Below are 121,896 nucleotides of genomic sequence, written 5' to 3'. Positions count from 1 at the left end.
ACATCCCACGACGTCCTATTCGATCGATGTTATTTCTACCTGCCCTGTTGTGCTTATCATTGTAGACAAGCATGTAGACTAGTGTCAAAACAATAAATAGACAGTGCTGCGTTCGTAATTCCATCTTTGTCCAGTCATTGCCCTTGCGACTTGTTGCAGCATGCACCAAAAACAAAGTTTGCCAAGTAATTATTTCCTCTGCTTTAGGAAACTGCAAAGATATGGACTGATATCCCTTCATATTGTTTCACACAATCATGCTAATAATGTGTTGTATTTTCAAAGACCTGCTTGCCAGCGCAAGACTGAACATTTATTGCGGACTGCATATTGTGTAGTGCATATTGTGCGGTTGTGTAGTGTCAAAATACACACATGCATCTCGATTTCAGGACATTCAATACCCTCGTGTGGTTGCAAAATACTCCAATTGTCATGATAGCCAACTGCAGCTATGGGATAAAAATGGTATAGGGACATAAATCATTGCAAGAGTAACAAAACTGCGTAAATTTGCACTGTTAAAAATATTAAACACTACACAGCGAAAATAGTTTTGCTAGAACCATTGCTGTGACTGACATGGCAAACAGTGCTTGTTGCCTTTAGTGATGTGTTGAGCACAAGGCCTGCATGGAGATTTTAATTCTTTCAGGTAGGCAGAGTTATGTCCTGTTTTTGTTCTGTTATCATACATGCAGGCCAAGGTAATGCCATATGCTCCTTGGTTCCAACACTGCAATTCTGAAAAAGTGACTGCCAACACAGGTCCGATGTACACCGTCCCACTGCTGACCGTGTATATTCGTAAGTGATGTCCAAGTCTTGCGCAGACACTAATCGACGCAGCTCACAAAGCAACATTCCTGCCAAGGTGGTTGCCTACCATAAAATCCACATGCCATAGCTGCCATTCATGGCAGCCCAGAAGTAATCAAGTGCTGACGAAACACATTTGAGATGTTCAGCGAGTTTACACAAGAAGGAGTTGTTAATATGGTTATTTAGTCATCCAGTGAAATTTACACTGTATTTATTTTGTTAAACAAAGCTCCTTTTGTTAAGTGAAACAAGCTCCTAGTAGCCACAGGCAAAAAGTAGGCAAATGGCAATACATATTTAAATACGTATTGTGAATTGTGTTTTATTGTCGGATTCCTTTGAAGGGACACTAAGGAGGATGGAAAGCAGTTTTCCTGTATCGCTAAGATAGAGTGTTCTAATCTTAAAGAGACCACACGAGTCGCTTTGGGACGTCAAACCCCACAAACCATTAAACAGACCACTTAAAATGAAAGCAGAGGTTTTAAAAGGATGGAAAGACCAAAAAACAGAACAAAGATGCTGCCATTGCTGGCCAATTTTGCAAGTAAAATGCATGCTTCCACACAGAAGTTTTGGCTCAGATTACTGCAAGATATATTGTGTCATGATCCACTCTAATGTGGCAGTGACGTCCTTTTCAGCAAGGTCATCATGAATCGACTCATGGGAAGGCTTCTAATTTAAATTTTCTCACCAATAAATACTATATGCCACGACTGCTGCCAGACAACACAGCCATAATGAGAGAAATAATCAAATATTTACTGAGACCAATGACTCAATGGAGTTGTACTCAGTGTCCCTTTAAAAGGGTGCACTGAAGCAAAATATGCACTGATGCTTGTAAGAAAATATTCTGAGGTAACACAATCTTTGCTCCAACAGAAGACTGACAAATTCACCACAAAGAGGGAAAACAGCTGCCCAGGTACACTGGTACAGCATATACAGCAATCGCAATAATTAGCAGACATGCATTGCATTTCACAAAATGTCACGAAATGTGTTCGCTATTTTAAATGTAATGGCATTAAATGTGCATGCATATTTTGCAGATTGCAGAGATTTATTTGTGGCTTCAATTATTTATTTCATATATACGGCCACACCTTCGGTCAACAAAAAAAAGGGCGTGTAGGGGTCAGATTAGATGTGCTAGGTTTCTCTCCTGGAGGAGCAAGGAGAGAATCATTCTCCTTTAACCAGTTGACGGTGGATTCATCCAAATGTGAAGGTCCGATGTTCGACGACCCAAAAGTTACCTAAACGAGCATCTCTGCCAGCCGTCGACCAGAGCATATGCAAGAGAGGTGGTCATGTGTAGCCTAAGCACGGACATCTGCACGAGAGAAGGCAAAAAAAAAAGAGCTCACATTTTGGGTATCACATCAAAAATATGTGTAAGCCCACTCAGCAACCAAAAATGACGGACATTGTGCATGCATAAAACACATGAATATGTCAGCGCAACTTAACAGTGTTGGCCGTTCATGTCATATCATAATTATGGTGCAGTGAGGCTTGCTGATGAATTAAACAGGCTCTGCTCATCACAAACCTCTCAGCAGCACCTTCCCACAATCAGTGTCCTGACCTTTCAATAAGACAGCTTTCTCCTCCTAGCATTGCTAGAATGTATCAGAACGTTCTTGCTCACAGCATATAAATACGATCAATATGACAAATACCGGTATGAGGATGCCGGTACGCTGTCTAAAGAGACGAAAGATTTGATTAAGAAACACAAGAGTATGAAAGCTTCCAATCGAACAGACCAGATCAAATTGGCTGAGATATCAAAGCTAATCAATAAGCGCAAGGTGGCTGATATAAGGAAGTATAACATGGAGAAAATTGAACATGCTGTAAAGAACGGGGGAAGCCTTAAAGCGGTAAAGAAGAAATTGGGCATAGGCAAAAACCAGATCTATGCGATAAGGGACAAGGTGGGCAACGTCATCACGAATATTATTTAAAGTCCCAAAGCGACTCGTGTTAAGATTAGAACACTGTATCTTAGCAATGCAGGAAACCTGCTTTCCATCCTCCGTAGTGTATCAGTCAGGACATGCCAGAACAGAATGAACGTTTATTGATAGAAGGTGTTCGCTTTTAGAGTGGCTGATCGATGCCGGCACGTGCTGGTATCACCGGCAGTGGTCAGTGCATGACGTTGCCGGTAGGCACTGCGCATGCGTATCTTGCACGATACATCTTCCCCTGTTTATTAGTTCTTTGAAAGGTCAGCGAGTTGTTATTTGGTTGAAGTTACCATCGTAGTGTAGCCAGGTTGGCTGGCGCCTGATTCTGGAGGACCGCCTTACTGTTGGCGTCGACTGCCCGTCCGTAGTTGGCGCCGCTACAAGTCTCGGGCTGGGCACGTGCTCGTCTACGGGCTCGCACTCACTGTCGGACTCTTCACTTTCGGCTATGCCGCTCTCGAAGGGTTCCAGCGTCGAGTTTAGGTGCCTTCTGTTGCGGCGAAGCAGCTTGTTATCTTCCGTAATGACCCGGTATGACCGCGGGGCAGCCGGTCCCACTACTCGCGCTTTGCGGGTCCACTGTTTGTCACGAATCCTAACCACCTCTCCTTTCTTGAGGCACGGTAGAGATTTAGCATTAGCATCCAGTGGCTTGCGCTTGAAGACAGTTGTCTTTGGCTGGCGGCTGAAGTCAGGGAGCAGCGTGCGCAGTCTTCTGCCTTGCAGGAGCTCACCCGGTGAACGACCGTCCTCCAATGGAGTCGACCGGTAGGACAGCAGTCCCAACCAGAAGTCCTGACGTGTCTCCTGCGTCTTTTTCATGATTCTTTTCACAATTTGAACGCCTTTTTCGGCAAGTCCATTAGATTGTGGAAATCCAGGGCTCGAAGTCACGTGCTGGAACTCGTACCTGGATGCAAAAACAGCAAATTCGTGGGAGGAGAATTGGGGACCGTTGTCACTGCAAACTTCTACTGGTATCCCGTAGCGGGCAAAGATGGCGCTTAATTTGTCAATAACAGTGCGAGCTGTGGTGTCGCTGAGTTGTTCAACTTCCGGGAAGTTGGAGAGGGCATCGTACACGCACAGGTAAGAACTACAGCCGTGCTGGAAGATGTCCACGCCGACTCTGTACCAAGGGTAATGAGGTGTTGGCCGCATCAAAAAAGGCTCGCGTTGTCGTTGGTACGCGTATTTCTGGCAGACAGTACAACCGTTTAACATCCTCTCGATATCGGAGCAGAGTCCGGGCCAGAACATTAGCTGTCGAGCTCTTGCTTTACATTTATTCAAGCCCAAATGACCCTCATGTAGACGTCGAAGCATTTCTGCCCTCATAGACTTTGGAATGACTACTTTCGTCCCTTTTAACACGATTCCTTCTATGAAGGACAACTCTGCAGCGAATGGCTTCAGGCTGCCGAACAGATCACTGTTGTCTCTAATGTAACCTATAACAGACTGTAGATCAGGATCCTTTGCAGTAGCCTCCACAAGTCTAGTCATTGTTCTGCTGCTCACCAGATCCGTGACCACTCCAACGGCATGAACCTCTACGTCGTCTGGGAAGCCGGTGGTGTCCGCTGATTCCTTGGGCGATGACCTCGACAGCATGTCGGCCAGCAGCAACTGTTTCCCTGGTACAAAATGAAGGGAATAATCGTACTTCATCAAGCGTAAAAAAAAACGTTGAAGCCTTGGCGGCATATCGCCAATATCTTTCGATGCAATTGCTAGGAGTGGGTGGTGATCCGTTTCAATGACAATTTTTCTTCCATAAACAAAGTGGTGAAATTTTTCGCAGCCAAAGGTAATTCCCAGTGCTTCTTTCTCAATTTGCGAGTACCTTTGTTCCGTTTCAGTCATGACACGCGATGCGTAGGCGACAGGTCGCCAGCTATCCCCGTGACGTTGCAAAAGCCCAGCTCCTAGACCGTTTTTTGATGCGTCCGAGCTGACCTTTGTTTCCTTAGCTGGATCAAAAATTGCCAGCACAGGTGTACTGCTTAAAACAGAGCAAAGAGCAGCCCATTCAGCGGCGTGTTTCTCTGTCCACTGAAAGATTGTGTCCTTTTTGATAAGATCTCGCAACAGCTTGGTCTTATCAGCCATACGCGGAATATACTTCCCAAAGTAGTTGGCCACCCCCAGCATTCGCTGAACAGCCGTCTTATCAGCCGGGGTTGTCATTTCGGCAAATGATGCTGTAAACGTAGGATTAGGCTTTATCCCGTCTTGGCTGATAATGTCGCCCAAGAATTCAACCTCTGTGCAAGCGAACTTGCATTTGTTGGCATTGAACGTTAAGCCAGCGTGCTTTGCAAGTTCCAATACCCCACGGAGGCGCTCATCGTGTTCTTCACGTGTCGCACCCCATACCAGAATGTCATCGACATACACGCGCACGCCTGGGGCTTGGTCAAATACCTCGCTCAATGTTTTTTGGAACACCTCTGGTGCTGAAGCAATCCCGAATGGCAGTCTCAAGAAGCGGTAACGCCCGAACGGTGTAGCGAATGTGCAAATTGTTGATGTGTCCTTATCCAATGGAATCTGATGAAACCCAGAATTTGCATCGAGACGAGAGAAGTATTTAGCGCCAGCGAGCTCCGCCTCAATATCATCACGCTTTGGCATCTGGTAGTGTTCCCGCTTCAGGTACTGGTTAATGTTTCTAGGATCCATGCAGACCCGCAGTTTGCCATCTTTCTTCCTAACAATAACTAGTGGGCTCACCCAGTCTGTTGGCTCGTTGACCCTTTGAATGATGTGGGCCTTTTCCATGCGTTGCAGCTCCTCCCGCAGTGGTTCTTGCAATGCCAACGGAACACGTCGCGCTGGCTGTATCACTGGTATGGCATCTTCGCGCAGAACCATCCGGTATGGACGGGCAACACAGCCGGTACCTTGAAAGAGCTGCGGGAATTCTTGCAGTACTTTTTCAGAACACTCCGTGTCCACGGCTTCCACCAGTCCCAGCGACTCAGTTGCGTGTAGTCCAAGTATTGACTGCTTGCTTTTCTTCACGATAAAGAAAGTGAAAGTTCCGGACTTGTCGTTCATCACCACTGGTAAGGTCGCCGTGCCGAAGTGTTTAATCTCGTCCCCGCTGTAGGACCGAAGAATGGAGCTGCTTGGCTGCAGGACTGTCTCTGCTTTGCATTTACGAAAGACCGAATAGGGCAGCAAGTTTGCCTGAGACCCAGTGTCTACTTTGAAAAGAACATTTTGATTGGCTACTTTAGCTGCAACCATCCAATCAGGTGTTCTTTCGACAGTGCAGACCCTGACATTGAGGATTTCCAAGCTTTCCTCGTGAACTACTGTACCGACTGCAGGCTCATTCTGGCAGCAGACAGCGAAATGATTGGCCCCTTTGCACGCAAAACATGTCTTCCCGAACGCTGGACACTTTTTTCGCTCGTGTGTTCGATTGCACTTGCCACAACGGAAACGCTGACGTTGTTTCACTGAAGCCACTTGCCTTTCTAACTGGCCCCAGGCCTCATTTTGCTGCGATGACACTTCCGCAGCTTTGCAGATCTGTTCCGCCTTAAACAGCGTAAGGTCTTTCACTTTAAGCATCCTCTCCCGGACCTTCGGACTACTTGTGCCGAATACTATTTGATCCCGTATCATTGAGTCACTCAATGCTGCAAAATTGCAACTCTGGGCTAGCTTCCGCAGGTCACGAAAAAAATGTTCAAAGGTTTCACCTTCCGCCTGGATTCTTGAACGAAACGTGTATCTCTCGTACACTTCATTCTGCTGCTCTTGACAGTAAACTTCAAACTTCTTCACGACCGTTGCATAGTCGTCCTTGCTTTCCTCCTCCGAAAAGGTAAAGTTATTAAATACCTCAAGGGCCTCGTCCCCAGCAACACTCAGCAGCAGAGCCGTCTTAGCCGCTTCCGTCCTTGGTTCTTTGGTGGACACTGTAGCCTGCAGGAAGAGCTCGAACTTCTGTCTAAACAACGCCCACTTCTTTGCGATGTTCCCAGACAGAAGTAGTTGGTCAGGCGGCTTGAGTAGCTCCATTATCTGGCGGCTAGCACGGACGTTCCCTGCTTCCTTCAAGACACTGTTCGAAAGGCCAACAGCCGGCCCACTTCTGGCACCATGTATCAGTCAGGACATGCCAGAACAGAATGAACGTTTATTGATAGAAGGTGTTCGCTTTTATAGTGGCTGATCGATGCCGGCACGTGCTGGTATCACCGGCAGTGGTCAGTGCATGACGTTGCCGGTAGGCACTGCGCATGCGTATCTTGCACGATACACGTAGTGTCCCTTCAAAGGAATCCGACAATAAAACACAATTCACAATAAGTATTTCAATATGTATAGCCATTTGCCTACTTTTTGCCTGTGGCTACTAGGAGCTTGTTTCACTTCACAAAATGAGCTTTGTTTAACAAAATAAATACAGTGTAAATTTCACTGGATGACTAATTAACCATATTAACAACTCCCACTTGTGTAAACTCACTGAACATCTCAAATGTGTTTTGTCAGCACTTCATTACTTCTGGGCTGCCATGAATGGCAGCTATGGCATGTGGGTTTTATGGTAGGCAACCACCTTGGCAAGAATGTTGCTTTGTGAGCTGCGTCGATTAGTGTCTGCCCAAGACTTGGACATCACTTACGAATATACACGGTCAGCAGTGGGACGGTGTACATCGGACCTGTGTTGGCAGTCACTTTTTCAGAATTGCAGTGTTGGAAACAAGGACCATATGGCATTACCTTGGCCTGCATGTATGATAACACAACAAAAACAGGACATAACTCTGCCTAGCTGACAGGATTAAAATCTCCATGCAGGCCTTGTGCTCAACACATATCTAAAGGCAACAAGCACTGTTTGCCATGTCAGTCACAGCAATGGTTCTAGCAAAACTACTTTCACTGTGTAGTGTTTAATATTTTTAACAGTGCAAATTTACGCAGTTTTGTTACTCTTGCAATGATTTATGTCCCTATACCTTTTTTATCCCATAGCTGCAGTTGGCTATCATGACAATTGGAGTATTTTGCAACCACCCGAGGGTATTGAATGTCCTGAAATCGAGATGCATGTGTGTATTTTGACACTACACAACCAATATGCAGTCCGCAATAAATGTTCCGCCTTGTGCATGCAAGCAGACTGCTTAAATCTTTGAAAATGCAACACATCATTAGCATGATTGTGTGAAACAATATGAAGGGATATCAGTCCATATCTTTGCAGCTTGTACAGCTAGCCTGTTTTCCCTAAGACAGAGGAAATAATTGCTGGCAAACTTTGTTTTGGTGCATGCTGCAACTAGTCGCAAGGGCAATGACTGGACAAAGATGGAATCAAGAATGCAGCACTGTTTATTTATTGTTTTGACACTAATCTACATGCTTGCCTACAATGATAAGCGCAACAGGGGAAGTAGAAATAACATCGATTGAATAGGATGCCGTGGAATGTTTTCTGAAAAACAAAGAAAGAACAGGAATTCGACACAAGACCTGTCTAGAGCTGGAGCAGCTGGAAGATAAATATTGTGCAAAAATAGCAGGAATTTCACACCTTGCGCTTCGAGCCTTCAACTTTAGGAGCAAAACTAGAGGCAGGACTGCGTCGGGAGATGTGGAGAGCATTTTTTTCTTTGCGCGGGCGTTCTACCTCCCGGCACACCTAAGTACAGAAGTTTACTTGAGAATATACACGGTTGCATGACTAGTCCAGTAGGCTGGCAGCGAGTCACTTCAGAGCTGTGATGAATAGCTGGCCTTCCCGGTTATATACCAATGTCGTTCGTGTACATTAATCCCGGAAGCGCTTTTTGTACGTCCCTTACAGCTAGCTTATACGAGAGATTAAAACTAAGGTTGGTTTCTTGCAGACTCGTTTTCATGTTCTTCATATAAGTCGTGAACAACAGCGCTGATAGCGGTTCTATTTCCCGGTTAGTCCCGGGCTGGCTACCGCACCGGAGCTTCATAATAGATTAGCTGTGCCAAGCTGCCTGCATCAATTGGACACCGAATTCCGTGTTTGTACATCCGATAAAGGCAACGAAAATGGCAAAACAATTGCGCTCCGGATACAATAACCGACCTCTTGAAATCCAGGATAGAGAGGCAATTTCGTACAAATTACAGGCTCCAACCGGCCTTTTTATACAGGTATTTCCAGGTGATTAAAATTTACCACTGCTACTAAATAGTGGTGTCGAAGTCGAGAACAACGATAAAAATGACAGCGAAATTCCATTCAACTACGCACTCGATCGGAGACGAGTTTTTCTCATCCCTTGTGTTGCGCTACTTGCGCTGCACACCTCAGTATGATCCAAAGGCAGTGACTCGTGTAATTTCGGGAAATGCAAATAAGTACATGGAATGCTGACCATACCAGTTACTTGCAACATACTGAGGCATGTTCCATTGACAAGGGCGGGCTGAACTAGCGTCGCAGGTCGGAGACTGGGAATATCACAGCATGCCGCTTGACGAACAGCAGTACGCGAGGCCGAAGCTTAAGGAGTATTATAACAAGTGGAAAGGAACGCGGCCACACAAGGTCATTCGGCTACGATATTCAAAATACGATGCCAAGAAACCCGTCCGCCACCATCGCCACAGCCAAGTCCGGCTTGCGACTCGCGAGCGATCACGGAGCCGGCGACACTGGCGACCAGCCTATCGCTAAAAACGGCGACATGAAGAAAGGAAACAACTTAACGGCGACGAGAAGCGGCAGCCAAAACATAAAACAAGTTTTACGTCACGTCCGGCAAATTATTCCTCCTCGCTCCTTTCTACTGCCGCATGCGCAGAAGCGACGGAGCATTCCAATAAAGAAGGTCTGGTATTCATGTGATATACTGTTTACCCTGGCGTCCTGGTTACGGTCACACCGAAATTTAGCAATAAATATTGTGCATTCTGGAATGCCCTTAGTTTTAGAGACTCTTAGTCTTTTGTAATAATTTTCGAATAAGCCGCTTTTCCCATATATTTGCTTGATGTAACTGTACAATCCGCAACGCGTTCTTGTCAGTGGATATGTTTAAAACATCGACTACCTGCTCTGTCTTCAAGGTTTCAACATAACGATAATTGCATATGGCCAAACTGGATCTGGCAAGATATTCACGATGGGTACTTCCTGCTCCGAAGGTGATATCCATGCGAAGAATGCAGGAATCATTCCTAGGACAATACAACATATATTCAAGCTAATCGCGACGAGCTCTGGTAAAATATTTTTTGCGCGAGCTTCATTCCTAGAGGTGAGTGCGTTTTCTGCAAAACTTTAAATTTGTGGCGTCAGTGAATATGTATTAAACAGGGCCAATGAATTTTACATAGGGGGGGGGGGGGGGTTATTAGAGCTCTTCTGCGGGATGTATGCCTGCTGACCATTAGGTCCTTGGAGCGGCGATAGAATTAGATCCCTTTAGACGGAAAATCATCGCAAAGTTGAAATTCTTGAACCAGTTTCCCTAAAAAATGAGAACCTTCGTTCCTCATGCCCTGGACAATTCGGCTATTGCCGAAGGATCGCAGCATGATATTGTGCCCCTGCACAGTTCCCGAAGACCTGATTGCTGCATATGCACGAACTATTAATTTTAAAGAATTGTATAATAACCAGATGCGCTACCGTTTGCAATGCTGGCATGCTGTGAGTGGTAAAACGCCCAGCTATGCTTAAAGTCAACCGTGATCATGGTACACTTTGTTGCCAAACCAAGCAAGAGCGTCAGCATCCTGTTGAAGCAATCGCATCAATTCCTTAGAATAACGGACCAAAATATTATTGCAATTACTTGCTCAATCTCTTTTTGTACATTTGTGCATATTGATTTCGAGATAGCCACGCATGATATTATCGTATACGACCTCAACGATCTTTTTATGTGGATCACTGTAGACGTAACTAAGCAGGGAAATACTTCTGTGCAACGTACTTTAATGTTTTCATTTGCTTTTGATGCCCAAAATGAGTAAAAATGCAGGAGCATGAGGGCGATGCTATGAAAACTGTCTTCTCACATATGTAATGGCGTCACTGATTTCTCGCAGATATACAATGAAGGTATATACGACTTGGTTTCTGAAAAACAATATCGACAACCACTCGAGATTCGGGAAGATAAGACTGGAAGTATAAAGGTGAGACTCAACTGTTGTACTCCAGTTGTTTCTTGAATAACATGAGTAAGCCATGCAGTTCGAAAGAAAATGTAGCTACGTTTATCAAATAATCTGCTAATATTTCGGTGCCTCCACATTAGCGCCAAATGGTGTTTGCTCCTTCTGCTGCACTCTCAAAATTTAGAGTACCGTAAATAAATTTCTGTTCACTGAATTTTTGAACTACTCGTGGCAGTCACATTTTCCTCATCCATTCATGTTTTTTCTAGTCAGGGGTGCTAGAAATTGTTGCTCTTATTTTAGCATTTTCAGTTTACGTTGTGTTCACGAACATTTGCCGATACAAGATATGTGCTTTCTTATAACTCCTTTTTGCACAGGTTATCAACCTGACCGAACGCAGGGTTACTACTCCCGAAGATATAGTCCAGCTCCTCAAGATCGGTTCTGCATCTCGCAGCACTGCCTCGACCAAGATGAACGTGCGGTCATCGCGGTCGCACGCCATCTTCACTTTGACTGTAGAACAACATGACGAAGACAATGGTGTCTGCACACGAATATCAAAATTCCATCTCGTGGATCTGGCGGGCTCTGAACGGGCTGAGAAGACCGAGGCTGTTGGTGATAGGCTGAGAGAAGGTTCGTTGTCAATGGTTCACTGTTTAAGCTGGCTGTGTGTTACAAGATCCAAATGCTGGAAAGTACGGACTCATTTGGAATTCCATTAGACACAACACTCAAACTGCACAAAAGCACTGAAACAGAACAGGCTGCGAAACTTTCGTATTGCCTCAAATAGCCTTTGGTTTCCATGAATTTTTTTGTCGATAATGGGCAGTTTTGGTGCGGCTTGTACTCCCATATGCCCTCTCTTCAGTTTTATTAGTGGGCGTTTTCTTTTTATGAAATAACATACTCCATACAGCAATATATTAATGAACTTCTCTTTACGATTTTTTCATTTCATCAGCCATGCAAGTAATCAGGACGGCACCTTATCCTGCGGTCTGCATAGCTAGCGCCGCAGGATACTCATCTCATCGTAAATCATTCCTTGTGCTCATTGCATGGGGTAGTAATTTGAGAGCTTCATTTTGAAAGATCTATTGCTTGTTATGACCAGTTCCATCCTCTACTTGTCCTTTGTTGCCATTTTGTTTACAGTTACCTTTCTTATTTCGCAGTGCCAGAAGATGGCTGAGTGTGCAATCCTAATTTATTCACAGGAATAAATATCAATCGAGGACTTCTGTCACTTGGCAAGGGCATCAGCGCCCTATGCGACGGGGATATCTACGTGCCGTACCGCAACTCTAAACTGACAAGACTGCTTCAAGGTGCGTGCACAAATGTTATGTCTGGGATGCTGCCTGCATGTCTTAATTCCTTTTTTTTTGCAAATTGAGAATGTAGCACATACTTCGTACTGTGCTGTGCACAGCATGCAATGTTTCTTTTTCACCAAAATATCACATTGTAGTGTACACAGTCTTGATCATTACTAGCCGTTAATATCGCAACTACGTCACTGAGTTGTCAAACGCAGCCTTTTTTTTCTGAGCTTGCACAGCTTTCTTTGTCATTATGAATTATTACATGAGCCATGAACATCGTTAGCAACATATATTATGGTGAGGGTACCAAAACAAAATATAAAATAATATGCCTCTGTCCGTGCCACTGGGTATAACGGGCTATCGTTAGCAACAGTAAAACCTAAGACCTAAAACATATCTGTTAATCGGAAAATCTGGCTTCACGGTATTAAGAGGGGTACGCCAGCCTAATAATAGCACGGCGATGCCTTGTCTTGAAAAGATATCTAGGGGGCTCTGCCGGTATACATGCGCAGAATGCTAATGATAAACGAGTGTCTGCAGGAGCATACAGGGTAGCATTGTAGCTTTCGTCCAGTTAGCATAAAAACATGTCAGTATTCTTACGAACGGGAGCCACCTATCTCGTTCGAAAAAGTAGTTGCAGTTCTGGTCAGAGGAGGAGGAGGAGGAGGAGGAGAAAAGGTTGGCGGAAGGCAGGGATGTTAACAAGAAAGAATGAATTGCGGTTGGCTACCCTGCACTGGGGAAGGGGAATGGGTGAATTAAGGGGGAGAATAGAAGAGGCGAGGAGGTGAAAAAGTCACAGAGTGTCAATGAGGCTAGTCTCTCTGAAAAAGCGAAATGCCTTGTAGGTTTTGAGTGCAGATGACGTTTGTGGCCATGGTCCTAAGATTTTCCCTTCCGTTAAGGGGTGAGCGTCCAGACGATCCAATGCAGTACGCAGCGTATGTCGTTCAGTTGCATAAACAGGCCAATCACAAAGGAGATGCTCAATCGTTTCATCAATGCCACGTCATTCACAAGCAGGGCTGTCAGCCATTCTGATCAGGAAGGCGTATTTGTTTGCGAAAGCAACGCCAAGCCATAGGCGGCACAGTAACGTTTCACGACGTGTTGTGTGGTGGGGAATACACAGGCGCAGTCTGGGGTCCAATTCCTTGAGGTGACGGTTGGAGAACTATCCGGTGATCCACGCCGAATGTGTCAGCTCCACAGCCAAGCAGCGAAGGTCGCTTGCTGCGTCGATCGCATTAACGGAATTTGGACCGGAAGTCCGTCACTGTGGGCAGAACGGGAATCGTCTTCCACGTGGGCAGAACGGGAAACGTCTTCCACCTGGTTATTTCCTGCAATGCCACAGTGTCCTGGCAACCACTGGTAGGTGATGTCGTGGCCTTTCGATAGTGCGGCGTGGTGCAGCGTGCGGATCTCTGCAACTAGTTGTTCATTCGAGCCATGGCGTAGTGCCGCTTGCATGCCTTGAAACGCTGCTTTGAAGTCAGTGAAAACTGACCATTCTTGGGGGCGTTCCTGGCTGGTGTATTCGACTGCAGCTCGTAGGTCAGCTAGTTTCGCGCCAGTCGAACAGGTCAGATATGTAGTCTAGGTTTATCAAGACGGACCTTGCCGATACTACCACAGACCCCGCGGAGCTGGCTGACATAACTGAGCCATCCGTGTACAGATGTATTTGGCAATTGTGCTTAGAGTGAAGGTGATCCAGCGTCATTTGTTGCAAGGCAAGCATTGGTACCCCAGCTTTCGTCTTTATGCCAGGAATTGATAGCTGAATCTGAGTTTCATGTAGGCTCCATATGGGTGCGCACGGTCTTGAAGCAGGGGTGAACTGCGAAGGAGGATAAGTGAGGTGAGTTTCAATGGTTTTGGAAAAGGCGGTACATGTTCTAGTTGCTGGGAGATTTACCAGGTGGAGGTTGGGAACTCGTGCGAAGTATCTAATGTGTGTTCTCAGTGTCTCGACAGCACCCTAGGCAGTGACAGGATGTTCGCCGGCTTGAAGAACAGTTGGTGCCGTTGAGGTGCATTTACGCAAACCGAGGCAGATGCGGAGAGCTTGCACTTGCACACTTTGGAGAGTCCGAATGTTCGTCTTCGTGATGGTGTTGAATATCGGAAGGCTGTACCGCATGTAACCCATAAATAATGATCGATAAAGTTGTAGCATCGAGTGCACTGATGCGCCCCATGACTTTCCCCCGAGAAAGTAGAGAACATGGACAACGGCAAGTAGTCTCTTTTTCATGTCATTCAGATGTGGGCTCTACGAGAGATTCCTGTCGATAGCAACTCCCAGGAAGCGATGGTTTTTTCATTGAGAATGGCTTTCCCGTTTATAGATATGGTATAGTGTGACATTGTTTTTCGTGTGAAGGCCACAAGAGAGCATTTCTCACTTGAAATGCTAAGGCCTTGCAAATGTAGGTAGGACGTCACGATTGATGCTGCCCTTTGAGGTCATCACGGACTTGGGGACGAGTCACACTTGACGCCCAAATGCAGATATCATCAGCATAGATAGACATCTGAGCAGAGCATTTATTGATGACTAATAGTGGTATAACATATAGCTGTGGCTGTCCTTGCTTTGAGGTTTAGCGGTAGTTGGGTCGAGGCCTTGAGGTGCACTTGATTCCGGCCACTCAGATCTTGCGGGATCTTTTTAGCTGTGCTAAAACCGGATTTATTTGCTCAGAACTTAACCGATATGGGTGTCCGTGTTTATCACGGTTGATATTGTGTGTCAATAACCTAAACTGAAAATGAATTATTATATAATTTCAAAAGCATTTGAAGCAATAGATTATTATACTGGAAATTATTCGGGCTCAATTGGTTTCTACTCAGAGTATTCAGGGAGTGATGCCCAATATTTCTGTAGAACACCATATATTAAAAAATTTACGAAATTAAATAATCAGTCCGTCCATCTGCCTAATCATTATTACTATTTAATAGTGTATTCTCTCAAAATGTGTGGCTTTGTGTTCCCAGTGAATAAGGGCACGTGTACTTTATAGCTCATTTTTCCTTGATGGGGCAGGCATAATTGACATTGCCTGCCATCGCATCACACTGAAAATAAACGCAGCGATTGCCTCTTATGACTAGATTTTGCTCCTCCATCTACCTTACCACCCAGATTTAGAACAGCCTGATTTTATTTTGGCGTTTATGTGATCCTGCCTTAGAATGAAGAGAGCACGATTTTCACCAACAGGATAGGCTGACATCAGAACCGGAAAAGAATGGAAGGCGCGAGTTCACTTAAGAGCATTATGTGATATTGTCAAAGTACTCAGCAGTGTCTTGAGGTCCCACACGAACCCTCAATGTCTTCTTTCTTGTGGGAGGTCTATTCTCAGGGTGAGATGCGTTTTGCTATATTCATGTTCGACTAAAGTGTTTTTACTATAGGTGAAAAATGTACAGACTCTTATATAAGACAAAGTGCAACCGCAGTTCTACCTAAGCACATTCGAGCTTAATAGCGCAGGATTGTATACTTGGTACTCTAATTCAGGAGATAAAATACTTCCGGCACACTCGCGTAATTCTTATTAGATCGACAATTACGTATACTAAAGCTCTGTAATCCTTCACGCACTGTCTTGCAAGTAATGGCAGCATCTAAGCTTAATTAGTATGTGTGCAGTATTTATCAAGGGGTCTAGTATTAATATGCCGCGAGACATCAGTGTGGCCGCGGTGACCATACCAAACGCGCACAGTTCAACATCCACTGCTCTGCTGCAGTTTAGGCGGGATTGACGCCCTCTTCTCGTTTCGCCATTTGAGCTGACACCTGGTCGTCTCTGCATCTGTCTAAAAGCTACGCCGCGGTGTGAACCTCTCCAATCTCGTCTTAACCGCCGCTACCTTGAGTTGCGCGCCCAAATATATACGAAAATAGCAGGGAAAGCGAATCGCTTTCCTAGGAAATGAACTACACGGAGAGAAATGACAGACCATATTCTGCGAATGCTTAACTTGTGGTAAGCATTGTGGTAAGCCAACGACCATAGCCACTAAGTAGCGCTGCAAGCGGCTTAAGGTTCATGCTTACATGCATAATAGTTTTACTTTGGCTTTGGATATATTCAAAAACCTGCTTAGTAATTTAAGTGCTTTATATCAGCTTTGTTGTTCCTTGCAATAATCACTGCTCTAGATTCTCATGAATCAGCCCCGCTAAGTAATTTTGAGCATAATAGGTGGTTTGATTAGCTTAGCAAATAGAGAAGTTTTCTAGTCTCGAATCGTGTCGCAGACTCAAGGCGTCTGAATATATTGCCCGTATTTATTGAAATTGTGATTTGAGTAGAACTGTGTAACATATGCCACGAAATAGTGTGAATACCATGAGCATACACACAGTGCCTTCCGATTTTTGGAGCACCATCACACACTTCGTCTACCCCTTCGGGATGGCGCGCGAGCTGATGGCGATCGGGATTACTACAATACCCCCCGGCGGAAAAGGAGCCATCCTGGCGACTCATGGTGAGGAAAGGGTAGGGGGATCATAATACGGCTTGAGGCAGTCGACATGTACAGTTTCTCGGCCGCGGCTGCGATGATCTGGAGATGGGTTCAAGGGCTCTACTACGTAATTGACGGGAGAAGATTGTTCGAGAATGCGGTAAGGTCCATGATAGCGCGATAGGAGTTTGGATGAGAGGCCGGGTGCAGAGGAAGGCACCCAGAGCCAAACGAGGGCGCCTGGGGGATATGAAGGCGCTGGATTTGTAGGGTCCCGGTTATGCTTTTGTTGAGCCTGGTTCTCCGTTGTGAAGGAGCGCGCCAATTGTCGGCATTCTTCGGCAAATATGTGCGCTTCAGACAGTAGAGTGGTCTCTGAAGCGTCGGGGTGGTAGGGTAGGATAGTCCCGTTCCCGCCTGGCTCAGCGGGTCCTGCCAAATATATTTGTGGAGACCCGACAACGAGCTTGTCGGGTCATTTCCTATACCCATAAATGGTGTTTGTAAGCTTTCTCTCAATGCGCTCTTTCAAGGGACCTTGAGATGACCGCAGCTCCGGGTTATTTTTCTGAGGTAACCGTAGCGCCCGGTTATTATAGTAAGGTAACGCTGAGGGCAGTGAAAATGATTAAGCAGCGTTTAGCTTAGCTAAGAGCACATATACATGGGGAAGAATGATTTAGAGCTTGTTTAGGTAAGCTTTACTTTATGTACCTTACCTACATATTGAAATCCTTCCTGAAATATCTAACGGGTGTTTTAGACTTTAATTAATTAAAGTATTTAGTGCAACTTTGTAAGGGATGAAGATGGCTAAATAGGATGCGCAGCGTTGAGACAGGCTACCAATGTGACTTACGAGGCTGACACCAGTGCTGTTTCAATACGCACAGGTAGCGACCTTTTGTGCCAGTCCAGCGAAATGCGAGAGTATGTTAATAAAGCTTTTGCATTAAAATTGCTATTTATTTTGCTCTTCTCGTCAGAATGATAACACGGCTCCAGGAACCGAAAAATTATAGGGCATACATAAGTTCCGCCATTAACGCTTTGACACGATGGCATCGGCTATTGCGTGTCCTTCGTAGGCTAGTTATAAGTTAATGCAATGATCATGACACGATGATTCCGATTTCACCCGCTAAGTGAAAGGTGAGTCCCGAGTTGGCCGTTCCTGCCAAACAATGTCAGGCAACCGTATGTCCAGTTAGCGCTTGGCCATGTCAACTGCCAGCTGTCGCCTGCAGGCGGCATGCTCGTTATTTTGCACTCACAACGCCAAAAAAAGAGCCCGATTTTCGGTCAACGAGGAATTTAACGCTATCGCTTTAAAATACAAGTTTTGCATCACTGAGTAGACTTTTTTATCAGCCCACATAACTGAATTGTTCAACCCGATTAGCTGCCCAGCCTGACTTACACCTGCGAGGTAGTCTATTGCTGTTAGTAATTTCCAGTAGTTGTAATATCTGCAGCGGGAACAGTGCCCTGAGAAGCAAAAACTTTGGCAGGGTAATACTTTGCATCATTTTTTGCACCAATATTGAATATTTTAGTACGTATTGTTTTTCTGTTCTGTGTCCCACTGTTGTGTGTACGAGAGAAGATTGGTGGCATTCACACCGAGAGCCTCGCCAAATATTACTTTGTATTGTTTTGCAAATTTGAATAGAAATTGACAATAATTGATGTTAGGAGTTATTTCGCAGAAAAGAGACCATCTTTATGCTGCCAATTGGTTCCAACAAAATATTCTCCACATGTCCCATTCGAAGCTGAGCCAAGACGGCGGATGTTCCGCCCTTCAGTTTTCAGCGCATTCATGTGATATACTGTTTACCTTGGCGTCCTGGTTACGGTCACACCGAAATTTAGCAATAAATATTGTGCATTCTGGAATGCCCTTAGTTTTAGAGACTCTTAGTCTTTTGTAATAATTTTCGAATAAGCCGCTTTTCCCATATATTTGCTTGATGTAACTGTACAATCCGCAACGCGTTCTTGTCAGTGGATATGTTTAAAACATCGACTACCTGCTCTGTCTTGAAGGTTTCAACATAACGATAATTGCATATGGCCAAACTGGATCTGGCAAGATATTCACGATGGGTACTTCCTGCTCCGAAGGTGATATCCATGTGAAGAATGCAGGAATCATTCCTAGGACAATACAACATATATTCAAGCTAATCGCGACGAGCTCTGGTAAAACATTATTTGCGCGAGCTTCATTCCTAGAGGTGAGTGCGTTTTCTGCAAAACTTTAAATTTGTGGCGTCAGTGAATATGTATTAAACAGGGCCAATGAATTTTACATAGGGGGGGGGGGGGGGGGGGTTATTAGAGCTCTTCTGCGGGATGTATGCCTGCTGACCATTAGGTCCTTGGAGCGGCGATAGAATTAGATCCCTTCAGACGGAAAATCATCGCAAAGTTGAAATTCTTGAACCAGTTTCCCTAAAAAATGAGAAGCTTCGTTCCTCATGCCCTGGACAATTCGGCTATTGCCGAAGGATCGCAGCATGATATTGTGCCCCTGCACAGTTCCCGAAGACCTGATTGCTGCATATGCACGAACTATTAATTTTAAAGAATTGTATAATAACCAGATGCGCTACCGTTTGCAATGCTGGCATGCTGTGAGTGGTAAAACGCCCAGCTATGCTTAAAGTCAACCGTGATCATGGTACACTTTGTTGCCAAACCAAGCAAGAGCGTCAGCATCCTGTTGAAGCAATCGCATCAATTCCTTAGAATAACGGACCAAAATATTATTGCAATTACTTGCTCAATCTCTTTTTGTACATTTGTGCATATTGATATCGAGATAGCCACGCATGATATTATCGTATACGACCTCAACGATCTTTTTATGTGGATCACTGTAGACGTAACTAAGCAGGGAAATACTTCTGTGCAACGTACTTTAATGTTTTCATTTGCTTTTGATGCCCAAAATGAGTAAAAATGCAGGAGCATGAGGGCGATGCTATGAAAACTGTCTTCTCACATATGTAATGGCGTCACTGATTTCTCGCAGATATACAATGAAGGTATATACGACTTGGTTTCTGAAAAACAATATCGACAACCACTCGAGATTCGGGAAGATAAGACTGGAAGTATAAAGGTGAGACTCAACTGTTGTACTCCAGTTGTTTCTTGAATAACATGAGTAAGCCATGCAGTTCGAAAGAAAATGTAGCTACGTTTATCAAATAATCTGCTAATATTTCGGTGCCTCCACATTAGCGCCAAATGGTGTTTGCTCCTTCTGCTGCACTCTCAAAATTTAGAGTACCGTAAATAAATTTCTGTTCACTGAATTTTTGAACTACTCGTGGCAGTCACATTTTCCTCTTCCATTCATGTTTTTTCTAGTCAGGGGTGCTAGAAATTGTTGCTCTTATTTTAGCATTTTCAGTTTACGTTGTGTTCACGAACATTTGCCGATACAAGATATGTGCTTTCTTATAACTCCTTTTTGCACAGGTTATCAACCTGACCGAACGCAGGGTTACTACTCCCGAAGATATAGTCCAGCTCCTCAAGATCGGTTCTGCATCTCGCAGCACTGCCTCGACCAAGATGAACGTGCGGTCATCGCGGTCGCACGCCATCTTCACTTTGACTGTAGAACAACATGACGAAGACAATGGTGTCTGCACACGAATATCAAAATTCCATCTCGTGGATCTGGCGGGCTCTGAACGGGCTGAGAAGACCGAGGCTGTTGGTGATAGGCTGAGAGAAGGTTCGTTGTCAATGGTTCACTGTTTAAGCTGGCTGTGTGTTACAAGATCCAAATGCTGGAAAGTACGGACTCATTTGGAATTCCATTAGACACAACACTCAAACTGCACAAAAGCACTGAAACAGAACAGGCTGCGAAACTTTCGTATTGCCTCAAATAGCCTTTGGTTTCCATGAATTTTTTTGTCGATAATGGGCAGTTTTGGTGCGGCTTGTACTCCCATATGCCCTCTCTTCAGTTTTATTAGTGGGCGTTTTCTTTTTATGAAATAACATACTCCATACAGCAATATATTAATGAACTTCTCTTTACGATTTTTTCATTTCATCAGCCATGCAAGTAATCAGGACGGCACCTTATCCTGCGGTCTGCATAGCTAGCGCCGCAGGATACTCATCTCATCGTAAATCATTCCTTGTGCTCATTGCATGGGGTAGTAATTTGAGAGCTTCATTTTGAAAGATCTATTGCTTGTTATAACCAGTTCCATCCTCTACTTGTCCTTTGTTGCCATTTTGTTTACAGTTACCTTTCTTATTTCTCAGTGCCAGAAGATGGCTGAGTGTGCAATCCTAATTTATTCACAGGAATAAATATCAATCGAGGACTTCTGTCACTTGGCAAGGGCATCAGCGCCCTATGCGACGGGGATATCTACGTGCCGTACCGCAACTCTAAACTGACAAGACTGCTTCAAGGTGCGTGCACAAATGTTATGTCTGGGATGCTGCCTGCATGTCTTAATTCCTTTTTTTTTGCAAATTGAGAATGTAGCACATACTTCGTACTGTGCTGTGCACAGCATGCAATGTTTCTTTTTCACCAAAATATCACATTGTAGTGTACACAGTCTTGATCATTACTAGCCGTTAATATCGCAACTACGTCACTGAGTTGTCAAACGCAGCCTTTTTTTTCTGAGCTTGCACAGCTTTCTTTGTCATTATGAATTATTACATGAGCCATGAACATCGTTAGCAACATATATTATGGTGAGGGTACCAAAACAAAATATAAAATAATATGCCTCTGTCCGTGCCACTGGGTATAACGGGCTATCGTTAGCAACAGTAAAACCTAAGACCTAAAACATCATATCTGTTAATCGGAAAATCTGGCTTCACGGTATTAAGAGGGGTACGCCAGCCTAATAATAGCACGGCGATGCCTTGTCTTGAAAAGATATCTAGGGGGCTCTGCCGGTATACATGCGCAGAATGCTAATGATAAACGAGTGTCTGCAGGAGCATACAGGGTAGCATTGTAGCTTTCGTCCAGTTAGCATAAAAACATGTCAGTATTCTTACGAACGGGAGCCACCTATCTCGTTCGAAAAAGTAGTTGCAGTTCTGGTCAGAGGAGGAGGAGGAGGAGAAAAGGTTGGCGGAAGGCAGGGATGTTAACAAGAAAGAATGAATTGCGGTTGGCTACCCTGCACTGGGGAAGGGGAATGGGTGAATTAAGGGGGACAATAGAAGAGGCGAGGAGGTGAAAAAGTCACAGAGTGTCAATGAGGCTAGTCTCTCTGAAAAAGCGAAATGCCTTGTAGGTTTTGAGTGCAGATGACGTTTGTGGCCATGGTCCTAAGATCTTCCCTTCCGTTAAGGGGTGAGCGTCCAGACGATCCAATGCAGTACGCAGCGTATGTCGTTCAGTTGCATAAACAGGCCAATCACAAAGGAGATGCTCAATCGTTTCATCAATGCCACGTCATTCACAAGCAGGGCTGTCAGCCATTCTGATCAGGAAGGCGTATTTGTTTGCGAAAGCAACGCCAAGCCATAGGCGGCACAGTAACGTTTCACGACGTGTTGTGTGGTGGGGAATACACAGGCGCAGTCTGGGGTCCAATTCCTTGAGGCGACGGTTGGAGAACTATCCGGTGATCCACGCCGAATGTGTCAGCTCCACAGCCAAGCAGCGAAGGTCGCTTGCTGCGTCGATCGCATTAACGGAATTTGGACCGGAAGTCCGTCACTGTGGGCAGAACGGGAATCGTCTTCCACGTGGGCAGAACGGGAAACGTCTTCCACCTGGTTATTTCCTGCAATGCCACAGTGTCCTGGCAACCACTGGTAGGTGATGTCGTGGCCTTTCGATAGTGCGGCGTGGTGCAGCGTGCGGATCTCTGCAATTAGTTGTTCATTCGAGCCATGGCGTAGTGCCGCTTGCATGCCTTGAAACGCTGCTTTGAAGTCAGTGAAAACTGACCATTCTTGGGGGCGTTCCTGGCTGGTGTATTCGACTGCAGCTCGTAGGTCAGCTAGTTTCGCGCCAGTCGAACAGGTCAGATATGTAGTCTAGGTTTATCAAGACGGACCTTGCCGATACTACCACAGACCCCGCGGAGCTGGCTGACATAACTGAGCCATCCGTGTACAGATGTATTTGGCAATTGTGCTTAGAGTGAAGGTGATCCAGCGTCATTTGTTGCAAGGCAAGCATTGGTACCCCAGCTTTCGTCTTTATGCCAGGAATTGATAGCTGAATCTGAGTTTCATGTAGGCTCCATATGGGTGCGCACGGTCTTGAAGCAGGGGTGAACTGCGAAGGAGGATAAGTGAGGTGAGTTTCAATGGTTTTGGAAAAGGCAGTACATGTTCTAGTTGCTGGGAGATTTACCAGGTGGAGGTTGGGAACTCGTGCGAAGTATCTAATGTGTGTTCTCAGTGTCTCGACAGCACCCTAGGCAGTGACAGGATGTTCGCCGGCTTGAAGAACAGTTGGTGCCGTTGAGGTGCATTTACGCAAACCGAGGCAGATGCGGAGAGCTTGCACTTGCACACTTTGGAGAGTCCGAATGTTCGTCTTCGTGATGGTGTTGAATATCGGAAGGCTGTACCGCATGTAACCCATAAATAATGATCGATAAAGTTGTAGCATCGAGTGCACTGATGCGCCCCATGACTTTCCCCCGAGAAAGTAGAGAACATGGACAACGGCAAGTAGTCTCTTTTTCATGTCATTCAGATGTGGGCTCTACGAGAGATTCCTGTCGATAGCAACTCCCAGGAAGCGATGGTTTTTTCATTGAGAATGGCTTTCCCGTTTATAGATATGGTATAGTGTGACATTGTTTTTCGTGTGAAGGCCACAAGAGAGCATTTCTCACTTGAAATGCTAAGGCCTTGCAAATGTAGGTAGGACGTCACGATTGATGCTGCCCTTTGAGGTCATCACGGACTTGGGGACGAGTCACACTTGACGCCCAAATGCAGATATCATCAGCATAGATAGACATCTGAGCAGAGCATTTATTGATGACTAATAGTGGTATAACATATAGCTGTGGCTGTCCTTGCTTTGAGGTTTAGCGGTAGTTGGGTCGAGGCCTTGAGGTGCACTTGATTCCGGCCACTCAGATCTTGCGGGATCTTTTTAGCTGTGCTAAAACCGGATTTATTTGCTCAGAACTTAACCGATATGGGTGTCCGTGTTTATCACGGTTGATATTGTGTGTCAATAACCTAAACTGAAAATGAATTATTATATAATTTCAAAAGCATTTGAAGCAATAGATTATTATACTGGAAATTATTCGGGCTCAATTGGTTTCTACTCAGAGTATTCAGGGAGTGATGCCCAATATTTCTGTAGAACACCGTATATTAAAAAATTTACGAAATTAAATAATCAGTCCGTCCATCTGCCTAATCATTATTACTATTTAATAGTGTATTCTCTCAAAATGTGTGGCTTTGTGTTCCCAGTGAATAAGGGCACGTGTACTTTATAGCTCATTTTTCCTTGATGGGGCAGGCATAATTGACATTGCCTGCCATCGCATCACACTGAAAATAAACGCAGCGATTGCCTCTTATGACTAGATTTTGCTCCTCCATCTACCTTACCACCCAGATTTAGAACAGCCTGATTTTATTTTGGCGTTTATGTGATCCTGCCTTAGAATGAAGAGAGCACGATTTTCACCAACAGGATAGGCTGACATCAGAACCGGAAAAGAATGGAAGGCGCGAGTTCACCTAAGAGCATTATGTGATATTGTCAAAGTAATCAGCAGTGTCTTGAGGTCCCACACGAACCCTCAATGTCTTCTTTCTTGTGGGAGGTCTATTCTCAGGGTGAGATGCGTTTTGCTATATTCATGTTCGACTAAAGTGTTTTTACTATAGGTGAAAAATGTACAGACTCTTATATAAGACAAAGTGCAACCGCAGTTCTACCTAAGCACATTCGAGCTTAATAGCGCAGGATTGTATACTTGGTACTCTAATTCAGGAGATAAAATACTTCCGGCACACTCGCGTAATTCTTATTAGATCGACAATTACGTATACTAAAGCTCTGTAATCCTTCACGCACTGTCTTGCAAGTAATGGCAGCATCTAAGCTTAATTAGTATGCGTGCAGTATTTATCAAGGGGTCTAGTATTAATATGCCGCGAGACATCAGTGTGGCCGCGGTGACCATACCAAACGCGCACAGTTCAACATCCACTGCTCTGCTGCAGTTTAGGCGGGATTGACGCCCTCTTCTCGTTTCGCCATTTGAGCTGACACCTGGTCGTCTCTGCATCTGTCTAAAAGCTACGCCGCGGTGTGAACCTCTCCAATCTCGTCTTAACCGCCGCTACCTTGAGTTGCGCGCCCAAATATATACGAAAATAGCAGGGAAAGCGAATCGCTTTCCTAGGAAATGAACTACACGGAGAGAAATGACAGACCATATTCTGCGAATGCTTAACTTGTGGTAAGCATTGTGGTAAGCCAACGACCATAGCCACTAAGTAGCGCTGCAAGCGGCTTAAGGTTCATGCTTACATGCATAATAGTTTTACTTTGGCTTTGGATATATTCAAAAACCTGCTTAGTAATTTAAGTGCTTTATATCAGCTTTGTTGTTCCTTGCAATAATCACTGCTCTAGATTCTCATGAATCAGCCCCGCTAAGTAATTTTGAGCATAATAGGTGGTTTGATTAGCTTAGCAAATAGAGAAGTTTTCTAGTCTCGAATCGTGTCGCAGACTCAAGGCGTCTGAATATATTGCCCGTATTTATTGAAATTGTGATTTGAGTAGAACTGTGTAACATATGCCACGAAATAGTGTGAATACCATGAGCATACACACAGTGCCTTTCGATTTTTGGAGCACCATCACACACTTCGTCTACCCCTTCGGGATGGCGCGCGAGCTGATGGCGATCGGGATTACTACAATACCCCCCGGCGGAAAAGGAGCCATCCTGGCGACTCATGGTGAGGAAAGGGTAGGGGGATCATAATACGGCTTGAGGCAGTCGACATGTACAGTTTCTCGGCCGCGGCTGCGATGATCTGGAGATGGGTTCAAGGGCTCTACTACGTAATTGACGGGAGAAGATTGTTCGAGAATGCGGTAAGGTCCATGATAGCGCGATAGGAGTTTGGATGAGAGGCCGGGTGCAGAGGAAGGCACCCAGAGCCAAACGAGGGCGCCTGGGGGATATGAAGGCGCTGGATTTGTAGGGTCCCGGTTATGCTTTTGTTGAGCCTGGTTCTCCGTTGTGAAGGAGCGCGCCAATTGTCGGCATTCTTCGGCAAATGTGTGCGCTTCAGACAGTAGAGTGGTCTCTGAAGCGTCGGTGTGGTAGGGTAGGATAGTATCCATGCTGGATGTGGGTTCACGACCATATAAAAGAAAGAAGGGGGAGAACCCAGTCGTAGTCTGCATAGCCGTATTGTAGGCGTACGTTACGAAAGGCAGCACTTAGTCCCAATTAGAGTGAGCGCTATCAACGTACATGGCTAGCATGTCACTAAGAGTGCGATTAAACCGCTCAGTCATGCCGTTCGTTCGGGAGTGATACGCTGATATACTGATACGCTGTGAATGATCTGGCACTGTTTGAGGAGGGCTTCGACAGTGGCGGAAACGCACGTCCGCGGTCGCTGATCAATTCTTTCGGTGCGCCGTGGCGAAGAACGAGGCGATGCAGAATGAACGAAGCAACATCCCGTGCGGTGGCAGACTGCAAGGCCGATGTTTCCACGTAACGGGTTAGGTGGTCAACGGCTACAATGACCCAGCGGTTGTTAGCCGAAGTGATCGGAAGCGGGCCATACAGATCGATACCGACACGGTCAAAAGGGCGGCTGGGGCAAGGCAATGGCTGCAACGGAGCGGCTGGCTGAGGGGGTGGATTCTTGCGACGTTGGCAGGCGGTACAGGATCGGATGTATTGACGAATGAAGCGGTACATGCCGCGCCAGTAATATTTCATACGCAGTCGAGAATAGGTTTTCATGACACCTGCATGGCCGTATTGGGGATCGGCATGGAAAGAGGCGGAGGTTTCAGCACGGAGATGTCGCGGAATTACGAGAAGCCACTTTTGCCCTGTAGGATGGTAATTGCGGAGATATAAAAGTTCATCACGAGTGGCGAAGTGGTGGGCCTGACGACGAAGTGCACGTGACGGAGAAAGCTCTGCGGGCATAGACAGGAATGTTAAGAGGGAGGATATCCATGGATCCTTCTGCTGCTCAGATTTCATATTGGTAATGTTGAGCGGCGACATATCGTAGGCACAAACGAAGCCAGCCGTCGAGTCGTTAGGAAGCGGTGAACGGGAAAGGGCATCAGCGTCGGTGTGCTTGCGTCCAGATCGATAGATGACGTGGATATCGTACTCCTGAAGACGCAACGCCCAGCGGGCGAGGCGGCCGGAGGGGTCATTGAGGGAGGATAGCCAACAGAGCGCGTGGTGGTCGGTAACAACATAGAATGGGCGACCGTAAATATAAGGACGAAACTTGGTAATGGCCCATATGATGACCAGACACTCCTTTTCGGTCACAGAATAGTTCGATTCCGCTTTCGTGAGGGTACGACTAGCGTAAGCGACGACATACTCGGGATATCCAGGTTTCCGTTGAGCAAGAACAGCGCCCAGACCTACGCTGCTTGCATCAGGGTGTATTTCGGTCGAGCAGGCAGGGTCAAAATGGCGGAGTATAGGGGAGAGACCAGTAGACGGCGTAGTGTACTGAACGCAGCATCACAGGCTGGTGACCAAGAGGAGAGGTTCGGGCCTCCGGCGAGAAGTTGCGTTAAAGGGGCGATGATACTGGCGAAGTTACGGATAAAACGGCGGAAAGATCTTTCAAGTTTGTGGGCTTGGGGAAGTCTGCGACGGCACGAAGTTTGGTAGGATCCGGTAGAACGCCATCCTTGGATATGACATGACCAAGTATTGTGAGCTTGGTAGCGGCAAAATGACAGTTCTTCAAATTGAGCTGTAGGCCGGCTTCAGTAAGGCACGTAAGGACACGCTGAAGGCGCAGAAGGTGGGAAAGGAAATCTTTCGAGAAAACGACCAATGTCATCCAGATAACAAAGACACGTTTCCCATTTGAGCCCACTGAGAATGTTATCCATCATTCTCTCGAAGGTGGCGGGAGCGTTGCACAGTCCGAACGGCATCATATTGAATTCATACAAGCCATCGGGAGTGATGAAGGCTGTTTTCGGGCGGTCAGCGGAAGCCATCGGTACTTGCCAATAGCCAGAGCGCAAATCTAGCGACGAAAAGAACTCCGCTCCTTGCAAACAATCTAGCCCGTCGTCAATTCGTGGTAGTGGGTAAACATCTTTGCGGGTTATCTTATTCAGACGCCGGTAGTCCACACAGAAGCGGATCATGCCATCTTTCTTCGTCACCTACACTACGGGGGAGGCCCAAGGGCTATGAGATGGTCGTATGATGCCCCGTTGAAGCATATCGGCGACATTGTCACGAATGACGCGGCGCTCAGTGGGCGACACGCGATATAGTCGCTGCCGCAGGGGCGCATGAGGACCAGTGTCGATTGCATGAGAAACGGTCAAGGCGCGGCCCAAGGAAGGCTGGGACACGTCAAAAGATGCACTGAAGCGCTGAAGGAGGGCTACTATTTGGTCCCGTTGGGTGGACGGAAAGTTGGTCGCGATAGCTCGATGAAGGGCGTCGACAGGAAGCTCATCACTCGTAGCAGCACAAGACGTCAGGGCAGCGACGTGAGGAAAAACTTCAGGTTCGGAGAACATGTAAGTGCGATCAGGGTCCAGCTCTTCAATGTAGCCGAGGCACTCCCCGCGAAGAACAACCGTCGGGCAGGGAAAAGGGTTGGAAGCATAGATGACACAGCTGCCATCAGAAATCGTTAGAACGGCGAAAGGAAGAAGGAGGCGGTTATGGTGGGCGGAGGCGAATTTGGGCGTAAAGAGAACAGGACTAGGGAGGGCAGATGTCGAAATAAGGGGAACGAGAACAGAAGAAAAGGGAGGAATGGCGGTGTCTGCAGCTACAAGGAGATTTACAGGGCGCACAGGCGGGTCACACAGGGGAAAGCTCAACTTCAGCACGGGCACAATCAATCACAGCACTGTGATTCGACAGAAAGTCGTAGCCGAGGATGATGTCGTGGGAGCAGGCGTAAAGCACCACCATCTCGACGAGATACGTAATGTCTTCGGTGCAAACTCGTACCGTGCACGCTGCCACAGGGGTGATGCGCTCTGAACTGGCCGTATGAAGCGAAAAGGCAGAAAGCGGCGTCGGGACCTTGCGAATTTTGCGGTGAAGGGCATCACCAATTACGGAAACGGCAGCACCAGTATCCACCAGCGCAAGAACGGGAAAACCTTCTGCGAACACTTCAATGACGTTGGCGGGAGAAGGCGGAGGACTTAACGAGTTCGTCAAACGCGCAGTTCTTGCCTCCGGAACTGCGGCATTTAGTTTTCCCCTTGCGTAGGGCCCTGTCGCCGGAGCATCGGCGAAATGGAACGTCGGCGAGGCGAAGGCGAACGGCGTGTCGAGTACTGAGCCCGAGGTGGAGACGATCCAGAAGAGACGTTGCTCAAGGGCGGCTCGGGATCGTAGTGGTACTGACGGACTGTGTTCTCAGGATGAAGCGGGCGCTGACGGCAAAGGCGAGCGACGTGACCCAGGAGCCCGCAATCATAGCAAATTGGACGATTGTCGGCGGTTCGCCATGGGTTCGTAATGCGGCGTCGCGGTCGAGGGATCGGAGACTGAGGGGCCATGAAACGAGGTGGAACATAAAATGTAGGGCCGTTCTGGTAAGACGGTGTAGGAAGCGGACCGCGCTTTCCAGCGGTTACTTGAGCGTAAGTGAGTGGGGCTTGCACAGGAGCGATGGGAACACTAGAAGGCAGCGCTTCGGCGACTTTCTCCTCGATAACATGGTGGATAGCCGGCGAGATGGATGGCGCGTTGGCCGGCGCTAATTGCGAAGTGCAGACGATCGGCTGAACTGGATGGAGGAGGAACAGCTGGCGTGCAACTTCTTCGCGGATGAAGTCTTGGATATTCTGCATAAATTGAGACTGTTCCGCAGACGACGTAGCCAGTGCCAAGCCAGCAACGCCGGCAGGTGCGGCAGCCCGCCGCGTAGAAGCGCGTTGCTTTCGTAGCTCATCAAACCTCTGGCACAGGGTTATAATGTCGGATACGGAAGTAGGGTCCCTGGCCGACATCATATAGTACTCATCATCAGTGAGACCTTTTAGAACATGTGTGACTCTTTCGGTCTCGGGCATGGACGGATTGACTCGCTTGCAGAGGTCAACCACGTCAAGTTGAAGCCGTGCATGGAGGCGTTGTTCGGTGCGGAGTTTGCGTACCGCAGGACGGCCGAAGACATCCGCGAAGTTCTTGAAGACAGACCACGTCGAAAGATCGGCTTCGTGGTTTTGAAACCACAGATTTGCCACGTCCGTGAGGTAGAAGAGGACGTTGCTCAGTTTTATGGAATCTTCCCAGCGGTTGTGTTGACGCGCTCGAAAGAGGCCAGCCAGTCGTCATCGTCATGGTCGTCGGTACCACTGAAGAAAGGTGGGTCACGGGGGCGTTGCGCCCGGGACAGATGATGGTGGCAGGAGTGGCAGCGATGGGCGCCGATGGTTGGCTGGGAGCGTCCTGCATGGTTGTGACCGAAGGCGGTAGCGTGCGGTTTCAAAGTTCCAGGGTGAAATTTGCGAGGAGGACTGGGGCGACGACCGAGACACCTCCACCAAGTGTAAGGTGTTTATTGGAGCACCAAGACCGTAGGCAACGTCCGCAAACCAAAGCGACGGGGGTAGCGTTCGAACCAACGGTGCAGTGCCAACAAGGCTCCGGCTCCACTTCGTCTACCTCTTCGGGTTGGCGCGCGAGCTGATGGCGATCGGGATTACTACAACTCAAATTTTGATCATTCTGGCATGATCACCCTATATGCTTCCTTCGATGTATTCGCGGCTCTTCATCAATATGCAGATGACGCTCAAACAAGGTGTGATGTTTTAAATTTAGCTGATAAACCTTTTTTTACTTCATTTGCGCACACTGCGGCTGCAAATTGTAAGTTCCTCACAGAAAAGGCCCTAAAACGAGCAGCATTGTTTCACCTTTTCGGGTCATATGTACTGCCCATCGAGGGGTGAATAAAAATAAATTCGCTTCAAGTTGGGTACGCTCTACAGTGTTAACGCAGACGCTGAGTGCGTGTAGATTTTCCCCTTCATCTATGGAGTTCCGAAGTCTAATCGCAATGAGACCGCCATTCCTAAAGGCGGGACTTTCATAATCTGGAATACAACAAAAGGAATATTGATATTGCGAACGGCACCTGATTTCGCTATAAGAATGCATGCGTCAAAAGTGAATTTGAGACGCAAATACGAGAGGCTGATTCGCGGCCATTCGCTTGAAAATGACAGCAGCCTCTCATTGTGTAAGGAAATATTTTCTTATGAATATTTTCATGCTGACGTTTGTTAGTAATAAATGTATCTTTGCTACAGAGCTAATAGCAGCATTGTTAGAAAGAAGCAGATAACCAACTTTTACTAAAAATAATGTAATGATGTCCTGAGTGTCCCTGTATATATACTAGAAGACTAAAGAGTCTGTCGTTTGTAGGCAGCCCTGAATTTTGTTTGTGTTGACTATATTACAGAGCCAACACTTGCTAGCTCTTACTTTGATCTTCACCTAATTCCTATTTTGCTAGGTTCGCTGGGTGGCAACAGTTACACCTTAATGATTGCCTGCATTAGCCCAGCAGATAGCAACATGGAGGAGACACTGAACACCCTTCGCTATGCAAGCAGGGCGGGAAAGATAAGAACAAGCCCGTTGTAAACTTTGATCCGACACAAGTTAAGATCGCCCTCCTTAGCCAGCAGGTGGGATCGCCTTCACTGCGTATTGGGACCTATCGTTGCCTTCACAGCTGTAATTTTAGCATTTGGGTCATCTCGCACTGATGGACTTCATTTGGTGATTTTGCAAAGCTGTAAGCTCGTTGAGCCTTTTAGCAGTTGGCTTCGAGTAAGCTTCACTGGTGTGGCTTTCAATTTGGAATTAGTAATTTGTAACAAATTAACTATGCATGACTACCAATCCCAGGTCCTGCGTAACGGTCCCGTGTAGCAGAAACCCTTGGGCCGAGTTGGTACTGCGTTAGCAATGCCGGTCCAACATAGGGCATTGGCGACAGATTGCCGAAACCGGGACCAACATTTGTGCTGCCTGGGAAGGTAGTCTGCTGTTAATGTTTTTCTTAGTGAATTATTTCAAAGCAAATTACTGTGCAATGTGCTTGTTGCAAACAAACAGTGCCGAAGGCCTTCGCTACATAATTCTATATTATGTGTGGTCTGCGCAAAAGCCTGGTCAAAAGTCCATACTTTCTTCAACAAAGAAATTTTATGACACCTGGTGTAATCTTTATTGTGCATTACGCGGCAACTGAGAAAGACCTAAGTGTTTAGAATGCTTGAATCGTTTGCTGATGCAATTGTGACTGTTTGCAATTAGTACTGGTTGGGTTGGCGATATTTCGTAGAAATACATGCTCAAACAAAACGCGACAATTTTTCAAACTGCTATAACACCAGACGGGCATTTTTGGATTTCCTACAGCCTCGCTTGATGGAGCCGTAAAAAGCAATTCGATTAGAACATGCAGCCGTTAAATACATTATTGTATTACAACTGCCGTCGGCGTTATGAGTGGGCTTCACCTTTTACTTTTTTGGAGTTTTCATGAAATGTGATAGTTCGTAATTCTGTGGATCATAGCTATGTGTCCTTTACTGTTCTCTCACTCTACACATAAAGATCTGTGTTGCTCCACGTGTGTCAACAGGAAAAGGCAGCTACACGTCACCCTTCCAATTTATGGCGGTTTATGCTATGCAGAATACTAGTGTAAAAGACGCACCACACTGTGTTGGCTGGCCCATGCAACAAGCAGGCATACAAACTAGTGTTGAGGTGTTGCCATCATGTTGATGGAGGCGCACTGGCATAGCAACGCAGCCTACTGGTTCATCAGTGCCAGGTTTTTAGGTGCACCGGATTTCGAAACTTGGGGCCAATAAAGAGCAGTACGTTGCGGAGGCTGTTCTACTGCGTGCGAGTATGCATTATCAGTGCCCTTAAGAGTGTCTTCGGTAGTTCATCTAATATGACTGGAAGCCTTCACCATTCCTAAGCCACTGCAGTTGGCATATACTAATTTTTCTTTCATGTAATGTTCTGCAGCTCCAGGAAGCGAAGACTGAGCTTGCGAGATGCAAATTAGTTCAGACTGAACAAGTAGTATCATTGAAGATGACGGCGGCGAGTCTAAGGAGTTGCAGATGGAGCGGTCGCGCAACACGCAGCTGGAAGCTGAAAATCAGCGTTTGAAAATGAAACTTCGTGAGGTGCTGAACAAGCTGAGTGAAAAGACTCAACGCCTCAACCTCGTGAGTGCCCAGTTGCGAAGGGGAAATTGGACCGCGACCAACACCGCTACTAGGATTTCTGAGCTTCCTATTCGGCTCCCCTGAACTTCTAAATCCTTGCGGGCCTTAAAGGGTTCACTTTTGCGAGCGCCTTAGAGAAATTATGCGCGCTTTCACAAGTTGAAGCCAGAAATATTGGGTCGTATGTTTATGCGATTTGCGGCAGTGCTTTCTACTTGCAGAAATTGTGGACGGAATGTTTAAAGACATATTTCATATTTTACAAGGTATAGTAAATATTGAGGCAAATAGTGCATTGAAGCACCTCGCTCTTCCATTTTTTTAGTTTCCTTAAACAGTTAGCTATTAAAATCCTGCTCGCAAAATTTCCTTCCTCGCTTTTTCCTTAATTTAAAGGCTTGATTTTATACTCATACTGGCTGAGTGGTTCGCATTTTCCAGGTATTGACAATGTGTGTATTTTCTGTGTACTCTAAAAATTGGCGCCAAATTTCCTTCCTATGGCTTGACTCCACCAGGTGGCAACTTATGTTCATGACACTACGCACCACTCTCAAAGTATTCATACACGGTGGGCTGTATTTATGCGCCCCGATCTAAGCCGTCTGGGATGCATCTCTAGTTAGCTTGACTCGAAGTTTTTTTGTATCCGACTTCTTTCTGGGTCACCCTTTGGAATCACTTATTGTACATAGGTGGGTCACAGGTGCAGCTAAACCTGGTCTCGCCTTCGTATGCTTTTCACCAATTGTAGCGATTGCTGGCCACGCATACCTTACCGTTTGAGATAATAGTAAAGCAAGCAGTTGGATGCGAATAGCAGGAATAAATGGGGGGTTAGGTGGGGTAATTACGAAAGTACTTATGGGATATGTGAACATATGCTCAGAGCCAGTATATGGGTACGTTAAAAGTGATACTTATAACCTTTTCACCACAATTTAATTTGATTTTTCTATTGTGGTTACAACTAATGAACATAGCATGAAACATGCCATTTCTAAAGCAATTTTCGAAAAAGCTGGTGTATTGAGTACTGCAGTCAAAGAGCACGTATTCCCCTCCGTAGGAATCGTTCATTGTTTCGGGTTTTCGCTATTTACTTTCATGTGTTTGATCTCTTTTCTGTTATTCACATTGGAGTAGGATTTGTTTATTGGTGGTGGCATGAGTGAACAGAGAGTGTGGGACTGGCACAAGCGGCTTTGCAGGGCATAAAAATTAATGTCTGCGAGCCATGGTTGGAGCTTGTGACTGGAGGTGGGCAACTACGCTGCCGCAGTACACCTACCTTGCCGCAGCATAATTGGGAGTACCCTAATGTGCAGTCAACGAAGTGGTGAAATATTTCATAATAGCCTGATCCGCTACCTCGAACCATTTTATCAAGAACTTCACGTGTGTAGATCACCCCGACAGGTGTAAACCAGTACATAGACTCTAGAGCAGCAGGGTCTCTGGAAAGGTAGATTAGGTTAGGATATTGCGCAATGATGTAGGCAGTATCTAACTGAAAGAACGAGGCGATGCAAACGTGCCATAGCTTAGTTAAGGCTTGCGAATTCATTTCAGCACAAAGCAAAAGTTCATTGCAATTATCTGACTGCATATGTACTTCAGTAAGAATTCTGAACTCGATATACCTAACCACGTATCAGACGACGTGTCAAATCCATTCTTACACATGCTCCACAGCATCCGGATAGGCTTGCTCGGAGGGTTTTTGATGTACTGTTCGTAATATAATAATATTTGGTTCACAGGAAAGGCAAGGCGCAGTATCTGTCACATTTGTTCTGTGGGTACCTGAACCGTGCTGTAAGGGAAGGGAAGAAGGTGGGAGTGAAACTGGAGAGAGAAAAAAGGGCCGTAGTGGAGGGCTCCGGAGTAATTCCGACTACCTGGGGATCTTTAACGTACACTTTATCGCACAGCACACGAACGCCACTAATTCGTTTCCTCTCCATCGAAAAACAGCCGCCGGCATTCGGGATCAAAGCAGGGAACTCTGGCACAGTAGTCGGGTGTCTCACCACTACACCACCGCGTAGGGGTCTGATCGTAAGCCGTTTTCGTTTCAAAGGCTGCCTGCGCAAGCGTTATTTGGCGCATCGTTATCATAGTCAAAGTCGCGAATCGGAGAATCCCGTTTTTTATGAATCCACGAGCTCCTGGCCGCAAGCAGTGCAAGGAAATTTGAAGCCTCATAACACCAGGTAGTTTCGAGCCATCCAGTATGCACGGTTTTCACCTCCACGTGACCTTGACAGATACTTCGCCTTTCCTTTCTTATAAACCAGTTTACCTTGTACGCATCTGGAAGATGCGGAACGACTCTTGCGCACCCTGCGCGCTCAGCCCAACAATTCTCGCCTTTCTGAGCATGTCACCGAATTGACGCGACAGGTTAAAAAACACTACGTTACACTTGACACAAATCAATGGAACAAGATTTGTAACATCATCAACGGCACGCTAAACCAAAAAGGAACCTTACACTTACTCAGAGAACTCCTCGGGCCTCAACCGGCTCCTGTTCCCACTCTCGAGAAGCACTATTCGCTACTAGGAGCGGATGCCTTAACAACTCAACTCCGCCATCTCTTCATTCTTCCTCCCCTACCTAGTCTTTATCCTCAGTACACTGGTGCTTACAATGTAGAACTTGATGAGCCATTTACCCTCTGGGATCTAGACTGGGCGCTAGAACAGCTAAAGCGGAAGTCTACCCTAGGTGAGGACCAGATTACATACTCATTCGAAACCACTATGACAGGGACAAAGAATATTTTGTGAGCATTATAAACTTACACTGAGAAGAAAGCATCCTTCCAGCATCTTGGAAACAATCACTTATAACCCTGCTGCCAAAACCAGGCAAGAAACTTGCGCTTCAAAACCTCCACCCAGTTTCTCTAACATCTTGCCTGGGAAAGACCATGAAACGGATGTTGCTCAATTGGCTCGAGGCTCATCTTGAATCTACAGATTTCTTTCCCCTTCAACAAATTGGCTTCCGAAAAGGTGTCTACTCAGGACCTCTTTTTTCTCCTCATGCATGAATTTGATCCTCCGCCCTCTTTCCAGATCCAAGCCATAGTGGCCCCTGATGAGTGTAAGGCCTTTGATAACCTTGCCCATGATCCTCTTTTAAAAATCCTGGCCGGTACTGACTGTGGTTTAAACATTTACGGCTACTTCACTGCATTTCTCCGCGACCGCACGGCCAAGTTCCGTCTCCCCGATTCTGTCTCTGATCCTTTCCCCCTCACACGTGGCACTCCTCAGGGTGCTATTCTGTCACCCACCCTTTTTAACCTTGGAATGGCTCCCATATCTCGTATTCTAGCGTCTATCCCAAACCTAAAACATACATTCTATGCATACGACCTTACTCTGGTGTACTTCTTGGTCTCCTGGAGCAGTAGAGGATACCTTACAGCAAGGTATCGATGCAGTCGCGAGATATCTTGACAAAGTAGGGCTACTTCCCGCATCTGAAAAATCCGAATTGCTGCTGATTGCAAAAATTCGCTATCAACGAAAGCATAACCATCTAATCAATCTCACAATGGCAGGTCACCCCATTCCTCGCGTATCGTCCTGCCGGATCCTTGGACTACATATCCATGAGTCAACTAATCAGGGCAATGTTTCTACAACCGTTAAAGTTTGCAATCAGCTTACGATTCCAGTTCACCGCATTGTCAATAAGCGCGCTGGGCTACGCGAGGGTCAAGTAAGGCAGCTTGTCCACGCATTAGCACTGAACAAAATTCTATATACAGTTCCATACCTTACTCTAACCTGTCGCCAAAGACATCAAATCGAGGTTGCACTTCATATATTGTATAAGGCTGTCCTTAACGTCCCTCTACATACGTCCACGGAGTGCCTGTACTCAACAGGGCTGTTCTTACCTCATACAGCAACATCGAGACCGGCAAATGGCACGTATTTCAAGCACCAAACAAGGACATTGGATACTTCAACAAGTTGCACTCAAACCTATCGACCTCCCTATCATTACCCCTACTTCCCTGCTCCCAGATAACTTAAGAGTAACCCCCATTCTAAAAAACGTTGCACCCGATGCTAACCCAGGCAGACGTTCCGCTCACGTTTCCAATCATGTTCATCCTACTGATTCCACGATCGTACACATAGATGCATCAAGAACTGATGTCGGAGCAGCTGTTTACCCAATTGAGAGCTTCAGTGAAGTAGTGACATATACCCTCGGTCCTTACATAGATCCTCCTCCTACAGCGACTCTCGAGACCCTACCAATAGTCGCCAGTATTCAAGAAGTCGCACAAGCACCGCCCCCCCCCCATCCTTCAGGATATACAATAAACACTGATTCAATACAGGCTCTACGCGCCATTCACGCGGGTCGCATTCCTGAAGAACTGCAAGATGATCTACACAGAGCTCTCACCAAACCACGTCTCAACACTGTCACACTGAGGTGGATTCCTGGTCACACTGGAATCCCAGGCAATGAGGTAGTCCATCGCTTCGCCCGCGAACTTCAGCACTGGGCGCCTGGGATTCCCTGGCCTTTTTTCATGCTCTTTGGCCTTAAATTTTCATCTGTTGATTCCCTGGCCTTATATTTATTATATTTTCAGTAGCGTCCCACCCACGTGGGACGCTAATCTTCACTACAAAAAAGAAATCAACACTCACTATGACAACATTAGGAAAACTCTTCGTACGCTTCCTCTTCCTAATAAATCCTTCACTACCACGCAAATACGCATACTTAGACGCATACAACTAAATAGAATCCTTACTCCTGCGCGATCATTTCTATACCGAATCAGACATTCCTCCACATGCCCAAATCATTCTGAACATTATGAAAACTTAGAACACTGCATGTTTTCCTGCCCTGTTGCAATACAGTCACCTCATGTTTCTCACCATCCTTCCCCAACCTGGCGGGCTTGGTTAGCCTCTGAACAGCTGAAGGACCAGTTGGCCTTAGTGACTCTGACCCAGGTCATTCTCTACACTTAATAGTGCGTTAAATAAAGTTGTTTTCTCCTCCTCTTCCCTTCAATATGCTTTGTACAGCAGTTCTTAGTGGGAGCCTAAATTTGGCCTTCAAATCCCCCTGACCTAATTAAGTGTGGGTGTTCAAAATTTCGAGGTGTTCACCGAAATGTATATTGCGCCTTCCTTTTCCCAAAACCTAACTTGGGTGGTCGAAATTGCCCCGCCGTGGTGGGACAGTGGTAAGATGCCCTACTGTGCTGGAGTACCCGGGTTCCATCCTGACCACGGCGGCTGCTCTTCGATGGAGGCGAAACAAAGAGGCGTCCGTGTGCTGTGCGATGTCAGCGCACGTTAAAGATCCCAAGGTGGTCGAAATTACTCTGTAGCCCTCCAATACGGCTCCTCTTTCTCTCTTTCACATTCACTCCACAGAAACAAGTATAACATATTGCTCCTTTCCAAATTCCTGTGAACGAACTATTATTATTATTATTTTAGTATTGAGTCGAAATTACTCCTGAGCCCTCCACAATAGCACCACTTTCTCTCTTTCCACTTCCACTCCCACCTTCCTCCCTTCCTCTACGGCGCGGTTCAGGTGTGCAATGTACACGTGTGACAGATACAGCGCCTTTTCTGTCCTGTGAACAAATTATTATTATTTGACTGAGAGGAAGCCCTTAGTTGTGCAAGGTCACCTTTAACAGCCTTGTAGGTCAAAGGCAGTTGTTGCGACTGAAGGAAGAAGGAAAAGAAAATGTACGGGCCTGCTACTGTTGCGACTGAAGGAAGAAGGAAAAGAAAATGGACGGTCCTGCTACTGGATTTGTAGCTGAGCCACCTCCGCTGCCTCGTGCAGACAGAAGAGAAAATAGAGAAGAAAGAAAAAGGAGAGAGACGCGCTCCGCAACAGCCGTCGTCCACCACCGAAATGGTAGCGGGTGCAATGACGGTCTACAACAGATAAAAATTCAGTGGCTGGCTAGCCCCCGCCGCAACGGCAGCGACATGCCAATCCTTGCCCCGTAGGGCCAGGAGCAGCCACCCTCCAACCTCGGGCCTGCTACTGGCTCTGTAGCTGAGTCTCCTCAGCTTCCTTTTATTAATTTGTTCACAGGAAAGGAAAGGCGCAGTATCTGTCACACTCGTTTCTGTGGACACCTGAACCGCGCTGTAAGGGAAGGAAGGAAGATGGGAGTTAAAGTTGAAAGAGAGAAAGAGGAGCCGTAGTGGAGGGCTGCAAAGAAATTTAGACAACCTGGGAATCATTAACGTGCGCTGACATCACACAGCCCACGGACTCCTCTTCGTTTAGCCTTCATCCAAACGCAGCCGCCGCGGCCGGGATCGAACCCGCGGGTACTCCGGCACAGCAGTCGGGCGTCTTACCACTGCACCACCCCGACGGGGTCACCTCCGCTGCCTGGTGTGGACAGAAAAGAAAATAGAGAAGAACGAAAAAGAAGATGGGGAGATGGACTCGCGTCACAACAGCCGTCATCCACCACCGAAACGGTAGCGGGTGCAATGATGGCCTACAAGAGATAAAAATAGAATGGCAGGCTAGCCCCCGCCACAAGGGGCAGTGACCTACCAGTCCCAGCCTCGTAGGGCGAGGCGCAGCCGCCTCAATGACAGATACTGAGCATTTCCTTTCTTATAAACCAATGTACAATATACAAGACAAAAATATGAAAACATGATCATGATCTGGCTAGGTGTAGATGTCTACAATGGCTGACGATAGCTCAAACCGAGACTAACTTTACAGATTATCCGAGTCTCTTCCTAGCCATTAGCAAAGAAACCTTTCTGCTGAATAATGAGCTTTGCCATGTATAACCATGCTTCAACTTTCGCTTCACACTAGGTTTAACCGAAGCGAAACTACATCAAATGTTTATTCAGCCAGGACACCACCTAGTTCATCCAAAAGGTTTATTTATGTAATTGAATCGGTACTGATGCAGTTTGTCCAAAAAACCCGCTTTCTACGACGAGTGATATTGTGACCTTGAGTTTTAACCCAATAATTGCTGTTACACTTTAGAGGCAGTGATCTGTTCTCGTAAAGAAACATTTGGACTGCGCTGCGCTTAGCACGCCCTTTGCGGTTTCTTGATGTATTATCGTCATTTACAAAAGTGGTATGCGCCAGGAATTCGGTGGAGTATACGGTGCTCATATTCTTGATAAAATTGTGCGGACAGGTCGGAGCTGTTAGGTTGACGCGCACCAGACCATTACTCCTGGACAATTGTCTTTGGCTCTACAGCATTTTTACACTGCGGTCTACCATCAAGGTTGCGCAGGAAAGGGATAGATAAGCATTTGCCCTCCTGCACGGGAAGTGGCCTACCGCAGCACTATAGTGACCCGTCTCTCTAGCTTGTTCCTTAACCTTTCGGCATCCGTAAATCGAACAAAAGCAACCAAAGCCCAAAAGCACGGGGACAAGCTCGCCTCCTTCCCTTTCCCGCATAACCTCCAGTGGAGAACTACAAACTGTCCGGGAGCATACCTTTGCCCTTTCACGCAGCACTGTGCTTGCCCACTGTAATCCTCGCACCCTAACTAGAGGGTCATCCTATTGTGCAGTATGCAATTGTCCAGCTACCATTCACACTAAACAGATTACGGTTTGTTCCCTAGCGCTCACTGCCTATTGATATATACTCGGACAAATTTTGAATGAACTTTGAGCACACGGAAGGACTGGTACTTCTCTGTTGGGATGGAAGTTATACACCTGAAGTGTATTGCCATTTACCTCCTTTTTTTGTGTAGTGTAAGTGATGTCATCTATGGAAATAAAAAGCTAAAATCAGGGGTGATTAGAAATTGCTGAGGTTTCTTGACCAGCCTCTGTCTTCTTGGGGCACGCCGAAAAGCTCTTCAGCATAATGTTTTATGGAACCTAAAAGAATTATGAAAAACACTTAAGTGCCGCTTTTACTGGGTGCGTTAAAGAACCCCACGCAGTCGAAATTTCCTGAGCCCTTCATTACGACATCTTTCAGTGCCAGTTGCTTTGACACCTTAAACCTTATAAATTAAACCTAAGCTTCGTGTCTAAGAGTATGACTCTTCAGCACAGGCCACTAGCGCTATATAAATCCCGGCTTTATCCAAAGCGTATAAACGTGCCTACGCGGCCTAGGAGTAAGTCAATGGAAGGTTCCTGGCAAGCGGATTCTGAATCATCCTCCCATAAGAAAGGAGTAACCTGAGAAGACAGCTGCTGCCAAACGTAGTTTTATGCAATTATAATTCCAATTAGTGCTCGGCGATGCCAGTTTTCAGCTATCGCCTTCGAGCGGCATGCTCGTAATTTATCTCATAAAACCAATGCCGGTGGACAGCTGCCGATGCCGGGTTTTTTGTGAACAAAGCCTTTGATGCATCATCATCATCATCATACGCCTGACTATACCCACTGCAGGGCGAAGGCCTCTCCCCTATTTCTCCACTTAACTCGGTTCTGTGCTCGCTGCATCCACTTGTCCCCTGTGAATTTCTTAACCTCATCCGCCCACCTAACTTTCTGCCGCCCCCTGCTACCCTTTCCTTCCCTTGGAATCCAGTTTGTTACCCTCAGCGACCATCGGTTATCCTCTCTTCGCACTACAAGTCCTGCCCATGTCCATTTCTTCTTAATTTCTGCTAGAATGTCGGTAACTTGAGTTATTTCTCTGACCCACTCTGCACGCTTTCTATCTCTTAATGTTACCCCTACCATTTTTCGTTCCATAGCCCTCTGGGTTGTCCTCAACTTAAGTAGAACTCTCTTGGTTAGCTTCCACGTTTCAGCCCCATAGGTGAGTACAGGCAAGATGCAACTGTTGTATACTTTCCTCTTGAGCGATACCGGTAAGCTGCTAGTCATAATCTTTGAGTGCTTGCCAAATGCGCTCCATCCCAATCTTATTCTTGTTATTTCCTTTTCATGGTCCGGATCTGCGGTTACTACCTGTCCTAAGTAGACATATTCGCCTACTACTTCCAGTACTTCACTACCTAATGTAAACTGCTGTTCCTTTCCTAGGCTGTTGAACATTACCTTTGTCTTCTGAATATTGATTTTCAAGTCTACCTTTCTACGTTTCCTGTCTAGGTCACCAATCATTATTTGCAGTTCATCCCCCGAGTTGCTTAGCAAGGCAATGTCATCAGCAAATCGCAGATTACTGAGGTATGCTCCATCTACCCTTATCCCTAACTGCTCCCATTCCAAGTCTCTGAATACTTCCTCTAAGCAAGCTGTGAATAGTAGTGGGGAGATTGTGTCTCCTTGCCTAACACCTTTCTTTATGGGAATTTTGTTACTTTTTTATGCAGAACTATGGTTGCTGTGCAGCCACTATGTATATCTTCCAGCACTTTCACGTACGGCTCGTCTACCCCCTGATTTCGCAATGCCTGCATCACCGCCGAGGTTTCAACTGAGTCAAATGCTTTTTCGTAATGAATGAATGCTATGTATAAGGACTGGTTATATTCCGAGCATTTTTCTATCACCTGATTGATGGTATGGATATGATCGATAGTAGAGTACCGTTTCCGAAAACCTGCTTGATCCTTTGCTTGATTGCAGTCTAAAGTTGTCCTGATTCTGTTAGCAATTACCTTAGTAAATACCTTATACGTAACAGACAGTAAGCTGATTGGTCTGTAATTATTAAGGTCCTTAGAGACCCCTTTCTTATGAATGGGGGTAATGTTTGCATTCTTTCATGGTTCCGGTACCGTCGATGCAATTGCGTTTATATTACATTATATTAACACAGTAAACTTAAAGGCTTAAAATTCCAATTCTCCACAAGATCCAGTGATGGCGTTGTGATCTAAATATTGTCACCGTTAAACAGCCAGATGGTTAGAAGGTGGGTTTATTCACATTGACGCGGCACTGGGACGCCGCAAGGCTGGAGAAAGCTCGAGAGAGGAAGACGAAGAAGGCCGGGGTCATTAGTGTGGATAAGGCCAGCTAAAACGTCGGTAATCCAGTCTGGCCGCACGACGGCGCCACAAGAGTGATTAGTAATGCGTCATTACTCTCCTTCTTTGAAAGTCGCCGTGATTGGCGCTAACTTGGATCCAAGCAACAAAGAACATCGGTAGTGTCGGATGGCTGAGGCGAACGAGCGGCTAACGAGCATGAGAGGGCTTCATTCGTGCAACGTGAACCACTTCGGACATTGGCCGTCGAGAGGAACGGACAGTTCTCTGGGGATGAACTTCATAGTTCACCTCACTGAGTTGGCGGATTACCTCACAGGGGCCAAAGTATCGCTGAATCAGCTTTTCAGACCGCCCTCTTACACGGATTGGGCTCCACACAATCTCGTTCTCCAGGCCTCCAGGCTCGTAACTCTGATTTATATGGCGTAGGCTATACCGGTGAGCGTCTTTTTTGCAGGCGCCGGATACGCTGTCGAGCACGTTGATGAGTGGTCTCGGCATGCAGAACGAATTCATCAGCACCCATGACTGCACGATTAGCACTGTCAGGAAGCAGCATTGCGTCCAGCATAGTCATGGCTTCGTGTCCTTGGACTAAACGAAACAGAGTGAAGTGCGTCGTTTCTTGCGGCGCAGTATTAGATGCGAAGGTGACATAGGAAAGTATTTCTTCCCAGTTTCGATGGTCCTCGTCGACATACATTGAAATCATATTGTCGATTGTCTTATTAAGCCTTTCGGTGAGTCCATTTGTTTGCGGGTGATAAGCAGTTGTTCTTTGGTGGCTTGTGCCACTGAGTCGCATAACCTCCTGCGTAAGCGCCGAAGTGAAAGCCGTTCCCCTGTCGGTTATAATGACTGCGGGTGCCCCGTGACGAAGTGCAATGCTCTGCTAAAAAAAGGTCGCAATTTCAGCCGCGGTTCCGCGGAGAAGAGCTTTCGTTTCACAGCATCGGCTGAGATAGTAGGTGGCGACCACAATGTACCGATTACCGAGCGAGGACTCCGGAAACGAGTCGAGTAAATCCATGCCGACTTGTTGGAACGGGACTTGTCGCGGATCAATAGGTTGTAGCAGTCCGGCCGGCTTAGTCGGTGGCGTCTTTCGGCGTTGGCACTCCCGGCAAGTTTTGACGTAGCGCTTGACCACCGCAGTGAGTTTAGGCCAATAATACTTCTGGCGTATGCGTGCAACGTTCGGGAAAAACCCAGGTAACCAGAAGAAGGGTCGTCGTGGGACGCCTGCAGGACTTCGTCGCGAATAGCCTTAGGTAAATTAGCTTTCGTCGACCCGTTGTTCTTCTTGTACAGAGTCCCGTCTCGTAAACAGAACGATGACAATCCGCGAGAGAAGATTCGCGGCGGAGTCGGATTGTTTCATTCTCAATACTCAGTGAGATGCTGTAGTTCAAGGTCGTCTCTGGTGTTGAGCCACAGTGTCCGCGGAAATAGCGCCAAGAGGAAAAGAATCGTCGAACTCTGTGCTGTTATGCTAAAGAGGTGCGCGGGACAGTCTGCATCACTGTGCCCCTTGCCTGATTTATAGAGAATGGTAACATCAAATTCTTGAAGTCGAAGGCTCCAGCGTGCTAGCCGCCCTGAAGGATCTTTGAGGCTCGCCAACCAACAGATTGAGTGGCTATCGCTCACTACTCAGAAAGGCCGGCCATAAAAGTAGGGGCGAAAATTTTCACTGTCCACACAGTAGCAAGACATTCCTTTCCGTTAGTGGAGTAGTTCACCTCGGACCGGGATAAGGTGCGGCTTGCTATGCGATTACGCGTTCCACACCATCCTGCCGTTGTACAAGGACCGCTTCAAGGCCGGCGTTACTTGCGTCTGTGTGCAAGTTCTGTATCGGCTTGTTCGTCAAAGTGACCAAGTATAGGTTCCCTTTGTAGATGAGTTCGTAGTTTCTCAAATGACCTTTGTTGCTCTTGATTCCAGCAGAATGGTTTGTTCTCTTTTGTGAGGCGAGTTAGGGGCTCAGCTATCCGCGAGAAGTTCTTCACAAAACGCCGATAGTAGGCACAAAGACCCAGAAAATGGCGCATGCTTCGTTTGTCGGTTGGAATGGGGAAAGCAGCTACGGCGGCTGTGTTGTCGGGGTCTGGGCTAACGCCCGTGGCACTCACAACATGGCCCAGAAACGTCAGCTCTTGGAAAACGAAATGGCACTTTTCTGGCTTAAGGGACAGACCGGCTGAATGAATGGATTCGAAAACGGCGCGCAGGCGCCTCACTTGTTCATCGAAAGTATCGGAAAAAATAACAATGTCATCCAGGAACACCAGGCAAGACTGCCATTTCAGGACAGAAAGCACAGTGTCCATCATCCACTGGAAGGTCGCAGGAGTCGAGCATAGGCCGAAAGGGAGCACCCTGAATTCGTACAAACCGTCCGGGGCAATAAAGGCTGTCTTCTCCTCGTCGCGTTCGTCCACCTCTATCTGCCAATAGCCACTGCGTAAATCGAGCGATGAGAAGTATTTGGCGTGGCGCAGACGGTCTAGAGAGTCAGCAATGCGCGGTAGAGGATAAATGTCTTTTTAGTAACCTTGTTTAAACGGCGGTAATCAGCGCATAACCGTAGAGTCACATCATTCTTCGCCACGAGGACAACAGGCGACAACCATGGGCTCGTCGACGGCTGTATCACGTCGTCCTGGAGCATATCCTGAACTTGCCGGCGAATTGCATCTCACTCCTTTGGAGAGAACCGATAAGGCGACTGACGTAATGGTCTCTGGTTGTCGTCGACTATAATTAGATGCTTTGTGAGCGGTGTCTGTCTAACCCTGGAGGTCATTGCAAAACAATCCCGGAAAGAGTCGACAATGATCTCTAGGCAGCGCTTTTGATTGGCAGGAGGTCCGGGTTGATGTCGGTTTTAACTGGAGTAGTCGACGTTTCTTATGAGTTTTGTGATTTCGGACAATGCGTACTGCCCTGCGCATTCCGGGAGTTCTTCAAAGTATGCAATCGTTGTCTCGCTCGCCAAAAATTGCGGTTCGCAACCGAAGTTCGTCATCAAACGCTCGGTTCGCCTGTCCTTCAGTTAATAAGTCCTCGACTTGTTGACCCAGAAGCAGCGACATGTTGGCTTCGGCGATGCTACGAGTTCCGGGGCTGCTATCGCACTCTACGGCCCCAACCTTCCTGTATCTTGACGGTATCACAATGTGATCGTCACAGACTCGCAGCTTCGGTATGTGTTGCTGGGGGTCGGCGTCAAGAGTGCGGTGGGTGGCAAATGACAGGATTAGTTCTTTAAAGTTGTGCGAAGGAACATATCGCCGCTACTTCCCCTCCTGGCTATGACGTGGCGGCGAGGGTGAGGTGTGGCCTCTCCTCTTTACATCACGTGACAGCCTCCTTCCTCCTCTCTCCTTCTACTGCTGGGGCAGGGGAAGAGCGCGATGTGTTGGCTGGGTGTGGTTTTCGGGGAGAGGGAGTGCGTGTGTGGTGTGTGCGGTGGTGTGCAACCTCTGACAGAGCGGACCAGACGGGCCAGCAGTGCGGACGCGTCCGGAAAAGCAGGCACTGGCATCAGGTGAACTGAATTGGTTGATCGCGCGCGCGCGGCCGAGGAAAACCATTAAACTGGTTTACCCTTTGGTCCTCGTTGTTGGTGGTGTTCTTGGAGGCCACCACTGTGGTCTGAGCTAGCGGAGCGTTGTTTGCTCTGAGAGCGGAGCCGCAGCCCCGTAGAGAATCCCACATTTGGCGCACCAACGTGGGTCCCTGTTGGCGTTCCAGCGGGGAAAGCTAGCTCTGTATGAACATCACCAGCCCACGCTACGGGCTGTCTGACCTAATGATGTTGGCCGACATCTGCGGCCAAGCTCGGCAGATCTCGAGCATTAGCCATTTGGCTACATCAAATCCAACCGCCGATGCGATGTTGGGAGGTCAATTGGATGTGTTGCATGATGCCGCAGGTGCGGCTACCGTCCGAAACGTTGCGCCGGGCATTCCCGGTAAACACATCGAGCCGGAACAGTCCGACGGCTGTGGCTATAGAAGTTCCGTTCTTTTGAACGTGTCCCCTGGCGCACCCGCCGATGCGGCTCGCGCTAGTATGTTCGCGCCGCGAACTTCCGGCCAGCTTTCGAAGCCCGTGCCCAGTAGCCGTGGCTTCCAGGCCCAATTGCTCCACCTTGTAACAGGTTCAGTTCGCCAAACGAGTCTTAATACAGGCAATCCTGAATTACTCGTACAGCCATCGCCCGTCGGCGGCGGCTACTCTTCGCTCCTTTCACCCGCTGCGCACGCAGGCTGGCTCGGTGGCCAAATTGCGTCTACACCCGCCAATGCGGCGAGCGCTCCCCTCATTTGACGGAGAGGCATGCAGAGTACCCAGCATCGGGAGATCCCGAGTTGCATCACAAGCTACCGCCCGTCGGCGAAGGCTTTATTCCCCCCGGTATTCAGTCGGAATGGCCCATTGGCCCCGATTGGAGAACGCCCGCAACACCGGCACGCGCATCACACCCGATGGCTAGTGAGCGCGTAGGATGTCACCCGGAGGGAGACGCCGCAAACGTCCTCGCATCCGCTTTGCAACAGCTGTTGAAGCAGGCGCACTCGCCTGGCCCTCGGATCGGCGTACCGATACCGACATACAGTGGCTACAGCGACACGCAGAGCGCAAATGACTTCCTACTGGCCTTGCGCGGGTATGAGCTTGCGAGTGACCTGAGCGAGAGCGATATTCTGAGACGAGCTTTGCCAGTTGCACTTGTCGATCAAGCCGCCCGGTGGTACCTATTGGTAGGCCACAAAGCGAGCACTATGTCGGACTTTCGACGCTTGTTCAGGGAGGACTTCCTTCCGTACGATTACAAGCAGCGAATGCAGCTATAACTAGAGCTGCGGACACAGGCACCTGATGAATCGCTTGTAGAGTTCGTACAGGCGATGCAGGAATTGTACGAGTACGCCGACACGGAAGTTTCGCATTCGGAGCGAGTGGAACGCGTCCTCCGCCAGTGCCACCCCACATTTGCCCTTTACTTGAGCAGCTGCCGATGCTGCGACCTGAACGAGCTTGCCATTGAAGCTCGCAGAGTCCAGGCTCAGATTTCTGCGGCCCGTAAATACCGGCCCCCGCCACCGGCTCGAGAATCACTAGAGCCGACGTGTGCCTGGAGCGGCGTCCCAACGGTAAGGAGTGAGTACACTCCTGAGGCAAGTTGGTTCACGAGCGAGCCGTTGCCGCTCGAAGTATCGGACCGCGCCCTGGATCCCTTTGGATACCGGTTGCGCAGTACTGATTTCAACCCCCGTGAGTTCACTGGGGTTCAGCCGCGAAAGTCCGCACCTACTCAGAACGCACCCCCAGAGGGCCGCATACGGCCAGATGGTCGGAGTGCCTCTGAAACCCGCCGAGCGTCGCAGCAACAAGCATCGATCTGTGCGCTGCTTTAGCTGTGGCCAAACTGGTCACATAGCCAGAAACTGCCCCTCGAGATCGGGAAACGAGGCAGGCCGCCGGTAGCAGCACCGGCGGAGGCTGAAAACGCTCGGAAGCCTGTACCCGTCACGTCCGCATTCAAAGTTGGAGAGCCAACTAACACGCCAGCGCCTTTTGTTGACCTCGCCGTAGCGGGAGCAACATTTAAGGCACTGCTCGACACGGGTGCAAGCATTTCGCTGATTGGAGACGCGGTCGTTTCCCAGCTCCGACGGCGGTCCGTTCGGATGCGACAGCGAAGAACGCCCCTCCTGCTCGCTAGCGGCGAGGTGCGCTCCTGCGGTGACATTCGCCTCGTAGTGCGCTTCGATAAGTGTGTACGCAGAATGCGTTTTGTTCACCTGCCTGGCTTGACAGTACCAATTATCCTAGGCCGAGAGTTCTTGGCTAAAACTGGACTGGTGATCGATATCGCCAGTGGGGGTTATCGGGAGAGCCCGTGTGCCCCGCTCAGGCCATCCGCCGAACCGCCGGTTACAACGCAATCGTTAACGCGCACGGCCGATCCACTCGCAGACGGGAGGCATACCTCCTATGAGCGCTGTTCGCCCCCCCCCCCCCCCCCCCCCGACCGAGCTCGGGTAGGGCGGCCCGTCTCAATGCTCCCTCTCCGCAGTCGGAGAAGAAAACGCATACAACCCCGGCCTCTGCCGGCGGAAAAAGAGACAGTGGGTTTCCGTGTCAGCTGCCATGACCGGCAGCGGCGGCCTGTCAGCACACTTTTCATCCGCATTCGGAAAAGAAAATGCGAAGATTGCTGGCCGATGCCGGTGCGCTGACAGAGCACCAATGTGACCGACTCTTGTCGTTGCTACACAACTTTGACGAGATGTTCACAGGCCAGCCGGGATGTACCAATCTGGTGCAGCACCGCATAAATACGGGTGACGCGCTGCCCTGGAAATGTAACCCAAGGCCCGTCAGCGCTGCTAAAAGGTAAGCGATCGATGAGGCGCTCCAGGAGTTGCTCGATGCTGGTCTTATATGCCGTTCTCAAAGTCCATGGGGGTGCCCAGTGGTGCTCGTGCCAAAGAAAGACCGCACTTGGCGCTTGTGCGTGGACTATCGGCGTCTGAACGAGGTCACGGAGAAAGATGCATACCCCTTTCCGAGAACAGACGAGATTGTTTCCAATCTTGGCGGCGCTCAGTTCTTTTCGATACTTGACGCTAGCAAGGGGTATCTGCAGGTCGAAGTGCGACCAGGCGATGAGTACAAAACGGCGTTCTCATGTCACAGAGGACTTTTCCACTTCAAAAGAATGCCCTTTGAATTGTCCGGCGCTCCGAGCACATTCCAGAGACTAATGGACCGCGTACTCGGCGATGCCCGATGGCAGGACGCCCTCGCCTACCTGGACGATGTGATCGTCTATTCCCACACATTCGAGTAGCACCTCGATCACCTCAGAGACGTTCTGGGAAATCTCAGGTCCGCTGGCCTTGCGCTCAATCCCGCAAAGGCGCAGATATGCCAGGCTCTTGCTTGGATATCGAGTTGAACGGGGGCAGGTGTCTCCTGATCCAGAGAAACTTCGGGCGATCCTGGAGTTTCCTGCGCCTACAGATGTCAGCGCTGTTCGCCGATATCTCGGTATGGTGGGATACTACCGACAGTTCATTCCAAACTGTATGCACCTGCAAGCGCCCTTGGCACAATTGCTAAGAAAGTCTTCCCGTTGGCAATGGGGAGATGAACAGGAAAGGAGCTTTCGCCAACTCTCGCACGCCATCGCTGAGACAGCAGCTCTGAAGCTGCCTGACCTAAATAAGCCATTCGTTATCCAGACCGATGCTTGTGATATTGGAGTGGACGCTGTACTCCTCCAGATGGATGGGGATCAGCTGCGACCAGTTTCGTTTGCGAGCCGCGCGCTCTCGCCGCCAGAACGCAATTACTCAGCGACGGAAAAGGAATGTTTGGCCATTATCTACGCATTGCGACGTTTCGAAATATACGTAGAAGGAACAGGGTTCACGCTCAAGACCGACCACATGACCTTAACATGGCTGAAACGCCTGCGCGAGCCCAGTGGTCGGCTTGCGCGGTGGGCCCTGACACTACAAGGCTTCGAGTTCAAAGTGCGCTACCGAAAAGGGACTGCTAATACAGTCGCGGACGCGCTGTCACGGGTGCCGGTCACTGACACCCAACCGACAGGCGAAGACGAGGAGGAGACGGAAGGGCAGCTGTCTCCCCCTCTGCGTAGGGAGCGCGCAGAGGGCAGCACCCGGCTGCGGAGCCCCGAAAACACGTGCGCTTTGTGGAAGCTGTAGTCCCCCTCGATGTTGCGTTCAGCAGAGAAGAGCTTCTTAGAGCTCAGCAGGAAGACTCGTACTGTCAGGAGTTAATCAATTGTCTTAGTGAAGAGACGGATGCTCTGACAACTCAGGCCAAATTGCGCTGTGAAGCCACTGGTAGTGTGGTTGGCACTAACTCTAATGTAGCTGGTATTGCTACGAGTGAGTTGGAGAACTTCCTGCTGGACTGTGAAGGAGCTTTGCTAAAATACGTGCCAGACAAAGAAGCCTCCAGTGAGTGCTTTAAAGTTGTGATTCCGCGCAAACTGTGCCGCGCCGCTATGCGGCACTATCACGACGCCGACGGTCACGGGAGCGCCCCAAATACATGACGGAAGCTTTGTCGGTTCGCTACCTGGCCCGGAATGAAGGCTGACGTATGTCGTTACGTGGGAACATGCCACATTTGCCAAGAGAGGAAGCCTCGAGGTGGCAAACCACCTGGCTTACTCCAGCCCATCATAAGCACGAAGCCATGGTAAATCCTGGCGTGCGATTTGATGGGGCCGCTGCCACACAGCAAAAAAGGGTAAAAATACGTGCTCGTCGTTACGTGCCATTTCAGCGCTTTCACTGAACTGTACCCACTGCGGCAAGCTACTGCCCGGGAAATCTTGGGAAAGCTGTCGGAGGTGTTTTGTCGTTTTGGCTTTCCAGAGCGACTGATAACCGACAACGCCACGTATTTCACGTCGAAGGTGTTTCGTGATACGTGCGCGGCAATGGGTATACGGCAGCAGCAAACCACGTGCTATCATCCCCAGCCCAACGTGAGCGAGCGCCGCAATCGGGATATCAAGCCGATCCTGGGCGCATATGCGCGGTCGCATAATGATGGGGATGAGCACTTGGACGCCATATCCTTCGCTCTGTGCACGAGTGTAAATCGCTCGACCGGCTTCACGCCGGCTTTTCTCTTGTTTGGCAGGCAGCTGAACACGCCAACGGACACGGTCCTGACCCATTACGATTACGATTACGAGATTACGAGAGCGTTTGGCCAATGCCATTAAGGAGGCGAGCCGCAGCCGTGAGAAGGCCAGGGCAAGCCAAAAGGCGAGCTACGACCAAGCCCACAGGGACCTTGAGTTCCAGTTGGAAGACACGGTTCTGAGGCGAAATCATGTTCTCAGCGATGCATCCGCGGGATTCGCGGCCGGCTTTGCGCCCGATAGGTCGGGCCCTTCGTGATCACAGAGAAACAGTCGCAGCTGGTTTACCGACTGAAAGACCTGCACTCGGGCCGGAAAAGCGGACCCATTCATGTGGGAGAGCTGAAGCAGTATTTCCAGAGAGATGCCGCGGAAGCTGAAACGCCTCTCGTTCCGGAGAGCGCCGAGGCGGGCGATGCTGAGCGCAGTTTCTACCGGCATCGCTATAACACCCGCAGCCAGCGAAATCGTTGAGGCCGCATGCGTGAGAGCGCACATGCAGGCCTAAAACGCGGTCCTTGCTTGCACCGGTCGCATTCTAGCTGTTGAGGGAGGAACGCCAGACGCGCGAGTTCGCGCGCAAGTGCATGCAAGGGAAGGCAGTCCTTTCCGCGATGTTACAGTGCGGAAGGTAGGCGAAGTCGCCTAATGTCAACCGCAAGGGCACGAGAGGTCTCGTGTTTATCCGGCGCGTGTCGATACACAAGCCGGCAGTGTTCCTTTACGCGAAGCCTGCGCTGAGCACGTTCAGAGGGACCTAGCCCGCCGAGTGGCCTTATTTATGACACCGGCACTCCGGGCGCATGGGCCACGCTGTCTGCATTCAGGCGGCGAGAGCGGCGAAGGTGATGTTTAGACAGCGCGCCCTGTGGCTGCGCCAGCCTGCAAAAGTTCTTGGAGCAGCTCGCATTCGAGCTCGACCGAATAACGAACGGGAGGGCGAGGAGATACCAGTGCACTCTGACCTCTCCCGCCGCAGTCTGGGCTTTCCCGGACCCGAGTACGTCTGTTCAGCCCTGGCTGGAGAAGATGAACGAGCCCTGCCACCTGCCTTGGTTGACAATCCCAGGGCGTCGACGCTGCTTGAAGTAAGCGGCGCACCATGATTCCAGCTTTCGAACTTCGCGCCTTCACCCCGGCAGCAGCGACTAAGATCCCAGATGCAGAGCCTGCCTCTCCGGGGCACAACCTAGTGTCCAGCGGCAGGGAACTGCCGAGAAGCCAGACCAACGGCACTACAGGGTGGAAGCGACGCTCGCCTGCACCCCCGAGCGGACGCCTCGATTGAGGTAGGAGGGGTGTGGGAAGGAACATATCGCCGCTACTTCCCCTCCTGGCTACGACGCGGCGGCGAGGGTGAGGTGTTGCCTCTCCTCTCTACATCACGTGACAGCCTCCTTCCTCCTCTCTCCTTCGACTGCTGGTGTGCAACCTCTGACAGAGCGGACCAGACGGGCCAGCAGTACGGACGCGTCCGGAAAAGCAGGGACTGGCATCAGGTGAACTGAATTGGTTGATCGCGCGCGCGCGGCTGAGGAAAACCATTAAACCGGTTTACCCTTTGGTCCTCGGTGTTCGTGTCGTTCTTGGAGGCCACCACCGTGGTCTGAGCTAGCGGAGCGTTGTTTCCTCTGAGAGCGGAGCCGCAGCCCCGTAGAGAATCCCACAAAGTTGATCACAGCGCCATACTCCCGGAGGAAATCTAAACCGAGTATCAGGTCTTTGGAGCACTCGGAGAGCACAGCGAAGCAGCTGGGGAAACTTATGCCTCGGATCTGTATTCGCGAGGTACAGACACTAATCGGTGTCACCACATGGCCGCCAGCTGATCAGATCTGCGCCCAGTCCAATGCGTTAAAACCTTTCTGAGGGTCGTGGCTAGCCGGCTGCTCATTACCGATGTATCAGCGCCAGTATCCACGAGTGCATTTACGTTACGGTTGTCGGCGGTTACTGTAATGTTGGCGGAAACCAATTTTTCGCAGCTCGTCAGTAGGCTAGTTGGGTCGAGTCGTCGCCGGTCGGCACGTCGCGGTAAATCGTCGAGTGGAATCTCTTGACTCCTTACAACTGCGGCGGCTCTACCCCCGGAGGACGCCGTCTTTAGTTTTCCCGCCGTGGGGACGTGCCTCTCAACTGCCCATAGGTCAATGGGCGGTTGGGGGAAGAGAAACTTCTTGGAGGTGGGGATCGGGACTGGCGTCTTTGTGCAGTCGTGGGCTGCACGTTAGCGGCCAAGTAGTGCTTGATCTCTTGCGTTCGTTCACCATATAGCGTGGTCCAGGTGCGTCGGGAGAAAAACCCCTGAGACCCATCTGGCGCTAGGAGCACTCGCGCAGAACGTGGACGGGTTCCCCGCAGTGGTAGCACGATGGCCGGTTGTTTCGCGTTCGTCACATGTGTGCCTTACGAATGGCGGGCCTGAATTCCTGCTGTTGGACGGGCACAGCTGGGACTTGGTACTGCACAGGAGGTAAAGTAGCAACAGGAGGAATGGCTTGTGGCACAGGCACAGGTTTTCGTAATTCTTCGCTGTAAGTCACTATGTAGGGCTCTGGTTGCGGCGCTACTGGAGGTGGCTGCACCACTCGGCGAATCTCATCCCGGACCACGTCCGCTACTGCAGCGACGCCTGCCTGAGGAACTTCGAAGCGTAGTTTCTGGAGCTCCTCGCGCACAATTTTCCGCACGAACACTCGAAGTTTCTCACCGGGCAGCGACGTTGGCGGGCAGTGATGGGCGGTTGCTACAGAAGCAAGTCGGCCGTACTGAGCGCTCCGCTTTGCAAGGAGCGCCCTTTACCCGTTGCCTCTTTCTTAAATTTCGCCACAGTTGTCGGAGGGTTGCGGACAAGTCCGGCAAGCAACTGCTCCTTTACACCCCGCATTAGGTGGCGCACCTTCTTGGCCTCGGGCATAGCTGGATCAGCCCGGTTGAAGAGTCGCGTCATGTCTTCAATAAACATGGTAACACTTTCAGTTGGCTGTTGCGATCTTGAGTGCAGGGCGAGTTCGGCTCTCTCCTCTCGTCGGTACGAAATGTGGCCAACTTCTCTTGGCAAAAAGCTTCCCAGGTGGTAAAAGAAGCTTCGTGATTCTAGTACCTCGTTTTGGCCGAATCCAGCAATGCGAAGTAGACGTTTTGCAGCTTGCGCTCACCGTCCCACTGGTTGAAGCCCGCCACACTGTCGAAATTGGCCAACCAGTCTTCAACGTCCTCGAACCTACCACCATGGAACGAGCGTGGTGACCGAGGTGTGTGTAGGACAAACGGCGGCACCGCTGCAGCCTGCTGAGGAGGATGGCTACCCGAGTTAGACGTCATGGTTCTTGGAGGTGTTCTCAAGCCGCTGAACTCAGGCTGTAGTCCTCGCAGACGACGACTCCCCTTCTGGACAGGTGTTGTATCCACGCTCTTGAAGCTGGCTTGAAAGGTGCCTTCGAAGTTAGCGTACATGGGACAATACCCGGCAGCTCCACCAAATGTCCCCGTCAAACATCCAGAAGGTTAGAAAGTGGGTTTATTCACAGTGAGGCGGTACTAGGACGCGGCAAGGCTGGAGGGAGCTCGAGAGAGGAAGACGAAGGCCAGGGTCACTAGCGTGGCTAAGGCCAGCTAAAACGTCGCTAATCCAGTCTGGCCGCATGACGGCGCCCCAAGTTGGATTAGTAATGCGGTAATATCATGGGCATGGTTCTGGCAGGTGCTGATTCACAGGTGACATATCCACGCAATGTCTGGTCATCGCATGATGTGACGTAACGGGACTAGATGGCATGGCCGAATTCGCAGGCGCTGCTAAATCAGGAATCTTCTTTGAGATAGGAGCGCAAAGTGGAATCGAACCTCTTTGGAGACTTCAGTTCAAAGTCAGGCATGGTTCTCTTTGGCCATGCAGGCATGTTCTTACAGTCAGGTTATTTAGAGTCATGTCGAGCGGTCTTTCACGTAATGTGGTATCTTACGACTGTTTTCTCATGCGTATGTGTGGCGAGCGGCACAAATATTTCTAAAAAATGAGTAGCAAAGTAACTAGACTCAAACAAGGATATTAGAAGTGAGAGGCAGACTGGAGCTATTTGTTTTTTGACGCCGCGTCGCGCGCCGTCATCACCATCGCTACATCACGTGATATGTGACGTCACGCCAGGGATGAAGCGGCGCGCGCCCGCCGTCGCGTCAGTCTCTGTGCCCGCAACCGCGCCAGCGTCTTTGCGCCGGGCGTGTATGCGGTCAAGATGCCTACGACAATTAACCTAAAACCACGTCTCCGTTACTTAGCCCCATTCACACTGAGGCAGCTGCTTAACATGCTTCGCATCCACTGGGCTTAACCTTGATAAGCCTCCAATTTTTGTCCTCGTTGTCCCTTGACACTGTCTGTAGAGGCAACAAAGCCACGTAGTCCTCCAAGAGGAAAGTAAAAGTTTTTTGCATAAACTGCATTGGGAGAGTGAGAAAGCATTAGCGCTGCTGCAATGTTTTGTAATTTTTACCTGTTACATTTTATAGCATTATTTGCTGTGTTATTTTAGTGCAAAATTTATTTCTGAAGGGTGACGGATCGGACTAGTTGGTAAGGTCTGATATTTTTTGAAAGCGCTAAAACAACATGGACGGAGAAGAAACAGACAGAGACAAGCGCTTGTCCATAACTGTTTCTTCTCCATCCATGTTGCTTTTGCGCTTTCAAAAATTTATTTCTTTAATTTCAAATCTTATAAAATTTAGTTTTACTTTTTATTTATGTCATGTTCTTTTTATATACCACTATCATTATTACCATCAATTTATTATTATATAACTTTTATTTTATATTTACCATATTTACTAGTTATCATTATTTTTACATAGCTAACTAATACTTCTGCATCAGAAATTGGTTATTAGAAAAGGAAACGCACAGTGTCACACACTATTTTTGCGTTGCGGTCATGGTTTCGCATCACCAATAGCCTATTAATGCTTTCCCAATAATAAATTCCCATAAAGAAAAGCGTTAGGCAAAGAGACGCGAACTGTTCAGTCCTGTTTACCGCTTGCTTAGAGCAAATATTCAAAGACATAGTATAGCAGCAGTTAAAGATAAGGGTTGATGGAGAGTACCTTAGTAACTTGCGATTGGCTGCAGACATTGCTTTACAATGTAACTAGGGGGACCACTTGCAAAAAAGGATTGATGTCTTAGGCTGGCATGGCAGAAATGTAGACTAAGAAGCTAAAGCGCAGATGACTTAGGTAAGTTCAACAGCCTCGGCAAGGAAGAGCAATTTCCATATGGTACTGGGGCACTTCAAGGGATAGGGAAATATATCTATTTAGGACTAGTAGTACTGACAGATACGGACCATGGAAGAGAAATAGCTATGAGAGCTTTATTGGGATGCAGTGTACGTTGGAAATACCTGCAAATGATGACTAGCGAGTTATCGGTGTCTCTCAAGAGAAAAATATACAAAAGTTGCAATATACCGGCACCCACCAATAAGGCAGAGATGTCGAAGGTAACAAAAGAGGCTCTACGTAAGCCGAGGACAACACATAGAGCTAGAGCTATCGAGCGGAAATAATAGTTACAACTTCAACCGATAAAAAGCGTGCAGAGTGGGTCAGTGAACAGACTGGAGTTAAGATATTCCAATCGAAATTCAAGAAGAGCAATTTGGCATGAGCAGGGCATGTAATGTGAAGGCGGATAACCGTTGGTCGCTGAGGGTAATAAATTTTATTCCCATGAAGACTATCAAAGTGTTGGGCGCGTGGAGTTTAAGGTTAAGGGGGGGCGAAGGAAGATAAAAAGTTTCAAGGTGTCCACTGGATGTAGCTAATATGACAGCTTTAATTGGAGGAGTACGAGAGAAGCCTTTGCCTACAGTCAGTAGTCAGAAAAGCGATGATGATGATAATGATGATGAGAATTGAAGATCTTGGTCTCTAAAGATCTGCTGTCGTAAACGAAAAATTACGGCTATGCCTCGAACTGCATAGCAAATAACAGATGACAAGGCTAAGAACTGGTTGGTCGGCGTGATGTGAGAGGTCATGAGACTAAACGGCATCGATGGACTAGCAGGTACTACCAATTCCGTTTCGCTTTAAAATGGGAATGCAGGTTGGGAATCGGATCCTATGCAACTCTTGGACCCGTAGTCAGTCAAGTCACTCAAGGGTGACGGAGGCAGAGGTGATGGTTTGATTAAAGCAGGGCATAATATCTTTGTCGGGTGTCTTTAACCTAAAGTGCTTGCTTAAAGGCCCACTGTCCACCCTGCAGTCGAAAATATTTTCTTCCATGGTGACTGTGAAACTTCGCCCTCATAACGCAAGGCCGCAAAGCTTTTTTTTGAATTAATAACGCAGTTACAGCCACTGCAATCATCCGATTCTGTCGTGTTTGTCTCCTCTCGTTTCCTCGCAAAGGTTTTTCACTCTCCTGCCCGGTCGTCTAGCCTCCGCAGGACAATTTCCCCTACCTCGGGAGGTGGGCCGGAGGTGGGGCGCGGTAGTCGGCATGCGCGAAAAAAAAAACGGACGAGGGTGCGCGTACCGCTGCATTCAGTCCCGGCGTGACGAGAGAAAAGCGCGCCCATTCTTCATCCGTCAGACAGCGAGACGGACCAATGCAGGTTGTTTTCGACTCCGACGTCAGCCTTACGGCTCGTAGAGAACGGGGAAGCTGGTTTTCCGATGGAGAGGATGCAAAAGCTTTGATTTATATCTTCGCTGCTTGGCGGCGCGCGTATCTCTGAAGGATTTGGCGCAGACTATCTCCGATACCTGATCGAAGCACTAGGCTTCTTTGCTTGAAAGGTCCTTCCCTGGACAGTGGCCCTTTAAGAGTGTATGCTAATGACTACCTGTGTGGTGCCTGTGTCAGGTGTTCAAGAAATAAGGAGCGCATATTTTGTAGAATGGTAGTAACTGTGCAGCAAGTGCGTCTATGCGAACAATGCTTCACAGGAAACACATCAGGTACCAGCTAATAAAATGAAGCTGTGACATCCATCATAACATATCCATAAAAGTGGAAATTAAGTATCCCCGCAATCTTTTGTGCGTCGGTGTTCTTAGCTAATTCCTACAGCAAATACATTCTTAATGTAACCCCTAAAAAATTGCTTGATGTGAACGAGGGTCATAAGATTTATATATTGCACAGTTATTCAATGAGAGTAATTAGTGGGTAATATTCTAGTAAAACTTGTGGCGTACTTTTTAATATGATTGTATACTGTTCCTGAGAATAGGATAACCTCGCCGCGGTGTCTCAATCACCGCGACAGCCAGTTTTCGATGGCTGCGAAAAGCAAGGCGCCTGTGCTCTGTGCGACGTCAGTGCACGTTGAGGAACTCCAGGTGGTAAAACTAGTGTTCCTCACACTTTATATCGTTAGCCAAGTTAAAACCCAACAAACCATTTGTAAGCCAGTTTCTTCTGTAGAAGCTAATTATTTTAAATAAAAATTTAATTTAGTTAATCAATATTTACTTATTTATTTAGAGGTAGGAATATTTTATTACTGTTCATTCACATAACCTCAGCACATCACATCACATCAGCAACAAGCCACCAGAGCAATAAATATGACTATTAATACTTAATACTTATGCCACGTAGGGCTTAGCTCTTTCACACTTATTTGTTAATAGTTGCTGAGTAAAAGTAGTGATGTTCAAGGATATTTATGCATACATTGAATATGCTCTCAATTTATGGGCATTATATATACTTCCCCCTTCATGGATCACTGCCTTGTGGTGGCGAAGGGCCCTGCGAAACTCGATGAAGTGTGAGCTCTGCTGTGTAGAGCCACCCGCGATAGACAGGTCACGGCAGAGAGTTCTGACAAAATGTAATTCACTGGAGAAGGTAATGGCAACCCACTCCAGTATTTCGTGCCAAGAAAACCCTATGGCCAGTCACAATAGCATTGCGTGGCGCGATATGGTCCATAGGGTCACGGAGAGTCGGACACGACTGAACGACTGAATTGAACTGATATATACTTCATTATATATACATAAAGAAATGGTTTGGCTGTGCAGGCCAGGCACAGTGCAAATCCCACCATAAGCTATTTCTAAATAGACTTTTATTGGTAAATGGGCGTAATTGTGTGTGGGAACTATGGCTATTGTCTACGATCTAACGCTGCAGGAAGAAGACCGTGCTTTCCTTGAGACATGCCTGGAGAAACTCAGAAAAATTGAGCATCAACACAATGCGCGCATTGCTGAGCTCAGGCAGAAGATATTGGACGTTGAGCCCGGTGAGTAAAAAATTTTGTTGACTTGACTTCGCGATCGTATTGCAGTGAGCAGTAAAGACGGCTCACTGCAATACTATAATGGCGAAGCATGAGCGTCCCATAAATTTTTATACTGGATGTGGACTTTCTACTTCAGCTTTATAAAATAAAATTGCCAGTTCTTTGCAGTATTATTGTATGCTAATGAACAAGTATGTAATTAGGAAGGAAATTCGCGGAATGAAGAGGCGGTGTTGTAAGCGCTGTGTCTACTATAATGGCGAAGCATGAGCGTCCCATAAATTTTTATACTGGATGTGGACTTTCTACTTCAGCTTTATAAAATAAAATTGCCAGTTCTTTGCAGGACAACAAATAAGTCACAAATATATGATTGCTCGTCACGGACGTTCTGAAATTGCTTCAACGTGCGTTTAATAACAAAATGCAACATTCTTGCCGGGTTGCACTTTCTTTTGAATGCACTTTAAAGGGAAACTGCGGTTGCTCTCAGAAGAACCCATGTAAACGTAGTCCCGTGTGATTATTAAATCACCCGCCTCTTTACAGAGAAGCGTATCAAGAATTTACTTAGTAATGTGAACGATCTAGGGTACTGCAAGGCCGTCATAGTGCAGGCATTCCAGATGGTGAGTTTCTTTTTCCTAGCTCACGTGTTTTATTCATATCTCTGTGTTTATTTATTATTTGCTTCATCGGAACGCCTACCTTGTAAACGGTGCTTTGTTTGCTCCTGGAAATTGTGGTCATGTAATTTGCTATCTACTAAGTGACATGTACATGCTCTACATTATTGTGTTCCTGTATCACTGCACTGTGCTGGTGTGTGTGTGTGTGTGTGTGTGTGTGTGTGTGTGTGTGTGTGTGTGTGTGTGTGTGTGTGTGTGTGTGTGTGTGTGTGTGTGTGTGTGTGAAAAACGCTTTTTGCAGGGTGGAAGCTTGAGGTAGCCGGGGCAACCTCTCGCAATCACTAGGTGGGCTCCTCGTTACAAGAAACCATTGGCGACCGCCGCGGCTCGGGCTCGGTGGACCAGTCCCAGTCCTCCCGGGTGGGGTTGGGTTTGTGGGCGAGGTTCGGGGTTGACTGGCATGCCCATACCATGTGGAAGATGTCCGAAGACTTCTCCGCACAATGCGGGCATTAGGATCAAAGTGTTTTAAAACTGCCGGGCACAGCAGCGTTTTGGTGTAAAGACGTAGTAGTGTGCGTTCCTGCACATTTGTAAGGCCTTTACAAGGCTTAGGATAAATTGCACGGCCGAATTGGATTAACTCAGTAATTTATCGAAAAGTGAGCGCCGTATTGGGTTCGGGATCCGTATCAGAAGTGTCTGAAGGCGTTGCCCGGAGAGTGACCGCGCGGGCGGCGTCTGCCGTTTCATTGCCTTCGAGGCCCATGTGAGGTGGAGCTCGTACAACTGTTAGACACGCGGGGGCCCCGCAGTGTAGTCACTGTTTTGAAGGATGCGATGCGCAAAGAGAAGGAACTTGTTTGCTTGGTCTGGTTTGCTGGTTTGCTTGCGTAAAATAGGAAAAGAGCTTGCGGCTGAGCAAGCTCTTTTCCTATTTTTTGAGTGTATCTAATTTCTTTGTTGCCGACTTGATAAGCATGAGATAACTGGCACCACTTGTTTATTTCATGTCGAAGTGAATGAATCAACTGCAGGTTTACACAACAGTCTATACATCTCATTGCGCCCAAAAAGTTATAGCCTGGACGTGGCATCGCCCTTACAGTGCAAAAGTGCCAAAAAAAATTCTAGAGGGCACTTTGGACCACTAAAGTACGATGAGGCGAAGGCCAATATAGCGCAGTGGATTGCAGCCCTCTACTACGGCACCTCTATCTCCCTCTCTTCTTTCACTCCCATCTTCCTCCCTGCCTTTACGGCGTGGTACATGTGCCCGCGGAGAATTGTCACAGATAATGCGCCTTTTCTATCCTCAAATATTGCGCCTTTCCTTTCTTGTAAACCAATTTACAAATGAAGCAAAAGCTTCATGTAAGCAGATAACATCCTTCACGTGGCGCTAAATTTGACCTTCAAATGACATTGACCTATGCGGTATAATAACCAATCAGGATCATATTATTTGCGAATGCCCCGATTCTCCCTGACATATTGATAGTTCGGGTGCTCCTGGCCCTGCACGGCTGGGAATGGTAGGTCACTGCCGCTTGCGACGGAGGCTAGGGTGCCACTATATTTTTCTGTTGTAGGCCGTCATTGCACTCGCTACCGTTCTACCGTTTCGGTGGTGGACGACGGCTGTTGCAACGCGCGTCTTTCTGCCATTCTTCATTTTCTTCTCTATTTTCTCCTGTCCTCACGAGAATGCGGAGGTGGCTCAGCTACAGAGCCAGTAGCTGGCCCGTGCATTTTCTTTTCCTTCTTCCTTCAGTCGCAGCAGCAGCCTGAGAGAAGTCTGAGATACCCCTCCTTTTCATTATAAAGGAATATACAATTTACAAAGAAAAAAGTGTAAACGTATAAACCTTGACCCGGTAAGGTGTAGGGTCCCACTATTCAGGTGCGTTCCTTTCACCAAAACTAAACTTAAACAAAAATGAAAAAAAAAAGCAAGGTTTGAAAAGGTGGTGTTAATGAGGCTATCACAGCAACACGGCCTTCTTTCTATCGATAGGTTTAAACCGTGCTTAAACCTCCACATTTTTAGAGCGCAGCTGTTTGGCGCCGTTCCTGCGTTTCACGTCGTCATCCTTGGTGTCGGCGTCGCCGTCGACCTCGAAACCTGGTGACGTCATCGAACGTGACTCATGACCGGATTTGACTTCATCATGATGTTACATCCGGACATGTCTAATAACCGGAAGTGATAATGACGCCACGTTCGGTCATGACCTCATGACTGCTGATGACGTCATCAGGAGATTCACGCATATCGGTGAAAAAATAAACTTCTTAACAACAACAACACGCATACACGAAGCTGACCATGTCGAGCGTTCGATCCAGGCGTCCGTGCGGCGCCTTTGATTTGATGCTTCCTCGAACGTCGCACCACAGAGCATATAGAAATAGACGCAGTACAGCAGGCATAAGCGGCATTGAAAATTAGGTGACAACAAAAAAAAGGCGCAGTATCTGTCGCAATTCTGCGCGGATAATAATTAATTCACAGAAAGGGAAAGGCGCAGTATCTGTCACATTTGTTTCTGTGGACACCTGAACCGCGCCGTAAGGGTATATGAAGGTGGGAATGAAAGTGGAAGAGAGAAAGTGGAGCCATAATGGAGGGCTACAGAGTAATTTCGACCACCTGAGGATCTTTAACGCACGCTGACATCGCACAGCACACGTACGCCTCTTCGTTTCGCCTCCATCCAAACGCAGCCGCCGCGGTCGGGATCGAACCTGGGTACTCCGGCACAGTACTCGGGCGTCTTACCACTGCACAACCCCGGCGGGGCGAATTCTGCGCGGACACCTGAACCGAGCTGTAAAAAACAGGAGGAAGGTGGCAACGAAGCAAGAGAGAAAGTGGAAGGTTTCGGACGACCACAAAGCTTCCTTCATGACAGTCATGAACTATCAGTGGAGTATTGATTATGCATGCGTGAAAAATTAAAAAAAAAAAGTTGTCTGTAATCGTACTACACATCTTGCTCGAAACCATCGCCTGAAGATATTGAAAAGGTGAAATAGCTGATGAGCTGGGCTCAAATTTTGCATTAGAAAATAGCGTAATCGTCGGCAATTGTTTAGGTGAACGGACCTGAGTGCTGGAGTGACGTCCTAGGCTTTGTTAAGCCTCGTTTTGTGGCAACAGTGCCAAGCTCACACTTTCGGCTTTGGTAATGAACCGTAATTGCAATAGTATTCATGGAAGCAATACATTTTTGTTCCCTTTTTTCACCTGTAGCATGGGCTTTTCATATTTTGTTTTACTGAAGACCTGTAATTACGGTTAACTGTTTTCACAGGCATGCTGCATTTTATCTCCTCGTTAAACGTTTACCATCTTTTTTATCTGTTTTCTATTGTTTTTTCATACTTGGGCTGTATCGATGGCCGTAGTTTTTTGAGGAAAAGGCTCCTTATGTTGTCACATATAGTAGTTCATTTATAATTTCTCCGGAGTGGGGTGTTAAGCATAGTTAGATGTGCGAAACAATGTTGAGAGAATAATGTTCGTCTTATCTAAACACCAGTTTTTTTTTCTGTCGCAACCACAAATTGGCAAGTGAGAATTAATTGTTGTGAGCCCCAAATATTGCTGTTGCACTATCAGTGTGAATTTCTTACACTTGGGAGTAGCAGTGCCTGGTAATTTGGGTGGTTTAGGTAGTTGCACACATCCCGGCCACGGCGGCGGCTTTTCGACGAAGGCGAAAATAAAAGCGCCCGTGCGCTTAGCGATGTCTATGGACGTTAAAGAAGCCCATGTGTTCAAAAAATCCGAAGCTCTCGACAAAGGCGTCTCGCACAGTCTGAGTCGCTCTGCGATGTTAAGCTCCATAAACTAAACTATTAGTACACATACCGTCCCATAGAGGTCACTTCTCTCCCTTGTTTTTTCTCTCATTAAAGCGGATGTGGCTATTAGCAAGAAATTTATGTATTCATGCAAGCACTTTTCGAGCATATTATAATACATTTATGACTATACGTAAAACTCTAACAGTTACGTGTAAAAAACGCTGTTTTCGTCAGTTATTTTTCCCCCGAGTGTTGTAAAGCGTCCAGAGCTTACAAAATGTTGCAGAAGGCCGGTTAAACATTTTATTCCGATTTAGTAGCCAAGCGTCTTAACACTTAGCTAACGCGGTGGGTGCAAACACCATAGGAAAACCTCGTTTAGATTCGCCTGCGTATTTGCTAAGATTTTAGGGTGTAAACTGTGAAATATGGTGGCCGCGTGCAGTTGGTACTTCATTCCTCAGCGCAATAGTGACGGGGCCCTAAGCTCTAGTCTTTATGGGGAGACAGCTTCCACCGCGACTGGAGTCTCAAAATGCAAATTTGCTTAAGTAGCTTAATAGGCGTTGTAGCTGTGCACATCTCGTGGACACCTTAACGATACCGTAAGGGAAGGGAGAAAAGTGGGCTTAGAAGAAGACTGAGAAAGAGGTACCGTAGGGGAGGGTCCAGAATAATTTCAACCACACGGGGATGTTTAAATAAAGTGCTGTCGCACAGACGGCGGCTGCATTTGCATTTCGCCGCCTTCACAATGGTGCCACCGAGCTCTGGTTCGAAACTAGGGTTTGCGGCTAAGTGGCAGAGTGCCTTCACCACTGTGCTACCGTTGCGCGTGGTAGTCTGCGCCAACTCGAAATGCTGCTCGTGGTGAGCGTGTCCTGGAGAAAGTAGCTAGCAAAAGCTGCATCAGTGCCCCATGAGAGCACCATGTGGCCCTACCTAACGCAGGCGTCATGGGAATGCAAAGAATCTAGAGAAAGATGCTGCTGCCAGAAGTGCCAGATAAACCAATACCAAGATCACCAGGTCATCCATCACGAAGATAAAAAACAAAGCGGTAGACCGCTCGTCACAAAGATTAACAGCAAATAGGCAGAACGTTGATCAGAAATTTCAACATCAGCTCAGCAGATAATAAAGCACAAAATTCAGAAGGTCAACATAACGTTCAAATAAGTTCGCTTTTGATATTCTTGGAAATGTCTGAGTATTCCCCGCATGTGTTTCCCTTTTTACTCCGCTTTCACACAAGACTTGCACTTAACTAGTATGTTTTGTTTGTATTATATTTTTCTCTTGTTTGGAACTGCTGCAGATGCAGGAGATATACAAAGACCATGTCAACCACGATGAACTCCGGAAGAAGACAGAGGAGTGTGAGGCTCTTAAAATGGTATAGGTTGGTATTTCTTTATAAGGAGTACGGCGCTTATGGCACAGGGGCGGCTATTTTATGGTGCCTGTAGCACGTGGAGATGCTGCAGGCATATTTGATCGCACTCTCAGCGCTTGTTGTTACCGGTATTGCTGAAGCTGTGCAGTGCGCCACAAAACGGTTGCACTATTCATACAACTGCACTCTTGTTGAATTTTTTTTTTAATGTTGCCGCACATATTGCTGCTCTTGTGAATGTGTGATCAATTCTCCTCGTTTCCTAGTTTCGTCTAGGCAGATGTGGAGCAGTTTCTGAAGCTTACACGTTGGGTCCGAAAGTGCTAACGATAACATTCACATGTACATGAAAATAAAAGGTTGGCGAAATAATCTTGTCAGTTTGGGACCTTTTAGGTTTCAGGTTATGTCCATGTGTTCTCCATTGAATTCTTCTTTAATGCTTACTCTCTACTTTAAAATAGGTGCAGCATTAGCTGTAGGCAGTTAAACTTAACTATAATGTAGTCTAGTAACAATCTCTGGGGGCTAGTAGGACTCATGGTCTCAAATGATGCGCAACATGCACAACATAGAAAGGACGGTCACATCTGCTCACGTACAACTGCTTATACACTTAGCGTCCGGTGAACATATAAATCAACAGGGAAAGGGTAGAAAGGAGGACCCCCACATGCACACAGACAGAAGCACAAAACTAATGGCTACAGAAACATGGTGTCTGACCACCACCCCAAGAAAACTTTCTTTCTTGTTGCTCAAAATCGAGGTTGTGCTAATACAATCACCTCTCCATCTGTAGCCTTTGGTTATAGGTTTCTGCGGTGTGCATATGGGGGTCCTCCCATTTATGCCCTTTCTCTCTTCGTTTACTTGACGCTGTGAACAAACAGTAGCAAGTGCGCGGTTGTCATCGTCCTTCTTCCTTCTGTGTTGCCTGTTTTGCGCATTTTTTTTACATTAAATATAAGAAACAAAGATAATTTTTTTTTAACGATCACTCATGCAGCGTTTTTTTTTTTTGTATCCGGTGCGGTTTGCAATTAAACGAATACAGCAATCTCTTTCTTACTGATGAATTCTCGGGTGCGATCCGCTATGACTGAGCTGACATATGCATAGCGCAATAAACGCTCTTCATGGAGTTATTTTATTTGGTAGACTATTTTGGTTAGTTGTTTTTGATATGCTTGGACAGATTAAACACGCTAGGATATTTTACCACACGTGTAATGAGGTAAATATGCCTGGAATTTTTCAGGTTTGTCTCCCAGAGAATACACTTTATATCTAGCATGCTACAAGTACATCCACTCAAATAACAGACTGCTAATCTTAGCAACAGCGCACGGTTGTCTCGTGATGAGGTGGCAAGTGCTCATGTCGTGGATCACGCTTATCGCGCTCTTTTGAACGGCGCCACGAATGATTCTGCAGCCTACGCAGTTTGTGGCCAGCCAGTCGGCAACCGTTTCTACATTCCACACCTGCAGACATTTCCTCTGGAATCAGTGGCATGGCCAGTTGTAGCCATTTTGGCGCATGTAGACTGCCTTGTACGAGTATATGAGGAAAATTGTAAATTGTTTTGACGTTTAATGTATTCATGAACTCCTTGATGCGGGGAGGCCAGCTTAACTAGCATTTGGCCCCGAGTTCAATGCGGCACTTTTAACAACGACGAGCAGCTTGAAAGCGGCGTTGAAACCTCGGAAATAATCTCTCAGTGGTGGCTTCCTTTTATTTAATAATTTTTGCCCCACTTAATAAAACAGTTAACTCTACTTTGTTGATGAAATGTTGATGAACCTACTGCACATATATACCTGTTTGCTATAACCAAGTTTGCTGTAGTAGAATACCCATGATGTCTTACAATGAGAAGTTGGGCTACTGGGTAAGCACTCATGATAAACAAGCATGAAAAGACGAACACAGCAGAGATGTGTTGTCATCTCTACTGCGTTCGTCTTTTTGCGCTCTTTTACCATATGTAGCCATAATGACACTGGGAGAATTTGCGGCACTTAACCACAGCGGTAGCTCGTTGTTTAAAACTTGCTCACTTCAAAGTTCTGCTTTATTTGAACTGACAATAAAATCTCTTTCAATTCGTCCGAATTATAAAAGCTGCCTTGATTTCAAACACGCTGTAGCTTGAACATTGTTTTTTTAGCCTTTTAAACTCTTTTCAACTATAGAACTTGGTTCTCCCGACACTAGCTTAGCTTGGGATCATGCTAGTATGCAGAGATTTGAAGAACAAATCGTATTTGTTCTCACTCGACTAAGATTTGAACCTGCATTTAGTGCAGTGATGAACGCTGTATATAACTCAATATAGGATTCATCCAGCCACAGTTAAAAACGGATTTCCTTGCCTTTTTTTAACATCATTGAGCAAAGCTTGAATGGGTCTTTATAAGTATGACTGTTCTCTCATAGACATTCATGTCCCTGTCTGCGAAAGTTAATACAAAATGATCATTCACATATTTTGCACAAGAGATGTTGCAGTCATCAGATTCAGTACCACAAAATACCTTCGACTGCTGTGCTTATTTCCAGGAACTTGCAAAGTTTAAAACAGGCCGCAAGGTGTTCTTCGAGGACCTCTCTGCCAAGAAGCCCAAGAGGCGGCCTCTCGAGGTATTAAAAATTGCACTGTATTTATGTATGGGGTGCGACAATGTACTATAACTAATCTTCACAGTTTTAATAGTGGGTGTAGCACAAAAGTTAAATGTTCGCAAAAAAGGCTCGAACATTCATCGGTTGTAGCTGCAAACTCCACGTCTAAACATCTGCCCCGGCTGCTAAGCCTCTGTATGGCATCCCGTCAATATGTTTAGTAGTGTGGCAGGGATATCTGGCACAAGTATTGGATTTTGTTCCATGACAGACTGTATCCTCAAATTGCATATTCATTAATGCAATGTCAAAATGTCGCATTACAAACTACGCTTGCACCTGTTAAGGAGTGCAAAGGTTAGGAAGGGCTATTGAAACGGTGAGTACATAAATGTGAAAGATCAGTAAAGAAAATTAACAGCCAATGTAGCCGAGAAGTCAGCAGTGAGAGCTTCCCTCTTGGTGCGATGCTGTAGGAACATGGAACTTTGACAAAAATTTATGTCTACTCCTGATGCGATGATTTCTCCAGGTGTTCCTGTTATGTACAGTAATACAATCAAGTACTCTCATTTGCACACAAAGCCACTGACAGCGATGCCTTCGAATTCCTACTTTGACTGATATGTTGGGGAGGATCGTGTCATTCAGTTTTCATCACCGGTAATTCGATGCTTTTACCGAGAAAACTGCAAATGTTTCGGTCCTTACCTTTGACGACCTGGAGACGAGCACATAGAGAGGTCGATGACACCCTTGAGACGCAGCCGGAATGGCGCCCTTCTATCGAGTACAACAGGATTGTGGTGAGCTTTAGGCCTATTATTTTCAGGTCAGCTACTATGCGGTGGTGTTTTTTGCAGTTTGATGGAGTAAGCATGTGCACCTGTGACTACTGAAGCAGCGTGCTGTAGAGATATGTCAGTGTCTCAAAAGCAAACTGCTCCTAAACAAGCTGTCTCCTAACCTTTTGTCGGTCTTGTTGTAAATGGCTTTCCCTGAATGACCTTTTCCAGCGTGTCCTAAAGGAGCTGCTTTCATGCTAAAAATTAGCATTTTCCTTTTGCCTTGCTGTAGTAGCAATAACGTTCTCGCACAATAGCCATACTTGAATAATTCATGCAGCCTTTGTTTTTACAAAAATAGTCATAACCTTTTACATTTCTTATATTTTACTACTTTTCTTCTCCATGTGATTACTTTTTCTTGTCGGCACTTTTATCTCACCAAGGGTGACCAGTTTCTCCTCTGCATTTACAATTCAATATTTTTGCTGCCGCCTTATCGTATGTACGATACTGCCATTGAAAAAGTGAATGATGATCGGAGATCGCTATCGCGATGGGAAGAAAACATTTGATGTGTCAGCGTTGGAGTACTGCAATATTTAACGTTTTTTCCAATGAGCCTCCATATTTCAGCTTGAACAGCATCGTTCCTTGCTTAGCAGTTATTTTGGACGGGTGCAGAAGCTAATCTATTAGGCTGGAAAAAATATGTGGCGCTAAATGCCAGTCTGCGTTTCCTCCGGGGTACCCACAGCAGGAAATCCCAGGGAAATGAGAACACCAGCAAAATCATCCAGGTTTGCTTTACTCTTGACTAGGCCATAAAAGCGTCTAGAGTGAGTGAGTGAGTGAAAACTTTATTGAATATTTCAAGGGTTTCGCGGTTGTGAAGTCTCCGTCGTCTTCTCTGGCGCTGGCGACTTGTGACTTCTCGTCAGCAAGGGTGGGCCCCTATTCCAAGGCTCCACTGAGTCGTGCTGCATCAGTCGCGTGCTGCACTAAGGCCCTTTGGGTCGCGAGCTCGCCGCTGGTGAGCCGACTCTCCCATTGCTCCGCACTCGGGTCTTCGTGTTGGTGGAATGCTTTGTTACGTTCGCATTCCCACGTGATATGATAAAGTGTAGGTGTGGCATCGCACCAAGGGCAGGTGGCTCTGTATTGTGTCGGGAACATTTTATTAAGTATGTGTAGGTTAGGAAAAGAGTTGGTCTGTAATCTGCGCCAGCCGGTCGCTTCCTCCTTTGTTAGGGCTTTGTGTGGGGGTGGATATCTAATTCTAGCTCCCCTATGCAAGTGCAAGATCTCTGCGTATCCCCCCTCGCAAGCCTGTAGGCGGAGCTCCGGAGCATTTGACTGCCCTGCTCGGAATGCGTAACCTCGAGCTAGGCTGTCTGCTCTTTCGTTCCCCCCTATGCCCGTGTGGCCCGGGATCCAGATTAGGTTATGCCTGGGTTTCTTCTCGGCGGAGGTAGCGTCTAGAGGAAAAACCAAAAGTGATGGCAAGCGAACTCACGTCCGGTTTCATTGCTTCCTTCGTTGAGATGACTCGATGTGACGGCAAAAATGACACAAACTCCTTATACGGACCCTTATTTCACAAAAGGTGTAATATCTTGAGGGACACGCTTTCAGGTTTTAAACTCCGTTACATCGTAAGGTGGCACCGCGTGATGATGCACTCTTGGGATCGAGACTCGCACAGTACACTAGAAATGCATGGTCAGGTGGGGTCCCAAGTTCAGTATGGCACCTTTCACATTTGGGTAGAGGGGGCTAGTACATTGGTTAATGTATTTATTTAGCGAAGGCTAATTTATGTACCACTTAAATAAAATTATGTAAGTGGTATTTATGGTGGTGGTAAGTGATTGCCTTGCAGCACGCCAGGCATCTTTATTGTGTGCTCATCTGTGACGCTTGTCATTGGCGCAATGCTCTTCCAAAGGGTGATGATGAACTCCTCTTCGGTTTGCTGCGGAGAGTAGGAATTTATTCAGGTTACTTTCAGATCGTTGTGTGTGATAAATTTTGTGACGTAAGGAGCCAGGGTTGGGTAAAGTGGAAGATCGGGGTTAACTTTAGGGACAAGGTAAATCTTTTGTCCGGTAGTGGGGGTAATTTTCCCGCAGCTCTGACGATGGCGATCTGAGATTGTGAGGCGGGAAATATTTTTTCAGTGTAATTTTCTTGGTGATGACCGCATATTTTAGACCAATTTCCAGTGTTTGACTTTGTGCTTTATATAAAAAATCCCGAGCCTGTTTTGGAGCAGAAATGCTTGTGCTGCTGATTGTACAGGTGATATTTAAAACTGATGCTGTGCTGAAATTAAATGCATGTACAGTGGCACGTGTCATTAGATAATACGTTGGCAGAAGGGTGATCCGTATAATGTAGAATCAACAGTATAGAGCAATCATATTGGACTTACCCTTGTTGCAAACTTGTGAGGGTGCTTCCTGTGCAGATGCGTATGCGCCGCTACAAAGTAAACCATCGAAATCTATTCGAAACAAGTTATTTACATTTCACTTTCTGATGTTTTTTTTTAACACACAAGGGGTGAGCAGTGCTTGAGGGGGTTGAACCGTAAATAAGGAAGAATTTTATTACTGCTTTAAGAGGGCGCTTCAGTTTGGTCGGATGAAGATCTTGTGTTAACACTCTTTTTTGTTTCTTTTCAGGACACTGATTCAAACACATCAGACAGTGACTTATCTGAAATTGTATAAATAGATGAGTCACTCAGAGTAAATCACTTACCTTACTGTAGAACTTGTGTACTTACGCCGTCTATATTTTATAACCCTATTAAAATTTCCGCATCTATAATGATGCGGGTTTGCGTCATTTTCAGTAGTGTCGCTTTCACCCTTGCACCCTTTCTGGTTGATGTAAACACCGGAACCGAAAGTGATGGCAAGCGAACTCGCGTTCGGTTTCATTGTTTCCTTCGTTGAGATGACTCGATGTGACGGCAAAAATCACACAAACTCCTTATACGGACCCTTATTTCACAAAAGTTATAATATCTTGAGAGACACGCTTTCAGATTTAAAACTCCGTTACATCGTAAGGTGGCACCGCGTAATGATGCACTCTCGGGATCGAGACCCACACAGTACACTAGAAATGCATGGTCAGGTGGGGTCCCAAGTTCAGTATGGCACCTTTCACACTTCGGCAGAGGGGGCTAGTACATTGGTTAATTTATTTATTTGGCGAATGCTAAATTATGCACCACTTAAATAAAATTGTGTAAGGGGTATTCATACTCCGGCGACCACCACAGCACAGCCATGTGAAGTCCAGTTACCACCTACCAAAGCCATGCCCGTGTTTTGTCTCTCGCCAGTCAATTCAGATTTTCTTGACAGCATAGAAATTTATAGCTATAGCTTTAAAAACTCGGGGTTAGGCTGTGGTTAGGTCTTTTGTGAACTGACGTCACAAGTAGTTTAGGAAGGTATTTTTCAAACTGTGTTCAAGGCCCCTGGAATGTTGGGAACAGCGTCCCAACACGTCTACCGTTGTACATTGCACAGGAGTGAATTGTCTCCTGTTTGAAAATTATACAATCTTTAAAAACCGCCCATATGCTATAATTGTAAAAGATTGCGGGCAGAATTTTCACGACAAACAGGTTCAAAACATAACAATCATATCTAGCGCTCCCACTGCCGCTTATAAAATCTTAATCGTCTCAAAGGGCAGCTTGAAGCGCGATTTCCTCCAACACTAACGAGGAGATTGGTAGCGCTGCCAGCGTATATCTCAACTTTTACGTCCTCACTGCCAAATAGCGCAGCCAAATAACTTCTTTTACCGGCCTGCATAGTGCAACCACTTCTAAGCTCTAAGCTTGCAAATATCATTTGCCATCAGATTCTGAACTTTCAAGAACACGCATTCCACAGCAATTTGCTCGCCACAGCTCAGTGCCAGAAAAAAGGTCGCTGAGCCAGCAACTAGTAAACACCTGTTACGACAAACTGCGACATCAAGGCCAATTAGGGAAAACTGAAGACATCGAAAGCACCATTTCATCTGGTGATTATAGATTCGTTACTTGTACTTTTTTTAATTAATCATTTGCCTTAAAAGGTGTTTTCTCTGCAGCTTTTGCGCTATTAACAGAAGCAGAAGGATGCCACTTGGGGCGCTTAGTGGGAAGACCTATTTTTGATCTCGTTATAATGAAGCTGCAGAAGGAATAAAATGTGTTCTCTCAGTCTCCTCCTCGTTGTGTTGCAATCACGCGCAAGTGATCATTAGAAATTGACGTGCGCAGCTTGCTCCCTCCGATCGCTAAACGAGATTACGTATGAGCGACACACATGAATTGAAGAAGCAAACGACTGCGGTGCTTTGAACCGAAGTGCAATTGTGTGCACCATTATGAACCTGCTCACAATAAACCTCATGGCGTGCTTTTTCGGTTTGACGAACATTTTATTTTAAAGAACCACTGTCCACCCTCCGGTCGAAAATATCTTCTTCGGCAGTGACTGTAGAGAATTCACCCCCAGAACGCAAGGCCGCAAAATGTTTTTGAAAAGAGTAACTATAATAACGCAGTTACAACCACCGCAATCACCCAATTCTGTCGTGTTTCTCTTCTCCCGTTCCCTCGCAAAGGTTTTTCACTCTCTTGCCCTGTCGGCTAGCCTCCGCAAGACAAATTCCCCTTCCTCCTCCGCGTTTGGCGGGAGGTGGGGTGTGGCACTCCGCTTGCGCGAAAAAAAAACAACATACGGACGAGGGAGCGTGCGCCGTTGGATTCAGTCCGGCCGTGGCGAGGGAAAAGCGCGCAGCGAGCGATAGACACCCATCCTTCACCCTCAGACAGCGAGGCGGGCCAATGGACGTTGTTTTCGACAAATAGGTAATAGCTGCGGCTCGAAGAGCCAGCGCAGGGAAGGGGGAAGCTTGCTTTCCGAAGGAGAACATGAGAGAGCTTTGATTTGTATTTTCGTTGCTTTGCGGCGCTCGTGTCACTAGCATTTTGCATAGACTGTCTCCGGTACCTGACAGAAACACTGGGCTCCTTTGCTTAAAAGTTCCTTCCCTGGACATGTGCCCTTTAAGGGTAAGAGAAGGTTTAATCTGCACGTCGAGGTCGGCGACGAAGCGGGGCGATTAAGACCAGTACGATGATATGCGCGATGACAATTCCAGACTGCTTCCTCTTCGTCAGCGTCCAGCAAAAGGGGTTAATCTTCTTCACAATGCCCCTCAGAGAAAAAGGAGCCACCCTGGCGAGTTAAGGGGACGAAGATATAATGGGATCGTGGAACGGCTTAAGGCGCTGCACATGTACAGTCTCGCGGCCGTGGCGTAGCAAATCGGAAGATAGCGTAAGCGGCTCAACACTGTAGTTTACTGGTGAAGTGCGCTCGACGGCACAATTGGGCCCATGATACTTGCAGATTAGTTTTGTTGAGAGGTCAGGGCTGCCGGATGGAACCCATAACACACGAGTGAGCCGGGCTCGAAGTGTGGTGCATTCTTCTGATCGGTGTCATGCAGTTATTATTGACGCCACTGAGAGTCGGTCGTGAACGTCCGGGCAATCTGGCAGCATTCTTTGGGGTGCTGTGCATTCACTGTGATATATTCTGATGCGTGAGGGTTGTAGGGGAGGATCGTATCAAGGGGAGCAGATGGATGCCGACCGTAAAGCAAAAAGAACGGAGAGAAACCCGTGCTAGATTGCATAGCAGTGTTGTACGCGTGGGTGATATAAGGGAGGGCAATGTCCCAGTTTGTGTGGTTGGATACGACATACTGCTCAAGCATGTCACCGAAAGTGCGATTAAATCGTTCAGTAAGGCCGTTTGTTTGCGGGTGGTAGGCGGTGCAAGTCCGGTGAGTGATTTTGCACTGAGCGAGCAGGGCTTGAACGACGTCAGATAAAAAAGCACGGCCTCTGTCGCTGAGCAATTCACGAGGAGCACCGAGCCGGAGAATGAAGTTCTTCAATAAGAAACTGGCCACATCTCGGGCTGTTGCAGCTGGGAGCGCGGCTGTTTTGGCATATCGCGTCAGGTGGTCAACGGCGGCAATGACCCAGCGATTGCAATCAGGTGCGTACGGAAGAGGGCCATATAGCTCAATTCCAATGTGGTCGAAGGGTCTAAGCGGGCATGTGAGACACCAGTCGAACGGTGAGAGGCAGGTTTGCGGCGTTGTCAAGTCACGATCGAACGTACCTGAGAACCGAGTTTTACATATACCGCGCCAATAGTAGCGAAAACGGATTCGAGTGTAAGTCTTGAAAACTCCGACGTGGCCGCACTGCGGATCGGCATGAAAAGCTGTACATATTTGAGTCCGTAAATGGCGCGGAATCACGAGGAGCCATTCTGTCCACTTGAGTTGTAGTTGCGCCGGTAAAGGTGGTTATCCTGAATCTCATAGGGGGAAGCTTGACGGCAAGGGCCCGTGAAGGGGTAATCGCTGAATGGTTGGAAAGGTAGTCAATAAGAGATGCGATCCATGGATCCTTTCGTTGTTCGGCAGCCATGTCATGACGGAGAGGCTGGCAAGGTCGGCTGGAAGCGGCGAGCGAGACATAGCGTCGGCGTCTTTATGTTTGCCACCAGACCGGTAAATAAGACGGATATCGTATTCTTACAGACGAAGAGCCCACCGTGCCAAGCGGCCGGAGGGGTCCTTGAGCGATGAAAGCCAGCATAGCGCATGATGGTCCGAGATTACATGAAAAGAACGGCCGTGAAGGTAAGGGCGAAACTTTGTGGGTGCCCAGACAATGGCCAAGCACTCTTTTTCCGTTACATAGTAGTTCACTTCGGCTTTCGTGAGAGATGGCTGGCATAAGCGACTACGTATTTACCGAAGCCAGAGGGACGCCGAGCAAGCACAGCGCCTAGGCCGACACCACTGGCGCTTTCATGCACTTCGGTGGGCGCCTGAGGATCAAAATGGCACAGGATAGACGGGGCTGTGAGGAGGCTGCGCAAGCTGTTGTAGGCGTCGCCGCATGCTGGTGACCACAGCGAAATGTCCGAGTCATTGCCGAGGGGCTCAGTCATCGGGGCGACAAAGTTCCGTATCAAACGCCGAAAGTATATGCACAGGCCCAAAAAAACTCCTTAGTTGCTTGATGGTAGTAGGTTTCGGAAACGCAGTCACAGCTCGCAGTTTGGCGGGATCAGGACGTGTCCCCTCGGACACAACGTGGCTCAGAATGGTCAGCTTACGAGCAGCGAAACGACACTTCAAGTTGAGCTGCAGACTGGCGTTCGCAAGACATGTCAAGACCTGTTTCCGGCGAGAGAAGTGGGTCGCAAAGTCCGTCGAGAACACCAAGATGTCATCAAGGTAACAGAGGCACGTCTTCCACTTCAGCCCACGCAGAATTGTATCCATTACATACTCGAACGTAGCAGGAATATTACAGAGACCGAAAGGCATGACGATAAATTCAAAGAGGCCATCGGGGGTGGTAAGTGCGGTGTTAGGGCGATCTTCCGCAGCCATGGGCACCTGCCAGTAACCGAATCGTAAATCGAGCGAAGAAAAGAGTTCAGCACCTTGTAAACAGTTCAATGCGTCATCTATCGCGGAAGAGGGTAGACGTCTTTCCTCGTGATTTTGTTTAGGCGACGGTAATCATCGCAGAAGCGAACAGAACCATCTCTCTTCCGCACAGGATAACAGGGGAGTACCAGGGACTGTTCGAAGGCTCATTCCCTCCATTCTGAAGCGTGGTGTGAAATAGGCCTTCAATAACTGGGAGAATGTTTTTGCAGATCGTCGATGCGCAATCACGTCACACATGAGTGACGTAGACTACACGTCACGTACGCGTATCTCGCGGAGTCCTTTTTTTTTTCCTTGTAAGAGGAAGCGCTTGCGTCAGTTAGTTTTGTCCATGCCATGACTCCACCTCCAACACAGTCTTCTTCCCTCCCCCATGGCTCGAAGCAGTAAACAGAATTTTCCTCCCCCGGGGGAATGAGTGAGCGCAGCTTTTGTGCGTTCGCAGCCTTTTGCTTTCGGTCTCTTTCTTCCGGTGGTCTGGCGGGGTTAGAGCTGGTATTCAAAGCGACGCAGGGACTTCAAATCGCGAGTATGCTTCTTCGCAGCGCGCTGCAGGGAATGTGAGTTTGCTTCCTCACTACAATGAAAACGTGCAAGAGTGCTGACCTTATGCGGGGCCTGAAATATATCGAGTATCTGCGCATGAGTCATTTGCACACGCGCGCATCCGCACACATGCAGTTTTTTAGTGGCAAAAAGCAAATACCTTTACAGCATCTTGCGCGTAAGCGTTGATGTTTGAATTAAGCTGTGAAATTATACAAGATTTTACTTAGCTTACGGATACGTCAATATATATATAGTTGTATGTACATAATTGAGGCGCCCCTTTATTGAAGGGCTTTACCCGCCCCTCCTCTCTACCTCTCCCCACTAATAGGAAAAAAAATACAGAAAGCGTGCGTGCTGTTAAGTGCGGACGGCTAAGTATTCTCCCTCCGCCAGCTCGAAGTCGCGCTCCGACGGCCAAGTGCATTTCTCACTGCCCCAATAGAATAAAAAAAAAAAAACCTTCGACAAGACACGCAGAAGTGACGTAGTAGCCCCACGTCACTTTTGTGTCACGTGATTGCGCGGTCACGATCTGCAAAAATACCCTCCCTCAATAACTCGGCTCTCGGCGACAGACACTCGATAGGGACGCTGACGCAGAGGAGCATGGGAACCGCGGTGTCAAGGTGGTAGGCAACAGTTGAGTTGCGGCTCAAAGCAGGCTGGTGAGAGTCGAATGAAGAACGAAACTGATGAAGCAGCGCGAGAAGTTCAGAGCGTTGAGGTTCAGGAAGACTGGTATCGACGGCGCGGAGGAAAACGTCGGCAGAAGACTGGTCCAGCGCAAGAGCAGGCGGTGTGAGTGCAGCCAAGCCAGCGGGCTGTGAAGCGGGTGTTGCGTCACCGGGGAGAATAAAATCAATGAGCTGAAGTGCTGAGGCATTCACCGCGATGCAGGGATACGGGAAATGAGAACGGATTACAAATCCAGAGCGTGGTGAGGTCACCTGATATAGAAAGTACGGCGTAAAGCAGGAGAAGATTTTTGCGGTTTAAAAAGATAGGCGATGGGATGAAAAGTACATCAGCACGGCAGGAAAAAGCTCAAGCAGTGGGCACAAGAACGAAAGAGCACGCATAGAGATTAGTACTCTCGGCAACGACGACTTTGGGAAAAGGAACGTACGTCCGGCGGCGGTTCGGATTATGACGCGACAGAAAATCGCCGCCCCAAGATAAGATCATCAAAGCAGGAAGGCAAAACGACGAACTCTATTGCTTGAATGTGAATGATGCTTGAACTTGAATGTGAATGATGACTCGAGCTGTACGCCCCGCTATAGGATCTACAGGCTGGGAACTTGCCATGTATAGCGAGAATCCTGAAATAGGTGTTGTCACTTTGCGCAATGAACGGTAAAGACAAAGCCATGGCACAAACAGCAGCGCCGGTGCCACCCACAGCCAGTACTACAACGCCCTCAACAGAAACTTCAAGCAGATTTGCAGGAGATACGTGGGGCCTTTTACAGTTCGCTCGTTGCGCAGTTCTCGCCTCAGAAACTGCGGCATTGAGTTGTCCTCTTGCGCAAGACTGGGACGCCATCGCAGAGGAGATAGCGAGCAGCGATGCGGCGAGGTTGAGCGCGAGGAGAAAAGGTAGTTCGGTCATTCGCAACGAAACCTGCAGATTGATCGGCGGCTGCGTACTGATATTGGGTCAGCTGCCAGGAAGCTGACGTTCGGCGCGGTAGAAAATCATCGGGAGTGCGATTTTCGGCAGTACCGGGCAATATGGCCAGCAAATCCACAAGAATAACATGGGAAGGTTATCACTTGTTCGCCATAGATTGCGGCGCTGCGGACGAGGGGGAACGAAAGGTTGTGGCGCCTGAAGAAATTCCTGTACAGGCCCTGGAGGCGTAGCGTACACCACAGGGTAGCTAGGTGGCCGTGGTGGGGCAGCGACGGCAGCGTACGTTAGCGGTGCGACAGGAGCGGGGGCGCATGTCATTGGTGGAGCGACAGGGACTTCGGCGTATGCGAGGGTCTCAACGGTTGGTGCGGGCTGAGGCACGGGCGCTGGCGGAGGGACAGAGGGAAGGGCCTCCGCCACGCGGTCGGTGACCTGTCGAAGGGGCGCCAAATTGCGAGAAAGCTCGCAGTGTGTGGGCAGTAGTGATATTTGGTGAGCAGCTTCATCCCGGATGAAATTTTTGAGCTGCTGCAGCAGCAATGAGGTCTCAGATGTAGCGAAGAGGTCAGAAAGTGATTGCACAGGCGCGGAAGGCTGTCGAGGGAGGAGGCGCTGCTTGCGCAACTCGTCGTAGCTTTTTCAAAAGTTGACAACTTGTGCAATAGTTGTCAACTTCCGGGATGTTAACATTTGAAAGGCGTAATATTCGATGCCCTTCAGGATGTGCATTATCTGTTGTGCCTCGCACATCTGGGCTCTTACGCCACTGCATAGGTGGAGCTCATCTTCAATATAACTAATAAATATCTCGCCGAGCCGCTTTGATCGATCGTGCAGGTGTTGTTCGGCGCGGAGCTTGCGTACAACAGGACGACCAAACACGGTGGCAAGGTTCACCTTAAACGAGTCCCAAATCATGATTTCGGCTTCGTGGTTACGATACGACAGGTTGGCAACCCCGGACAAATAAAAGGTAACGTTTATTAACTTTGTTGCGTCGCCCAACTTATTGTATGAACTCACTCGCTCGTATGAAGCAAGCCAGTCGTCACAGTCGCTGTCTTCTGTCCCACTGAAGAGCTCAGGGTCTCGCTGGCGTAAGGAGCCAGAGCAGACGACCGGCGGGGTCATCGGGCGGGGTCATCGGGGTGGTTGGTGGGCGTTCGTCTTCGGCGATGCGAACTGCCGGTAAAGTGCGGGTGCGAAGCTCCAGCGTGAGGCAAGGGTATCAAGCCCGCATCCCCACCAAATGTAAGAGAAGGTTTAATCTACACATCGAGGACGGTGTCGAGGTCGGCAAGGAAGCGGGGCGATTCAGACCACCACGATGACCGGCGCGATAATTCCACACTCTCCGTCAGCGTCCAGCAAAAGGGGTCCATCTTCTTCTTCACTGAAGGTTTATGAATAAAATAATGACCTACAACTTGGAGTTTTCTGTTTTGTTCACGTTGCCTAGCGGCTTTGTGGGTACGCGTATTTGCAATCCCCGAAAACTCCATCAACATAAGTGCCGAGTACATCACTTAAAAGTAAACAAAAAGCAAGTCAATAAAGCCTTACGCTTTTTTCGAGCATACAGCACAGTATGCAAACTGAAATGCACTATTAATAACAATGTTTTCTTGATTAGAACTCCAGTGGAGAGATAAATACATCGTTTGCGTCCGTCACGCCATATTTGCTACGTCGAATAAGTTACCTTGGATAACGGCGTGGCGTAATTCTTTTTTCTGCACGGTAGGGTGCCGCAACTTCTTTCTCCTCACTAGCTGTACAGTGAACTAGCTGTACTAGATGTATCTCAGCGGGTTAAACGGCGATTGTTGCTCGGAGATGTCTGGACGCAACTTAAGGGCACTAAAGGTACTACACACAAAGGCAGAAATTGACTACGGCTTAGGCAATTGCATAGTCTAACTATGGTCATAACGTCATTACCTGTTTGTGTTCACGGCCTTTTTCGTGGCTATTAATAATCAAAAGCATCACAATAGGCAGCCTAAAAGAAACACACTCTAGGAAAGATGATAGTAATTTAATTGGATGTTGTGAATTAAAAAAGAAATTGCAGTCCCATGATTTGAACAAGTTTTAGTGCTGAGATTAGTGTTCGATCATCAGAAGGTACGGGAATTGCGGGCTTTAAATGAGGTCTTATTCAACTTATTCAACGTACAAAAGATGGCGCGATGGACGCAACATTAATGATCAGATTACTGGAAGCAATTTTAATCCAGCAAACGTTTTTATTGTGTATGCATTTTAGTTTAAGTACTGCATTGTATACTAAATAAATAGGGCATTAATGACTTGCTTTTTGTTTTATTTTTTTAGTGACGCACCCGGCACTTCTGTTGCTGCAGTGTTCAGGGAATGACAATATGTTGCGGGTAGCTATAACGCATAGGAAACTCAATTGGAGAGCCACCTCGACAGCGAAGGAAATTACAACGGTGTCGTACGTTGAAGACGAGCCACTGCATTTGGACAAGAATATCTTCAGACACTGCTCTTGTTGGCCTCCGTTTGTCTTCTTTTTGCGTCGACGATCAAATCTGTAAGGTTAAAGCAGTCTCCGCGCTCGCGTTGCGCATACTACACCATATCGCGCTCACAGACTCGACTACGGGTTCACCTTGAGGAAACTTTCTGGTTACTAAAGTGTTTAAGGGTGACCAATGACCTTGTGCTGCTGAGCCAAAAGATGCCGGCTCGATCTCAGAAGCAGTGGCCGAGATTTTATGGAATTTAAAAATAAACGTCAATGTGTCAAGATTTCGATACCCATTAAAGGTACTCAAGTGCTCAAAATTAAACTGCAGCCCTCTACTACAGCACGCTTCACAGCCCTGGTGTGGCTTGGAGGCGCTACAAAGATGCCTTAAAAACTTGTATTGCTGCTCACAAAATGGCAGCCTAACCATTGTGATGTGCGCCCTCAAGCAGTGTGACATCATGCTAGATGGCGCTGCGAGCGCGCGGCATCCGCCAGCTGCGGTTTTTCATAGGGAATGACTCTGTGCCTCGCGCAGTCCCACCACAGAGAAATCGCAAGTTCGTGGACGTTCTAGCTTCTGCTACAAAATGTGTAAGACTTACATGAAACGAAACTGAGCGTGAATGATAAACGATGGGCACACAGAGCCCAAGCGCATGATGAAAAACTAGTCCGGCATGAGAAACTACTAGCTCACTGACGCACTGCCCCATAAATGCTACCAGATTGAGTGCTCCGTGGCAAATTGCAAGATAAGAAAATAGCTGCTGTGACACGAACATGGCCTCAATATCGATATTTATATCAACGTCCAGGATGTCCTGTCTGCAAGTCACAAGATCATGAGGCAGATATTTACCACTTGTTGTGGGTTTGCCCGGCACTGAAGCCGATGAGAATTCGGCACCTGACGGCAGTGGGCCTTTAGCCGAACAACTCATCTTCGTACGTTGCTTGGATGCAAGGACCTTATCATCGCTCTATTCTATTCTATCATATTTTATTATGCCCTGAGACAATAAACAACGTTATTAAAAAAAACAGATAAACGTTAGCTCGGGTAACGCGCGGTTTTATCAATCTCATGTTTTTTTCGTGGTTTATCTTGGTTTAGCGTTTTGTTTTGGGCTGCACTCCTCGAAGCCTTTCAACGATATTTAACCCCCCCTTTTGTAGATTAAAGTTAATCACAAACATTGTTAATCACATTCAGCCAACTAATGGCTATTACCTAAGTTATAATTAGTGTTGTACTGTCGTACTTGGTATAAGCTATCCAGCGATACGTCCCTATTGAAAACATCTACATATGTATCGTACCTGTACATACCGGGTTATTGGACATGGGAGTTGTAGGGGTTGTAGGATATGTGGGTTGTAGTGTATGGATTGAAAGATGTGGTCGGTGGCCCGAGTTCTGGGGAAATTGCGAGTCCAGGTTAGGAAAAACATTGAGTATATCTAATAACAATGGTAATTTAAAAAAGAAGAAATTGCTGTACGCGTCGGGAGTCGGACAACGAACATACTGCATTGCACTTGAATGTAGTACGCTACAACTACAGAAACAGCCGATCATATTTTTCTGGATTGTTGGATTGTTTTCTGGATTGTATGGCGTCTGCAATCACGCAGTACACGGGCGCCCTGTTTCATATCCATTAAACGCTGCCGTGGCTCCAGATGTCAAGCGTCGTAACCATTGTGTCCCTTCTCCACGGGTTTATTGCACATTACGCATGCAAAGCCAGTTACAGATAAAAAACAGGTAATGCAAACTTCGCTCAAAGGATGCCTGTCACTACGCACATGACCAGCCAATGGTTTTCACTGAATGGCATAAGGATGTAAGCAATCATTTTGCACATGTGTTAGCATGACGGGCAGTGTCCTGTTGGGTGCAACTCACGGGTCACGAACCACCAGTGACGCAATTACAATTAGTCGGTTCCTTTGTCCGGAAGATCTCTTTGGCGGGAAGCTCTCGCTCAGTTCTTGATCTGTTACCTACTGTAGCTGGACAAGCGACAGTACGTCTGAGACAGTATAAAGTATATAGAGAAAATGATGAATACTGATAGTTGCCTCTTGTTCAGTGGCAACACATCGGACGTGATGCTCCAACAGCTGTGTCCAAGAAGCTGGTGACTCTGCCTTTGACGCGCTGTGCACCTGTACAGGGAAGTTGGGGCCTGTGACAATGTTTCAAACTTTTTCAAAGTTGCCAAAAGTATCTCTGAACACAATGAAAGCGTGAGTTGCAGCCAGGATCTCAGTGAGACGCTCCATGGATGCTAGAGGCTCGTTGTGTGCGAGCAGTGACTGAACCCAATTTTTTATGCACTGCGCAGGTTGTAAAACACATATTAGCACAGTTTGTCATTTCATGCAGCCCACATAATTTACCTCGCTAACTACCAATACCGCGAACATAATATCAGGGCAGCTTCCAGCTTTAACAAGACTATAAGTGCAATGAAGTTTCACTAGACGCACTCGCTAGGTCATCCATGATTGGCCAGTCAGAACCTTCGTTGGTGTTCTAAGGCATTATAATCAGAAGGCCCATCGCTAGAAAAAGGAATTGTGCCGCGCCGATATCCAAGTTGACTTATTCGACGTAGCAAAAATGGCGCGATGGACGCAACCAATGTATTTAGCTCTCCACTTTAGTTTTAGTCTATGGAAACACACTGATTTCTGTTCTTGAGATAAGTTTGAATTAAAGATAAAGGCGTCCCGCGAATACATAAGAGTTTAGTTTATTTACAAGGATATCATGATCTATGCAATCGAACGCTTTGCTGAAGTCAATAAAGATGCCGATGGTTAGCAGGTTGTGTTCAATGTTTTGTAAAATCGTTTCCTTAAGCACAAGCAGAGCTACTTCAGTCGATCGGCCCTTCTTAAAACCAAACTGAGAGTTGGTTAAAATAGCTGTCTTGTCAAAGAACCCTTTCGAAAACACAGGAATCACAGAAAGAGCCGATAATTCGAAGGCAGGTTACGATCGCCGCTTTTATAAATCACTGACACCTGCGCGTTTTTCATGCCATCCGGGAAGTCACCAGATTCAAGTGATAAATATGGGAACCAGAGGCGAAGCTATGAATGGTAAGACGTGCTTTACTGGCTTCATTTGTATGTTATCAATATCAAGTGATCTGCTATTGCGTAGGCCCGTTAACGAAGTGTTTGTTAAAGTTATCTGATAATGCACAGTCCCTCGATTCACCAGAAATTGTGTTCGGAATACAAGAATTACGTTCGCGACCGAGCACAGTATTTAAAACTTTCCATGCCGTTCCAGGTCTGTCTTTGTTAATACGGGCAAAAAGGTTTTGATAGTAGCTAATTTTCGCCCCCCCCCCCCCCTTTTAGGCTCAGCGTTTAATTGATCTCTCAGCCTTTTAAAGGCTTTGAAGGTATCTTCCGAGCGCGTCTGGAGGAAAGGATGATACAAGTGGTTTTTGTTTCTTATTTTCTTGAGGTGCTCCTTGTTAATCCATGGTTTCCTTATTTTCTTTGACGGTCTGAGAATCTTGAATGAAAAATGTTTTGAGTATATACGCACAAACATTTGATAAATTCATTGTACGCATCATTCACATTTGTATTATTGATAACCGTAGCCAAGTACGAGATTATATCCTTTTTAAACGATTCCAGTCTTGCATCTAGCTGTTACACTCTGTACAATAACCGCCTCCTGTCGCTCGCAAAGATGGTTACGGTAAATTGTGAATACAGGGCAGTGGTCCCTTATATGAGAGCGTACCGGTTCTAACGACTGCAGGTTCAACATTTGTCAGAATAAGGTCAAGAGCACTCGAAGTATTAGCAGTAATTCAGGTAGGTGTAGTGCTTAAGTTCACAAAACCATTAGATTGAATCAGGGTGCTGAATTCGCGAACTGCATGCGTTGCATCTAGAATATCTAAGTTGAAATCTCCCCCACAGATGAATTGAAAATGTTTAGCACAAGTGTGTTCTAGCAATGATTCGAAAAACTGTATAAAGCTAGCAATGTTTCCGGAAGGCGGACGATATATCACAGCAATAGTTTCATTCTTGCTTTGTAATGTTAATACTTCAAAGTCACTAGTTATTCGTTTTTCCGTGTGGGCACACGATAACATGCTTTTATGTCAGACTCTTGAATGGGTTCATCTATGAGACTGCCAATCTTAGATAGTATATCGGACACATTTTCATTTGGTTGCTTAACCACGCCTTGGAGTTCAATGTTGGTTCTTCTAGAATACTGCTCGCAAATAACCATGCGGTTTTCAAGGTCTTCTGTCTTGCGTTCGATGCTCAGACATTTAGCACGAATGAGTTCGTTTTCTTTTTAGTTCAGTGTTTCTTGCAATTTCTGCCTCTAATTTAGCTTTCAGCTCTGTAATGGTTCCATCAGCAAAGTCAAGGCTTTGGGCCTGATTCCTCTGTTCGGTCCGTAGGTCGCGAATCTCGTTTAGCAGATCCCTTTCTACCGATTCGCGAAACACTTTTAGTTCTTGTCTGATTTCTTCTTTGAACTTAAGGAAGTCAGCATCTTTTACCATAGCGCACGAAAACTGAGATACACAAATCTAAAAACAAAATCGCAGGTCCCCACGAATTCAAACTTGGCAGCAGCGACGTAAACGAAAGGTAGCAGACAAAGCTGCTGAGCAGCCAACTTTCGCAGAAGTGGTACTATATCTCTGACACAAACACTGTTCAAACAAAATACAGACTGTTAAACTCGAATAATCACGGAATATAATGCAGCAGCAGGGTCTTTTAACAGGATTGTGTTTGGTGTGTCTAATTTACTAAACATTATTTTGCTGTATTATTCAGGCCGCCATGCTTCCAGACTACAAATTTCATGTGTGCTGCAACACAAAATGTTCCGAACGCACGGCGGAATCTGCAGTGGAGAAATGCGAGAGCCTGAGCGTTGCTGCTGCACATGGCACATCGCGCGCCCCTTGTTGAACAAAACCAGCGTTCCATTGAACGCATAATAGTTCACCGGCCGTCCATAATTGGTTTACAGGAAATGCAAAACGCATATCTGTCACACTTGTTTCTGTGGGCACCTGAAGTCCCTCGAGAAAATCAAAGGTCCAATCAGCTCCCGACACCAGGTGTTTGCGAGAATTCGTTAGCAGTGCTGCAGCACTGAAACCTTTTCTAGATCACTGCAGAATGTGCTTTAGAAAAATGCGTAATCCTGAGCTTTGGAGCTGCACGAGGAATGTTGCGCGCCCCATGTAGAAGATTTCACACTGCTGAAATTCCGATAGCAGCTGCGTCGTTGAAGCCATTGTGCAGCAAGCAGTGCATGTTCTTTTAATTTTAAGGCGAAAGCCTTCGTATAGGCTCATGGTGAAAATCACACGCCGGCGAGGTTTATCCGCGAGATGCGTAAGTGAGATTTTGCGAGTGACAAATACTGCTCCTTCCTTTTCCTGTAAACCAACTATAGAACACCGCTCAACTTTGATGCGTTCAACGCAATGCTGGCCGCGTTCGACAAGTGGCGCGCGATGCAGCGTGTGCTGAAACGATGCTCAGCCTTTCTCATTTCTCGACTGCAGACCAATATGCGCAGTGTTCACAGAACTTTTTCTTTTTTCTTCAATTAAACGACACTTTACAAGCTTTCTGATCTCTTTCAATAGTTATTCGGACACTTTACACGCTTTCTAATCAGTTCCAAAAGTTTATCCGGCTCATTCATGTCGAAACATGTCTACTTCCGGTCTTTTCGGCTCATCATTTCGAAAAACGTCCTCTCCCGGTTTCGACGTCACACAATGGCATCACAGCCCGACGTCCACAAAACTGCGTCACAATACCGAAGTACTCATAGGACAGATACTGCTCATTTCCTTTCCTGTAAACGAATTACAGAACGCCGGTGAACTTTGATGCGTGCAATGAAATGATGGTTGTGTTGGACAAGGGGCACGTGATATGCCGTCACGAGAGGTCATGACCTCACCAGGCGATTCATGCATATACGAAGCTGACCCCACCGGGCGTCCGATTCAGACGTCCGTGCGGCGCATTTCATTTTCCGCTTCCTGAACATAGAATCAAGCAGCAAACAGAAGCAGACCCAGGTGTCTAGGAGGCGTTAGTACATCAAATATGGTGAGGCAACCAAAAAGAGAATAAAATAATATGCCTCTGCCCGTGTCACTCTAGGTGTAACAGGCTCAATCCAATCGAATATAAAAGAATTGGTCCCGAAGGACAAGCTTGGTCTGTGTTTGCACCCGTAGGCGAAAGAACCCGAAGGTTCCAAAAAAATGCGGGAATCTCTACGCAGCGGCCCACAGCCGGAGAGCGGGCCCGGGTAGATCCCCCGTGATCTCCCCTGGGAAGTAGAGGGAAGGGATGGGACAAGGGAAAGGGAAATGGGATATAGGGAAAGGGTTATGGGATTGTAGGAGGGATCGGGGCAGCTTAGGGGTTTCTCAAATGATCCTGATTCGATTCGAGCTCCAATTCCTTGGCCTCAGTTGAGGGCGAGCACTCGCTTTAGCCAATGCACGGCCCTCGGCCTTCAAGCGCATTCACATCCACATCACGTTCGCCGGGTCTCCGCCACATGAGACAGGCTGCTGGGCCACATTGGGGTTCCCCGTCCCCCAAGTCAGGCTCCCTCGCCCCGACTGTACTAGGGCTACTGGAGGGGCGCATTTCGCCGTACTAAGATTCTGTCAGCCCTACTCCAAGGTACTAAGAGAGGTGCCCAGAGTCACCTGTTGTAGACAACCCTCCATTCACCGTTTTCTCTCCAACATAGTATGTTGACGGCTAATTTCTGGTTGACCACTCCAGGTTCACCGTCTGATAATGTCCGCAAAGATACTCGTGCACGCACCTACAGATGGCACTGAGGGGTCACCACTCCCCTTTTTTTTTGGCCCTGAGTCAGCGAGCCGCGGTTCCCTTAGTACTTCGCGAGCAGCGCCACCGGGCCCTTGGCAGCGGGCTGGGCTTTCCCTCGGCCAGCACTACCGCCCAGGACCAAGGGGTCTCGAACCCCACGCTTCTTCCGCGGTTAGCAAGCCGCGGTTCCTTGCGTACTGCGCGGGCAAAGCCACCTTTAGGTGGCCGGCTGGGCTTACCTATGCCCCGCCTACTAACCTCGGTACTGCGGGGCGTTGCCCCCTGGAGGAGGTCCAAGTCAGCGGGCAGCGGTTCCTCTCGTACTACGCGAGCAGCGCCATTGTTCCCTTAATGACCGGCTGAGCTTTCCCTCGGTCAGTCGTACCGACTCGGTTCCTCACAAGGGGACTTTACTTCCCCTTAATGCAAGCATATGAACCAGCCAGCCGCGGTTCCTCACGTACTGCGCGGCTGAGCCGTTGTCCCCTTACAGCCGGCTGGGCTTTCCCTCGGCCAGCCAACTGACTCATATCATTGCGGGGTCTGACTCCCCTGAGTAGTTCTGCGTGTTCGTTGAAGATACTGACAGTGAGGGACACATGTGCTTTACCACATTGTGCAACCACCCTCTTTTCCCAAGTTTCTGGCTTACTAGAAACCATGTAGGCTACTTTGACACCGTCTTTTTCGCCTTTTCGAGCCTAAAGGCAAGTTCCCCAGAACCTGGTTTTGGTTCGCCCCAGCCGCGGCCCCGCGAGGACCCGCTCCCCCTGGCAGCGGAAACCAACGTGTCTGCGGCTGGGAGATGCGCTCTCTCGCACCGAGGGGTAATTTTGATCCAACATACGGAGTCAGCTAACTGCATTTCCTTTAGTACTCTGCAGCTACGCCACCGTTCCCAAGGCGGCGGGCAGGGCTTTCCCTCGGCCTACCGACCGCCCCGTACATTGGGAATTTTGTTCTGCTTTTAACCGGATTCCACGTGCCCAGTCCGAACCCCTTCAGACTTGCCCCCGTGGGCTACGTGGGCGCGGCACGCTCACAATGCCGCAGGGAGTAAGCTGACAACCTCCCCGGGGATTCGCAACCCCTCAGTATGGGTTCCGGCTGCACCCATACTGACCGCTGGCCGTTGCAACTGGACAAAGGCTAGCAGCCTTAACCGCTCTGGCCCATCCAGCTGACGAGAGGGACCGCGTGCAGGTCGCCAGATCGGATAGTACAGCAGGCATCAGCGATGTTGGAAATTGATGTTCAGGATAGAAAAGGCGCAGTATCCGTCACAAGTATCCGCGGACACATGTACCACGCCGTAAAGGAAGGGAGGAAGGTGAGAGTGAAAGAAAGAAGAAAGTTAGAGGTGCCGTAGTGGCGGGCTACGGTCCACCGCGCTATAATGGCTTTCGCCTCATCGCACTTTAGTTGTCCAAGGGTGGCTGCTTCCACCCTTACGGGGCTGGGACGGGTAGGTCAACGCCGCTTGCGGCGAGGGCTAGCCTGCCACAGAATATTTATCTGTTGTAGGCCGTCATTGCACCTGCCACCGCTTCTCTATTTTCTCTTCTGTCCGCATGAGGCAGCAGATGTGGCTCAGCAACAGATCCAGTAGCAGGCCCGTGCATTTTCTTTTCCTTCCTCCTACAGTCGCAACAACAACTTTAGTTGTCCAAAGTGCCCTCAAGACTTTTTTTATGGTATGTAAATTTCATCGTCGCAAAGTGCACCTCTCATCTGGGAACGTATTCCGAGTTTGCGTCATAATCGAAAGTGTCGCTATCTCCCCGAGCTCGAGTCATCTGATTGGTGGAAGTGCCGGAACCTGATGTTACCGCCTCTATCGGTCCCGTAGTGGCGACACCGGCCCGGTTCCTTCATTTCTACCAATCAGGTGACTCGAGGTCACGTGAGATAGCCACACACCGATAACGACGCAAACTCGGAATACGGGCCCAGAAGTACGTATCTGACGTCTGAACGGTTGAATGGCCACGTTTCTCTGGTGCTTCACGTCCGAAAGCTTCCTAACGCGTACATTGTCACGTTGTAATTGTTTTTCGCTCTCTGCCGACGCTACGCTTCATTACGATGGTTGGTTTCAAGGAGTCCAGGTGTCCAATGTTTCGTCGTTATTAAAAGCATTCCGAAAATAGTACAGTAAAGAACAAGAATTTTCGCATAGAGCCTATATTCGTGACATTCGTCGAGGTCTTACCCTCGCTGTCGGCGCTATCCATGTGCGATCGACATTGGTTTCACGGAGACCGCAGATCGTCTGTTCACCCCCGAAAATAATCCGCAGATACGGCATGGCGATCAAGAATTCTCGTATATCGCAAACTGCGGGATTTAATTTTAGATTTTAAAATTTTTAGCATATTCCATAGTTCTTTATATCATAACTTTGCCCAGTCGGTTGCACTGCTGCCTTTGCAACTATTTCTGACACGACTCTGCATCAAGATTCCCCGATTTATTCATACCTTCGTTATATTGTAGTATTTTCTTTTTACTCAGGGAATGCCCATGGCAGGTTTTTAGAAGCATATCTTAGAAATGTGTTTTTTGATTCTTGATTTACATCGCTTCTATGTCTTCGTTCGCTACGTTTGCAATTGACTGTAGCAAATGATGCATGTATTGCTGACAACAGGAGAGAAATTTTTTTACTGCCAAACAAATAAACATCGTTACGACATGGACAGTGGAGTGGTCGATATATTTGCACATAATTAACAAACTAACAGTTCCATGGTGATAATAATAATATTATCTGGTCACAGGAAAGGGAAGGCGCAGTAGCTGTGACACTTGTTTTGTGAACACCTTAACCAAGCCGTAGAGGAAGGAAAGAGGGTTGGTGTGAAAGTGGAAAGAGAAAGAGCAGTCGTAGTCGATGGCTTCGGAGTAATTTAGACCACCTGGGGATTTTTAACGTGCACTGATATCGCGCTGCACACAAACGCGTCTTTGTTTCGGCTCCATCGAAACGCAGCGGCCGGCGGTCGGTGTCGAACCCAGATACTCCGGCACAGCAGTCGAGCATCTTACCACTGCACCACCGCGGCGGGGCAGTGAGTCATGCAGCCTTTAAGAGAAAAGCGGCAGGGGTGCCTAGTGAGAGAAGAAAAGCATTTTCGACTTTTCTATGACATGTTCGAGAGTAGTCGCTAGCGCATTTGTTCATCAAGTCGCGCCGCCACTGCACACGGGCGCACGTACTTGTTGAGCATCAAGGTTTAGAGCGCGTACCTCGAAGTTTGGACCGCTTTGCAGAGATCCAGCTGCCATGGTAGACAAATCTGAGAAACCGTCCGCATGCAGCTGCATGTGACTGGGTGTTTTATGTGTGTCGAGAGACGGCGCACGGATAAGGGAATACGCACACATCAATCATCAATCTCCCGTCGACCTATCGACCACAATGAGCAGATCCCACTGACAGCCTCGAATGAACTCGGTTCCTCAGCACCGTGTCGGAAACGACCTCGGCTGATTTTATTCTCTCGAGCGCAAAGATGGATCTAAAACTGCTGATACAGGGAACACTTCGTGAGCGTGCAAAGCCTTGGCTAAAGGTACTCGCTGAAATTCTCCCTAGGCTCGCTTTCAACCGACCGGTGACAAAGCACCGCTGTGACCGGCCATTACTCATGCAAGCGTCATACACATCGCAAAACAAGGAAATGGCAGTGCAGCTCAGAAGAACGCGCGGCCTTACATGAAGATTACTACAGAACGTCCGAATTATGTTGTAATGTCATTCATAAGCTACGGAAATGCGATTGTCGCGCACATGTGCCATGCTTGCTCTTCGCTGAGTGTGTCCATGGAAGCAGTTTGTTGGCAGTCGTTTGTTGAACCATCACAAGAGAGTTGTATCTTCTGGGTAATAGTATGACATTCATTCAGTGAAAAGTTACAGGGCGAGCTTGTCCACGTCCTGGGCCACCAGCCGGCTCTGTTATCTCCTTCAGCGCCAAGCCAGTGTAGCTATGTGATGATGGGAATCCGAGTACTCTGCACCTGGTCAGTAGCACAGGTAACAATACAGACCTGCCTAGGCAGAGCAGTAGAAAAAGGAGACGTCAGATCAATAGCATCAGAGGAAGCGGTGTGAGGTGGTAATGTGCGAATAATTTTGAATTGGCTGAAAGTGGACGCCTCCGGTTTGGTGAGTGATGGTTGGAAGGGTGAGTTAGACATCGTTAAATGACGTTCTGTTCCGGCCTACGGCCATGAGCGTTCGCCTGTCCATCGCATTTCTTGGCTTAAAGTCACACGCCTTCATATGAAAGGAGCCCGTCTAGATCCACCTGGAAGCGCGCCGTTTGATAAAGGACTGAGGTACTATAGCATGTCACAACAGCTAAATGCGGAGAAATGCTGCTAGCCTTTTCGCGCGGGATTGCAGGTCTTCACGCCGAAATAGCTCACTGTGTAAGACCTTGGCTACTGAAATGGGGTTCATGGGTCCGAACCGACCGCGGAGGCTACATTTTACCCCACCCTAAGCGACTACGGCTTTTAGACGCCGCAGTCGAGTGCTCGGGAAATATCGGCCACCTGGGACTCTAATGTGCAGTGACATCGAACAGCACACGGGAATCTTGCTTTTCACCTTCATCGAAAGGCGACTGTCACGGCCAGGATACGATCCCGCATCATTTGACAGAGCAGCCGAGCGTCTTAACCTCTGCATCAACGGAGAAGGTGGCCGCGATTTGATGGCAGCAAAGTTCAAAGGCGTCCGTGTACTGTGCGATGTCACTGCATGCAAAACCTCCCTAGGTGGTCAAATTGATTATGAAGCCGTCCACGCATTATCATCAGCCTTACTATACCCACTGTAGGGCGAAGGCCCCTTCCATATTCCTCCAATTAGGCCGCTTCTGTGCAAGCTGGATCCACTTGACCCCTGCGAACTTCTTAACCTTATCCGCCCACCTAACTTTCTGCCGCCCCCTGCTACGCTTTCCTTCCATTGGAATCCAGTTTGTTACCCTATAAGCGACCATCGGTTATCCTCTCTTCGCACTACATGTCCTGCCCATGCCCATTTCTTCTTAATTTCCGCTAGAATGTCGGTAACTTGAGTTATTTCTTTGACCCACTCTGCACGCTTCCTATCTCTTAATTTTACCCCTACCATGTTCGTTCCATAGCCCTCTGCGTTGTCCTCAACTTAAGTAGAACCCCCTTGGTTAGTCTCCACGTTTCAGCCCATAGGGGAGTACAGGTAAGATGCAACTGTTGTGTACTTTCCTCTTGAGCGATACCGGCAAGCTGCTATTCATAATCAGCGAGTGCTTGCCAAATGCGCTCCATCCCAATCTTATTCGTCTTGTTATTTCCTTTTCATGGTCCGGATCTGCAGTTACTACCTGTCCTAAGTAGACATATTCGCCAACTACTTCCAGTGCTTCGCTACCTAACGTAAACTGCTGTTCGTTCCCGAGGCTGTTGAACATTACCTTAGTCTTCTGCATATTGATTTTCAAACCTACCTTTCTACTTTTTCTGTCTAGGTCATCAATCAATATTTGCGGCTCATCCCCCGAGTTACTTAGCAAGACAATGTTATAAGCAAATTGCAGATTACTGAGGTATTCTCCATCTACCCTTATCCCTAACTGCTCCCATTCCAAGTCTCTGAATACTTCCTCTAAGCAAGCTGCGAATAGTACTGGGGAGGTCATGTCTCCTTGCCTAACATCTTTCCTTATGGGAATTTTGGTACTTTTTTATGCAGAACTATAATGGTTGTTGTGCAGCCACTATATATATCTTTCAGCACTTTCACGTACGGCTCGCTTACCCCCTGATTTCGCAATACCTGCATCAACGTCGAAGTTATTACTGAGTCAAATGCTTTTTCGTAATCAATGAATGCTATTTATAAGGGCTGGTTATATTCCGAGCATTTTTCTATCACCTGGTTGATGGTATGAATATGATCGATAGTAGAGTGTTATTTCCAAAAACCTGCTTGGTCCTTTGCTTGATTGTAAGGTTGTCCTGATTTTATTAGCGATTACCTTAGTAAATACCTTATACGTAACAGACAGTAAGCTGATTGGTCTGTAATTTTTCATGTCTTTAGCGTCTGCTTTCTTATGAATGAAGATAATGTTTGCATTCTTTCATGGTTCCGGTACTGACGAGGACATCATGGCTCTGCGTATACAGGGTGGCCAGTTTTTTTAGCATGATTTCCCCCCCCCCCCGTCCTTCAACAATTCTGTAGTTATCTGATCCTCTCCAGCTGCTTTCCCCCTTTTCATAGTTTCTATCGCTTTCTTGACCTCGTTCTTCATCGCTGGTGGAACGTCTGACTGTTTTTCTCTACCGTCAATCCGCCAATCTCATTACGGTCCTGTGCTTTGGCTACTGTAGAGATCAGTGTAGAACTCCTCGGCTACTTTGACTATCTTGTCCATATTCGTGATGACTTTGCCCGCCTTGTCCCTTAGCGCATACATCTGGTTTTTGCTTATGCCCAATTTCTTCTTCATCGCTTTAAGGCTACCCCCTTTCTTTACAGCATGCTCAATTTTCTCCGTGTTATCTCCCTTACATCGGCCACTTTGCTCTTATTGATTAGCTTTGATATCTCGGCCAATTTTATCTGGCCTGTTGGATTGGAAGCTTTCATACTCTGGCGTTTTTTAATCAAATCTTTCGTCTCCTTAGACAGCTTACCGGTATCCTCTCTAACTATCCTACCGCCTACTTCTACAGCGCACTCCTCGCAATCCTCGGTAGGAGCTGAATATCTATTCTGTAGCGAGATCCTGAACTTTTCTGCCCTCCCCCTCACCGCTAATTCCTTGACGAATTTCTTTCCTACTAATCTGTTTGGTTCCTTCTTTCGATTTAGGTGCAACGATGGCGTAGCGGTAGAACATCCACCTCGCATGCAAGAGGACCGGGGCTCAAATCCCGGTGCAGCGCAATTCTCCACCGGGTAAAAAAAAGAAAAAAGATCCGCATGTCGATGGAATTGCATAAACAGGTTTGGGGTGCGACCTGATTACGGTGAACGCCTCCGGCAACTCACTCCCTCACCAGAACAGGAGTTGGCCACCCTGGTGCAGTAATTGGCCGCAACCTCCCATTATTAGTCCCATAAAACCCCGGCCCTCAGTCACCAGCGGCTGCGGAACAACTGACCAAGGCAGCGGCCAGACCTGTGACGCAGCACGGGGTACTAAGAATTCCTGGCTCCGCTGGACAGGCCGCCATTGGAAACTGACCCTGGCAACGTTTAACGCTAGAACGCTAGCTAGTGAAGCTAGTTTAGCAGTGGTGTTAGAGGAACTAAAGGGCATGAAATGGGATGTCATAGGGCTTAGTGAGGTTAGGTGGCTGTTACGTTTCTCCACCGACAAGTGGGACAGCTGACGCGGCCACCGCATAGCAACAGGCAGAACCGCGAGCGGATCGGCCATTTCGACGCCGTTCATCCGCCGCGCAACGCTTCCTCCCGCCGACAAGTCTCAGCGTGTTCCTGCCACGCGCCAAATGTGTGTGCGTGCGTGTTTGTGCAAACGCCGGTCTAGCCTGGAGCTCTAGGGAGAGAGTGTCGCCCTCGCCCGTCTGCAGGAGGTGGAGGAGATGTGTTCGGACCAGCTGCGATTGAGTTATCCCATCTTGCCCAGACACGTTGGACGCTCCGTTTCCTGTGAGGGTTTATCCTTTCCCTGTGAACGGGAAAACCTATAAAAAGCAGCGGCCGACTCCGCTGAGATAGACTACTTTGACGCGCCGTGGAGGCGACGCTAGACACCAGCTGTGTGAGAGTGTCTGTATTCTCTCCGGGTCAGCTTCTCTGCCCGTATCTTCACGATGTTGTAGTAAAGGTTGTTTCGTTAGAAGACGCCTCGTCTTTGCTGGGACCGTTGATGCCGTCCGCCGTCCACGGAGCCGCCAGGTCAACGCTACCGAGGGGCTCGCGCGCCGCACGTAATAACTGGTGGCAGCGGTACGCTACCCCGGCACCCGCGACCTAAACGTAACAATTGGTGAACAGCAGTGGGATGACGACGACCAAGCCGTAACCGTGGTTGGAGGGACGAGCCAGGCGGTACCGTCGTCCAACAACTGGTGAACAGCGGAGAGACGAGGACGACCAAGCAGTGACCGTGGTCGGTGAATCGAGCCAGGCCTGACCGAGGTGCAACATCTGGTGGGAAGAGCGGAGATGTCCGAGGCGTGACCCATGAAACGAGCAGCTAAGCGGAAAGTCGGGAGCAGTGCAACGAGCCCTGTGTGATGACTGGTTGCCTGCAGCGGAACGACTGCGTTGGATTCTTGGCTGCGAGGTTTGGTGAGTGCGGGACTTTCTTCTACTGAGTTTTGCCATGCTTTTGTTAAGTAGAGAACAGAGCTGGTAATTGTGTTGTCGTTGTTGCTGGGTTAATTGCAGCAAGACAATAGTGGGCAGTAGAGAAGGCAGCACTCGGAACAGCCATGAATTTGGATTTGAAGTCGTTGCGCAAACCGAAATTGCTGGAGCTTGCGGAGGAGTTGGGTCTGAATTTGTCAGGAAAACTCAAAAAACCTTAAGTGTTAAAGGCTATTCTTGCGTTGGAAGCTGAAGATGACGAGCTTTCGGAATGTCTCGAGATCATTGACGAACGTCACGAGGAAGAGGAACGTGAACGTAGGGAACGTCGCGAGGAGAGAGAAAAGCAGTCTGCCCGCGTAATGAAACTGATACAGCTGGAGGTGTCAGCACATGGAATGAGCGCGGAAAAGCTTTGCAATGCCATTAACAATGCCATGCGGTGTAACAGTTCAATACCGCGAGATGGCCTACCACCGTTACTCATCGCCGAGGATATGGCAGATTATTTGGCAGACTTTGAGAATGTCTGCAGAAGTAAACGCTTCGAGCGAGATAGTTGGGTGCAAAAGTTGGTAGCTCTTCTCTCCGCTGAAGCGTCGGAAGAAATCAAGCGATTGGTTGGCGACCGCTTGAAAAATTACGATGACCTAAAAGAGTCATTGCTGATACGATATCAGATAACGCCTCAGGATCTTCGGAAGAGATATGAGAGCGAGAAACATCGTAACGAGGCATACTGTAATTTGGCCTATCAGTTGAAAGCCGCTGTAAGCGAATGGCTAGACAGTGCGGAAGTTCCGGAGCAAATCGAACTTGCACCGGAGTGTGAGAAACAGCTTGGGGAAGCGGCCGAGCAATGTGACCGCAGTAGCGAGCCGACCGAGCCTGGAACAGAAGAGTATCCTGTTACCTTGGTCGAGCCACTTGCTGAGACGGTTAGCACAGGCTTAATCGGCGGGAAGTCCGAAGTGACGCCGTTAAGCGAGGTGAACTGCATGCCGACCCAAGTAGCTGCAGGAGATACAGTTCCATCAAATGAGAGTGGGGAACTGGCAATAACTGAACCGCCTCTCGAGTCGAAAGCAGAAGCTTGTGTAGAGCGCGACGGAGCTGGAAACGAGCTAGGAGAGGAGAAACTTTCAGTCTCCTAAATCGACTGTGTTGTAGAGCAGGGCGCGCAGATAAGCGAATTGCCAATCAGGGAAGCTGCGCAGCCCGCGGGTTGTGATCAGCCAGGGCAGACCGACGAGGAGTGCGCGTCCGCTGTAGGGAGCGAGACTTGCGAAGGCGACAGCGAGCGACCAGAGCAGAGTCAGAATCGTTCGAGCCCCAATACCATGCTAGGTTGTATTCGCGAAAGCAACCCCAGTGAGAACGCGTACGTGGCACATATGACCCTCGCGCAATCCGAAGCGCCCCAGCTGCCGAAGGAGCTTGATCGTGCCCCGGTTAGCTCTGAGCGAGGCGACGCACTGAGTGGCGAGCCGCCAGAGCAAATGCCTAGAAGGGGGATTGACGCGACTGGCGTGAGCAGTTGTTAGGACTTGTCTGAAGGTGAGTCATGCGCTGCTGGCCTCGATGCAGACGCGGCACCGCACTTTGACTGCTTTGACCAATTCGATGACACCGGTGTCGTACTAGCTCCGGTTACCCCTAGCTTGCTAGAGCTCGCGCCGAAAGAAAGTAGGACTAGAGTATTCAAGTGCTGCCACCGAAAAACACGTAAGGGCAGGCACGAGAAAGATTGCTGCCGTCGTAAGGAGAGCAAGCTCAAACGGTTGCAACAAGAAAGCAGAAAGCCTGTGTTCCAGTGCTGCCGTAGAAAAAAACGGAAAGGCAGGCGCGAGAAAGAATGGAGCAAGTTGAGGCTATCGCGAAAGAGAAAGCGACTATCCCAAAGGCACAAATGCGCCCGTGCCCAGAAAATGCGTGACTGGTGCGCAACCCGTAAGGAGAGGGATAGGTTGTTCCGAAAAGCGAGTGACTCATGCTCGTATGTTTCTTTGCATAGAAACAAGAAGGTACGGTTGTCCCGTGAATCGGACAGCCGAAGCTTTAGTGAAAAGGGTGATATCAAAGGTAACACCGATGGCTTAAGTCGGAGCCCATAACGTGAGAAGCCCCTGTTTTCACTTGTTGGTGTTTTTCTTCCTGGCATAGGATTTTGAACATATTGTATTGCATTATTATTTGTTTGTGGGACGTTTTTGAAAGCGCAATTTTCAAATTTGTGGACGCGTTCCAAGTGCTGCTGAGCTGCCCTTTAATATTGATGGGGGCATAAGAGGGAAATAGTCTGGCAGAACTTAGTGAAGTTTGTGCCGTGCTTGCTGGCTGAACGGTTGAGTTTTTAGCGTGGTTGTGACGTTGCGGGTTGTCAGAAATCTCTCCTGAAGACAAGTTGCAGAGTACCTTGGAAACCCGGATTTGCCAAGGAATTCTTCAGGCTGACTGGCTCAAGAGAAACAAAGTCGGATGACCCCGGCTAGCAGCAATATCCCGATCCCTCCGGACAGCGGATGCAGTCCCCTGCCCTTCGGGATCTCCCTCCCCCGGCGGGGCAGTCTGTTACGTTTCTCCACCGACAAGTGGGACAGCTGACGCGGCCACCGCATAGCAACAGGCAGAACCGCGAGCGGATCGGCCATTTCGACGCCGTTCATCGGCCGCGCAACGCTTCCTCCCGCCGACAAGTCTCAGCGTGTTCCTGCCACGCGCCAAATGTGTGCGTGCGTGTGTGTGCAAACGCCGGCCAAGCCTGGAGCTCGAGGGAGAGAGCGTCGCCCTCGCCCGTCTGCAGGAGGTGGAGGAGATGCGTTCGGACCAGCTGCGATTGAGTCATCCCATCTTGCCCAGACACGTTGGACGCTCCGTTTCCTGTGAGGGTTTACCCTTTCCCTGTGAACGGGAAAACCTATAAAAAGCAGCGGCCGACTCCGCTGAGATAGAGACTACTTTGACGCGCCGTGGAGGCGACGCTAGACACCAGCTGTGTGAGAGTGTCTGTATTCTCTCCGGGTCAGCTTCTCTGCCCGTATCTTCACGATGTTGTAGTAAAGGTTGTTTCGTTAGAAGACGCCTCGTCTTTGCTGGGACCGTTGATGCCGTCCGCCGTCCACGGAGCCGCCAGGTCAACGCTACCGAGGGGCGCGCGCGCCGCACGTAATAACTGGTGGCAGCGGTACGCTACCCCGGCACTCGCGACCCAAACGTAACATGGTCGAATGAGACATATACTGTACTGTACTGGATGGGCATGTACTGTGTTATCGAGGTTTGCCGGAGAGGCGAGAACTAGGAGTAGGTTTCCTTGTCAATAAATATATAGTGGGTATATATAGATGAACTCTATAGTATTAATGAGTGGGTGGCAGGCATCGCAATTAGGCCTAATAACCGGTATAAACTGAAGGTTGTACAGGCCTATTAACCTACATGTTGTTATGATGACCAGGTAGTTGAAAGCTTCTACGAAGATGTAGAATCGGCAATGCGAAAAGTAAAGACTTAGTGTACTGTACTAATGGGCGACTTCAATTCCAAGGTAGGGAAAAAGCAGGTAGGAGACTATGGACGCAGTGACTTCATACTGTGTTCAGCCCCCGCCATCATGCAAGATGTAGAGCTAATCGGGAAAGTGCGATGCAGTGACCACAGGATGATGAGGTCACGAATTAGCCTAAATCGGAAGAAGCCATCCACTACATTTTCTCAATCTTCTTTAATGCCCCGCTGCGGTGGTACAGTGTTAGGACGCCCGACTACAATGCCGGAGTACCCGAGTTCGGTCGCGACCACCGGCGGCTGAGTTTTGATGGAGGCGGAAAGAAGTGGCATCTGTGTGCTGTGCGATGTGAGTGCACGTTAAAGATCTCCGCGTGGTTGGAATTACTCCGTAGCCCTCCAGTACGGCTCCTCTTCCTCTCTGCACTTTCACTCCTATCTTCCTTCCTTCCCCTATACGGCACGGGTCAGGTGTCCACAGACCATGTGACAGTACTGCGCCTTTCCTCTCCAGTGAACCAGTTAATATTGCCACACCACTGACCATCTTCTGGCGTCACCAAGTGGCCGAATGTCTTGGCACGTGGCTGAGCGTCGTCCTCGTCTCTCTCGAGCTTCGCGTGATTAAAAAGGGCCAGCTCGGTTGTTCTGCTGCTTGCTACATGTATTGGTGACATTTGGTGGAGGTGCTGGGTGAGATCCCATGTACATTGCCCCCGAAGACGTCAGTGACGCTGCTCATCAAAGCGTGGACGCGACTCCTGTCCATAAAGCCAGCCGTCGCCTTCGAGGCCTACAACCTGAGTTCGAACCATTGTCCACCCCGCTACGAACCATGACATCCATGACGAGCAGCCAGACAAGTCAGCCTTCCAACAACGCCCCATCGTTCGTCGTTCTCGCACCGCGATCACCGCCATCATTTCATGGTGACCGGTTCGAGGATGTGGAAGACTGGCTGGCCAGTTTTGACCGTGTGGCCGCATTTAACCAATGGGACGACGAGCGGAAGCTAATGGGTGTGTACTTCGCGCTGCAAGAGTCGGCCAAAACGTGGTTTGAGAACCACGAGGCATCATTTGTCAACTGGGCAGCCTTTCGCCATGAGTTGCTTACAACATTCAGCTCGAGTGCACGCAAAGAAAAACAAATTGCAATTCATTCGAGGTCTCAACAGTCAAATGAGAGCATGGCCATGCTTGTCGAGGACATGACGCGGCTTTTCAGTCGGGCCGACCCTACCATGCCCGAGGCAACGAAGGTAGGGCACCTCATGCACGGGGTGGAAGGAGCAACTGTTCGCCGGCCTCATTCACGACCCTCCAAGAACAGTCGCAGATTTCGCGAGAGAAGCTACCAGCATGGAACGTTCACTGCAGGAACGGAGTACCCAATACGGCCGTCAGGCAAGCGTAGCGGCCACACCCAGCGGCGCGTCCGTGCCAGCAGCCAGGGCCGAATCATTGCGGGAGCTTGTGAGGAGCATTGTCCGCGAAGAGCTGCAATACCTCCACTTGAATACTCCCTCTGCAATGAATTATTCTACCGGGGACGTCATCCGTGATGAAATCCGACGAGCGGTGTAGCCACCACCAGCACCACAACCGGAGCCATGCATCATGACTTATAGTGATGTCCTACATCGACCTGCCCCCGAGCCGAATCTATTCTGCCCCGTTGTCGGACCAACACCTTGCTACATGCGCCCCGTCGAGCAGCAACAAGATCTGCGCCCCGTCGAGCCGCAGCAATACCAGCGTCCGGCTATCAGCAAGGCGCACTTGTGGCGCACGCCCAGCAGACGGCCGCTCTGTTATCACTGCGGCGAACGTGGTCATATTCTTCGCAACTGCCCATACCGGAGAATAGGTTTGAGAGGATTTCAGCCTAACGCTCCTCGACCCCGCTATGGCGAAAGGCCACAGGAGATTGAGGAGTGCCTGGCTGCTAACGAGATGCACCCAGCGTCACCACAACGGCAGTCGCGATCGTCATCCCCGAGGCGTTTTGCTTCGCCCAGTCGGTACTCCTCCTCTGGGCAATTCAGAGGGACGTCCCCTCGTCGGGAAAGCTAAACACGGTGACCTCCGGGGGTGAGGCCGCCGCTACGTCTCAGATTAAACAGCCTCCACCCGACGATTTGACGCGACGGCCCGGGCGGCGACGACCCGATCCGATGAACTTACCGGCGTGCTGCGAACGCATTGTTTCCGGAGAAATTTTTGTAACCACCGACAGTTGTGATGTGACCCCATTTGTGGATACCGGCGCCGATTTCTCCGTCATGAGCAGCCTGCTAGCCACGGCACTCCGTAAGGTTCTGACGCCTTGGTTTGGGCCAATGATGCGTACCGCCGGTGGTCATGTGATGACGCCGATTGGCATGTGCACTTGCCGCATAGAGATCTGCGGTTTTACTTTCACTGACATATTTGCCGTATTACAAGAGTGCTGCAAAGATCTGATTCTCGGCATGTATTTTCTTCAAGAACAGGGTGCTGTTATAGACCTTTGGGAGCAGCTCATGGTATCGTTTTCAACCAAGCGAGCCGTTGATAGCAACACGGACTTCCGGAAAACGATGTTGCGCGTCTGTGACGATCACAAACGATCCCTCTGCGTGCGAGCAAGTTCGTCACAGTCGAATGTGATCACAGCACCGGCACGCATGGCCTTGCTGAAGCTAACACTTGACAAGTTTGTGTAGCTCGGGGCCTTGTTGAACGTGTCCGTGGCCAAGCCGAAGTGCTAGTAACAAACATCACATATGAACCCTAACATTTGACGGCGAACACGACAGTCGCTTATTTTGAAGAACTCGGAGAATGTACAGGCCAGTACGCTCTACCCAACACGTCAGACCTCGACAATGCGACGCCTACAGCCATTCAGACCGATGTGAACCCGCACCTCATGACCAGTCAGAAACGCTGCATAGAGAATCTTCTTAATTCGTTCCGCGATTGTTTTGCATCAACCTCCCAAGGTCCGACAGACGCCACTAACGAAGCACCAAATTATAGTTGCCGATAACTAACGGCCACTATGTCAGCGTCCTTACCGGGTGTCTTCAAAAGAACGTCATGCCGTCCGCCGCCAAGTAACAGAAATGCTCCAGGACGACGTTATCCAACCGTCGGCGAGCCCCTGGTCTTCGCCTGTTGTCCTCGTCGCGACGAATGATGGAACTTTGAGGTTCTGCGTGGATTACAGACGCCTCAGCAACGTCACGAAGAAGGATGTGTACCCCTGCCGCGCATAGACGATTCCCTCGATCGCCTTCGCTATGCCATTTTTCGTCACTTGACCTCCGCAGTGGATATTGGCAAATAGAGGTTGACGAGCGAGACCGTGAGAAGACCGCTTTTATTACGCCGGACGGTTTGTATGAGCTTAAAGTGCTCCCGTTTGGCCTGTGTTCGGCCCCTGCCACATTTCAACGAATGATGGACACTGTACTCTCTGGTCTGAAGTGGCAGTCATGCCTCGTATATCTCGACGACATTGTGATTTTCTCGGACACGTTCGACTAGCACCTGAAAGGTTTGCGCGCTGTCTTCGAGGCCATCCGATCTGCCATTATCTCTCTAAAACCCGAAAAATGCCACTTTGCTTTTAACGAGCTGAAATTTCTCGGCCCCATTGTCAGCGCTCGAGGTGTTAGCCCAGACCCAGAAAAGACGACCGCTGTCGCTTCATTCCCCAAACCAGCGGATAAACGATGCTTGCGTCGATTTCTCGGCCTCTGCGCGTACTATCGTCGCTTTGTTAACAATTTCTCCAGGATCGCTGAGCCTCTGACCTGCCTGACAAAAGACGCCGAGCCGTTCTTTTGGGGCCCCGACCAGGGAAAAGCTTTCACGGAACTCAAGTCCCGTCTCCAATGTACGCTATACTTGGCCACTTCGACGAAGAGGCCGACACGGAACTGCACATAGATGCCAGTAACGTTGGCCTCGGTGTGGTCCTTGTTCAGTGGCAGTACGGTGCAGAACGCGCCATTGCTTACGCCATTCGCACTTTGTCCCGTTCCGAAGTTAATTATTCAACTACGGTAAAGGAGTGCCTTGCTGTTGTGTGTGCAGTCATGAAATTTCGTCGGTCGTCCGTTTCGTGTCGTGAGCGACCATCACTCTCTGTGTTGGCTGGCAAACCTGAAAGATCCATCGGGTCGGCTTTCTCGATGGAGCCTTCGGTTGCAAGAATTTGACGTTACTATTGTGCATAAGTCCGGAAAGAACCACAGTGATGCTGACTGTCCCGCGCTCCTACTCCCTGCCACGCGGACGGCTCCGACGACGATTCCGCTTTCCTCGGTGCTATCGCGACGTCCACTTTATTCTGAAAGCAGCTGGCTGACTCTGAACTTTTGCCCCTCATCGAATACCTCGAAGTAACCGTGTAATCTCCTCCTCAGCTCTTCAGGCGCGGACTGTCGTCATTTTGCCTGCGCGATGGTATGCTCTACAAGAACTACGGTCCAACAGAAACTGCTTATCTGCTTGTAGTACCCAGAACGCTACATGACGAAGTTCTTCGTGCGTGCCACGATGACCTTTCTTCCGGCCATCTCGGTTTTTCTCGCACATTGGCACAAATACGCCGAAAGTAGTACTGACCCAGGCTAGCTGCCGTTGTGCACCGCTACGTCCGTACCTGCCGTGAGTGCCAGCGGCGGAAGACACCACACATTAAAACAGCTGGGCTCCTGCAGCCTATCGTTCCCCCGAAATTCCCATTTCAACAGGTCGGCATGGACTTACTGGGCCCATTTCCGAAGTCCTCCATGGGTAACAGGTATATTGCGGTTGCTACTGACTACCTCAGCCGCTACTGTGAGACCAAGGCCATTCCCCGTGGTACCGCAGAGGAAGTTGCGCATTTCTTCATTCACAACATTGTACTCCGTCAAGGTGCGCCAACAGTCGTCTTAACTGACAGAGGAACCTCGTTTACGTCGACACTCACGATTGAGGTACTTCGACTCAGTGGCACCACCCACCGCAAGACAACAGCCTATCATCCTCAAACTAATGGACTAACTGAGCAGCCTAACAAGACAATTGCGGACATGATTTCTATGTATGTAGACGACGATCATGGGAACTGGGACAGAATTCTGCCGTACATCACGTTTGCATACAACACTGCCCTCCAGGAAACAACATACTTCACTCCATTTCATTTGGTTCATGAACGCGAACCCTTGACTATGCTGTATGCCATGCTTCTTCCAGATTCTGCTCCCCCCACTATCGTGGGGGCTGACCAATTTATTCGTGACGCAGAAGCTGCATGCCAGCTTGCCCGACAGCGAATTTGGCGCCAAGTACACGACGCCCAGCGCTACAACCTGCTACACCGAGAGGTGACTTACACGCCCGGAATGCCCCTTGGAAGGGGGGCAATGCCACACCGCTGACCATCTACTGGCTCCACTAAGTGGCCGAATGTCTTGGCACGTGGCTGAGCGTCGTCGTCGTCTCTCTCGAGCTTCGCTTGAATTAAAAGGGCCAGCTCGGTTGTTCTGCTGCTTGCTACGTGTGTTGGTGACATTATTGTTTTTATTTTATCGGAGAGGCGTCCGTGTGCTGTGCTATATCAGTTCATGTTCAAGATCTCCAGGTGGTCGAATTACTACGTAGCCTTCCACTACGGCAGCGTTTCTCTCTTTCCACTTTCACTCCCGCCTCTCTCTAATTCCTTATGGTTCATGAGGTATTCACAGAGCAAGTGAGAGAGAGAGAGAGTGAAAACCTTATTTTCCCCTGGTGTGGGCCGTAAGCGCCGAGCCAGGCATGGCCTCACTACGACTAGATGTGGGACAGTCCATGTCGCTGCAGCACATCCGCGGCCCGCGTGATGGTGGTCTTCTGCGGATGGGGGTCCGTCGCGCGCAGTAAGACCTCCCATTCCTCCCAGGTAGAGAGCTCCGAGCCCAGCGGAGGAGGATCAGCCGGGCACTCCATCAGGATGTGTTAGTATAGCGGTCGGAAGGAACAAGATGGGGTGGTGCATGCGGGATAGTGGGTAGGGCGTGGGAAGGGTTCGGGTCTGCAGGCGGCGCCATAAGAGAGCGAGTGGAATGAGGGCGGCGTTGAATAGAAATGGCGATAGTACGGAGCTTTGTGGGGTACCCACTCCTTGAAGGGTGTAGGGGGAGGAGGAGTGGGGGCCTATATAAACCTCCGCGGTACGGTTATTAAGGAAGGCGCGGATGTAGAATACATTTTATGTCCAATATTTAACAGGGAAAGTGCGGTCATTATGGCGATAAGGCAGATGTTATCAAAAGCCTTGGAGAGGTCTAAGGCGAGTATAGCTTCAGTGTGGGTTGGGATAGGGGAGTCGAGGACGTCATGCGTGATTTGCAGCATAGCGTCTTGTGAGTTTAGGTGGGTACGGAAACCGATCATGGTATGTGGAAAGCGGTTGGACTCGGCCATGTTATCTTTAAGTCGGTTCAGTGCTGCGTGTTCCAGAAGTTTACTGAGGCAGATACTGCCCCTTCCTTCTCTGCGAACCAATTTAATATATTATTTATAATCTTCTTTAATCGCACCTTCCTGTATTCCTTTAAGGCGGTGTTCAGTGTCTGCCGAGAACTGTGATGATATTACGCCTGTCCCTTAAACCCATATACAATTTGACCTCATTTGTCTGATCTTCAGTTGCGACGACACCATTCCGACTGCTTTATAGTTATATTCGAAGGCATACTTTGCTATTGGACAACTTTGACAAATCACCTGCATATCTTTCTATTTCCGTTTTCTTCGAAATAATCACGATGAGTATATAGAACAGTACGGCTGCGGTAATGCTACTGATATCGACGAGGGCGCACGGAGTTTCTAGAACCAGCCATCATTATTGAGAGAAACCTCCCGAGGACCTTGAATTGGCGCAGGAAAGGTTACGTGACACCAGTGAAGAATCAGGGCTCATGCGGTACCTGCTGGGCATTCAGTGCGGTAAGTAGATATAGTGCGCTTGACCACAATGAAAAAAAAAATTCCCCGCAGATATTTTTGTGCTCCTCGATAAAACGATAACAGCAGTCTGCTGGTACATAACTCTATGCTCAGAAGTACACTAGCGCTCGCGAGCCTGTAACCATCGCCTCGTGGTCAAGCGTCACTGAATTATGTGCAGAAAGCGTGTGGGGACCGCGCTAACCACCTTTAAAGGGAGCCCTTTTCCCGCGGCTACCGATGCGCCGTCGTTTATCCCTTCCCTCTCCCCGCTCATTCCGGGATAACCGGTCCCGCGCGGGGGAGGCAGACGCCGTCGCCTCGCTCTCTCTTCACTCCCGAGACGACTCGCGGATCGCTGCCTGCCCACCCAGACGACGACCCCGATGACCTTCCGCACCGAAATGGACGGACCCCTTCGGATGTGAGATTAAGGATGTTTATTACACGGCCCGCTGCGAATTTGTTTTGCGTATCCCTAGGGCAGAGGAATCGCCCACAACTGGCGCCCAACGTGGGGCAGAATTAGCACCCATGTGGACTATTTCTCTGCCGACGTGGGAGCGCACGGCAAGACTCACGATGGGACGGTCCTTTGTGTGATAGGCGCTACGCCATTTTGAGTTTAGGGTTAGCGTGTGTATAGATGAGGCGGAATGTAGTATAGTGGTGTTTGTACAGTGTTTTAATTTTGTTTCGGGTTATGTGTGTTTTTTAGTTTCGGGCGGTTTGTGTTTGAATTTTTATTTTTTGTGTATCTTAGTTTTATGAAGTGTTATCGCCGCGATTAGCCTTTGTGAATAGCCTCCTGACGCGGGCTAGGTGGTAGTCATGCGCGTGCAGTTGTTCTGCGGCTTCCGGCCGGCCTTAGTTGTTGAGTGCAATGCCTCCGAGAAAAGACGTGCCGAATAGGGCCGCCGCTTCGGATGCCAGTGCGTCCGGCAGTGAGGTAAGGGACGCGGTAGAGTCTGCGCAGGTTACCGATGCGGCCGCCCTGATGAGGCAGATGAACGAAATGTCTGTGTTCACCCGTTAGCTCGGTTCGGTGGCTAGCGCCAACCAAGCCGCAGCTGCGGCGACAGTTTCGCGTCCGCGGATAAATGTAGAGGTCCCACTTTTTCCGGCTACACGGACGTGAAGTCAGTCCATGAGTTAATTCTAACAAGAACTCGAGGATTATCAGAGGGCACTGGGTTCCCAAGACGACGTAGTGCTAGCGCAGGTAATTCCCGTAGCACTTGTTGAGAGCGCGGCACGATGGAGACGCTGCCAGCCGGCCTTCCAGTATATGGCAAACTTCACAGATCGCTTCCGCGCCGAGTTCTTGCCGCCCGATTACGAGTGCCGGATGCTTGAGAAGCTAGCGTTGCGCTCACAGCACCCAGAGGAGAGCCTCCTTCAGTATGTACGCGCAATGCAGGAGCTCTACAAGAGGGCAGATCCCACGGCAACCGATCTTGAACAGGTCGCGCGCGTGATCAGGCAATGCAATCCGCGCTTGAAGCCGTATTTGCGGGGACGTGGTTTTGCAAACCTCGAGGCCCTAGCACAGGAAGCGAAGGTAGTGCAGGCGGATTTACTCACTGAAATTGCGCTACCACCCACCTCCCAGGCCAGCCGAATCGCTAGAGCCGCGATGAGCCTGGGCCGGAGGCCTAGACTCAGCGCCGCGCACCAGAGGCGCAGACGTAATGACGGTAGGGCAGGAAAGGCCAACGGAAGGCTCTACTATTCCTCGCGCTCTTGACCCGTACGCGTTCGAGCAGCGGCGTCGAGCTGGGCTCGTCAGCGACGTCCGCATAGGCGTGGAGATAGGGGAAAGACATCCCCAACCGCTTCGTGGAACGCGGCAGGTGAACGATCGGCTTTCCTGGAATTGCAACCAGCCGGGCCACGTGGCAAGCGAGTGTCAAGCAAAGTGCATGCAGGGAAACGCGGACCGCCAGCGGCGATAATTGGTAACACCAGCCTGTCGCCATCGGCGGGAGAATTTCGCGGTAGTCACGGCGGAAAATGGGAAATGTACTCCCACGCCGCGCCACCGGACGACCGCACAGGCGGCGCAGAGGCTTTTGTCCCCCTCGCCTGTAGAGCGCAATGAATGTTGTCGCGCTCGAGCATTTTTATGCTAGTGCGGTTAGTTGGTAAAAGCTACTCGGCACTCGTTGACACGGGCTCAACGCTGTCACTGGTCGGTGACGACGTGTTCGAGGCCTGCCGTAGATGTAACACCCGTGTCAGGCCAGCCGAAACCCCTTTGAGCTTAGCTGCAGGGACGGCAAAAGCGGAGGGAGTGGTGCGCCTCATTGTGCGCTTTGATGGCAGAAAGTGGAGGCATCGCTTCGTCTATCTTTCCGGCTTAGCCATACCAGTAATTCTGGGAAGAGATTTTCTTTCGAGCGAAGGCATTGTGCTCGACATGGGGGAGAACGGCTATCGCTACAGCCCATTCACCCCCCTAATTCCCTTTGTTAGCACATCCAAACAGGAATGCGTCGCCTAGCGGGCGAGCATGGAGGAAGAAAAAGACTAGGAGGGAGCGCGCGCAGCCTCCGCAGGCCAACCTCCTCTGACGCCGCTGCCTTCTCTCTCTCTCGGTGCTCCTCCGCGCACTGAATCTTGGGAATTTAGCCAACATAGTTGCCAGACTCAAAGCCAGCTGGGCGCGCGGTAGTTTTTAGTGACTCGGGACTTTTCAGCGAGAAGCCTACCGCAGTCGTCTGCTGAAAGTTTCGCGTCTTGTTCTAACACCTCAGTTGCTCAGTTTTCCAATGTTGCATTGTGCTCGGTGTTTGTAAGCACACTGGAGAGAGAAATGCAGGTAACGTTTTCATCTACGGGTTCGCCATGCAGGCAACGCATTCGAACTACAATAGTGTTGAATGCCTGGGAAACTGGCTTGAGGTCTGCATTTCCTATAACATGCGATACATAAGAAATTGTAATCATAGGTATCCGGTATTGTGGTGCCGACGTGAACAGAGGCGTTTTCTTGCTATTAGTGAAAGTATAAATTTAGATACCGGCTCTGAAATAACTCCAAGGCGAGTGGCCGCGACGTTGTCGCTGAAACGGTGGTTCATAAATAAAATGAAATCTCTCCACGTTATTACGCACATATGAAGTTTTTTACTTTTTTTTTTGCGCACGCATCGTGTAAACGGAACCCTAAAGAATAGACAAAGAGAACCTCTAGCTAAAAAGGCGATTCCTCACGATGCGTGTTTAACGAGCGCTTCGTCGCGCCGCTGAAAACACCGCGTCTCTCGGGCAGACAGAGCAGTTTGGAAATAGGCGTTTTGATGAAATGCGAGGAGGCCCTGCGCAGGGGCCGGCCTAAAGAGAGACTCTCGAGAGGGGCGAAGCGCGCGGGCCAAAGTCCGGTCTGGCCGAGAAACGCGCGATTTTCAGCGGCGCTCCGTCGCGCAGCTGAAAACCCCGCGTTTCTCGGGCAGACCGCACTTTGGCCCGCGTGCTTCGCCCCTCTCGGAAGTCGCTGGCTTTAGGCTGGCCCCTGCGCAGGGCCTCCTCGCATTTATTCGAAGCGCCTATTTCCAAGCTGCTCTGGGTTAATGTGCTTCAGACAAGCTCCATTGCTTGAGAAGTAACTTGCTGCCCTTTTCCGAACACATCCACTGATACCGCTCAGTAGAAATAACGAAGTTTTCGTTTTCGCCAGTGCGACATGGACAAACCAACAGCAGCTTGCTGCTTGTGTTAAGCAGTATCAATCAGCGAATGACACAAACAACCAGTGGACAGATTTACATGAACAATATTTATCCAGAGAAAGCATGTAATCACAAATGAGCGGGTGCATATAGTAACAGAACTGCAAAACAGCATAAAGTATTCACAAAGTGTGGAAAGACCAGGGCTAGCATACAAATTTTCATATACACCATCAGGTTATCATGGTTACAGATTGTTGACACAATAGTCATCTCATATGCAAGGGGCAGCAATACAATCACTGGCCAAGACCTTCATGTGAAAATGCTTATGTAGACAGTCGGGCCATCACGCATCACAAAATGAGCTTCATTCAGACATATATCTTTGAACAAGCACTTGGAACAAAGGCACAAGAAAATTTTGCTGTAGCTCAAAATACATTTCTCGTTATGGCAGTTGACATGTTGTGACTGAATAATTCCTACCTCTGTGTACAACATTTTTGGACTAGCCCCATTCATGGCATACAACTGACGAACCTTACTGATCAAATAAATACTAGCAAGCTGCATTCCTCTGCCTTTTTTGCATCTATTTTCTAGACTATTAAGCCATTTTCACTCAAACACGCATAAACAGGCTGCAGTATTGCTTAAATGAAACTTCCAGAGTCATGGCTTCCTTAAAAAGACTGTCCTCAATGTGTACTTGCAATTTTGGAAGCTCTACATGCCCTGGCATGTCTTGGTGAGCACACCCCTCCTACATTAAACAGTGACGAAGGTTCTTGCCAGTGGCCACAGCATTTGATGGTCCTGATGGCATGATAGGCAATTTTGTGTTTCTCGAGGGCATTGTGTGTGCACTAGGCTATGACTTTGCTGGCTGCAAAGTATGCTTCCCTTTAAGTATGCTCCTTTGTATGCTTCAACATTAACTTGGCTTTATTCTTTAAGGGGTGGCAAACCAATATCTTTTGGTTAACCTTCCCATCTTTCCTTCCTGCCTTGTCTCTCCTTGAAGCCCTACATGCCTTATAATAAGCCATTACTTATACCATACTGCGACATACCAGCCTTTACTTAATGCTGCCTTTGCCACTGACATGGGCCTCACCCCTCTTCATACAGATACCTTGTGTCACTTTTTCCATGTTACCTTTTGTGTTCAGTGAGAACAGTCACTTTATGCAATGCTTTCTTTTTTCCTGGTAAGAAGCAATTAAACCATAAAAGACAATAGCATCCACAGACAAAAGTCATCATCGAAGCATAAAAACCGCCGCTAGACCACAAAAGAAGCCCAAGCTGTACAGTCAATAACAGCATGCTCTTGTTTTGTTCCATTTCCATTCTCCCTTGCACCATTTTTTCTCCCATTTCTGATCCAATTATATTTATTAGCCTTGGGTTTATCAATATATTTAATGCTGGAGACCCAAAGGAATTATTTTTGTCTTGTATGCACTTCCTGCTTGGGCTCAGGCCTGCAGTACTGAGTAAATAAAAATAATAAAATATCTGCAAGTCCTAAGGAACCCTCTGTCCAATCTAAAGCAGTGGTTGTAATTGTGCTAGTTCGAGCATGCTAGGGGAAAACACGTGCACTGTTTCGGTTTACAAAGACAGGGATAAAAGACGATGCAAATCTTTAAGCGCTTGCATGACCCAAATGCAGAAACGAGCGCAGAATTACACAGCCCGTCAAATGATGCCCCAGTAAAATGAGTGCCTCTGTAGTGAAAGAGCATGTTGCAATCGTTTACAGCATGATTTAGTCCCAAAATAAAATGGGTAAAAAAAAGATGAGGCTTGAAGCAACAAGGAAGTAGCACTCAAAGCAAATGGAAGAAAATTTGCCTTTCTTGTAAGAGGTCAGAGTGTTATACCCGACACAACAACTTGCTACTGGCCCCTGAACTGAGTTAATTTCGTATGTTTTTGACGAACCTTTTCCTCATGAAGCTTCTGTGTTATTGATTTTGCAAGGTGATGCATTCTTACATCCAGATATTTGTCTACTACTGCTCTCATCAAATGAGAAGAGTGGCTCTCCAGGGCAGAATTGTCGAGCATATGCTCATTAGACCTTTGAACAGACCTCTGCCAATGAAGGTGGTCATGGTGGCCAAGGCAACTTCTGCTGCAAGTCTTTGCGATGGCAGTGAGCAGTGCACTAGTGCCCTACGCAGCTGTTTCTCTGCTTCTCTGCAAATTATCAGTACATCACTTGAAGGATAATTTAGTCCACCGAATGATTTCCTTTGGATTAGAGAGTGTGCAGTGTACACAGGGCCTGACACAGTCAATGCAGATGTGCACTCTGAGCACTTGATGCGGGCCTGCAAATGGCGAACAACAAAACCAGCAATGTATGCAATGATTGAATCGCCAAGTTCTGAAATTTTGCCTGGATCAGCGCAGTATGCATGATCTTCAGAAAGAATCTCTGTTCTTGGAGGTGTTTCACTGTCAGCAAGACTTCTTCTGGAGGTACTCAGGTTAATCACATCCATCGATGAAGGCTTTGCTGTCGAACTCGCATACAAAATTTGTATGTGTTCTAATGGAAGGCAATTCCCGGCAGCAACATCCTTCACCTCGTTTTGAACTATTAAACGTTTGTATGCTGCAGCAAACTGTCTTGCAGTGGGGTTATCATTGCATCGGCCAAATGAGCGAATGGCAGCAAAGAATAATTCCAGGTGGTCTTGGCTTAGTTTTACTGTAGGGAGGTATGCCAATAGCTGATTGTCACCTATTAAGTGGTTATACAAAGAGATAACACTTTCGATGCAAATAATAAAGCCAATAAATCCAGTTTTTCTGTTCGTTTCGATCATCAGCTTTCCACCTACAGATTCCCTCAATGATGAAAAGTAGGACTTTAGTTTCTGCAGGTATGCAATGACACTAGCCGAGTTCTCAACTGTCAGTGGCTTTTTCCACCCGTGCTGCTTTAAATTTCGGGAGTTAAGGATATCAAATGTATCATTCACATACCTCAAAAATGTTTCTGTTGCAGAAGAATGACGCAGCCTTGAAACATTCTGAGCTCTGCATTGCGCTAAAGCATCGGCTACAGACTTGCTGAACACCTGTGCTGCAAGGGACACTTTCATGGGCTGGCTTTTGCAGTTAACATGTGATTGCCTCAACTTATTAGCCAAATGGAGCCCTTCAGCATACTGAATTTCATGGAGGTCCTCAATATGTTTCCAATTAATTACTCCTCCATCTTCATCTACAATAATTTTTTTATCACAGAGTGTATTCCGCAGCAGTTTCAGCATGTGGCATGCATCGAGCATAGCAAAGACAGGTTTTCTGGTTACTGGATGTGGGAAGGATGCATCCAGTTTAGCTAGTTCGAGCTTGCAGCCTAGGCTGCGCAACATAGATAGGTTTGCTGCAGCGCCATCACAGGTCACATTCACAACATGTGCTCCTTTTTCGTGAGCGAGAGAGAGAGCCTGTAGAACTAGGCTGCTTCTTTGCTCCCCTGCAAGTCCATCAACTAAAAAATAACCAATTGGAAGTTTCCATCGTCCATTAATTGCTACCAGCCGGACAAATGCGTCTTTGGCAATTGGGAAACAGTCATCATTTACTTTTGTTCCCATATCTACATATCCATGAAGTTGTTTGCCGTCCCACTCTACATGCCTTCGAATCGCCATTTCGTCGATGACCAAATTACAAAGTGTCGGATAGCCTTCATTTGAATTTTGGCAGACTTTCATCTCTAGTGCAACCAGGGCTTCTTTTGTGAATCCAGCAGCACCATCAATGCTTTGATACCACTTCGACAATGTTTTTGGGTGTGGCAAGCAGGTATCAAATACAGCTCGTACGTAGTTATATGCCTTTGGGGAATAAAAATGTAAAGTGAGAGCAAAGGCCCTAAGTTCAGGTGAATAAACGGATGGCATTGCTGCCCCTATCTTACGTGCCATTTGACGCATCAGAAGGTCCTTGTTAGAACCAGCGAGGCTTTCCAGTGTGGAAATGTTCTGGTCAAGAAGGATACGATTTTTTTTTTAAGTCCTTGATCACATCTTTGAGGTGAGCAACTTTGCGTACAAGCCGGCGTCGAGACTGCTGCAAAGTTTTTATCCGCTTTTTGCGTGCAGTTTGGAGATTTGAATATCTTTTCACCTCACTCCGCAGAAAAGCTTTTTCAGGTGTGTCTTCTACAACCTGTAGCTGAAATGAAGTTTACACTAAACATTATCTTATAGCAAGCTTCAAAAAACACATAAATAGCTAAATACAACAGATCATTTCACTTCCAAATTTTTTCTTTTTTGCAGATTTAGCAAATTTTTAACAAAATTTGCAAAAGCAAAAGTTCATATCTACACGTTGAGTTCAAGTTTTGGCTTGCGCATAATGTAATTTTACTTACTAAGTCAAGTCAAGCAATCCTATGGCAGTGCTCTACAAATACAGATATACTGTTCTAAATTATTAATGCTAGAATTTGATGACAAAGTTGTACTGTACAATTTCCTATTTTGGTTTTGACAAGAGCTTCAACAATGAAAACATGCACGCACGCACACATAATACTCGGGTATGAAAGGTACTGCAAAAGATATGTCTCGTTAATTGATAGATGGTTTTTATTTACATGCCTTCAGAATTCACCTAGACAAAAGAAAGCATCTGTTAATTAAGACTTTAATATGCTTCCAAGATAATTTTGCCTTTTTTTTCTTTTTTTCTTCAAGCAGGGGTGTGCAGCCTATATGAAGGAGCAAGCCCAGTGGCTCTAACTAATGACATATGCAATGCTTACAAAAGACCTCCTTCTTTGTGGACTATCACTAAACACATAAAAATGAGTATTTCCAATAACACGCCTTCCTGAAGTTTCCTTACCAGTTCGCATCGTGAAGTTGATGGTCTTTCTAAAATGTGGCTTTCTTGCAAGTGTGGTGATGGAGAGGCCTCCATGTTTGCATCAGGCTGACTTGAACTGCTTGGCTATAAAAAGCATAACCACAGTGCATGCAAATAGAGTAATTGGTCTTGTTGCAGTAATCAACTTGAAGTCCTTATTACAACTAGTGCAACAGCAGATTAAATTACATAAGCAGCTCAATTAAAAATATCAATCATAAAAAAAATCACATTTTTTTCAATAAATTGAGTTGAATATCATTTTTTGGTGCTCATAAAACTTGAACCTAGCTTTGTTTCTTCGTGCTTACTGTCTAACACATCGTCACTTTTGGCAGGTCCCAAAATACTGATGGCTACACATATATGGGTACAGCAAAATACACACCGTGTTTTTCTTTCTGAATAAAAAAAAATGACTCTCATAGAGATAGATTTTGGGGCTAGTAGCTTTTAATAGGGGCCATAATTCCATTTCTCAGCCTGGATATATTTAATTGCTGCAGTAACCATCCATTCACTGATTATTGCGTATTTATGTTTTTCAAAATACCATTTTGCAACATTGGGGCAAGATTAAAATTCCCAGTTAAACATACTTTAGAGGCCATCTTTGTGAACTTGTCCTTAGAAAATGCAGCCTCAAGTAAGCTATGGTATGATAACAATTTTCAACACTTGCTGTTTTGCAGGCTTTCCAAAGTACATCTCCAGACTCACCTAGCAACAGTATATTCTCTGTTGATGCGCCCCTCTTAACTATGCAGGCAGACAAAGTGGGAAATTACACAATATGCATAGTAGTAATACTGGTAAGGCCATGTCAAGGCAATATTATAACTATTCTTAAGCTCTGTGCTTGGAGCCTATCACTTGGGCTGGCTCTGGGAATATGTTTTGGTCCTAAGTACAAATTGGTCTTAAATATGTGCTGGTTTAGCAAACTTGCAAGGATAGTATCGCAAGCAAACATACCAACATTTCTTGACTAGCTGTTTGTTCAGCAGTGGTGTCTGTGACTAATGGAAATGAAGCAAGCAAAACTTCTACTTCCGGGGAGGCCAGCTGCATCAGGTAAAAAAGTAACGAATTTCACAAATTTGCCATCTTCTGACAGTAAGAAATGTGCATGCACTTCTAGGAAAATTGGTAACAAGCACTGCTCTTTCTTTGCTCATTAAATATTCACAGAGATTGTTTGACTTGCCAAGACGTCTTGTGATGCTGACAAGTCAGTCAAAGTGTCCACAGTAATAAGGATTGGCTCATCTGAAATGTCCATGGGCTCTGACGCCTCCTGAGAAGCTACCTGTAAAGAGACAAACGACACATCATGTCCAGTACAGCTGCATATTTTCATTGTTCTTTTTTTTTATAAGAAAAATTTGAAACGTTCCACCTACAGGCTCATCTTGGGACGTTAGCACCGCTTCGTGGGGGGTAGGTTCTGCTCTGCTGGTGCTCAGCAGCACAGCACTTTCCCTCACTGAAGAACTCTGGAAAAAAATAAGCCAGCATGCTTCCATAAATTAAGATACTGATTTTTTAAGGGATAGCTGTAATTAAAGGAGCAGACCCCGCATACGTTGGAAGGGTGGTCGAGAGATGGGAGCTTATGTATATTGTTTGTAGGTCTCGGAGTAGATCTCCATCGGTTCCGTGGTATTTGTGCATTAGCTTCGCCAGGCTGTCTAATTGGGTAGATCAGGAGTTGTCTGGATCAAGAAGGTACCGCAGTAAGTTCCAAGTGCGAGCGAGACCTAACTACCCTTGCATATTATCACGTACCTGTCTCCATTGTTGGTGGACTAGCTTTAGGGTGTGCTCCTCTGTGCCTTGGGCAAGCTGCGACATTTGCAATTTCAGGGCGCGGTTGTGCCTCTGCGACTTCCAATGTGACTGGATTGAATTTCGGGCCTGCCAAAGGTGCAGGAGGTGTTTTTCTGGTGTTTCGTTTATTTCTTCTGGGGTCTCCTCAGTGTGGCGAGTAATATCCTCTCAAAGGGTGGCAACCTACTCTTCCAGGTTCTGGATTGTGGATGGCGCTGTTTGGTCACGGAAGGTGCGAAATCTGTTTCAGTCAGTGAGGAGAGTTTTATGCCGTTTCATTCGCTATTATTCAGAGGTAAAGGTAGTGAATATAAGGTAGTGAGTACTACAGAGGTTTTCGCCTGCATTTTTCCACTGTTCTACATGTATATTTCGACAGAGAGTAAGGTCGGGGGTTGTATCTCCTGAGACACCGTTACCCAGCCGGGTCGGAGTATGCGGGTCAGTAACGAGCGTGAAGCCCAGCTGTTGTAAATGCGGCCATAAATCTCTGTCCTTGTCGCTAACCTTACGATAGCCCCAGGCTGTGTGGGGTGCGTTACAATCTCCCACTATAATCAACCCGTGGTACTTTGCGAGTTTAAGCGTCTGTGAGAATAAAGAGTCAAATTTGTGTCGCCGTGTTCGTGGAGAGCTATATAAATTTAAGATAAAAATGCTTGGATGATCCCGTTTTTGTGGCAAAAGCTCTATTAGAACATAGTCAGTATTGACGCCTTCGATTATATGTTGGATCGCTGTAAGATTACGTTGAATTAGGAGGGTGGTGTTGAAATTTGTGGCGTCCGGTGGTGCATAAGACGTGTACCCGGGAAGTTTTGTGGCACCATGCATCTTGTGTAAGGCGAGTATATCTGGAGGAGCGGAGGATGCTTGGATGAACTGTTGGAGATTCCCCCGTTTCCGGCGGCATCCCCTGCAGTTCCATTGCCAGGTCTTATACGTTTAGTTGGGTACCAAAGTGTAATTTAGAGGGTTGAGGAAGGGCTTAGCTGGAGCTCAGGCCGGCAGGCATTCGTATGGCTTCGTTTTAGTATCCATCACGGGAGCGTGTGCTGAACCTCGCTCGAGGGCAGTGACCTTAATTTCGAGGCTATCTAGCTGCGAGAATAGCTGTTGGATTTGCTGCGAAATCGGTTGTACTAGTTCTTGCAAGTGCTGTAAGAGCTGTTGGGTTTGTTGCTGCGTTTCCTGGTGCATTTGTTGTATCTGAAGTTGGGTTTGTTGCCCGAGTTTCAAGAACGCGGTTTTTAGCGTTACTATTTCTGAGAAGGAAGGAGTCATACTAAGGGTCATCCCTGCTTTATTATGTATCGGCAGCGTGGGGGACTCAACCTTCGTGCCTGGAGTGCCGCACAGATCACAGACACACTAAAGAAGGAAGCTGAACGGTCACCTGCTGCTGTCCAGGCCGATCAGGTACGGTTAAACTACATCCAGAACTCCATCATTGTCAGTACCCCCTCTGACAAGCATGCTGATCAGTACCAAGCAATCCAAGCCCTCAAATTTGGAGACGTCCAACATCCTGTTGCGACCTACTTCACTACACCGGACCATTCTGCTAAAGGGATAATCCACAATATTTCACATTACGATACCCCCGAAGACATCTCCAGAAGCCTAATGGAATACACTACCACCTTACGTATTCTTCAGGCTTGCCGACTGGGTCAAATTCAATCGGTACCTATTGTCTTTAACAGTACTAAAGTCCCATACTGGATTATCTAGAGGCACCATGCACCGATGCCGAATTTTCAAGAGAAAAGTAGAAGCACGCATAATTTGCCCTACATGCAGCACCATGCTGATGTCTGCCCGACCCCTAAAGTTCTCAAATGTTCGAGTTGTCGTCTTGACAACCCGCCCGAAGAACACAAATGTGATCCTATCTGCGCCATATGCTCCGGGATTCACATTACCGTATCTGCTCAATGCAAGATCGATTCAAGCCTCCAGCGTTCCGCCAACAGCGCCAAAGCCAGGAGAGGAGGCACAAGCTACACAAGACGCCAATGCCGGCGACCACATTAGCCGCCCCCGGACGCGACTCGCTTCTGCCAGCAGATCTGGAAGCCGCTCGGGCTCCCGAGAACGCCAGACGACAAGGCGCCCAGTCCCCGTCATTTCCACCTCTGGAGAGACAACAAGACTCACCAAGCAGCCTTCCACCGGCCGAAAAACAGGTGAGCTGGGCACACACCGCCTCCGCAACACGCAGAATGACCATAACCACACACAGCGCAGAGCTGCAGGCCCTACGGTCAGAAATAAACCGCGCCTTAAACAACTGACACAGCAACAACAGTAAAATTCTACCCTAAAGTCACAAAGCAGAACTCCCTCGAGAGTAACCCCCAATACACCCTCTGCCTCTTCCCCAAAGGATCTCCACATGTCGGAGACATTTTCACGTAATGAGGCTAGTGAAGATTTCGCTATGTAACATTCTTTTGATTTGGTTTATGGGATTTAACATTCCACTGCTACTCAGGCTAAGAGAAACACGACAGTGGAAGGCTCCGGAAATTTCGGCCACCGGGGGTCGTTGACATATGCACTGACAACGCACAGCAAATGGGCGCCTTGCTTTTCGCCTCCTCTGAAAAGCGGCCGCCGCGTCCGGGATTCGGTCCCCAACCTTGGGCAGCGCGTAGTCGAGCGCCTTAACCACTGTGCCACCAGGGTGGGCCCTTAAAACTTTGGGAGCACTTCTGAGACTGCATTAGAGAAAGTCGAAAGCTGAGCGGTAATGCTGCACAGGGTGCTCGCATGTGTAGGACGATGTATCGATCCTGGCACTTACTGCTGCGTGGCGCGCGTTTTTGCAGTGCTCCTCAAGTTTGGAATTGGTGTGGCGTCGCTACTGTCGCTTTGTGACTTTCATGCGGTCCGCACCACATGATACGTGGTGCGGGAGGAGTATTTCACGCAACTTGACTGTCACGTGACTCTTCAACTTGATATTCTGATTGTAACAGGACATTTGTAATCCACAACTCAGCACTTGTGATCCACAAGTCATTAATAACTAATGGCTTTTCTATGACTCAACTCATCCAGGTTCTCGATTGCCGATGGTGTTGTTTGGTCACTGAAGATGCGTGACCAAACAGCCCTTCATATAATTAGCGACTCGAAAACCCCAATAAGAAAGTACAGCGCTCAAATTGCTGCCTGCCTCTCAAAAGAACTCACCGTTCAATACAGATAATCTGGACATCAGCACATTGCTCCCTTCCTGGTAATGAGGCTGCCCACAATTTCACCCGAGGACTCGTCAGCCGGGCGACGGGACAACCTCTCATGAGGTCGGTGAGGGACTGTATGGTTTCCTATCAAGAAATTACACTACACTTCCGTCAAACACGAGCCCTATACCCTCCGGGACACAAATTTCTTAGAAAGGCATAGGAGGTCACCTGGCGAAAATTAGAAATATTCCTTTCCAAATCCAGTCACCTACGCACATGCATACACGTCTTACTGTAACTTATTGCACCAGAGGGCCAACTTACACCACATACTATGGGCATGCCCACGGGACACCCCTCCGCGGGATCTGCAGCTCTCCACCTGCGAGCTGTGGGAGGCCGCTATGCTCAGCTCGGACCCGGTAATCCAACTGCGGGCCATCAAAAGTGCCACCCAGGTCACCAGAGCTCAAGGGCTCCTAGCCATCTAGCGCGGAAGCTCCTGCCTGCCTGACTTCCTCAAATAATAAATTTTTATCCTCCTCCTCTTTGACTCAACTCAAACCTCACCCATGTCTTTAGTTGTGACACATGAATATGACTAACTCCAATAAATCACTGAACCATGACATCTACATATGCTGCTTATGTACTACGTGGTATACACATTAAAATACTACTAATTCCATTATTTGATTAATCCCTACTATTCGTTACTTCGTTACATTTTTCTTACACATTTTTCTCGCTCATTTTTCTTCCACTTTTTCGGACATATTTACGGACACGTCTGCTGCCAATATAGCCTAGGAAGGCTTTCGCCTTAAAA

At 48.0% G+C, this 121,896-nt stretch overlaps 1 protein-coding gene and 2 long non-coding RNA genes across 9 annotated transcripts; 1 reads left to right on the top strand and 2 right to left on the bottom strand.

Moving 5' to 3' along the window:
* Positions 1 to 767: 767 nt before the first annotated feature.
* On the bottom strand, positions 768 to 9,432 carry LOC146202108 (uncharacterized). Its single transcript, XR_014703637.1, has 3 exons — positions 8,374 to 9,432; positions 7,457 to 8,274; positions 768 to 2,164 (listed from the first exon to the last, which is right to left on the bottom strand). It is a non-coding gene; the product is annotated as an uncharacterized LOC146202108 (long non-coding RNA).
* A 261-nt stretch (positions 9,433 to 9,693) lies between these two features.
* Positions 9,694 to 72,493, top strand: LOC146202107 (chromosome-associated kinesin KIF4B-like). 7 transcript variants are annotated; one of them, XR_014703638.1, is made up of 12 exons: positions 9,694 to 10,081; positions 10,878 to 10,967; positions 11,330 to 11,591; positions 12,179 to 12,289; positions 18,842 to 19,032; positions 19,833 to 19,922; positions 20,285 to 20,546; positions 21,134 to 21,244; positions 22,380 to 22,621; positions 60,123 to 60,234; positions 65,995 to 66,078; positions 68,641 to 68,695. XR_014703638.1 is itself a non-coding variant. In XM_084587947.1 (9 exons), exons 1-9 carry the CDS (start codon positions 9,947 to 9,949, stop codon positions 33,102 to 33,104), a joined length of 1,272 nt encoding a protein of 423 aa, XP_084444073.1. In that variant the 5' UTR covers positions 9,694 to 9,946; the 3' UTR covers positions 33,105 to 33,244. The 7 variants fall into 7 exon arrangements, 3 of the variants coding, with proteins under 3 accessions (XP_084444073.1, XP_084444075.1, XP_084444074.1); XR_014703640.1 differs by lacking the exon at positions 22,380 to 22,621; XR_014703641.1 differs by lacking the exons at positions 22,380 to 22,621; positions 65,995 to 66,078; positions 68,641 to 68,695 and adding an exon at positions 60,784 to 60,863.
* Positions 72,494 to 115,265: 42,772 nt separating this feature from the next.
* On the bottom strand, positions 115,266 to 117,211 carry LOC146202106 (uncharacterized). Its single transcript, XR_014701984.1, has 3 exons — positions 117,016 to 117,211; positions 116,020 to 116,124; positions 115,266 to 115,341 (listed from the first exon to the last, which is right to left on the bottom strand). It is a non-coding gene; the product is annotated as an uncharacterized LOC146202106 (long non-coding RNA).
* Between the last annotated feature and the right edge of the window lie 4,685 nt (positions 117,212 to 121,896).

Source organism: Amblyomma maculatum, chromosome 1 (assembly GCF_055883805.1).
Source record: "Amblyomma maculatum isolate TAMU_Amacu chromosome 1, ASM5588380v1, whole genome shotgun sequence".
In the NCBI taxonomy this organism is placed as follows: domain Eukaryota; kingdom Metazoa; phylum Arthropoda; class Arachnida; order Ixodida; family Ixodidae; genus Amblyomma; species Amblyomma maculatum.
The sequence above is the reverse complement of the archived record's forward strand: the minus strand, read 5'-3'. Positions and strand labels throughout refer to the sequence as shown.

Coding starts and splice junctions, on each gene's coding strand:
- LOC146202107 (XM_084587947.1), top strand. CDS start 9,947: ATGGGTACTTCCTGCTCCGAAGGTGATATCCATGCGAAGAATGCAGGA. Junction 11,592..12,178: donor TGGTGATAGGCTGAGAGAAG/GTTCGTTGTCAA, acceptor ATTTATTCACAG/GAATAAATATCAATCGAGGA. Junction 21,245..33,084: donor ACTGACAAGACTGCTTCAAG/GTGCGTGCACAA, acceptor AATGTTCTGCAG/CTCCAGGAAGCGAAGACTGA.